This window comes from Poecile atricapillus, chromosome 29, assembly GCF_030490865.1.
Source record: "Poecile atricapillus isolate bPoeAtr1 chromosome 29, bPoeAtr1.hap1, whole genome shotgun sequence".
In the NCBI taxonomy this organism is placed as follows: Eukaryota; Metazoa; Chordata; class Aves; order Passeriformes; family Paridae; genus Poecile; species Poecile atricapillus.
The window spans coordinates 4,336,128-4,472,566 of record NC_081277.1 but is presented as its reverse complement, the minus strand read 5'-3'; the positions used below and the strand labels follow the sequence as shown (position 1 = coordinate 4,472,566).

The window sequence follows — 136,439 nt, the reverse complement described above, 5'->3', positions numbered from 1 at the left end:
TTCCTTAAAACAAACCAAAAGCATCATCAGGGTCATCTTTTGGAGGCTCTGGATCTCACAGCAGACCCTGCTCCCACCCCTCTCCTCTGAGGTGTTTTCCAAGATCCCTGAAAAGCAGCAAAGCCCCTCTGTGTTTTTCACTTGGCCACAAGCGCGAGCGGTGCCACTGGAGAGGAAGCTGTGACAGGAAATGGCCCCAAAAATAGAGGCAGGAACTGGCAGAGCAGATCCTGCAGGGTAGGAGAGCAGGGCAGGAGGTTCCAGGGCACCCACAGGGTGCTGGGCTCACAAACAGAGCCTTGGCAACCTCCCAGAGAGGATTCCCACCCGTGGCAAAATCTGCAAGTGAGTGCAGAACCAAGCCCTGGCAGGAATTCACTCCTAAAATCAACAAGGTGGCCTCAAAAAGGGTTCACTCTCTTCTTTCCACCTCCCCCGAGGCCCCAACCTTCTCCTGCAGAGCCGTGCCACCACATTATAAAATTAAAATTAAGTTATGAAACGAAATGAAGTGAAATGAAATGAAAAGCTGATTAGATGTGCCTCCTGAAAATCCACCACATCCCCGAGGATGACACCAGAGGAGCAAAACGTGTCAGCTGGACCCTGCCTGGGGTCCCTGCAGCTCTCCCTGCCCCAGCTGGGGCTGTCCCCTCACCTGGGCCCTGCAGACATCACGGGGCAGCTGCTCTCGGTGCAGAACTCCGTGATGGTCCCGTACAGCATGTTGATCTGGTTGAAGAAATCCACAGCTGCAAAGGAAACACCCGTGGGGTGAGCCAGGTGTGAGCCCAGCACCTCCCAGGATGCTCAAAAACCTGATGGATTTGGTAATATCCAAGGAGAGACCTTCCTCAGGCTGAGCACTCCTGACCTGAAGCTGAATCTCTACATTCCTTGCTTAAAATTGCTTTTTTTTCCCCACTCTCTAACCTACAAAGAAGCAAAGGTCAAGGCCAGGGGGAGCGGCTGCTGAAACCAAATTGGATCTGGAAATAGAAAACAACAAAAAAAGAAACTCCACAATCCTGGAGTCTGGGGGAAATAGAGCTCCACTTTCTCCCTGGATCATTTGTGCTGCAGCTTTTACAGCCAACGGTGCTGATTGCCCAAAAACAACCATTCATGAACCAAAATCCCCTCTGTGAGCCTGAACTGGTAAAAAACCACCCCAAAACCACAGGGGAGCAGCTTTGGTACAGCTTTATCTCTTCCTCCTTGCACAACAACCCCCCCTGACCTGCACCCTGCTTCCGCTGCTTTATCCCACCTCAGCTACCCCAGCCTGGGGGATTTGGGGTTTTTTTTTGAGGATAAACCCCGGGTTTTGGGGGTTTTCCCTCTCTCAGAGGACTCACTGTTCACAGCAATCCACTCGTTGAGGTCCTCCCCCTCGGGCAGCATCACGGCCTGCCGCAGGTTGCCGCTGCCCAGCGTGGCCTCGGCGTGTTTGAGGAGCTCGTACTGGTGGGATCCTTCCGGAATGTTCTTCTTTGGCTTGAACGTTTTCGAAGAGCGGCTTCCACTGAGGAAGGGGAGAAGCGTTTCCAGTTTGCCACGGAAGCGGGGAGCCGAGGAGGATGGAAAAGATCCCCATTATCCCTCAGGGTGAGAGGGACAGAGACCCCATCGCCCTCAGGGTGAGAGGGACAGGATGGAAAAGATCCCCGAGAGCAGCACCATCCTCAGGGTCAGCACTCCTCGTGAGCCACATCCACCAGGGATGGGGACTCCCATTTTCCCTAAAATCCCACCTAAACCTCCCCTGGTGCAACTTGAGGCCCCTTTCCTCTGGTTCTGTCAGTTTCCCACAGCGGAGGAAGCCCCTCCTTGTGCATTCCCAAGGATTCTTTTCAAGGGTTTCCTCTCCCCACACACACTCAGGAACCCCCCAAGCACAAACCACTCCACGATCCCCCTTAAACCTTCCCCCAGGAGCCCTCCTGTGCCTTCCTCAGCTCCTGGAGTTGCCAATCCTCCCCTCAAAGCTCAGGATTCCCCTCACGAATCCCTTCACCCCCGCCTCAGGGCACTCAGCAGCCCCCTCAGAGCCTCCCCAAAATCTTCCCCCTCCTCAAACCCCTCAGAGAGCAGCTCTCCATCCCTCCACAAACCTCTCTGCCACAAATAACTTTCCTAGGTCCTTTTCCCTCCCTGGGGCCGCCTCAGGACCCTCCCTGAGGGGAACCCGGACACTCACAAGAGGAAGCTCATGGCGAGACGGGCTGAGAGCAGCCGGAACGGGCTGAGGGAGCGAGAAGAGCTGGGGGAAGCGGGAATGGACTGAGGGGAGAGGAAATGGGATAAGGGAGAGGGAAGGGGAGAGGGATTGGGGACTGGGAAGGGCTGAGGGAGCGGGCGGAAGGAAGAGGGGCTGGGATGCGAGAGCGGAAAGGGCTGAGGGAACGGACTGAGGGGGCGGGGAAGGGCTGAGGGAACGGACTGAGGGGGCGGGGAAGGGCTGAGGGAAGCGGGGCCGGGTGGAGGGAGCGAACGGAGCCGAACCGGGCCGGACCGGACCGGGGTGCGCTGAGGGAGCGGCGGAGGCTCCGGGCGGGAACCGCCCGCGCCGCCAACTCTCGCGAGAGCTCCGTGAAGGGGCGGGACCCTCGCTGAGGGGGGCGTGGCCTCGCCGTGAGGCGCAGAGTGGAACACCCGAGCCCCCTCTTGTTCACACTTTAATAATTAATTACTCCAAGCCTGTTATGTGTTGCCAGATTTTGATCAACTTTATTTCATATGAAACCCGTGGGACGCTCGCGGGGTCTCCGTCCGTCTCCTAGGGGACGTTGGAGATGGACTCCCGGGGTTGTACCTGTGCCTTTAATGGCGCCCCAGGGAATGATGGGGATGGAGGTGATGTCGGGCTCCCCAGGGCTCCTCGTCCTGGGCGATGCCGTGAGGGGATCCCTGCAGGATTAGCGGGGCAACCTCCAGCCTTCTCATCCTGGAGGATTGCCGGGGGGTCTGTCTCCATCTTTTGGAGTCTCCATCTTTCAGTTGGGGGCAGCGGGAGCTCTTCATCCCCCTCACCTCACTGAGGGGGCTGTGTCGGTCTCCTCCGGGCCGGAGGGGCCGGGCTGCCTCCGCCCTCACCCTGTGAGGGGATGAGGAGTTATTTCCGTCTCTCCTCCACAGTGGAGGGGGACATGAGAGTCTCTGTGTGTGCTCACCTTGGTGAGGGCTGGAGGAACACTCTGTGGAGCGGAGAAATCTCTGTCGGGGCCTCCGCACCCTCCATTGTCGATTCTCGGTAAGGATCATTTCTTTCTTTCCTTGTTTTCTGTGGGGATTAGAGGAAGTGTCATATCTGTCACCCCTTATGGAGGGATTGGGGGCTGGATATCTCCACTCTTACTCCCCTTGATGAGGGCTGGAGGAGATCTGTGTGGAGCGGAGAACTCTGAGTTGAGGCCTCCACATCCTCCCTTCCAACTCCTCTGTGATGGAGGGGTTGGATTGTGTCCAGCCTCATCCTCTGTGGAGATGAAGGCTCAGGTTAACTGTGTCCATTTCCCATTAATGGGGACAACAGGGGCATTGTCTCTGTGTGTGCTCACCTTGGTGAAGGCTGGAGGAGATCTCCATGGAGCGGAGAAATCTCAGTTGGGGCCTCCGCACCCTCCGTTGTCGATGCTGGATAAGGATCATTACTGTCCTTGTTTTCTGTGGGGATTAGAGAAAGTGTCATATCTGTCCTCCCCTTATGGAGGGATTGGGGGCTGGATATCTCCACTCTTACTCCCCTTGGTGAGGGCTGGAGGAGATCTGTGTGGAGCGGAGAACTCTGAGTTGAGGCCTCCGCATCCTCCCTTCCAACTCCTCAGTGATGGAGGGGTTGGATTGTGTCCAGCCTCATCCTCTGTGGAGATGAAGGCTCAGGTTAACTGTGTCCATTTCCCATTAATGGGGACAACAGGGGGATTGGGTCTCTGTGCTCACCTTGATGAAGGCTGGAGGGGATTCCATGGAGCGGAGAACTCTGAGTTGAGGCCTCCGCACCCTCCCTTCCAACTCCTCTGTGATGGAGGGGTTGGATTGTGTCCAGCCTCAACCTGTGTGGAGATGAAGGCTCAGGTTAACTGTGTCCACGTTCTGTTACCAGGGACAACAGGGGGATTGTCTCTGTGTGTGCTCACCTTGGTGAAGGTTGAGGGAGGGCTCTGTGGAGCGGAGAAATCTCTGTTGGGGCCTCCGCACCCTCCGTTGTTGCTGCTTTGCAGCGAGGATAATCCTCATTTTCTGTGGAGAGAAAGAAAAGAAAACAGCGAGATCTGTCCTCCTCCCCTTATGTGGGGTGGGGGACAGGGGATAAATTTGGTGGGGTAGGGTAGGGTAGGAAAGGGTAGGGTAGGGTAGGAAAGGGTAGGAAAGGGTAGGGTAGGGTAGGTGGAGCGGAGGGTTTGAGGCCTCCGCATCCGTCGTTCCAACTCCTCCATGATGAAGGGGTTGGATTGTGTCCAGCCTCAACCTGTGTGAAGATGAAGGCTCAGGTTAACACTGTCCAATTCCAATTACTGGGGACAGTGAGGGTTGAGGATCATCTCTGTGTGTGCTCACCTTGGTGAAGGTTGAGGGAGGGTTCTGTGGAGCGGAGAAATCTCTGTTGGGGCCTCCGCACCCTCCGTTGTTGCTGCTTTGCAGCGAGGATAATTTATATCCTCATTTTCTGTGGAGAAAAAAAAAAAGAAGAAAGCGAGATCTGTCCTCCTCCCCTTATGTGGGGTGGGGAGGGGGACAGGGGATAAATTTGGTGGGGTCTGGGGTAGGGTAGGGTAGGAAAGGGTAGGGTAGGTGGAGCGGAGGATTTGAGGCCTCCGCATCCGTCGTTCCAACTCCTCTGTGATGAAGGGGTTGGATTGTCTCCAGCCTCAACCTGTGTGAAGATGAAGGCTCAGGTTAACACTGTGCACTTCCAATTACTGGAGGCAGTGAGGGGAGAGGATCACCTCATTTGTGCTCACCTTGGTGAAGGTTGAGGGAGGGCTCTGTGGAGCGGAGAAATCTCTGTTGGGGCCTCCGCACCCTCCGTTGTTGCTGCTTTGCAGCGAGGATAATTTATATCCTCATTTTCTGTGGAGAAAAAGAAAAGAAAAAAAGGGAGATCTGTCCTCCTCCCCTTATGTGGGGTGGGGGACAGGGGATAAATTTGGTGGGGTCTGGGGTAGGGTAGGGTAGGGTAGGGTAGGAAAGGATAGGGTAGGAAAGGGTAGGAAAGGGTAGGAAAGGGTAGGGTAGGGGGTGCAGAGGATTTGAGGCCTCCGCATCCGTCGTTCCAACTCCTCCGTGATGAAGGGGTTGGATTGTGTCCAGCCTCAACCTGTGTGAAGATGAAGGCTCAGGTTAACACTGTCCAATCCCAATTACCAGGGACAGTGAGGGTTGAGGATCATCTCTGTGTGTGCTCACCTTGGTGAAGGTTGAGGGAGGGCTCTGTGGAGCGGAGAAATCTCTGTTGGGGCCTCCGCACCCTCCGTTGTTGCTGCTTTGCAGCGAGGATAATTTATATCCTCATTTTCTGTGGAGAAAAAGAAAAGAAAACAGCGAGATCTGTCCTCCTCCCCTTATGTGGGGTGGGGGACAGGGGATAAATTTGGTGGGGTCTGGGGTAGGGTAGGAAAGGGTAGGAAAGGAAAGGGTAGGAAAGGATAGGGTAGGGTAGGGTAGGTGGTGCAGAGGATTTGAGGCCTCCGCATCCGTCGTTCCAACTCCTCTGTGATGGAGGGGTTGGATTGTGTCCAGCCTCAACCTGTGTGAAGATGAAGGCTCAGGTTAACTGTGTCCACGTTCTGTTACCAGGGACAACAGGGGGATTGTCTCTGTGTGTGCTCACCTTGGTGAAGGTTGAGGGAGGGTTCTGTGGAGCGGAGAAATCTCTGTTGGGGCCTCCGCACCCTCCGTTGTTGCTGCTTTGCAGCGAGGATAATCCTCATTTTCTGTGGAGAGAAAGAAAAGAAAACAGTGAGATCTGTCCTCCTCCCCTTATGGTGGTCGGAGAGGAGGTCACCTCGTTGTTGCTGCTGATTTGCAGCGAGGATAACTTCTATCCTCATGTACTGTGCAAAAAACAAAAGAAAAAGAAAATAAAAGTCAGGTGTGTCCTCCACCCCTTATGGTTGTTGGGGAAGAGGTCACCTCTTTGCTGCTGATTTGCAGCGAGGATAACTTCTATCCTCATTTACTGTGGAGAAAAAAAAAAAAAGAAAAAAATAAAAGTCAGGTGTGTCCTCCTCCCCTTACGGTTGTTGGAGAGGAGGTCACCTGTTTGCTGCTGTATTGCAGCGAGGATAACTTCTATCCTCATTTACTGTGCAAAAAACAAAATAAAAATAAAATAAAAGATAGGTGTGTCCTCCTCCCCTTATGGTTGTTGGGGAAGAGGTCACCTCTTTGCTGCTGTACTGCAGCGAGGATAACTTCTATCCTCATTTACTGTGGAGAAAAAAAAAAAGAATAAAAGAAAAGTCAGGTGTGTCCTCCTCCCCTTATGGTGGTTGGAGAGGAGGTCACCTCTTTGCTGCTGTATAGCAGCGAGGATAACTTCTATCCTCATTTACTGTGCAAAAAACAAAAGAAAAAGAAAAGAAAAGTCAGGTGTGTCCTCCTCCCCTTACGTGGGGCGGGGAGGGGGACAGAGGATAAATTTGGTGTGTTCTGAGGCAGAGTAAGGTGAGGAAGAGCAGGTGGAACAGAGGAGTTGGGGCCTCCGCATCCGTCCTTCCAACTCCCCCGTGATGGAGGGGTTGGATTGTCCCCAGCCTCAACCTGTGTGTGAAGATGAAGGCTCAGGTTAACTGTGTCCATTTCCCATGACTGGGGAGGGTGGGGGGATCGTTTCTGTTTGTGCTCACCTTGTTGAGAGCTGGAGGTTTGCTTGGAGCGGAGTTTGAGGCGGGGCCCCCGCACCCATCGTTGCTGCAGGTTTTTGGCTAGGATCATTTATGTTTTTGTGTTCTGTGGGGATCAGAGCAGCAGCTCAGATCTGTCCTGTTCCTTTATGGGAAGGGTGGGGGGACACAGGGGTTGCTGTTTGTACTCACGTTGGAGATGGCTGGAGGAAGTGTGGTCGATGTGGACGGTTTAGAAATTTGAGGATAATATCCTCATTTGTCATGTATGTATGAGAGGAAGGTCTGATCTGTCCTCCCCTTAACGTGGGGTGGGGAGGGGGACAGAGAATAAATTTGGTGTGTTCTGAGGTAGAGTAAGGTGAGGAAGAGCAGGTGGAACAGAGGAGTTGGGGCCTCCGCATCCGTCCTTCCAACTCCTCCGTGATGGAGGGGTTGGATTGTCCCCAGCCTCAACCTGTGTGTGAAGATGAAGGCTCAGGTTAACTGTGTCCATTTCCCATGACTGGGGAGGGTGGGAATATTGTCTCTGTTTGTGCTCACCTTGTTGAGAGCTGGAGGTTTGCTTGGAGCGGAGTTTGAGGCGGGGCCCCCGCACCCATCGTTGCTGCAGGTTTTTTGCTAGGATCATTTATGTTTTTGTGTTCTGTGGGGATCAGAGCAGCAGCTCAGATCTGTCCTGTTCCTTTATGGGAAGGGTGGGGGGACACAGGGGTTGCTGTTTGTACTCACGTTGGAGATGGCTGGAGGAAGTGTGGTCGATGTGGACGGTTTAGAAATTTGAGGATAATATCCTCATTTGTCATGTATGTATGAGAGGAGCGTCTGATCTGTCCTCCTCCCCTTAACGTGGGGTGGGGAGGGGGACAGAGGATAAATTTGGTGTGTTCTGCCGTAGAGTAGGATAACGTAGACTACGATTATGTAGACTACGATTATGTAGAGTAGGATTATGTAGAGTAGGATTATGTAGAGTAGGATTATGTAGACTAGGATATCTAGATATATTGATATCTCTGTGGATAATTTCCACATTTCGAGTATAATATCCTCATTAACTTAATTATATATAATTATTATCTATATAATTTTATATATATATATATAATTATATATCTAACTAATATAATAAAGTCTCATCTGTCCTCCTCCCCTTACATGGGGCGGGGAGGAGGACAGAGGATAAATTCGGCGCGGTTCTGGCATAGACTAGGATTATGTAGACTAGGATTATGTAGACTAGGATATCTAGATATATTGATATCTCTGTGGATAATTTCCACATTTCGAGTATAATATCCTCATTAACTTAATTATATATAATTATTATCTATATAATTTTATATATATATATATAACTAATATAAGAAAGTCATCTGTCCTCCTCCCCTTACATGGAGCGGGGAGGGGGACAGAGGATAAATTCGGCGCGGTTCTGGCATAGACTAGGATTATGTAGAGTAGGATTATGTAGAGTAGGATATCTAGATATATTGATATCTGTGTGGATAATTTCCACATTTTGAGGATAATATCCTCATTAATTTAATTATATATAATTATTATCTATATAATTATATATATATATATAATATAAGAAAGTCTGATCTGTCCTCCTCCCCTTACGTGGGGCGGGGAGGGGTACAGAGAATAAATTTGGTTTGTTCTGAGCCAGAGTAAGGTAAAGTAAGGAAGAGCAGGTGGAACAGAGGAGCTGAGGCCTCCACATTCATCCTTCCAACTCCTCCGTGATGGAGGGGTTGGATTGTCTCCAGCCTCATTCTGTGTGAAGATGAAGGCTCAGGTTAACTCTGTGCACTTCCAATTATCGGGGAGGGTGGGAATATTGTCTCTGTTTGTGCTCACCTTGTTGAGAGCTGGAGGTTTGCTTGGAGCGGAGTTTGTGGCGGGGTCTCCGCACCCATCGTTGCTGCAGGCTTTTTGCTAGGATCATTTATGTTTTTGTGTTCTGTGGGGATCAGAGCAGCAGCTCAGATCTGTCCTGTTCCTTTATGGGAAGGGTGGGGGGACAAAGTGATCTCTGTTTGTGCTCACATTGGAGATGCCTGCAGGAAGTTGTGTGTGTGGAGCGGAGAAATTTCTGTTGGGGCCTCCGCACCCTTTGTTGTTGCTGCTTTGCAGCGAGGATAATTTCTATCCTCATTTCCTGTGGATAAAAGACAAAAAAAGTCAGGTCTGTCCTCCTCCCCTTATGTGGGGAGGGGGTTACCTCTTTGTTGTTGCTGCTTTGCAGCAAGGGTAACTTCTGTCTTCATTTCCTGCGGAGAAAAGAGAACAAGAGAAGTAAAAGGAAGAAAAAAAAGATCTGTCCTCCACCCCTTATGTGGGGCGGAGAGGGGGGATAGGATATCCCTGATATTAATTGGATGGAACGGAGAAGTTCCAGTTCCATTCCTGTTGTGCGCCCGAGCCGCGAACTCCATTGAGTCCGGGCCGGGACTGAGCAACGCCCCCACAACGCCCGCCTTTTATAGTCCGCCTAAGCCCCGCCCCTTAGCAACGGCCAATAGGAGCCCAGAAACAGTTTGGGGGCGGAGCAACCAGCGTTCCATATTGAGAACCGACAGGGGGAGGCGGGGTTAGAACGTAACCGAGCGATCTGATTGGTCGGGAGGCGGAGGGTTCGGAAAGGGGCGTGGCCCGGGTTGGGGGCCCGGGTTGGGGGGGCGGGGCCGGGTTGGGGGGGCGGGGCCGGGTTGGGGAGGCGGGGCCCGGGTTGGAGGGGCCGGGTTGGGGGCGGGGCCGGGTTGGGGGGCCGGGGCCCGGGTTGGGGGGCGGGGCCAGGTTTTACCGGGAAAGGGCCGGGGGTCTCCCCGCGGTTTTGGGAGCAGCTCCCGGTGCTCCTCAGACCCTCCCCAGCTCTCCCGGAGCCCTGGAAGGGGCTCGGAGTTCTCCTCGGGGATCTCTAACTCCTCTCAATTTGCTCTTTCTGCCTGTTTTATTTTGGACGCGGTGCCCCCAGGGATGCTCGAGGGGTCTCCATCCCCCTGGGCCTGGGAAATGATTGTGGGGGGCCGGGATGTTTGGGGCGGGGGTCTCTGTCCCTCTGCTGCCAGGGGATGTTTGGGGCGGGGGTCTCTGTCCCTCTCCCTGCAGGGGATGTTTGGGGCGGGGGTCTCTGTCCCTCTCCCTGCAGGGGATTTTTGGGGTCGGGGGTTTCCATCCCCCTGGACCTAGGAAATGCTTGTGGGGGCCGGGGGTCTCTGTCCCTCTGCTGCCAGGGGATGTTTGGGGTGGGGGTCTCTGTCCCTCTGGACCTGGGAAATATTTGTGGGGGGCCGGGGGTCTGTGTCCCTCTCCCTGCAGGGGATATTTGGGGCCGGGGGTCTCTGTTCTTATCCCTGCAGGGGATATTTGGGGCCGGGGGTCTCTGTTCTTATCCCTGCAGGGGATATTTGGGGCCGGGGGTCTCTGTTCTTATCCCTGCAGGGGATATTTGGGGCTGGGGGTCTCTGTTCTTATCCCTGCAGGGGATGTTTGGGGCCGGGGGTCTCTGTCCCTCTGGACCTGGGAAATATTTGTGGGGGGCCGGGGGTCTGTGTCCCTCTCCCTGCAGGGGATATTTGGGGCCGGGGGTCTGTGTCCCTCTCCCTGCAGGGGATATTTGGGGCTGGGGGTCTGTGTCCCCCTCCCTGCAGGGGATATTTGGGGCCGGGGGTCTGTGTCCCTCTCCCTGCAGGGGATATTTGGGGCCGGGGGTCTGTCCCCCTCCCTGCAGGGGATAGTTGGGGCCGGGGGTCTGTGTCCCTCTCCCTGCAGGGGATATTTGGGGCCGGGGGTCTGTGTCCCTCTCCCTGCAGGGGATATTTGGGGCCGGGGGTCTCCGTGCTCCGGAGCCCCGGGGAGGGCGGGGGCTTTGGGATTTGTTTTTGGCGCTGGGGACTCGTGGGGAAACAAAGCTCGCTCACAGCATTTGATGGGATTTTTTTTTGCCAATTTTATTTTGTCCGTGCCTCCGGATAATTTATATCCTCATTTTGTAAGGAGAAAAAAAAAGAAAAAAAGCGAGATCTGTCCTCCTCCCCTTATGTGGGGTGGGGAGGGGGACGGGATAAATTTGGTGGGGTCTGGGGTAGGGTAGGGTAGGGTAGGGTAGGGTAGGAAAGGGTAGGAAAGGGTAGGGTAGGTGGAGTGGAGGATTTGAGGCCTCCGCATCCGTCGTTCCAACTCCTCCGTGATGAAGGGGTTGGATTGTCTCCAGCCTCAACCTGTGTGAAGATGAAGGCTCAGGTTAACACTGTGCACTTCCAATTACTGGAGACAGTGAGGGGAGAGGATCACCTCATTTGTGCTCACCTTGGTGAAGGTTGAGGGAGGGCTCTGTGGAGCGGAGAAATCTCTGTTGGGGCCTCCGCACCCTCCGTTGTGGCTGCTTTGCAGCGAGGATAATTTATATCCTCATTTTCTGTGGAGAAAAAAAAAAGAAAAAAAGGGAGATCTGTCCTCCTCCCCTTATGTGGGGTGGGGAGGGGGACAGGGGATAAATTTGGTGGGGTCTGGGGTAGGGTAGGAAAGGGCAGGGTAGGAAAGGGTAGGGTAGGTGGAGCGGAGGATTTGAGGCCTCCGCATCCGTCGTTCCAACTCCTCCGTGATGAAGGGGTTGGATTGTGTCCAGCCTCAACCTGTGTGAAGATGAAGGCTCAGGTTAACTCTGTGCACTTCCAATTATCAGGGACAGTGAGGGTTGAGGATCATCTCTGTGTGTGCTCACCTTGGTGAAGGTTGAGGGAGGGCTCTGTGGAGCGGAGAAATCTCTGTTGGGGCCTCCGCACCCTCCATTGTAGATTCTCTGCAAGGATCATTTCTGTCCTTGTTTTCTGTGGGGATTAGAGGAAGTGTCATATCCATCCTCCTCCCCTTATGGAGGGATTGGGGGCTGGATATCTCCACTCTTACTCCCCTTGATGAGGGCTGGAGGAGATCTGTGTGGAGCGGAGAACTCTGAGTTGAGGCCTCCGCATCCTCCCTTCCAACTCCTCTGTGATGGAGGGGTTGGATTGTCTCCAGCCTCATCCTCTGTGGAGATGAAGGCTCAGGTTAACTGTGTCCATTTCCCATTAATGGGGACAACAGGGGGATTGGGTCTCTGTGCTCACCTTGATGAAGGCTGGAGGTGGTTTCTGTGGAGCGGAGAACTCTGAGTTGAGGCCTCCGCACCCTCCCTTCCAACTCCTCTGTGATGGAGGGGTTGGATTGTCTCCAGCCTCATCCTGTGTGGAGATGAAGGCTCAGGTTAACTGTGTCCACGTTCTGTTACCAGGGACAACAGGGGGATTGTCTCTGTGTGTGCTCACCTTGGTGAAGGTTGAGGGAGGGCTCTGTGGAGCGGAGAAATCTCTGTTGGGGCCTCCGCACCCTCCGTTGTTGCTGCTTTGCAGCGAGGATAATTTATATCCTCATCTTCTGTGGAGAAAAAGAAAAGAAAAAAGCGAGATCTGTCCTCCTCCCCTTATGTGGGGTGGGGAGGGGGACAGGGGATAAATTTGGTGGGGTCTGGGGTAGGGTAGGGTAGGTGGAGCGGAGGATTTGAGGCCTCCGCATCCGTCGTTCCAACTCCTCCATGATGGAGGGGTTGGATTGTGTCCAGCCTCAACCTGTGTGAAGATGAAGGCTCAGGTTAACACTGTCCAATTCCAATTACTGGGGACAGTGAGGGTTGAGGATCACCTCATTTGTGCTCACCTTGGTGAAGGTTGAGGGAGGGCTCTGTGGAGCGGAGAAATCTCTGTTGGGGCCTCCGCACCCTCCGTTGTTGCTGCTTTGCAGCGAGGATAATCCTCATTTTCTGTGGAGAAAAAGAAAAGAAAACAGCGAGATCTGTCCTCCTCCCCTTATGTGGGGTGGGGAGGGGGACAGGGGATAAATTTGGTGGGGTAGGGTAGGGTAGGAAAGGGTAGGAAAGGGTAGGGTAGGTGGAGCGGAGGGTTTGAGGCCTCCGCATCCGTCGTTCCAACTCCTCCATGATGAAGGGGTTGGATTGTGTCCAGCCTCAACCTGTGTGAAGATGAAGGCTCAGGTTAACACTGTGCACTTCCAATTACCAGGGACAGTGAGGGTTGAGGATCATCTCTGTGTGTGCTCACCTTGGTGAAGGTTGAGGGAGGGCTCTGTGGAGCGGAGAAATCTCTGTTGGGGCCTCCGCACCCTTTGTTGTTGCTGCTTTGCAGCGAGGATAATTTATATCCTCATTATCTGTGGAGAAAAAAAAAAGAAAAGAAGGGAGATCTGTCCTCCTCCCCATATGTGGGGTGGGGGACAGGGGATAAATTTGGTGGGGTAGGGTAGGGTAGGGTAGGAAAGGGTAGGGTAGGGGGTGCAGAGGATTTGAGGCCTCCGCATCCGTCGTTCCAACTCCTCCGTGATGGAGGGGTTGGATTGTGTCCAGCCTCAACCTGTGTGAAGATGAAGGCTCAGGTTAACTGTGTCCACGTTCTGTTACCAGGGACAACAGGGGGATTGTCTCTGTGTGTGCTCACCTTGGTGAAGGTTGAGGGAGGGCTCTGTGGAGCGGAGAAATCTCTGTTGGGGCCTCCGCACCCTCCGTTGTTGCTGCTTTGCAGCGAGGATAATCCTCATTTTCTGTGGAGAGAAAGAAAAGAAAACAGTGAGATCTGTCCTCCTCCCCTTATGGTGGTCGGAGAGGAGGTCAGCTCGTTGTTGCTGCTGATTTGCAGCGAGGATAATTTATATCCTCATTTTCTGTGGAGAAAAAAAAAAATCAAAAAAAAAATCGGGTGTCCTCCTCCCCTTATGGTGGTTGGAGAGGAGGTCACCTCTTTGCTGCTGATTTGCAGCGAGGATAACTTCTATCCTCATTTACTGTGCAAAAAACAAAAGAAAAATAAAATAAAAGTCAGGTGTGTCCTCCACCCCTTATGGTTGTTGGGGAAGAGGTCACCTCTTTGCTGCTGTATTGCAGCGAGGATAACTTCTATCCTCATTTACTGTGGAGAAAAAAAAAAAAAAGAAAAAAATAAAAGTCAGGTGTGTCCTCCTCCCCTTATAGTTGTTGGAGAGGAGGTCACCTCTTTGCTGCTGTATTGCAGCGAGGATAACTTCTATCCTCATTTACTGTGGTGAAAAAAAAAAAAAAAAAGAAAAAAATAAAAGTCAGGTGTGTCCTCCTCCCCTTATGGTTGTTGGGGAAGAGGTCACCTCTTTGCTGCTGTATTGCAGCGAGGATAACTTCTATCCTCATTTACTGTGCAAAAAACAAAAGAAAAATAAAATAAAAGTCAGGTGTGTCCTCCTCCCCTTATGGTTGTTGGGGAAGAGGTCACCTCTTTGCTGCTGTATTGCAGCGAGGATAACTTCTATCCTCATTTACTGTGGAGAAAAAAAAAAAAAAAAGAAAAAAATAAAAGTCAGGTGTGTCCTCCTCCCCTTATGGTGGTTGGAGAGGAGGTCACCTCTTTGCTGCTGTATAGCAGCGAGGATAACTTCTATCCTCATTTACTGTGGAGAAAAAAAAAAAGAATAAAAGAAAAGTCAGGTGTGTCCTCCTCCCCTTACGTGGGGCGGGGAGGGGGACAGGGGATAAATTTGGTGTGTTCTGAGGCAGAGTAAGGTGAGGAAGAGCAGGTGGAACAGAGGAGTTGGGGCCTCCGCATCCGTCCTTCCAACTCCCCCGTGATGGAGGGGTTGGATTGTCCCCAGCCTCAACCTGTGTGTGAAGATGAAGGCTCAGGTTAACTGTGTCCATTTCCCATGACTGGGGAGGGTGGGGGGATTGTCTCTGTTTGTGCTCACCTTGTTGAGGGCTGGAGGTTTGCTTGGAGCGGAGTTTGTGGCGGGGCCCCCGCACCCATCGTTGCTGCAGGTTTTTTGCTAGGATCATTTATGTTTTTGTGTTCTGTGGGGATCAGAGCAGCAGCTCAGATCTGTCCTCCTCCCCTTATGGGAAGGGTGGGGGGACACAGGGGTTGCTGTTTGTACTCACGTTGGAGATGGCTGGAGGAAGTGTGGTCGATGTGGACGGTTTAGAAATTTGAGGATAATATCCTCATTTGTCATGTATGTATGAGAGGAAGGTCTGATCTGTCCTCCCCTTAACGTGGGGTGGGGAGGGGGACAGAGAATAAATTTGGTGTGTTCTGAGGTAGAGTAAGGTGAGGAAGAGCAGGTGGAACAGAGGAGTTGGGGCCTCCGCATCCGTCCTTCCAACTCCCCCGTGATGGAGGGGTTGGATTGTCCCCAGCCTCAACCTGTGTGTGAAGATGAAGGCTCAGGTTAACTGTGTCCGTTTCCCATGACTGGGGAGGGTGGGAATATTGTCTCTGTTTGTGCTCACCTTGTTGAGAGCTGCAGGTTTGCTTGGAGCGGAGTTTGTGGCGGGGCCCCCGCACCCATCGTTGCTGCAGGTTTTTTGCTAGGATCATTTATGTTTTTGTGTTCTGTGGGGATCAGAGCAGCAGCTCAGATCTGTCCTGTTCCTTTATGGGAAGGGTGGGGGGACACAGGGGTTGCTGTTTGTACTCACGTTGGAGATGGCTGGAGGAAGTGTGGTCGATGTGGACGGTTTAGAAATTTGAGGATAATATCCTCATTTGTCATGTATGTATGAGAGGAGCGTCTGATCTGTCCTCCTCCCCTTAACGTGGGGTGGGGAGGGGGACAGAGGATAAATTTGGTGTGTTCTGCCGTAGAGTAGGATAACGTAGACTACGATTATGTAGACTACGATTATGTAGAGTAGGATTATGTAGAGTAGGATTATGTAGAGTAGGATTATGTAGACTAGGATATCTAGATATATTGATATCTCTGTGGATAATTTCCACATTTCGAGTATAATATCCTCATTAACTTAATTATATATAATTATTATCTATATAATTTTATATATATATATATAATTATATATCTAACTAATATAAGAAAGTCTCATCTGTCCTCCTCCCCTTACATGGAGCGGGGAGGAGGACAGAGGATAAATTCGGCGCGGTTCTGGCATAGACTAGGATTATGTAGACTAGGATTATGTAGACTAGGATATCTAGATATATTGATATCTCTGTGGATAATTTCCACATTTCGAGTATAATATCCTCATTAACTTAATTATATATAATTATTATCTATATAATTTTATATATATATATATAACTAATATAAGAAAGTCATCTGTCCTCCTCCCCTTACATGGAGTGGGGAGGGGGACAGAGGATAAATTCGGCGCGGTTCTGGCATAGACTAGGATTATGTAGAGTAGGATTATGTAGAGTAGGATATCTAGATATATTGATATCTGTGTGGATAATTTCCACATTTTGAGGATAATATCCTCATTAATTTAATTATATATAATTATTATCTATATAATTATATATATATATATAATATAAGAAAGTCTGATCTGTCCTCCTCCCCTTACGTGGGGCGGGGAGGGGTACAGAGAATAAATTTGGTTTGTTCTGAGCCAGAGTAAGGTAAAGTAAGGAAGAGCAGGTGGAACAGAGGAGCTGAGGCCTCCACATTCATCCTTCCAACTCCTCCGTGATGGAGGGGTTGGATTGTCTCCAGCCTCATTCTGTGTGAAGATGAAGGCTCAGGTTAACTCTGTGCACTTCCAGTTATCGGGGAGGGTGGGAATATTGTCTCTGTTTGTGCTCACCTTGTTGAGAGCTGGAGGTTTGCTTGGAGCGGAGTTTGTGGCGGGGTCTCCGCACCCATCGTTGCTGCAGGCTTTTTGCTAGGATCATTTATGTTTTTGTGTTCTGTGGGGATCAGAGCAGCAGCTCAGATCTGTCCTGTTCCTTTATGGGAAGGGTGGGGGGACAAAGTGATCTCTGTTTGTGCTCACATTGGAGATGCCTGCAGGAAGTTGTGTGTGTGGAGCGGAGAAATTTCTGTTGGGGCCTCCGCACCCTTTGTTGTTGCTGCTTTGCAGCGAGGATAATTTCTATCCCCATTTCCTGTGGATAAAAGACAAAAAAAGTCAGGTCTGTCCTCCTCCCCTTATGTGGGGAGGGGGTTACCTCTTTGTTGTTGCTGCTTTGCAGCAAGGGTAACTTCTGTCTTCATTTCCTGCGGAGAAAAGAGAACAAGAGAAGTAAAAGGAAGAAAAAAAAGATCTATCCTCCTCCCCTTATGTGGGGCGGAGAGGGGGGATAGGATATCCCTGATATTAATTGGATGGAACGGAGAAGTTCCAGTTCCATTCCCGTTGTGCGCCCGAGCCGCGAACTCCATTGAGTCCGGGCCGGGACTGAGCAACGCCCCCACAACGCCCGCCTTTTATAGTCCGGCCAAGCCCCGCCCCTTAGCAACGGCCAATAGGAGCCCAGAAACAGTTTGGGGGCGGAGCAACCAGCGTTCCATATTGAGAACCGACAGGGGGAGGCGGGGTTAGAACGTAACCGAGCGATCTGATTGGTCGGGAGGCGGAGGGTTCGAAAAGGGGCGTGGCCCGGGTTGGTGGGGGCCGGGTTGGGGGCGGGGCCCGGGTTGGGGGGGCGGGGCCCGGGTTGGGGGGGCGGGGCCCGGGTTGGGGGCGGGGCCAGGTTTTACCGGGAAAGGGCCGGGGGTCTCCCCGCGGTTTTGGGAGCAGCTCCCGGTGCTCCTCAGACCCTCCCCAGCTTTCCCGGAGCCCTGGAAGGGGCTCGGAGTTCTCCTCGGGGATCTCTAACTCCTCTCAATTTGCTCTTTCTGCCTGTTTTATTTTGGACGCGGTGCCCCCAGGGATGCTCGAGGGGTCTCCATCCCCCTGGGCCTGGGAAATGATTGTGGGGGGCCGGGATGTTTGGGGCGGGGGTCTCTGTCCCTCTCCCTGCAGGGGATGTTTGGGGCGAGGGTCTCTGTCCCTCTCCCTGCAGGGGATATTTGGGGCGGGGGTCTCTGTCCCTCTCCCTGCAGGGGATTTTTGGGGTCGGGGGTTTCCATCCCCCTGGACCTAGGAAATGCTTGTGGGGGCCGGGGGTCTCTGTCCCTCTGCTGCCAGGGGATGTTTGGGGTGGGGGTCTCTGTCCCTCTGGACCTGGGAAATATTTGTGGGGGGCCGGGGGTCTGTGTCCCTCTCCCTGCAGGGGATATTTGGGGCCGGGGGTCTCTGTTCTTATCCCTGCAGGGGATATTTGGGGCTGGGGGTCTCTGTTCCTCTCCCTGCAGGGGATATTTGGGGCCGGGGGTCTCTGTTCTTATCCCTGCAGGGGATGTTTGGGGCCGGGGGTCTCTGTCCCTCTCTCTGCAGGGGATCTTTGGGGCCGGGGGTCTCTGTCCCTCTGGACCTGGGAAATATTTGTGGGGGGCCGGGGGTCTGTGTCCCTCTCCCTGCAGGGGATATTTGGGGCTGGGGGTCTGTGTCCCTCTCCCTGCAGGGGATATTTGGGGCCGGGGGTCTGTGTCCCTCTCCCTGCAGGGGATATTTGGGGCCGGGGGTCTCTGTCCCTCTCCCTGCAGGGGATATTTGGGGCTGGGGGTCTGTGTCCCTCTCCCTGCAGGGGATATTTGGGGCCGGGGGTCTGTGTCCCTCTCCCTGCAGGGGATATTTGGGGCCGGGGGTCTGTATCCCTCTCCCTGCAGGGGATATTTGGGGCCGGGGGTCTCTGTTCTTATCCCTGCAGGGGATATTTGGGGCCGGGGGTCTGTGTCCCTCTCCCTGCAGGGGATATTTGGGGCCGGGGGTCTCTGTCCCTCTCCCTGCAGGGGATATTTGGGGCTGGGGGTCTGTGTCCCTCTCCCTGCAGGGGATATTTGGGGCCGGGGGTCTGTATCCCTCTCCCTGCAGGGGATATTTGGGGCCGGGGGTCTCCGTGCTCCGGAGCCCCGGGGAGGGCGGGGGCTTTGGGATTTGTTTTTGGCGCTAGGGACTCGTGGGGAAAACAAAGCTCAGTCACAGCATTTGATGGGATTTTTTTTTGCCAATTTTATTATGTCCGTGCCTCCGGATAATTTATATCCTCATTTTGTAAGGAGAAAAAAAAAGAAAAAAAGCGAGATCTGTCCTCCTCCCCTTATGTGGGGTGGGGAGGGGGACAGGGGATAAATTTGGTGGGGTCTGGGGTAGGGTAGGGTAGGGTAGGAAAGGGTAGGAAAGGGTAGGTGGTGCAGAGGATTTGAGGCCTCCGCATCCGTCGTTCCAACTCCTCTGTGATGAAGGGGTTGGATTGTCCCCAGCCTCAACCTGTGTGAAGATGAAGGCTCAGGTTAACACTGTGCACTTCCAGTTACTGGAGACAGTGAGGGGAGAGGATCACCTCATTTGTGCTCACCTTGGTGAAGGTTGAGGGAGGGCTCTGTGGAGCGGAGAAATCTCTGTTGGGGCCTCCGCACCCTCCGTTGTTGCTGCTTTGCAGCGAGGATAATTTATATCCTCATTTTCTGTGGAGAAAAAAAAAGAAAAAAAGGGAGATCTGTCCTCCTCCCCTTATGTGGGGAGGGGGACAGGGGATAAATTTGGTGGGGTCTGGGGTAGGGTAGGGTAGGAAAGGGTAGGGTAGGTGGAGCGGAGGATTTGAGGCCTCCGCATCTGTCGTTCCAACTCCTCCGTGATGAAGGGGTTGGATTGTGTCCAGCCTCAACCTGTGTGGAGATGAAGGCTCAGGTTAACACTGTCCAATTCCAATTACTGGGGACAGTGAGGGTTGAGGATCATCTCTGTGTGTGCTCACCTTGGTGAAGGTTGAGGGAGGGCTCTGTGGAGCGGAGAAATCTCTGTTGGGGCCTCCGCACCCTCCGTTGTAGATTCTCTGCAAGGATCATTTCTGTCCTTGTTTTCTGTGGGGATTAGAGGAAGTGTCATATCCATCCTCCTCCCTTTATGGAGGGGTTGGGGGCTGGATATCTCCACTCTTACTCCCCTTGATGAGGGCTGGAGGAGATCTGTGTGGAGCGGAGAACTCTGAGTTGAGGCCTCCGCATCCTCCCTTCCAACTCCTCTGTGATGGAGGGGTTGGATTGTGTCCAGCCTCATCCTCTGTGGAGATGAAGGCTCAGGTTAACTGTGTCCATTTCCCATTAATGGGGACAACAGGGGGATTGGGTCTCTGTGCTCACCTTGATGAAGGCTGGAGGGGATTCCATGGAGCGGAGAACTCTGAGTTGAGGCCTCCGCATCCTCCCTTCCAACTCCTCTGTGATGGAGGGGTTGGATTGTCTCCAGCCTCAACCTGTGTGGAGATGAAGGCTCAGGTTAACTGTGTCCACGTTCTGTTACCAGGGACAACAGGGGGATTGTCTCTGTGTGTGCTCACCTTGGTGAAGGTTGAGGGAGGGCTCTGTGGAGCGGAGAAATCTCTGTTGGGGCCTCCGCACCCTCCGTTGTTGCTGCTTTGCAGCGAGGATAATTTATATCCTCATTTTCTGTGGAGAAAAAAAAAGAAAAAAAGGGAGATCTGTCCTCCTCCCCTAATGTGGGGTGGGGGACAGGGGATAAATTTGGTGGGGTAGGGTAGGGTAGGGTAGGAAAGGGTAGGAAAGGGTAGGGTAGGGGGTGCAGAGGATTTGAGGCCTCCGCATCCGTCGTTCCAACTCCTCCGTGATGAAGGGGTTGGATTGTGTCCAGCCTCAACCTGTGTGAAGATGAAGGCTCAGGTTAACACTGTCCAATTCCAATTACCAGGGACAGTGAGGGTTGAGGATCATCTCTGTGTGTGCTCACCTTGGTGAAGGTTGAGGGAGGGTTCTGTGGAGCGGAGAAATCTCTGTTGGGGCCTCCGCACCCTCCGTTGTTGCTGCTTTGCAGCGAGGATAATTTATATCCTCATTTTCTGTGGAGAGAAAGAAAAGAAAACAGCGAGATCTGTCCTCCTCCCCTTATGTGGGGTGGGGGACAGGGGATAAATTTGGTGGGGTCTGGGGTAGGGTAGGAAAGGGTAGGAAAGGAAAGGGTAGGAAAGGATAGGGTAGGGTAGGGTAGGTGGTGCAGAGGATTTGAGGCCTCCGCATCCGTCGTTCCAACTCCTCTGTGATGGAGGGGTTGGATTGTCTCCAGCCTCAACCTGTGTGAAGATGAAGGCTCAGGTTAACTGTGTCCACGTTCTGTTACCAGGGACAACAGGGGGATTGTCTCTGTGTGTGCTCACCTTGGTGAAGGTTGAGGGAGGGCTCTGTGGAGCGGAGAAATCTCTGTTGGGGCCTCCGCACCCTCCGTTGTTGCTGCTTTGCAGCGAGGATAATCCTCATTTTCTGTGGAGAGAAAGAAAAGAAAACAGTGAGATCTGTCCTCCTCCCCTTATGGTGGTCGGAGAGGAGGTCAGCTCGTTGTTGCTGCTGATTTGCAGCGAGGATAATTTATATCCTCATTTTCTGTGGAGAAAAAAAAAAATAAAAAAAAAAATCGGGTGTCCTCCTCCCCTTATGGTGGTTGGAGAGGAGGTCACCTCTTTGCTGCTGATTTGCAGCGAGGATAACTTCTATCCTCATTTACTGTGCAAAAAACAAAAGAAAAATAAAATAAAAGTCAGGTGTGTCCTCCACCCCTTATGGTTGTTGGGGAAGAGGTCACCTCTTTGCTGCTGTATTGCAGCGAGGATAACTTCTATCCTCATTTACTGTGGTGAAAAAAAAAAAAAAAAGAAAAAAATAAAAGTCAGGTGTGTCCTCCTCCCCTTATGGTTGTTGGGGAAGAGGTCACCTCTTTGCTGCTGTATTGCAGCGAGGATAACTTCTATCCTCATTTACTGTGCAAAAAACAAAATAAAAAAAAATAAAAGTCAGGTGTGTCCTCCTCCCCTTATGGTTGTTGGAGAGGAGGTCACCTCTTTGCTGCTGATTTGCAGCGAGGATAACTTCTATCCTCATTTACTGTGCAAAAAACAAAAGAAAAATAAAATAAAAGTCAGGTGTGTCCTCCTCCCCTTATAGTTGTTGGAGAGGAGGTCACCTCTTTGCTGCTGTATAGCAGCGAGGATAACTTCTATCCTCATTTACTGTGGTGAAAAAAAAAAAGAAAAGAAAATAAAAGTCAGGTGTGTCCTCCTCCCCTTACGTGGGGCGGGGAGGGGGACAGAGGATAAATTTGGTGTGTTCTGAGGCAGAGTAAGGTGAGGAAGAGCAGGTGGAACAGAGGAGTTGGGGCCTCCGCATCCGTCCTTCCAACTCCTCCGTGATGGAGGGGTTGGATTGTCCCCAGCCTCAACCTGTGTGTGAAGATGAAGGCTCAGGTTAACTGTGTCCATTTCCCATGACTGGGGAGGGTGGGAATATTGTCTCTGTTTGTGCTCACCTTGTTGAGAGCTGGAGGTTTGCTTGGAGCGGAGTTTGTGGCGGGGCCCCCGCACCCATCGTTGCTGCAGGTTTTTGGCTAGGATCATTTATGTTTTTGTGTTCTGTGGGGATCAGAGCAGCAGCTCAGATCTGTCCTCCTCCCCTTATGGGAAGGGTGGGGGGACACAGGGGTTGCTGTTTGTACTCACGTTGGAGATGGCTGGAGGAAGTGTGGTCGATGTGGACGGTTTAGAAATTTGAGGATAATATCCTCATTTGTCATGTATGTATGAGAGGAAAGTCTGATCTGTCCTCCCCTTAACGTGGGGCGGGGAGGGGGACAGAGGATAAATTTGGTGTGTTCTGAGGTAGAGTAAGGTGAGGAAGAGCAGGTGGAACAGAGGAGTTGGGGCCTCCGCATCCGTCCTTCCAACTCCTCCGTGATGGAGGGGTTGGATTGTCCCCAGCCTCAACCTGTGTGTGAAGATGAAGGCTCAGGTTAACTGTGTCCATTTCCCATGACTGGGGAGGGTGGGAATATTGTCTCTGTTTGTGCTCACCTTGTTGAGAGCTGCAGGTTTGCTTGGAGCGGAGTTTGTGGCGGGGCCCCCGCACCCATCGTTGCTGCAGGTTTTTGGCTAGGATCATTTATGTTTTTGTGTTCTGTGGGGATCAGAGCAGCAGCTCAGATCTGTCCTGTTCCTTTATGGGAAGGGTGGGGGACACAGGGGTTGCTGTTTGTACTCACGTTGGAGATGGCTGGAGGAAGTGTGGTCGATGTGGACGGTTTAGAAATTTGAGGATAATATCCTCATTTGTCATGTATGTATGAGAGGAGCGTCTGATCTGTCCTCCTCCCCTTAACGTGGGGTGGGGAGGGGGACAGAGGATAAATTTGGTGTGCTCTGGTGTAGAGTAGGATAACGTAGACTACGATTATGTAGAGTAGGATTATGTAGAGTAGGATTATGTAGACTAGGATATCTAGATATATTGATATCTCTGTGGATAATTTCCACATTTCGAGTATAATATCCCCATTAACTTAATTATATATAATTATTATCTATATAATTTTATATATATATATATATATAATTATATATATAACTAATATAAGAAAGTCTCATCTGTCCTCCTCCCCTTACATGGAGCGGGGAGGGGGACAGAGGATAAATTCGGCGTTTTTCTCGCATAGACTAGGATTATGTAGACTAGGATTATGTAGACTAGGATATCTAGATATATTGATATCTCTGTGGATAATTTCCACATTTCGAGTATAATATCCTCATTAACTTAATTATATATAATTATTATCTATATAATTTTATATATATATATAATTATATATATAACTAATATAAGAAAGTCTCATCTGTCCTCCTCCCCTTACGTGGGGCGGGGAGGGGTACAGAGAATAAATTTGGTTTGTTCTGAGCCAGAGTAAGGTAAGGTAAGGAAGAGCAGGTGGAACAGAGGAGCTGAGGCCTCCACATTCATCCTTCCAACTCCTCCGTGATGGAGGGGTTGGATTGTCTCCAGCCTCATTCTGTGTGAAGATGAAGGCTCAGGTTAACTCTGTGCACTTCCAGTTATCGGGGAGGGTGGGAATATTGTCTCTGTTTGTGCTCACCTTGTTGAGAGCTGGAGGTTTGCTTGGAGCGGAGTTTGTGGCGGGGTCTCCGCACCCATCGTTGCTGCAGGCTTTTTGCTAGGATCATTTATGTTTTTGTGTTCTGTGGGGATTAGAGGAGCAGCTCAGATCTGTCCTGTTCCTTTATGGGAAGGGTGGGGGGACAAAGTGATCTCTGTTTGTGCTCACATTGGAGATGCCTGCAGGAAGTTGTGTGTGTGGAGCGGAGAAATTTCTGTTGGGGCCTCCGCACCCTTTGTTGTTGCTGCTTTGCAGCGAGGATAATTTCTATCCTCATTTCCTGTGGATAAAAGACAAAAAAAGTCAGGTCTGTCCTCCTCCCCTTATGTGGGGAGGGGGTTACCTCTTTGTTGTTGCTGCTTTGCAGCAAGGGTAACTTCTGTCTTCATTTCCTGCGGAGAAAAGAGAACAAGAGAAGTAAAAGGAAGAAAAAAAAGATCTATCCTCCTCCCCTTATGTGGGGCGGAGAGGGGGGATAGGATATCCCTGATATTAATTGGATGGAACGGAGAAGTTCCAGTTCCATTCCTGTTGTGCGCCCGAGCCGCGAACTCCATTGAGTCCGGGCCGGGACTGAGCAACGCCCCCACAACGCCCGCCTTTTATAGTGCGGCCAAGCCCCGCCCCTTAGCAACGGCCAATAGGAGCCCAGAAACAGTTTGGGGGCGGAGCAACCAGCGTTCCATATTGAGAACCGACAGGGGGAGGCGGGGTTAGAACGTAACCGAGCGATCTGATTGGTCGGGAGGCGGAGGGTTCGAAAAGGGGCGTGGCCCGGGTTGGTGGGGGCCGGGTTGGGGGCGGGGCCCGGGTTGGGGGGCGGGGCCCGGGTTGGGGGGGCGGGGCCCGGGTTGGGGGGGCGGGGCCAGGTTTTACCGGGAAAGGGCCGGGGGTCTCCCCGCGGTTTTGGGAGCAGCTCCCGGTGCTCCTCAGACCCTCCCCAGCTCTCCCGGAGCCCTGGAAGGGGCTCGGAGTTCTCCTCGGGGATCTCTAACTCCTCTCAATTTGCTCTTTCTGCCTGTTTTATTTTGGACGCGGTGCCCCCAGGGATGCTCGAGGGGTCTCCATCCCCCTGGGCCTGGGAAATTATTGTGGGGGGCCGGGATGTTTGGGGCGGGGGTCTCTGTCCCTCTCCCTGCAGGGGATGTTTGGGGCGGGGGTCTCTGTCCCTCTGCTGCCAGGGGATGTTTGGGGCGGGGGTCTCTGTCCCTCAGATGCCAGGGGATGTTTGGGGCGAGGGTCTCTGTCCCTCTCCCTGCAGGGGATGTTTGGGGCGGGGGTCTCTGTCCCTCTCCCTGCAGGGGATGTTTGTGGCGGGGGTCTCTGTCCCTCTCCCTGCAGGGGATTTTTGGGGTCGGGGGTTTCCATCCCCCTGGACCTAGGAAATGCTTGTGGGGGCCGGGGGTCTCTGTCCCTCTGCTGCCAGGGGATGTTTGGGGTGGGGGTCTCTGTCCCTCTGGACCTGGGAAATATTTGTGGGAGGCCGGGGGTCTCTGTCCCTCTCCCTGCAGGGGATATTTGGGGCCGGGGGTCTGTGTCCCTCTCCCTGCAGGGGATATTTGGGGCCGGGGGTCTCTGTCCCCCTCCCTGCAGGGGATATTTGGGGCCGGGGGTCTGTGTCCCTCTCCCTGCAGGGGATATTTGGGGCGGGGGTCTCTGTCCCTCTCCCTGCAGAGGATATTTGGGGCCGGGGGTCTCTGTCCCTCTCCCTGCAGGGGATATTTGGGGCCGGGGGTCTCCGTGCTCCGGAGCCCCGGGGAGGGTGGGGGCTTTGGGATTTGTTTTTGGCGCTAGGGACTCGTGGGGAAAACAAAGCTCGCTCACAGCATTTGATGGGATTTTTTTTTGCCAATTTTATTTTGTCCGTGCCTCCGTCCGGCAGCCCGGGGCCATGGCCAAAGCCCTCGGATTTTGGGGAGCGGCGGAGGTGCCCGGGAAAAGCGGCGGAGAGAGGCGGAGCATCGGTGTCCGAGGTGCCCGAGGGGCAGCGCGGTGTCCCCGTTGTCCCCCGGAGAACGCTCCCCGGTGTCCGCCCTCCTGGGCTCGGGGGATGCTCTGTCCGTGTCCGTCCCTGTCTCCCCGGGGGATGCTCCGGCCGGAGTCCGCCGTCCTCTGCGCCCGATCCCGGCACCGTCGTCCTCATCCCAGGGGGATTTCCCGACCGTGTCCGTCCTCCCTAGCCCGCCGGGGGATGCTCTCCGGTGTCCATCCTCCTCACCCTGCCGGTATCCCAGCCTTCCTCGCTGGGGGGAATGCGCTCGCCCGGTGTCCGCCCTCTCGCCCCGAGGAGCTCCTTGCCCCGCTGTCCGTCCTCCTTGCCCCGGGGATGCTCCTGCGGTGCCCGTTGCTGCCCCAGCCCGGTCCAGGGAATCCGGCCGCCTCTCCCCCTCCACATTCCGCCGCGATCCGGGACCGGGCGCAGAGGAGCCGGCCCCCGCTCCCGCCTCCTTCCCAACCACCCTCCCCTGGGGAGTGCGGAAGCGGGGGCGGCCCCTCCTGGGCCCGGGGGATGCTCTGTCCGTGTCCGTCCTTCCCCCGGCCCGGCCCGGCGGCGGCGCTGACGGGGCTGGGGCGCTCCCGGGGCTCCGGGTTCCGTCCTCGTCGTCCCTGGGGATGCGGCGGCGGTGCTCCGGGCGGGCGGTGTCGGTCCTCGGGGGCGGTGTCGGAGCTCCGGGCGGGCGCTGTCGGTGATCTTCGGGGGCGGTGCCGGTCCTCGGGGGCGGTGTCGGTGATCTTCGGGGCCGGGGCCGGTGATCTTCGGGGCCGGGGCCGGTGATCTTCGGGGCCGGGGCCGGTGGTCCTCGGGGGCGGTGTCGGGGCTCCGAGGCGGTGCCGGTGATGCTCGGGGGCGGTGCCGAAGCTCCGGGCGGGCGGTGCCGGAGCTCCGGGCGGGCGGTTCCGATGCTCGTGTGCGGTGCCGGAGCTCCGGGCAGGCGGTTTCGATGCTCGGGTGCGGTGCCGGAGCTCCGGGCGGGCGGTGTCGGTGCTCGGGGGCGGTGTCGGTGATCTTCGGGGGCGGTGTCGGTGATCTTCGGGGCCGGTGTCGGTGATCTTCGGGGCCGGGGCCGGTGATCTTCGGGGCCGGGGCCGGTGGTCCTCGGGGGCGGTGTCGGGGCTCCGAGGCGGTGCCGGTGATGCTCGGGGGCGGTGCCGAAGCTCCGGGCGGGCGGTGCCGGAGCTCCGGGCAGGCGGTTCCGATGCTCGGGTGCGGTGCCGGAGCTCCAGGCGGGCGGGGCCGGAACTCCGGGCAGGCGGTTCCGATGCTCGGGTGCGGTGCCGGAGCTCCAGGAGGGCGGTGCCGGAGCTCCGGGAGGGCGGTGCCGGAGCTCCGGGAGGGCGGTGCCGGAGCTCCGGGAGGGCGGTGCCGGAGCTCCGGGAGGGCGGTGCCGGAGCTCCGGGAGGGCGGTGCCGGAGCTCCGGGAGGGCGGTGCCGGGGCTCGGGGGCTCTGCTGGGGCTCCCCCGCTCCCCCTGGGCTCCGCTCCGCTTCCTCCGCTGTCCCTGGGCCGGTCGGAGCCCCTGCTCCCGCCACCCCTTTTCATAGCCCGGCTGAGCCCCGCCCACTCGGCGCCAGCCAATGGGAGCCGCGGGAGAGCAATGACGGGCGGGACCACGCTCATTTCGCATTGTGATGAAACAATGGAGGGCGGGGCTACAGCGTGACCGAGCGATCTGATTGGTCGAGAGGCTGAGGGGTCAATGAAGGGCGGGGCTCGGGGGGGCGGGAGAGGGGTCGCGGTAAATCCAGGATTTGGGAGCAGCTCCAGGTGCTCCCGTTCCCCCTCCCCGGTTCTCCTGGAGCCCCTTCAGGCCCTGAAAGGGGCTCTGAGCTCTCCCTGGACCCTTCTCCAGGAGAACATTCCCAGCTCTCCTGGAGCCCCTTCAGGCCCTGAAAGGGGCTCTGAGCCCTCCCTGGATCCTTCCCCTTCTCCAGGGGAACATTCCCAGCTCTCCTGGAGCCCCTTCAGGCCCTGCAAGGGGCTCTGAGCTCTCCCTGGATCCTTCCCCTTCTCCAGGGGAACATTCCCAGCTCTCCCAGCCCGGCTCCAGAGGGTCTCCAGTTCCTCTGGGCTCTCCCCAGCAGCTCCACATCCTCCAGGTGCGGTCTCACCTGAGCGGGGCCGAGAGGGGCAGAATCCCCCCGGAGCTGGGGGTCAGCCCAAAGCACCTTTGTTGTCCTGTCCAGCCCCTCAGCCCCCCTCACGCTGCCGATTACCCAAAATATCCAACCTTACGGCGTTTACATTATTTTTTACCCCGTTTCGGGAAGGTAAAAACCTGAATAAAGCATATTTTGGCACTGAACCCCATTGGTTATCGCGGGGCGGGCGGGGCTTGCCGGGTTCCATAAAGGCGGGAGCCTCGCTCCCCTCAGCGCCGCTCCCGCCGCCCGTGAGGCCCAGCCCCGCCATGGCCGCCGCGCTCCGGCCCCTCCGCGCCCTCAGCCGAGCCGCGCTGGAGCCCCGCGCCCGCCGCCTGCAGCTCAGCGCCGCCCGGTACTGCCGGGGACAAGCGGGGGGGAGTGTGGGGATGCTCGGGAGGGCAGCGGGAGCAGCGCCCACCGCGCTCCGCCCGGTGCCGGAGCGCTGAGGGCTGTGTGGGGAGAGGCCCGGCCCGGTTCCGGCGCTCCCCGGGCCGGGGTCGCGGCCCGTTGGGTCCCGGAGGTGCCGGTGAGGGAGGGCGGGCGGGCCCCCAGAGGCCGCGCTGGGCGCTGCAGGCTGATGAAATCCCGCGGAGCCTTGCGTGGGAGTGTGGGGCTGCCCCGGGGGGACCGAGACACGCCATTGTCCCTCAGGGTGAGAGGGACAGGGACCCCATCACCCTCAGGGTGAGAGGGACAGCAAATCCATCACCCTCAGGGTGAGAGGGACAGAGATCCCCTCAATGCCCAGGGTGAGAGGGACAGAGACCCCCTCATTATCCCTCAGGGTGAGAGGGACAGCAAATCCATCACCCTCTGGGTGAGAGGGACAGCAAATCCATCACCCTCTGGGTGAGAGGGACAGCAAATCCATCACCCTCAGGGTGAGAGGGACAAACACCCCATCATCCCCTCAGGGTGAGAGGGACAGCAAATCCATCACCCTCAGGGTGAGAGGGACAGAGACTCCATCACCCTCTGGGTGAGAGGGACAGCAAATCCATCACCCTCTGGGTGAGAGGGACAGCAAATCCATCACCCTCTGGGTGAGAGGGACAGCAAATCCATCACCCTCTGGGTGAGAGGGACAGCAAATCCATCACCCTCAGGGTGAGAGGGACAAACACCCCATCATCCCCTCAGGGTGAGAGGGACAGCAAATCCATCACCCTCAGGGTGAGAGGGACAGAGACTCCATCACCCTCTGGGTGAGAGGGACAGCAAATCCATCACCCTCTGGGTGAGAGGGACAGCAAATCCATCACCCTCTGGGTGAGAGGGACAGAAAATCCATCACCCTCTGGGTGAGAGGGACAAACACCCCATCATTCCCAGGGTGAGAGGGACAGAGACACCCCATTATCCCTCAGGGTGAGAGGGACAGAGACCACATCACCCCTATGGTGAGAGGGACAAACACTCCATCATCCCCTCAGGGTGAGAGGGACAGAGACCCCACAGCCTCCAGGGTGAGAGGGACAGAGACCCCCTGAGTGAGAAGGAAGGAGAGCATCCCCTCCTCTTAATTATTCCTTGGTATGAGTGGGACAGGGACCCCAGAAGATTCCTTGGGGTGACAGGGACAGAGACCCCCCGAGCATCCCACCCTGCTCCAAACTCTTCTGAGCTCACTCTTTGCCCCTCTTTGGGAGCTTCTGGTGCTTCTCGCTCTCCCTGGGAGCCCAGGGCGGCTCTCAGGGGAAGGTCCTGGTGAGTTTTGGGGGGAAGGGGCACGGCCCCGAGGCTGCTGGAGCTCAGGGAATGTTTGTACAACACTCCCAGGGCAGGATTTTGGGAGTTGGATCAGTGATCCTGGTGGATCCCTTGCAGCTCTGGATATTCTGATTCTGCCTCATTTGCTCCCAGCTTTAATGCTGTAACCAAGCCTAAAACATTCTGCTGGATGTGACAGAGCACAAAAATGCCAAAAACCCCTAACAAAACACAAGGGATGGAGCCTTTTCCCCTGGCTTTCCTGCTCCAAACCGGCAGCCCCGAGGCTCTGGTGACCCTTTCCCTGCAGGGAGGACGCCGTGGTGATCTCGGGGAGGAAGCTGGCGCGGCAGATCCGGCAGGAAGCGCGGCACGAGGTGCAGCAGTGGGTGGCTGCAGGGAACAGGAGGCCTCACCTGAGCGTGGTGCTGGTGGGGGAAAACCCAGCCAGCCACTCCTACGTCCTCAACAAAACCAAAGCAGCTGCTGATGTGGGTAAGTGAGAGCTTTTCTTCCCCAAAAAGCGCCCTTTGGTTGGGGCTCCTCCATGCTGGAAGCTTTTTGGGATGCACCTGCCTGTTGGGTTTTTGCCTTCACACAGAATTTGGGCTCTCGTGGCTGCCTGGTTGTACCAGGGTGTGGTTAAATGTGATCCCTTGGATCCTTCAGGGCAGCTCAAGCTCTGGCATTGGGGGTTTTTCCAGCTTTCCCAGAGCCATAAAATGCACAGGAAGGGATTTTTGACTTCCTTTGCCCCTGTTCAGCCCTCTGACTCCTTCCCATCCTGCAGTCAAGGTGCTGCTCGGGGTCAGGAACAGCAGTGTCATTTAACCTGGGTCCTGAACAGCTGGAGCAGCTTTTGGAGCTGGGATTTTTAGGCAAACATCCCTTTTAGCTGTGTCCAGAGGCCTCTCAGGCCGTGAGGTTTTATTTTCATGGTAGCAGCCTTTGCTCTGGGAGGGTGCAAAAAACCCTTTCCCAGGCCACCAGCCCCTTATAATCATCCTCAACAACAAATCCCAAGACTTGGGAAGGTCTCTAAAGCCCTGATCCTGCACAGACACCCCAAATTCCCATTTTGGGACCCTGCACAGACACCCCAAATTCTCACCCTGGGGACCCTGCACAGACACCCCAAATTCCCATTTTGGGACCCTGCAGGGACACCCCAAATTCCCACCCTGGGGACCCTGCAGGGACACCCCAAATTCCCATTTTGGGACCCTGCAGGGACACCCCAAATTCCCACCCTGGGGACCCTGCAGGGACACCCCAAATTCCCATTTTGGGACCCTGCAGGGACACCCCAAATTCCCAGCCTGAGCATCCTTGTGTGCCCCTCCCAGATTTATCCAGGCAGCAAAACAGGGGCATTTTGAATCCACAAAACTTGGGGAAAATCTCCCTTTTGTGCCTCTCTGAGCCCTGGATTTGGTGACTGCAGGGATCAGCAGCGAGACCATCCTCAGGCCAGCCTCCATCAGCGAGGAGGAGCTGCTGGAGCTGATCAGCAAACTCAACAACGATGCAGCCGTGGATGGGCTGCTGGTGCAGCTTCCCCTGCCTGGTGAGCAGCTCAGCTCCCCCCTCCTGCATTCCCAGAAAGATTCCAAGGGTTGGGACAGCATGGGGAGGGAATCCTGCCCTGATCCTCCCCCTCAGCAGCAGCTGAACCCACAGGGGTTTGGTTTTCTCATGGAATCTGTTCCTGTGTGGGGCTCCCAAGCTGGGAGCTCGGGCTGTGTGTGGCCTTGGGGCTGCCTGAGAATCCCCTCAGTGCTCCCAGTGCTCCCAGTGCCTGTGCTGGGAGCTGGCAGCCTGGAACTGGGAGTGCTGGGGAGCTTCAGGGGCAGAATTGCAGCTCAAGGGCAGAGCTCCAGCTTGGGGTTGCAATTTCAGCTCAGGGTTCAAGGTCAGAGCTCCAGTTTGGGGTGACAGATCCAGCTCAGGGCTTGGGATCAGAGCTCAGGGCTTGGGATCAGAGCTCAGGGCTTGGGATCAGAGCTCAGGGCTTGGGATCGTAATTCCAGCTCAAGGTTGCAATTGTAGCTCAGGACCTGGGGTCACATTTCCAGTTTGGGGTCACATTTCCAGTTTGGGGTCACATTTCCAGTTTGGGGTCACATTTCCAGTTTGGGGTCACATTTCCAGTTTGGGGTCACAATTCCAGCTCAAGGCTCGGGGTCAGAGCTCCCGTTTGGGGTCAGAGCTGCAGTTTGGGGTCACAATTCCAGCTCCCGTTTGGGGTCAGAGCTCCCGTTTGGGGTCAGAGCTCCCGTTTGGGGTCACAGTTCCAGTTCAGGGTCACAGTTCTGGCTCAAGGCTCGGGCTCAGAGCTCCCGTTTGGGCTCAGAGCTCCCGTGTGGGGTCAGAGCTCCTGTTCAGGGTCACAATTCCAGTTTAGGGTGACAATTCCAGCTCAAGGCTCGGGCTCAGAGCTCCCGTTTGGGGTCAGAGCTCCCGTTTGGGCTCAGAGCTCCCATTTGGGGTCACAGTTCCAGTTCAGGGTCACAGTTCTGGCTCAAGGCTTGGGCTCAGAGCTCCTGTTTGGGCTCAGAGCTCCATCCCAGGCCCCTGTGTCCCCGCTGCAGCCATGGTTCAGGGCTGCAGATCCCAGCTGTCAGCACAACCTGGGGCTCAGGGCTGCAGATCCCAGCTGTCAGCACAGCCTGGGTTCAGGGCTGCAGATCCCAGCTGGCAGCACAGCTGTGGCTCAGGGCTGCAGATCCCAGCTGGCAGCACAGCCTGGGCTCAGGGCTGCAGATCCCAGCTGGCAGCCATGGTTCAGGGCTGCAGATCCCAGCTCTCAGCACAGCTGTGGCTCAGGGCTGCAGATCCCAGCTGTCAGCTGTGGTTCAGGGCTGCAGATCCCAGCTGGCAGCTGTGGCTCAGGGCTGCAGATCCCAGCTGTCAGCCGTGGTTCAGGGCTGCAGATCCCAGCTGGCAGCACAGCTGTGGTTCAGGGCTGCAGATCCCAGCTGTCAGCCGTGGTTCAGGGCTGCAGATCCCAGCTGGCAGCACAGCTGTGGCTCAGGGCTGCAGATCCCAGCTGGCAGCACACCCTGGGTTCAGGGCTGCAGTTCCCAGCTGTCAGCACAGCTGTGGTTCAGGGCTGCAGATCCCAGCTGGCAGCACACCCTGGGCTCAGGGCTGCAGATCCCAGCTGTCAGCCGGGGCTCAGGGCTGCAGATCCCAGCTGTCAGCCATGGTTCAGGGTTGCAGATCCCAGCTGGCAGCACACCCTGGGCTCTGGGCTGTCCCTGACATCCCCCTGCTCTCAGAGCACATCGACGAGCGCAGGCTCTGCAACGCCGTGAGCCCACACAAGGACGTGGATGGCTTCCACGTGCTCAACGTGGGCCGAATGTGCCTGGACCAGGACTCCATGCTGCCTGCCACGCCCTGGGGCGTCTGGGAGATCATCAGGAGGACAGGTGAGAGCTGCTGTGGCCATTCCTGGAATTCCAGCTCCCGTGGAAGGATTCCCAGGGAATGGGAGCTGCTCATTTTGCATGGGATCCGGGGAGATTCACTTGTTGCCAGGTAGCCACACTCACAGTGTGACAAAGCCCAGTAAAGCAAATGGGACTAAGATATTTTCTCACTATGCATGCTATATAAATCCAAGGAACTAGCTGCCACATAAAGCACTCAGCTGCCTGTTTTGGACAGCAGAGGGGATCGAAATGCTTTAATTCTCTTCCCTCTTTGCCCTGAGGCAGGTAAGAATCAGCTTTTGATGCCTCTGGTTCCCTGCTGCTCCCTGGAAAGAGCTTTTGGCATTTGTGGGGGTGACCCAGGGAACGCCGGTGCAGGGGGAAGGGAAGCTGAGCTTTCAGGGATTTTGGGGTGTCAGTGCAGGGCCCAGGGTTGGATCTGTGATCCCTGTGGGTCTCTCCTGGCTCAGGACAGGCTGTGAGGGTGTGCTTTGTCCCCTGCAGGAATCCCAACACTGGGCAGGAACGTGGTGGTGGCGGGCAGGTCCAAGAACGTGGGGATGCCGATCGCGATGCTGCTCCACACCGACGGCAGCCACGAGCGGCCCGGAGGTAAGAGCAGCATGGCCTCGGGGAAGGACCCTCACCACACTCCTCTTCAGCCTCCTAAAGCACTCCCAGCAGTTCCCTGGTCAGAGATCTGGCCCAGGGTGGGATAATCCTGGAGCTGATTGTAGAACCACGGGATTGGCAGGGTTGGACAAGGTCTGCAAGGTGATGGAATGCAGCCGTGGTCACCAGCCCACATCCACCTGTGAACATTTCCAGGAGTGGGGCCTCCCCCCTTGCCCTGGGTGGCTTCTTCCAATTCTTTACAACCTTCCCATGGTGAATTTTTCCCTGATATCCAACCTAAACCTCCCCTGGCACAGCTGGAGGGTGTTCTGTCTCATCCTCACCCTGCCCTGGCTGTCCCCTCCTGTCACCACAGAGTTGTGGAGAGCCAGAAGATCCCCTTGAGCCTCTTTTGGCAGCTCCCTGCCCTGTCCCACCCCAGATCCCTCCACGGGCTGCTCCTGGGGCTCAGCCTGAAGTTCCTGAGGAGCACAGAGGGTTTGGTTTGGGTGCTGTGTGTGAATTCCTGCCCCTCATCACTGCAGGGGACGCCACGGTGACGATCTCGCACCGCTACACGCCCAAGGAGCAGCTGAAGCAGCACACGATCCGCGCCGACATCGTGGTGGCAGCTGCAGGTGAGGGGGGTTCAGCAGGCCTGGGGGGGTTCCTGATGGGAATCCTGGCCCTGGAATGTTCTGGGGGGGCTCTCAGGGCTGAGGGTGGGGGGCTCTTGGAGCTGGGGTTGAGCCAAAAAGTTTTGGTGTTTCCAGTTTGGGGTTCTGCCTTTGGAATGGGGAACAAAACCTGGAAGGGAGCACCAGGGTCGTGGATCCAGCCCCTGGTCCTGCAGGGACACCCCAAATTATCACCCTGGGACCCTGCACAGACACCCCAAATTATCACCCTGGGACCCTGCACAGACACCCCAAATTATCACCCTGGGACCCTGCACAGACACCCCAAATTATCACCCTGGGACCCTGCAGGGACACCCCAAATTATCACCCTGGGGACCCTGCACAGACACCCCAAATTATCACCCTGGGACCCTGCAGGGACACCCCAAATTATCACCCTGGGACCCTGCACAGACACCCCAAATTCCCACCCTGGGACCCTGCACAGACACCCCAAATTATCACCCTGGGACCCTGCACAGACACCCCAAATTATCACCCTGGGACCCTGCAGGGACACCCCAAATTATCACCCTGGGACCCTGCAGGGACACCCCAAATTCCCATTTTGGGACCCTGCAGGGACACCCCAAATTCCCTCTGGTGGGGGTTGAACCTTTCCCAAACCCCAGCCCAAACCCCCCTGTCCCAGCTGGAAATGGGGAATGGAGGGGAAGTTCTGGAAAGTTCTGGAAAGCTGAGGAGAGGCTCAGTGACCCGGGGCAGAGCAGAGGGAGATCCAGTGACGAAGATAAAGCCGGGCTGGGGTGGATCCCCCCGATATCTGACAGAAGCAGACACTCACCCCACCCTGGCAGGCTGGGGTAGCCCCAGGAGGTTTTTGCTGGCCCTCCCTGGCACAGCCAGAGCCGTGCCCAGCTGGGCTGGGCTGGCTTTGGCCACTGGAGGGCTGGAAAATGTGAAATAAAAATCCACAGAGCTGAAATAGGGGAAAGATTTCCCTTTACAGAGGGGTTGTGCTCCTGGTTTTCTGCCAGAACTCCCTGAGAATTTATGGATGTGAATGAGAATTTATGGATATGAATGAGAATTTATGGATATGGATGAGAATTTATGGATATGAATGAGAATTTATGGATCTGTAGCAGGGTTCTGTTTTTAAAGGACAATCCTTTGTCAGTGAAGTGAATGCAGAGACACCCAGCCAGATCTGTATACTTTATTTTTTTTCTCCTAATTGGTTTTTTTTAATTAAACTTTTAAATTCTATAAAAATTACATGAACCTCGTTTTTCACACATTTTAACATTTGCGAATATATTACATTATTTTTATTTTATATTATATTTTTATATATAATATTTTATATTATATTATTATTATTTTATATTATAATTTATATATAATATTTTATATTATATTATTTTTATTTTATATTATATTTTATATATAATATATTATATTATTTTTATTTTATATTATAGTTTTATATATAATTTTTATATTATATTATTTTTATTTTATATTATAGTTTTATATATATAATATTTTATAGTATATTATTTTTATTTTATATTATATTTTTATATATAATATTTTATAGTATATTATTTTTATTTTATATTATAGTTTTTATATATAATATTTTATAGTATATTATTTTTATTTTATATTATATTTTATATATATAATATTTTATAGTATATTATTTTTATTTTATATTATATTTTTATATATATAATATTTTATATTATTTTATTTTATATTATACAATATAAAATATATAACACTGGAAATGTGGTGTGAGGGGGATCAGAGGATGCTGAACACCTCTGAGTGTTGCTTTTTTTTGTGTTTATTTTAATTTTTCAGGCATCCCCAACCTGATCACGGCCGACATGATCAAGGAAGGCGCCGCCGTGATCGACGTGGGCATCACCAGGGTGCAGGATCCCGTCACTGCCAAGCCCAGGCTGGTGGGGGACGTGGATTTTGAGGGTGAGGAAAGGCTCTGGAGCAGCTTTTTTGGGCTCTGAGGATGGGGACACAAACCCTGGCTGGTGTCCCCGAGCTCGGGGTGAATCCCTGTCCTGGGAAATTCCCTGGGGATGATCCAGAGGAGCCTCCTGGGCCTCTGCTCTGAGCCTGATCCTCTGCTGCTGGGCTGGGCTTTGGCATTCCTGTGCTACAAATCAGCTTTGAGCCCTTGGTGCTTTTAATCCCGGCTTTTTGGTGCTTTTAATCCCGGCTTTTGGGTGCTTTTAATCCTGGCTTTTTGGTGCTTTTAATCCCGGCTTTTTGGTGCTTTTAATCCCAGTTTTTTGGTGCTTTTGGGCCCAGCTTTTTGATGATTTTAGGCCCGAATTTTTGGTGCTTTTAGGCCCAGCTTTCTGGTGCTTTTAATCCTGTCTTTTTGGTGCTTTTAATCCCGGCTTTTTGGTGCTTTTAATCCTGGTTTTTTGGTGCTTTTAATCCTGGTTTTTTGGTGCTTTTAATCCTGGTTTTTTGGTGCTTTTAATCCTGGTTTTTTGGTGCTTTTAATCCCGGCTTTTTGGTGCTTTTAATCCTGGTTTTTTGGTGCTTTTAATCCTGGTTTTTTGGTGCTTTTAATCCTGGTTTTTTGGTGCTTTTAATCCTGGTTTTTTGGTGCTTTTAATCCTGGTTTTTTGGTGCTTTTAATCCCGGCTTTTTGGTGCTTTTAATCCTGTTTTTTTGGTGCTTTTAATCCCGGCTTTTTGGTGCTTTTAATCCCGGCTTTTTGGTGCTTTTAATCCCAGCTTTTTGGTGCTTTTAATCCCAGCTTTTTGGTGCTTTTAATCCCGGCTTTTTGGTGCTTTTAATCCTGGCTTTTTGGTGCTTTTAATCCTGGTTTTTTGGTGCTTTTGGGCCGGTTTTTTGGTGCTTTTAATCCCGGCTTTTTGGTGCTTTTAATCCCGGCTTTTGGGTGCTTTTAATCCTGGTTTTTTGGTGCTTTTAATCCTGGTTTTTTGGTGCTTTTGGGCCAATTTTTTGATGCTTTTAATCCTGTTTTTTGGTGCTTTTAATAACGGTTTTTTGGTGCTTTTAATGCTGTTTTTTTGGTGCTTTTGGGCCAATTTTTTGGTGCTTTTAATCCCAGTTTTTTGGTGCTTTTAATCCCAGTTTTTTGGTGCTTTTGGGCCCGGCTTTTTAGTGATTTTTGGTGCTTTTGGGCCCAGCTTTTTGATGATTTTAGGCCCGAATTTTTGGTGCTTTTAGACCCAGCTTTTTGGTGCTTTTGTGCCCGGCTTTTTGGTGCTTTTAATCCTGTCTTTTTTGGTGCTTTTAATTCTGTCTTTTTGGTGCTTTTAATCCTGGCTTTTTGGTGCTTTTAGGCCCGAATTTTTGGTGCTTTTGGGCCTGGCTTTTTGATGCTTTTATGCCCAGCTTTCTGGTGCTTTTAATCCTGTCTTTTTGGTGCTTTTAATCCTGGCTTTTTGGTGCTTTTAATCCTGGCTTTTTGGTGCTTTTAATCCTGGGTTTTTGGTGCTTTTAGGCCTGAATTTTTGGTGCTTTTGGGCCTGGCTTTTTCATGCTTTTAGGCCCAGCTTTCTGCATCTCCCGGGCCTGACTTTGAGCCTGTCTTTTTGACACTTTAAGGCTTTGATTTTTGTTCCTTTAAGCCTGTCTTTTGTGCTGTTTTGGACCCCTGTGCTTCCAGGCCTGGCTTGGCGCTTTTCCCCACCTTGCCTTCCCAGTTAATCTCCTTTAACTCAACACATTGGGCCGTAAAAAAACCACCTGGAGCCCATCCTAAAGTGTTAAACCTGCATGGCTTTAGGCTGGGAATCCTTTCCTGGCCTTTAAGCCGAGCTTTTCCCCTCAGGGGTGAGGAAGAAGGCAAGTTACATCACCCCGGTGCCCGGCGGCGTGGGGCCCATGACGGTGGCCATGCTGATGAAGAACACCATCATCGCCGCCAAGAAACTGCTGAAACCCAAAGAGCTCGGGGCTCTGCCTGCCTAGGCAGGCCTGGGAACTGAGCCTGGCTGGGCTCCCTTGGATTTGGGCTCCCCAAGAGCTGGGTCTAGCTGGGCTCCACTTGGATCTGGGCCCCAGAAGAGCTGGGCCCACCCTGAATCTGGGCCTAGCTGGGCCCCGCCTTGGATTTGGGTCCCTCAGGATCTGAGCCTGGCTGGGCTCCCCAAGAGCTGGGTCTAGCCGGGCTCCCCTTGGATTTGGGCCCCCAAAAGCCAGGCCTTGCTGGGCCCCTCTTGGATCTGGGCCCCTCAGGATCTGGTTCTAACTGGGCCCCCCAAGATCCAGGCTTAGCCAGGCCCTGCTTGGATCTGGGGTCCCCCCTTTGGATCTGGGGTCCCCTCTTGGATTTGGGGTCCCCCCCTTTGATCTGGGTCCCCTCTTTAATCCAGGCCTGGCCAGGGTCTCTCCGGCCCCGCCGTTCCAGCCTGACTCCGGATCAGGCCGATAGAAAATGCAATATTTAATATTTATTGTCTCACACGTGGGGCTGCTCCTGCTCGGAGCTCACAGCTATTTATTGGAGCTGGGATTATCCACACTCCTGCTTTGTGTTAGAGCTGGGATTATCCACACTCCTGTTTTGTTTGAGCTGGGATTATCCACACTCCTCCTTTCTGAGCTGGGATTATCCACATTTCTGTTTTGTGTTTGAGCTGGGATTGTCCACACTCCTGCTTTGTGTTTGAGCTGGGATTATCCACATTTCTCCTCCTTTCTGAGCTGGGATTATCCATACTCCTGCTTTCTGAGCTGGGATTATCCACACTCCTGCTTTGTTAGAGCTGGGATTATCCACATTTCTGTTTTCTGTTTGAGCTGGGATTATCCACACTCCTGCTTTGTTTGAGCTGGGATTATCCACACTTCTCCTGCTTTGTTAGAGCTGGGATTATCCTCACTCCTGTTTTGTTTGAGCTGGGATTATCCACATTTCTCCTGCTTTGTGTTTGAGCTGGGATTATCCACATTTCTCCTCCTTTCTGAGCTGGGATTATCCATACTCCTGCTTTGTGTTTGAGCTGGGATTATCCACACTCCTGTTTTGTTAGAGCTGGGATTGTCCACATTTCTCCTGCTTTGTTTGAGCTGGGATTATCCACATTTCTCCTCCTTTCTGCCCTGGGATTATCCATATTTCTGTTTCCTGTTTGAGCTGGGATTATCCCCAGTTCTCCTGTGTTTGATCTCAATTATCCCCATTTCTCCTCTCTGTCCTGGGTTTATCCCCATTTCTCCTCCTCTCTGCCCTGGGATTATCCATATTTCTGTTTCCTCTCTGCCCTGTGTTTATCCCCATTTCTCCTGTGTTTGATCTCAATTATTCCCATTTCTCCTGTGTTTGATCTCAATTATTCCCATTTTTCCTCCTCTCTGCCCTGGGATTTTCCCCATTTCTCCTGTGTTTGATCTCAATTATCCCCATTTTTCCTGTGTTTGATCTCAATTATCCCCATTTCTCCTGTGTTTGAGCTGGGATTATTCCCATTTCTCCTCCTCTCTGCCCTGGGATTATCCCCATTTCTCCTGTGTTTGATCTCAATTATCCCCATTTCTCCTGTGTTTGATCTCAATTATTCCCATTTCTCCTCCTCTCTGCCCTGGGATTATCCATATTTCTGTTTCCTCTCTGCCCTGTGTTTATCCCCATTTCTCCTGAGCCAGCCCCTCTCCTGCAGGATCATTTTGTGATCCCAGCAATTCCATCCTCCATGGTTTTATTCTCCAAACCCCAGCATTCCCAATTCCCTCCTGAATATTTCATTTAAACTCTTCTTTACACGAATTACTTGAAAAAAACCCTGAAAATCGAAGCCATATTTGTGCCCTGGGCTGGTGTGAAATATTTCAGAGTGCAGCTGGGCTGGGCTTTTATTTTGTTTTTCACTCTTTGGATGGTGAATTTTTTAAAATCCTTTTTTTTTCTAACCAAAGAACCACCCTGGGGGGTAGGGGGAGGTTTCCTGCACCGTGTTGTAAAGTGTGAGTAGTGCAGGTTAAATAAAGTGTGAGAAGAGAAAAATAAAATAAAAAATCTTTTTTGTGCCCTGTAATTTTTTAATTTGTAATTTTTAATTTGTAATTTTTTAATTGGTAATTTGTAATTTTTAATTTGTAATTTTTAAATTGTAATTTTTAAATTGTAATTTGTAATTTTTAATTTGTAATTTGTAAATTTTTATTTGTAATTTGTAATTTTTTATTTTTAATTTGTAATTTGCAATTTTTAATTTTTAATTTTTAATTTGTGATTTTTTATTTTTATTTTTTAATTTTTAATTTTTAATTCGTAATTTTAAATTTTTAATTTTTAATTTGTAATTTTTAATATGCAATTTTTAATTTGTAATTTGTAATTTGTAATTTTTAAATTTTAATTTTTAATTCGTAATTTTAAATTTTTAATTTTTAATTTGTAATTTTTAATAGGCAATTTTTAATTTGTAATTTTTAATTTTTAAATTTTAATTTTTAATTTTTTATTTTTAATTTTTAATTTTTTATTTTTAATTTTTAATTTTTTATTTTTTATTTGTAATTTTTGAATTTGTAATTTTTTATTTGTAATTTTTATTTCTTTTAATTTATTTTTTATTTTTAATTTTTTATTTTTAATTTTTAAATTTTTATTCTTAAATTTTTTAATTTTTAAATTTTACTGAGCAATTCTTTCACTTCTGGGAATTTCTTGTGATTTTTCTCAGAGCTTTTATTCCCATTTTTTAGGGTTCCAAGATGGTTTTATTCCCATTTTTTAGGGTTCCAAGATGATTTTATTCCCATTTTTTAGGGTTCCAAGATGATCTCGGGGGATTTATTCCCATTTTTTAGGGTTCCAAGATGCTTTTATTCCCATTTTTTAGGGTTCCAAGATGGTTTTATTCCCATTTTTTAGGGTTCCAAGATGATTTTATTCCCATTTTTTAGGGTTCCAAGATGATCTCGGGGGATTTATTCCCATTTTTTTAGGGTTCCAAGATGGTTTTATTCCCATTTTTTAGGCTTCCAAAAGGCTGGAGCCGCAAGGGAGGGAAATTTGGGATTCCCATAAAAACACCGAGAGCAGAAACTCGTGGAAATGAACTTTTATTAGGTTGTAAATACAAAACAACTGCAGCGGTGCCGAGCTGGAAAAACCCAAAAACCTCGCGGGGAACATCCCAAAAAAAACCCAGGAGCAGCTCCCAGGGGTTGGGAAAGTGAGGAAGAGGATGGATCCTGCTGGATTCACCCCTCAAATCCTGCCTGGAGCACCACGGGGAGGCCACAAAAATCTACAGAGGGGTTTGGGGAGATCCTGGTGGGGTTTGGGGAGATCCTGGTGGGGTTTGGGGAGATCCTGGAAGTGTTTGGGAGCTCCTGGTGGGGTTTGGGAGCTCCTGGAAGAGTTTGGGAGCTCCTGGTGGGGTTTGGGAGCTCCTGGAAGGGTTTGGGAGCTCCTGGAAGGGTTTGGGAGCTCCTGGTGGGGTTTGGGAGCTCCTGGAAGGGTTTGGGAGATCCTGGTGGGGTTTGGGGAGATCCTGGTGGGGTTTGGGGAGATCCTGGAAGGGTTTGGGGAGCTCCTGGAAGGGTTTGGGAGCTCCTGGAAGGGTTTGGGAGATCCTGGTGGGGTTTGGGGAGATCCTGGTGGGGTTTGGGAGCTCCTGGAAGGGTTTGGGAGCTCCTGGAAGGGTTTGGGAGCTCCTGGTGGGGTTTGGGGAGATCCTGGTGGGGTTTGGGAGCTCCTGGAAGAGTTTTGGGAGCTCCTGGAAGAGTTTGGGAGCTCCTGTTGGGGTTTGGGAGCTCCTGTTGGGGTTTGGGAGCTCCTGGAAGGGTTTGGGAGCTCCTGGAAGGGTTTTGGGAGCTCCTGGAAGGGTTTGGGGAGATCCTGGAAGGGTTTGGGGAGATCCTGGTGGGGTTTGGGAGCTCCTGGAAGGGTTTGGGAGCTCCTGGTGGGGTTTGGGAGCTCCTGGAAGAGTTTTGGGAGCTCCTGGAAGAGTTTTGGGAGCTCCTGGAAGGGTTTGGGAGCTCCTGGAAGGGTTTGGGAGCTCCTGGAAGGGTTTGGGAGCTCCTGGTGGGGTTTGGGAGCTCCTGGTGGGGTTTGGGAGCTCCTGGAAGGGTTTGGGAGCTCCTGGAAGGGTTTAGGAGCTCCTGGTGGGGTTTGGGAGCTCCTGGTGGGGTTTGGGAGCTCCTGGAAGGGTTTGGGAGCTCCTGGAAGAGTTTTGGGAGCTCCTGGAAGGGTTTGGGAGCTCCTGGAAGGGTTTGGGAGCTCCTGGAAGAGTTTGGGAGCTCCTGGAAGGGTTTTGGGAGCTCCTGGTGGGGTTTGGGAGCTCCTGGAAGAGTTTTGGGAGCTCCTGGAAGAGTTTTGGGAGCTCCTGGAAGGGTTTGGGAGCTCCTGGAAGGGTTTGGGAGCTCCTGGAAGGGTTTGGGAGCTCCTGGCAGGGTTTGGGAGCTCCTGGAAGGGTTTTGGGAGCTCCTGGAAGAGTTTTGGGAGCTCCTGGAAGGGTTTGGGAGCTCCTGGTGGGGTTTTGGGAGCTCCTGGAAGGGTTTGGGAGCTCCTGGAAGGGTTTGGGAGCTCCTGGAAGGGTTTGGGAGCTCCTGGAAGAGTTTGGGAGCTCCTGGAAGAGTTTTGGGAGCTGCTGGAAGAGTTTGGGGAGCTCCTGGAAGGGTTTGGGAGCTCCTGGAAGAGTTTTGGGAGCTCCTGGAAGGGCTTGGGAGCTCCTGGAAGAGTTTGGGAGCTCCTGGAAGGGTTTGGGAGCTCCTGGAAGAGTTTTGGGAGCTCCTGGAAGAGTTTTGGGAGCTCCTGGCAGGGTTTGGGAGCTCCTGGAAGGGTTTGGGAGCTCCTGGAAGGGTTTGGGAGCTCCTGGAAGGGTTTGGGAGCTCCTGGAAGGGTTTGGGAGCTCCTGGAAGGGTTTGGGAGCTCCTGGAAGGGTTTGGGAGCTCCTGGAAGGGTTTGGGAGCTCCTGGAAATGGGAAACTTCAAGTTTTTGTTGGATTTGGATATTTACAGGGATCTGTCACATGCCGGGGTTCGGAGCGGTCTGCGGTGTCTAACTGGTCCCAGTATGTAACTGGTGTCCCAGTATGTAACTGGTGTCCCACTGTGTACAGTAACTGGTGTCCCAGTCAGTGTAACTGGTGTCCCAGTGAGGGTAACTGGTGTCCCAGTGGTCACTGGTGTCCCAGTTTGCAGTGGTCACTGGTGTCCCAGTATGTAACTGGTGTCCCAGTCAGTGTCTAACTGGTGTCCCAGTGAGTAACTGGTGTCCCAGTGAGGGTCTAACTGGTGTCCCAGTATGTAACTGGTGTCTCAATCAGTGTGTAACTGGTGTCCCAGTGTGTAACTGGTGTCCCAGTAAGGGTCACTGGTGTCCCAGTGAGGATGACTGATGTCCCAGTCAGTGTCTAACTGGTGTCCCAGTTTGCAGTGTAACTGGTGTCCCAGTGAGTGACTGGTGTCCCAGTTTGCAGTAACTGGTGTCCCAGTTTGCAGTGGTCACTGGTGTCCCAATGAGGGTCTAACTGGTGTCCCAGTGAGGGTCACTGGTGTCCCAGTTTGTCCCAGTCAGTGGAACTGGTGTCCCAGTTTGTCCCAGTCAGGGTCACTGGTGTCCCACAGTGCGAGTGTCGGGGCTCTGCTCACAGGAAGGGCCTGGGCGCTCGGGGAGGGAAAAGGTTCAAGGATTCATCCAGGAAAAAATGAGGAATAAAAATGGATTTGAGGGGAGCTTTGGAGCAGAGTTCCCAAACCACGAGAATTCCTTTAAATCCTTGGAATTGCTGGGGAGAAAAGCCTGGATCCTTCCCCCCCTGGGACCCCAAAACGCTGCTGGACACTGGGAGGAGCTGCTGCTGGAACTGGGAGCACTGGGAGCACTGGGAGCACTGGGAACTGCTCTCCCCTCCTGATCCCAGTGCTGGGAATGGGCGGGAGTGAGGGGATGGAGTGGGAGCAGAGCAGAGCCAGGGAGAATCCTTGGATTCCTGCAGGGAGAATCCCTGGATTCCCCAGGGAGATTCCCTGGATTCCCCCAGAGAGAATCCCTGGATTCCCCCAGAGAGAATCCCTGGATTCCCCAGGGAGATTCCCTGGATTCCCCCAGAGAGAATCCCTGGATTCCTCCAGCCAGGAGATTCCCTGGATTCCCCCAGCCAGGAGATTCCTTCAGGGAGAATCCCTGAATTCCCCCAGAGAGAATCCCTGGATTCCTTCAGAGAGAATCCCTGGATTCCTCCAGCCAGGAGATTCCTTCAGCCAGGAGATTCCTCCAGGAAGAATCCCTGGATTCCCCCAGCCAGGAGATTCCCCCAGGGAGAGAAGGTCTGGAGTGGGGATGGGGCTGTTCTGGGGCTGGCAGAGGTGATGGGTGAGGATGTGGGATCGCGACCAAACGGCTTCACTGCAGCCACTGTTCCCATTCCCTGTGGAAACCAGCCTGGATTCCATCGGAAACCATTCCCAGTTCCCTGTGGAAACCAGCCTGGATTCCATCAGAAACCATTCCCAGTTCCCTGTGGAAACCATCCTGGATTCCATCAGAAACCATTCCCAGTTCCCTCAGGAGCCTGGATTCCATCAGAAACCATTCCCAGTTCCCTGTGGAAACCAGCCTGGATTCCATCAGAAACCATTCCCAGTTCCCTCAGGAGCCTGGATTCCATCGGAAACCATTCCCAGTTCCCTCAGGAGCCGTTCCTGACTCCCTGCAGGATCCAGGGCCCCATTCCCTGCCCGGCTCTTGCCCTTGAGTGGGAAAACCCTTCACCCTGAGCTGCTGCTCCTTCCCTTCCTGCCCTGGCTCTTCATCCTCATCCTGCTGTGCCTCCTCTTCATCCTCATCCTGCTGTGCCTCCTCTTCATCCTCATCCTCCTCCTCATCCCCATCCTCCTGTGCCTCCTCTTCATCCCCATCCTCCTCATCCCCATCCTGCTGTGCCTCCTCTTCATCCCCATCCTCCTGTGCCTCCTCTTCATCCCCATCCTCCTCATCCCCATCCTGCTGTGTCTCCTCTTCATCCCCATCCTCCTCCTCCTCCTCATCCCCATCCTCCTGTGCCTCCTCTTCATCATCCCCATCCTCCTGTGCCTCCTCTTCATCCCCATCCTGCTGTGCCTCCTCTTCATCCCCATCCTCCTCCTCCTCCTCATTCCCATCCTGCTGTGCCTCCTCTTCATCCCCATCCTCCTCCTCCTCTTCATCCCCATCCTCCTGTGCCTCCTCTTCCTCATCCCCATCCTGCTGTGCCTCCTCTTCATCCCCATCCTGCTGTGCCTCCTCCTCCTCATCCTGGGAGCTTCCTCCTCTTCATCCCTATCCCAGGTGCTTCCTCCTCCTCCTCCTCCTCCTCCTCCTCCTCCTCCTCCTCCTCCTCATCCCAGTGGAGCCGGGTTCCTCCAGCTCTGCTGCCGCTCCCTGCCAGAGCAGGGCCAAAATCACTGATCCCACTTTTCCAGGACCAAAATCACCAATTCCACCTTTCCTGGGGCCAAAATCGCCAATTTTGCCTTTCTGGAACCAAAATCACCAATCCCACATTTCTGGAACCAAAATCACTGGAACCAAAATCACCAATCCCACATTTCCAGGACCAAAATCACCAATAATCCCACATTTCTGGAACCAAAATCACTGGAACCAAAATCATCAATTTTGCCTTTCCAGGGCCAAAGTCACCAATTTTGCCTTTCTGGAACCAAAATCACCAATCCCACATTTCCAAGACAAAAATCACCAATCCCACATTTCTGGAACCAAAATCACTGGAACCAAAATCATCAATTTCACCTTTCCAGAACCAAAATCACCAATAATCCCACATTTCTGGAACCAAAATCATCAATTTCACCTTTCCAGGACCAAAATCACCAATAATCCCACATTTCTGGAACCAAAATCATCAATTTCACCTTTCCAGGACCAAAATCACCGATTCCTCCTCCCCATCCCCGTTCCGCCGCCAGCGGCGATTCCTTTGCCCGGTGGGAACAGCGGGAATTCCACAGCGCCTCACCCTAAAAATCTCCCGCGAGCGCCGGGGACCGCCGGGGCCTCCCGCGTCCGGCAGAGAGAAATAAACCCAATTTCCTTTCTCGATATATATATATATGAATTCATAGGTATGAATTGATATATATATATATTTTTATATATATAAATTAAAGCGAGGAGCGAGCGGGCAGCGCCGCGGGGGCTATAGCGTGGTCTCACTGCCCATGTCCCGGGGAGCTTTCTCCGTGTCGGTGTCGTCGTAGTCGGATTCCATCTCGATCTTCACCTGGGGCACGGCACAGATGGGATTTCGGGAGTAGTTAAAGGCGGGAGACGACGGGCACGAGATCTTCAGGTGGAGGGTGATACTGGGGGGGTGAGCAGGGGAGAGCGGGGTGAGCAGCCGGGGTGGTGGCCCCCACCCCAAACCCGCCCCCGGGGGATGTTGGTGCCGTGAAGATTTTGAGGTTTTTGTGCTTTTTTTCATCTTTTTCTGGATTTTTTTTCCATTTTTTTCATATTTTTTATGTGTATTTTCTATGTATTTTTATCTGTTTTTCATAGATTTTTTTAATGTATTTTTATATGGATTTTTCATGTATTTTCTGGATATTTTTCATATTTTCTATCTATATTTTAATGTATTTTTATATGTATTTTTCATGTATATTCTATATATTTTCATCTATTTTCCTTCTATTTTTTCATATTTTTTTTTTATATATTTTCATCTGTTTTTAATAGATTTTTAATGTATTTTTATATGTATTTTTCATGTATTTTCTGGATATTTTACATATTTTCTATCTATTTATTAATGTATTTTTATATGGATTTTTCATGTATTTTCTATATATTTTCATCTATTTTCCATCTATTTTTTAATGTATTTTTATATGTATTTTTCATGTATTTTCTATGTATTTTCATTTATTTTTCATAGATTTTAAAATGTATTTTTGTATGTATTTTTAATGTATTTTCTGGATATTTTACATATTTTCTATCTGTTTTTTAATGTATTTTTATATGTATTTTTCATGTATTTTCTATGTATTTTCATTTATTTTTCATAGATTTTAAAATGTATTTTTATATGTATTTTTCGTATATTTTCTATATATTTTCATCTGTTTTCCATCTATTTTTTCATATATTTTTATATTTTTTTTTTTATATTTTCTATATATTTTCATCTGGTTTTCATATATTTTTAATGTATTTTTATATGTATTTTTCATGTATTTTCTGTATATCTTACATATTTTCTATCTATTTTTTAATGTATTTTTATATGGATTTTTCATGTATTTTCTGGATATTTTTCATATTTTCTATTTTTTAATGTATTTTTATATGTATTTTTCATGTATATTCTATATATTTTCATCTATTTTCCTTCTATTTTTTCATATATTTTTTTTTTTATATATTTTCATCTGTTTTTAATAGATTTTTTAATGTATTTTTATATGGATTTTTCATGTATTTTCTGGATATTTTACATATTTTCTATCTATTTATTAATGTATTTTTATATGTATTTTTCATGTATTTTCTGGATATTTTACATATTTTCCATCTATTTTTTAATGTATTTTTTATATGTATTTTTCGTATATTTTCTATATATTTTCATCTGTTTTTCATAGATTTTTTAATGTATTTTTAAATGGATTTTTCATGTATTTTCTGGATATTTTACATGTTTTCTATCTATTTTTTAATGTATTTTATATGTATTTTTCGTATATTTTCTATGTATTTTCATCTGTTTTTCATAGATTTTTTAATGTATTTTTATATGTATTTTTCATGTATTTTCTATATATTTTCATCTATTTTCCATCAATTTTTTAATATATTTTTTTGTATATTTTCTATATATTTTCATCTGTTTTTTATCTATTTTTTATGTATTTTTATATGTATTTTTCATGAATTTTCTGTATATTTTAATCTAATTTCCATCTATTTTTTCATATATTTTTATATGTATTTTTCATATATTTTCTATATATTTTCATCTGTTTTCCATCTATTTTTTCATATATTTTTAATACGTATTTTTCATATATTTTCTGTATATTTTTAATACATTTTCTATATATTTTCCATCTATTTTTTAATATATTTTATATGTATTTTTTGTATATTTTCTGTGTATTTTACATATATTTTCTATATGTTTTTCATTTATTTTCCATCTATTTTTTCATATAATTTTATATGTATTTTTCCTATATTTTCTATATATTTTTCATATATTTTCATATGTTTTTCATATATTTTCTATATATTTTTAATCTATTTTCCATATATTTTCTATATATTTTCTATCTACTTTTCATATATTTTCATATGTTTTTCATATCTCTTTTATATATTTTCTGTATATTTTTCATCTATTTTCCATATATTTTTATTTTCTATATTTTTCCATATATTTTCTATATATTTTCATATATTTTCTATATATTTTTATCTCCCATTTATTTTCTATATATTTTCTATATATTTTCTATATATTTTCATATATTTTCCATATATTTTCTGTATATTTTCCATCTATTTTCCTGGAGGATATTCCCAAAATCCCAGGATTCAAGTTCCTCAAAAGTGTCTATCACTGAAAACAAATTCCACTATTTCCCTGAATATTTTTTAAATATAATTTATAAAAATTATAAATTAATTTATTTAATATAATTTAATTTATAAAAATTATAAATTAAAAATTATTTATATAAAAAAACAATTTTTATAGCTCCAACCCCACAGCAGGGACAACAAAACCGCCCCAAATCCAGAGGGATGCCGGGAAAATCCGCCCGGATATTTGGGAATTGTTGGTGGATCCCAAAGTTTTTCCCGTCCCGGTTACCTGCGATCCATGTCGGAGCCGTTCGGGGAGGAGTCAGAACGCAAAGCTCCAGGTGGAGGCCCTCGTTCCTGGGGGGACACGGAGCTGAGAAACTCCCCAGGTGACCCCAAAAAACCCCCCTGGATCCCCAATCCCCGCTGTGTCCTGGGAGAAAAATCAGAAATCCCAAATTTCCTGGAGCTAAAATCAGCAATTCCAAATTTCCTGGGGCTAAAATCACCAATCCCAAATTTCCTGGGTCAAAATCATCATTCCCACATTTCCTGGGGTGAAAATCACTGATTCCAAATTTCCTGGGGTGAAAATCACTGATCCCAAATTTCCTGGATCTAAAATCAGCAATCCCAAATTTCCTGGGGTGAAAATCACCAATTCCACATTTCCTGGGGTGAAAATCAGAAATCCCAAATTTCCTGGGGTGAAAATCACCGATCCCAAATTTCCTGGGGTCAAAATCACTGATCCCAAATTTCCTGGGGTGAAAATCACCAATTCCAAATTTCCTGGGTCAAAATCACTGATCCCAAATTTCCTGGGGTGAAAATCACTGATCCCAAATTTCCTGGGTCAAAATCACTGATCCCAAATTTCCTGGGGTCAAAATCATCAATTCCACCTTTCCTGGGACCGGAATCTCCGATCCCACATTTCCGGGTGGCAGGAGCAGCCTGGAACGATCCTCCCCTCTCCCCCCAAATTTATTCCCAGGATTTTTGGTGAGGGTGGAGCCGAATCTGCTCTTCCCCAGCCAGAAAACTCCACCACGAGAAGATTTTGGGGTCTCCAAACCATCCCAAACCCAGACATTTTTCACAACCCCCATCACCACCAGCTCAGGAGGAGCGAGAAAACCCCGGAGAGTCTCGGATTTGGGTTTTTTTTGACGGAAATCTTGGCGATCCCCAGGCCTTGGGATCTGGCAGCTCCCGCGTCTGTGCCCTCCTGGATTTTCCTGGGGGATCCAGGAGGGATCTGGGGGGATCCAGGAGGGATCCGGGAGGATCCAGGAGGGATCCAGGGGGATCCAGGAGGGATCCGGGGGGATCCAGGAGGGATCTGGGGGGATCCAGGAGGGATCCAGGAGGGATCCAGGAGGGATCCAGGGGGATCCGGGGGGATACAGGAGGGATCTGGGGGGATCCAGGGGGGATCCAGGGGGGATCCAGGGGGGATCCAGGAGGGATCTGGGGTGATCCAGGGGGGATCCAGGAGGGATCTGGGGGGATCCAGGGGGGATCCAGGAGGGATCCGGGGGGATCCAGGAGGGATTCAGGAGGATCCTGGAGGGATCCGGGGGGATCCAGGGGGGATCCAGGAGGGATCCAGGGGGATCCAGGAGGGATCCAGGAGGGATCCAGGAGGGATCCAGGAGGTATCTGGGGGGATCCAGGGGGATCCAGGGGGATCCAGGGGGGATCCAGGAGGGATCCAGGGGGGATCCAGGGGGATCCAGGAGGATCCAGGGGGATCCAGGGGGGATCCAGGGGGGACCCAGGAGGGATCCAGGAGGGATCCAGGGGGATCCAGCGGGGTTAGTGCCGAGCGGAGCCCACGGATGGGGTTAGGAGGAGGCTCCTGGGCTCGTTACTTACGGCTGAGGCAATGGGGGCCCCCGTTTCGGGGCTGCGCGGGCAGGGGCTCCATGGGGATCTTAATGACTGAGGGAGGTGGGAACTGGGGAAGAAACGGGGAAATTCCTGGTGAAGGCAGCGCCTGGGGGGGCTCTGAGACCGCCTGGAGCTCCCAAAGCCACCCAAAACCTCGGGAGGAGGAGGAGGAGGAGGAGGAGGCTTTGCCTTCCTCTTCCCAAATCCCCGGGCAGGAGTTGCACAGAGGATTTGAGGGATGGGTGCCTTGCCCCAAACCGGGGAACTCGGCCTCTTCTCCCCAAGGATTTCCTTCCTTTTGCCCTGATTTTCCGGCTTTTGGGACATTCCCTGGTTCTAACATCTCCAGGAATCCAAGAGCTTCATCCCAAACCCGGAGGTTGCGGTGGGAGTTTTCCCTCCCCGGCTCTGGGGTGTCCCCACCGTCCTCGGGAGCCCCCCGGTGACCCCCTGCCCACCTCCTCATCGCTGCTGCTGTCGCCTTTGTTGCCTTTCTTCTTCTTCTTCTTGTCCTCCTCCTTCTTCTTCTCCTTCTCGGGGATGATGTTGTCGATCCAGGCCAGGTCGTGCTGGGAGAAGACGAAATCCAGGAGCCGCCTCACCAGGATCAGGGCCAGGATCTGACAGGGGGAGAGGTCCAAGAGCCAAGATCTGGTGACCACCAAGCCAAAAATCCCTTAAATCCCAAAAAAACCCCCTTTGGAGCAATGATGGGATGACCCATGATGGAGAAGATGATGGAACCATGCCAAAAATTCCATTAAATCCCAAAAAACCCTTTGGATCGAGGATGGGATTATCATGATGGAGAAGATGATGGAAGCCATGGTAGGACCATGCCAAAAATTCCATTAAATCCCAAAAAATCCTTTGGATCGAGGATGGGATCACCATGATGGAGAAGATCATGGAAGCCATGGTAGAACCATGCCAAAATTTCCTTAAATCCCAAAAAAACTCCTTTGGGGCAAGGTTGGAATTTCCATGATGGAGAAGATGATGGTGGCCATGGTGGAACCATGACAAAAACTTCATTAAATCCCAAAAAACCCTCTGGATCAAGGATGGGATCACCATGACAGGGAAGATGATGGTGGGACCACACCAAAAACTCCCTTAAATCCCAAAAACTCTTTGGATCAAGGATGGGGTCACCATGACCATGAAGATGATGGTGGGACCGCACCAAAAACTCCATTAAATCCCAAAAAACCCCTCTGGACCGAGGATGGGATCACCATGACGGGGAAGATGATGGTGGGACCACACCAGAAACTCCATTAAATCCCAAAAACCCCTCTGGATCAAGGATGGGATTACCATGACGGGGAAGATGATGGCGGCCACGGTGGATTTGAGGATCCAGAGCACAGCCAGGCAGACGATCTGCACCAGGGTGAAGAGGTGGATGCGGCGCAGCGGGACGTGCCGCAGGAACACGTAGTCGGGCTGGTGCTTGGCCGGCATCAGGAAGAGCTTGCAGCGATCCCAAAACTGCCAGGGGAGGAATCCCTGGGGTTAATCCTCAACCCAACCCCACTGAAAAACCCTTTTTTAGTCCCCAAAATGGAGGAAGAGTTTGAACTGATCCCAAAACTGCCAGGGGAGGAATCCCTGGGGTTAATCCTCAACCCAACCCCACTGAAAAACCCTCTTGATCCCCAAAATGGAGGAAGAGATTGATCCCAAAACTTCCAGGGAAGGAAGGTCTGAGTTAATCCTCAACCCCACAGAAAAACCCTTTTTTAGTCCCAAAATGGAGGAAGAGCTTGAACTGATCCCAAAACTGCCAGGGGAGGAATCCCTGGGGTTAATCCCCAGCCCAACCCCAGGAAAATCCTCTTTTATCCCCCCCAAATGGGGAATTTTCAGATTTTTGGTGTTTCTTGGAGGGTTTTGGGTATCTGCCGTCCCATGCGTGGAAATTTTGGAATAAAAATCCTTTTTGGGCCAGCGTGGGACAATCTGTGGCCAGCGAGGAGGAGGATGAGGAGGAAGGGCACTCACCTGGATGCCGTTGAGCGACGCCACGCCCATGTAGAGGAAGACTCCGTAGAGCACCGGCATGGGAATGTACTGGAAACGGAAAAACCACGGTCCTGAGCCCGGGGAAAGCAGCAGCTCCTCCCCAGGGCCAGGAGCCAGCGCTGGAGGTCACAAGGACACAGCTGGATCCAGATGTTTTGTCCCCGTGTCCCCAGCCCTCTGTGAGGACGAGGAACGGGAATGTTTTACCTTCAGAATAGGAGCCAGGAAAACCGAGATCCCCGTCAGCACGAAGACGATGATGCCGGTCACCCTCTGCTCCCTGGAGCGGGACGGGAGCAGGATCAGCCCCATTCCAAGTGGGGATGGGATTGATCCACTGGGATCATGGATCCGACCCCAGACACCCCAAAACCGCAGCCTCGGGGCCGGGGCCGTTCCCTGGGCAGTGCTGGAACCTTCTGGGGGAAGAACCTTTCCCAAAATCCCTCCTGAGCCTGCCCTGGCCTGGCTCCAGCCGCTCCCTGGCTCCTGTCCCTGTCACGGAGCTCGGGGTCCGTCCTTCCTCTGCCCCTCCCAAGGAAGCTGGAACTGGGATCAGCCTCCCTCAGCTTCTCCAGCTGAGCACCCCAAGTGCCCTCAGCCACTCCTCAGACCCTTCCCCACCCTCCTGTCCCTCCTTTGGACACTCCAATAATTTATTATCATTTTTTACACTGCCTCACCCAAAACTGGGCGAGTTTTGATCTGAGGCCGCCCCAGCCCAGAGCAGAGTGGGACAATCCCTCTCTGTCCCTGGTGTCCCCAGCACGGGGATGTCCCCCCAGCTCCAGGAGCCCCACCTGAGCCCCCCCAAGGACTCACCTGACCCCCAGGAACTGGGGCTGCTCCCCGGGGGCGCTGGTCTCCGTCTCCATCTTGAGGCTGTCGATGTGGGCGATGGAGATGACGGTGGCGGCCACGTACCAGGGCAGCCCCATGAAGGAGCACACGGCCATCAGGATGCCCACCCAGAAGAGGTCCAGGTGGTACCCGGCTGCCTTCTGCAACACAGCACGGGCGGTTCAGGGGGGTCCTGCGTTGTGGGGAGCCCCCCCAGGCACCCCCGAGGCCTCTGGCGGGGCCTCGGTGCACCCCGAACGCCCTTGGGGCAGCCGGTGTCACTGCGGTGTCCCCACGTGGACAGGGGGCACCTGGTGTCACCCCGCGTCTCCTCGTGTCACCCCTCTGCACAGAATGTCACCCCAAACCCCAAACTCCGGCCAAGGCCCCCAATCCCACCCCAAACCTGGGTGCCCTGGGGGGATCCTGGGTGCTGTGGGGGGATCCTGGGGTGCCCTGGGGGGATCCTGGGGTGCCCTGGGGGGATCCTGGGGTTCTCTGGGTGCTGTGGGGGGATCCTGGGGTGCCCTGGGGTGTCCTGGGTGCTGTGGAGGGATCCTGGGGTGCCCTGGGGGCTGTGGGGGGATCCTGGGGTGCCCTGGGTGCTGTGGAGGGATCCTGGGGTGCCCTGGGGGGATCCTGGGGTGCCCTGGGTGCTGTGGGGGGATCCTGGGGTGCCCTGGGTGCCCTGGGGTGCCCTGGGTGCTGTGGGGAGATCCTGGGTGCTGTGGGGGGATCCTGGGGTGCTGTGGGGGATCCCCAGGGCTCTCACCCTCAGCTTGTGCTCCTTCCTGTTGACGATGACGGCCGTGATCTGCTGGTCCATGAAGATGAGGATGGTGACGAGCAGGGCGGGCAGGGCGCTGGCCAGGTACACCCACCACGGGTTCTTCCCAAAGGGAAACACGAACCAGCCCCGGTCCACGCGGGTGGGCTGGGGAGGACAACGGGGTCAGAACCTCGGGGACGGGGTCGGAACCTCGGGGACGCGGCACAGATTGGGAACACCCAAGGGTTGGTGTTTGGGGACAACCCCAACGCCCCATTCCGGATCCATCCTAAATCCTGCACCCCAAACCATCCCCAAATCCTCACTGGGATCCTCATTGGGATCCCTGTTGGGATCTTCATTGGGTTCCCCACTGGGATCTTCATTGGGATCTTCATTGGGGTCCTCATTGGGATCCCTGTTGGGATCTTCATTGGGTTCCCCACTGGGATCCTCATTGGGATCTTCATTGGGGTCCTCATTGGGTTCCCCACTGGGATCTTCACTGGGATCTTCATTGGGATCCTCATTGGGTTCCCCATTGGGATCCCCATTGGGTTCCCTATTGGCTTCTTCATTGGGATCCTCATTGGGGTCCTCATTGGGTTCCTCACTGGGTTCCCCATTGGGATCCTCTTTGGGTTCCCCATTGGGATCTTCATTGGGATCCTCATTGTGTTCCTCATTGGGTTCCCCTTTGAGATCCTCATTGGGGTCCCCATTGGGTTCCACACTGGGATCCTCATTGGGATCCCCTTTGGGATCTTCATTGGGATCCCCATTGGGTTCCTCATTGGGGTCCCCATTGGGTTCCACACTGGGATCTTCATTGGGATCCTCATTGGGATCTCCATTGGGTTCCTCATTGGGTTCCCCACTGGGATCCCCACTGGGATCCTCATTGGGGTTCCCATTGGGATCTTCATTGGGTTCCCCACTGAGTTCCTCATTGGGTTCCCCATTGGGATCCCCATTGGGATCCTCATTGGGGTTCCCATTGGGATCCCCATTGGGTTCCCCTTTGAGATCCTCATTGGGGTTCCCATTGGGTTCCTCACTGGGTTCCCCATCGGGATCCTCATTGGGATCTTCACTGGGTTCCGTTTGGGTTCCCCATTGGGTTCCACACTGGGTTCCTCACTGGGTTCCCCATGTCACCCCCTGGATGGGGGAGGAGAAATCCTTCCAGAATGAGATTTTATGGATTTTTTGTTTTTTTACCTTGAAATCAGTAGGCACTTGGAGCTTTGGGGTGTTGAGTCCGAAAAGCACATCCAGCCCCACAAACATTAGTATGGACATAAAGATAGAGAAATCGCTAATGAGCTTACGGAGCTGCCGGGAGAGAGGGGAGAGAGAGAAAAATGGGAAGGGAAATGGAAAAATGGGGAGGAAAAGTGGCAAAAAAGGGAGGAAAATGATAAAAAAAGGAGGGGAAACAAAAATAAGGAGGAAAAACAACAAAATAGAGAGGAAAACAAAAATAAATGGGAAAAAAAATAGGGAAAAAAGGAGGAAAAACAATAAAAAGGGGAGGGAAAACAAAATAAAAGGGAGGGGAAACCAGGAAAAGAAGGTGAAACAAAAAAAAGGGAGGAAAATTACAAAAAAGGGAGAAAAAACAACAAAAAAGGGAGGAAAAACAAAAAAAGAGAAGAAAAACAACAAAAAAAGAAAGGAAAGAAAGTCAGAAAATTAGAATATTGTTAGAAAAGACAATGAAGCTTTTCAGAAGGTGCCTGGAGCTGTGATATTCCCAAAAAAGACCGGATGAGGAGCTGGAAAAAAGAGCTTGGGAGAGGAGAGGAGAGGAGGCCGAACCTTGATGATACTGGGGATGTGGAGTTTGGGGGTGTCCAGGCCGAAACAGGCGTCCACGCCACAGAAGAGCAGGATGGAGAAGACATTGGAAAAATCAGCAATGAAAGCCCTGACCTGGAGGCAAGACAGGGAAACGGGCTTGGAAAGGGCAATTAACGGGGTGGGAAGGGGATTAATGGGGTTGGAAAGGGAATTAATGGGGTTGGAAAGGGAATTAATGGGGTTGGAAAGGGAATTAATGGGGTGGGAAGGGCAATTAACGGGGTGGGAAGGGAATTAATGGTGTGGGAAGGGCAATTAACGGGGTGGGAAGGGCAATTAACGGGGTGGGAAGGGAATTAATGGGGGTGGGAAGGGCAATTAATGGGGTTGGAAAGGGAATTAATGGGGTGGGAAGGGAATTAATGGGGTTGGAAGGGAATTAACGGGGTGGGAAGGACAATTAATGGGGTTGGAAAGGGAATTAATGGGGTGGGAAGGGAATTAATGGGGTTGGAAGGGAATTAATGGGGTTGGAAGGGAATTAATGGGGTGGGAAGGGCAATTAACGGGGTGGGAAGGGAATTAATGGGGTTGGAAAGGGGAATTAGACCCTGGAATGTGCTGGAAGCTCTCCCTGGATCCTTCCCTTCTCCAGGGGAACATTCCCAGCTCTCCTGGAGCCCCTCCAGGCCCTGCAATGGGCTCTGAGCTCTCCCTGGATCCTTCCCCTTCTCCAGGGGAACATTCCCAGCTCTGTGGTTCCTCTGGATAAAGGATGCCCACCCTTCCCATGGTCCCTTCTCCAGGGGAACATTCCCAGCTCTCTTGGACCCCCTCCAGGCCCTGAAAGGGGCTCTCAGCTCTCCCTGGATCCTTCCCCTTCTCCAGGGGAACATTCCCAGCTCTCCTGGAGCCCCTCCGGCTCTGAGCTCTCCCTGGATCTTTCCCCTTCTCCAGGGGAACATTCCCAGCTCTCCTGGAGCCCCTCCAGGCCCTGAAAGGGGCTCTGAGCTCTCCCTGGATCCTTCCCCTTCTCCAGGGGAACATTCCCAGCTCTCCCAGCCCGGCTCCAGAGGGTCTCCAGTTCCTCTGGGCTCTCCCCAGCAGCTCCACATCCTCCAGGTGCGGTCTCACCTGAGCGGGGCCGAGAGGGGCAGAATCCCCCCGGAGCTGGGGGTCAGCCCAGGACACTTTTGGGGTCACGTCCAGCCCCTCAGCCCCCCCAAAATCCCTCTCCCAACGCTCCTCTCCATCCCTTCATCCCCAGCCTGGATCCATCCCAGGCATGGCCAAACCCCACGAGATCCCCTGGAGCTTGTCCAGCTCCCTCTGGATGTCCCCATCCTTCGGGATTGTCCCTTGGTGTCACCTGCAAACCTCCCGAGGGTGCCCTTGACCCCTTCGTTTCCATCGTTAATGAGCTCATTAATTAACCCTGACCCCGACAGGACACCCCTGGTCACTGATGTCCATCGGGCTCTGGGCTGGTGACCTGTGGATGGGATCATCCCACCCATTCCTCATCCATCATCCCACCAGTTCTTCTCCATTAATTATCCCCCATTAATTATCCCCCATTAATTTTCCCCCATTAATTATCCACCATTAATTATCCACCATTAATTTTCCACCATTAATTATCCCCCATTAATTATCCCCCATTAATTATCCATCATTAATTATCCCCCATTAATTATCCACCATTAATTATCCCCCATTAATTTTCCACCATTAATTTTCCACCATTAATTTTCCACCATTAATTATCCACCCTTCAATCATCCTCCCATTAACCCAACTCCAGTTCAGAGAGGAGGCTGCCATCCAAAACCTCACAAAATCCCAAAAATCGGGAACAAAAACCTCGGGGAATATCCCAATTTTGACCAAAACCTCCTAAAATCAGGGATTTATTTTCCTTCCTCCACCTTTTCTTTGTCTCCACCCAAAATCTCCCGGCAGCTCCCGTTTTCCCTCATTTTTGAGAAAGGTCTTGGCAGAACCTGGTTCTTTCCTTACCTTGGTGGGGAAATAGCGGCTGAATTTGAATTTTTTCAGGGTCAGGGTCATGGAGTAGGTGCCAAAGAAGAGGATGAAGGACATGAGGGCCAGGTCGGGCACGAATTTGCAGGATTTTCCCACTAAGCTGCCGCCGTATTTCAGACATTCCTTCTTGCTCAGCTGGGTCCAGTCCAGAGCTGTGAGGTTGATAGCATTGGACTGGCGAGAAACCCCCCAAAAAAAGCAAAATTAGCCAAATCTGAAATCACTGTGGTGTGCAGGGAAAGGGGGAGTTGCAGCCCAAATCGAGCAAAATTGGTGTTTTTAAGTTGCAGCACGGAAAGAAAGGGAAATTTCCTTTCCAAACCCCCAGATTTTCTACTTTAAGGATTGCATTGTGCAAGAAAAGGGGGATTTTACAACTGAATGGAGCAAAATCAGCGTTTTGAGCTGAAATTTCCTGGCCAAACCCCCAAAAAGAGCAATTTGAGCCATTTCAGCATGCAAAAAAAAGTGAATTTCCAGAGCTGCTGCCACTGGGATACCCAAAACCACAGCGCTGATATAAATTTTGGGGGGGAAAAGCGTGGATTTGGCGCTGCTGAGCCCCGCTGGGAACCCCAACCAGCCCAAATTTGAGTTCCCCTCACTCCCAGCTGCCCCCATCCCACTGGAATCCCTCGGATTCGCCCTCCCCGATCCCGAATTTCCCGCTGGGATGAGCAGATCCCGTTTCTTACCAGAGAAACGTTAGTGGTGTTCGGTGCCACTGGAGCTGAAGCATCGAACAAGGTCGCGTTGGCTGCGGGAAAGGATTCGGTTATTGAGGTTCTGGGGCTAAACCCGACATTTTTGGGCATTCACAGCGGCTCAGCCCGGCAGGGATCGGCATTCCCAGATTTTTGGGGGGAAATCCCCCTTTTTTTAACCCCACGGCGACTTCTCCCTGATTAATCCCGCCTTGCCGGGGAGGATGCGGCGGCTCCCGCGGCGATTTCTCCCTCCGGGGCTGGCCAGTGCCAGAGGGGATTTTTTAGGAGCTTCCCAGTTCCTAAAAATTCCAGGAGCTTCCCAGTTCCTAAAAATTCCAGGAGCTTCCCAGTTCCTAAAAATTCCAGGAGCTTCCCAGTTCCTAAATATTCCAGGAGCTTCCCAGTTCCTAAAAGTTCCAGGAGCTTCCCAGTTCCTAAAAATTCCAGGAGCTTCCCAGTTCCTAAAAATTCCAGGAGCTTCCCAGGGAAGCAGCCTGGGTTTAGTTTTTTTTTTTTTAATTAGTTTATATCACGCCCAATTTGCCTTTTTAAAATCACCATGAATTTAAAAAAAAATTGGTTTTGGGGTTGTTTTGGTGCAAAATTCCGTCTTTTTGAGCCCCCGGCGCCTTCTCCTCCTGGGCTCTTCGGGTGACGCGGCTCCGCAGCTCCGGGAGCGCCCCCGGGGTTCCCTCGGGGTGCCCCTAAAAGAGGGAATTCAGGAATTCCTGAAGTTTTGCCGCCCCGCTCTTCCATCCTCTTCGCCAGGCGGGAATTCCGGCCGCCGCCTCCGTCCCCGGCGGATTAAGGAAGGAGAAGCCGGGTCAGGGCCGAGCCCCCGGGGCTGCCAGGAACAAACCCAGCCCTAAAAACATCAATTTTATTCTCATTTTTCTCCTCCACAACCTTTCCTTTTTCCACAAACCCTATTTTGGGGGTTTTTTTTACGCCTTTAAAGGGCGGCACAGCAGCGGTGGGATTAAAGAGAGGAGCCCTAAGGGCTCTACACAAACCTTTTTAGAGAGAGAGAGAAAAGTCAAATACATGGGGGGAAAAAAAAAATAACAACGGAACCCCCCCGCTGGGGGGAGAGTATCAAATATTAAAATAGTTTTAATATTTAGAAGGCGATACTCACTTGAGATTGAAATCAGCCCCAATTGATGTGTGCAGCAGAGACAAATATGGGACAAATCAGTTATAATAATCAAAAATCAGCAGGGATGGAAAAAAAAAGGGAATTAAAAATAAAAGAAAAAAATAAGGATGGAGGGGGGAATAAATATAATTTCTAGAGGGATTTTAAATCCAGCGTGGACAGCGCTGCCCTGGGCAGCCGGGGCGAGGAGCGGGATGGGGAATTGGGGTGCGGATGCCGCTGGGCTGCTCGGGGTTTGCTGGGGATGGGGCTTGGAGAAGGGGGAGACCTCCCTGGAGGCTCCTGCCGGAGCTGCCGGGTGGATCCCGGAGGGTGCTCGCGGTTCCTTTTGGGAATTCCGGCTCTGGGGAATCCGTCTGGGCTCTGGGTGGGGTTTGGGGGCTCAGCTCGGGTTCGGGTGGTGCTCTGGGTGCCGGTGGGATCGCGCTGCTCACGGCAGGAATTGAGGAAAAACGCGAAATTGAAACCAAATCGCTGCGATTGCCGTGGGGTGAGAGCCCTCCTTGGAATGGCTGATGGGTTGGGAATGCGATGGGGGGAGAGTCTTGGATGCTTCTCTTGAAGGAAGGAGATGGGCAGAACTTCACCATGACCTTCTTCCACCTTCACCTTCATCCACCATCATCTTCATCCACTGTGAGCTTCATCCACCTTCACCTTCATCCATCATCTTCATCCACCATCTTCATCCATCATCTTCATCCACCTTCACCTTCATCCCCCATCATCTTCATCCATCATCTTCATCCACCTTCACCTTCATCCCCCATCATTTTCATCCATCTTCACCTTTATCCATCATCTTCATCCATCATCTTCATCCACCTTCACCTTCATCCCCCATCATTTTCATCCATCTTCACCTTTATCCATCATCTTCATCCATCATCACCTTCATCCACCTTCACCTTCGTCCATCATCATCTTCATCCATCTTCACCTTCATCCATCATCTTCATCCACTGTGACCTTCATCCCCCATCATCTTCATCCACCGTGACGTTCATCCACTTTCACCTTCATCCACCTTCACCTTCATCCTCCATCATCTTCATCCCCCATCATCTTTATCCACCGTGAACTTCATCCACCTTCACCTTCATCCACCTTCACCTTCATCCATCATCATCTTCATCCATTTTCACCTTCATCCCCCATCATCTTCATCCACCGTGAACTTTGTCCACCTTCACCTTCATCCATCATCATCATCCACTGTGACCTTCATCCACCTTCACCTTCATCCTCCATCATCTTCATCCACCGTGACCTTCATCCACCTTCCCCTTCATCCATCATCACCTTCATCCACCTTCACCTTCACCCATCATCATCCACCTTCATCTTCCATCATCTTCATCCTCCATCATCTTCATCCACCTTCCCCTTCATCCACTGTCAGTCTCCTCTGGCTGCAGCTGGTGCTCCCCAAAATTGAGGTTTTTTGGCACGAATTCATCTCCTGGGAGAGCAGGTGGTCACTGCTGTGAGCCCAGAGCCATCTCCTCTCCCTCCCAGGAGCGTCTGAGCTCCACAATTCGGATCTGGGATCATCCAGGACGTCTCTCCAAGGGCAAAACCATGGAAGGACCATCTGCCCAGAGCCTGACGGCCTCTCCTTTTGGAAAAGGAGTGGAAAAAGAGGAGAAGAAACAGTCCATGGAGGTTTCCACCCCCGGCTGGGACATCCCAGGGTGTCCCAGGCACTGGAGAGCACAGAACCACTCCAGGCGTTTCCTGGAGGTTCAGTTTCCATCAGCAGCAGGTTGGAACCACCTGAAATGTCCCTTTTTTTGGTTTTCTTCCATATTTCTTTCTTATCCATCCAAGTGTGGCTGCTCCAGGCTGAGATCCCGACTCTCCATCCGCCGTGTCCCGGGAAACTCCGAGTCCTTCACCCAAGGAGGGGGACAAGGCTCTTCCTCCATCTCCCAAACCCACTCCGAGGAGGAGGAGGATGACGATGAGGACGAGGTCTCTCCACCCCAGGCACTGCCTCCTCCCACATCCTGGGCCAGCGATCCCGTGGGATTCATCCTCGCCAGGACCCTCCCACCCCCGGCTCCTGGACGAGCCCACCTGGCCCCGGGATGAACTCACCTGGGTCGGGGGCGACGCACTCGCACTTGTACATGGTCACGTAGTCGGGCTTGAAGTCGGAGTTGATGGGGTAGTACTTGAAGGCCCCGATCATCTTCTTGATGGCGTCGTAGATGAAGATGAAGCTGATGAGGGTGGAGAAGCCCTCCTCGGTGAAGCGCGTGATGTACTTTATAATGAAGCTGGCGTCGGTGGCCACCAGGATAAGGCACTGCAGGGCCGAGTGCAGCCCGATCCACAGGCGGAATTCCATGTAGTCGATCCCGTTGCCTCTGGAGGAGGGGACACGCGGCCCTGTGACAGCGGCCGGGGGCTGGGGGACACGTCCCAGCCCCTCAGGGATGGCCCCGCTGTCACCAGGCGTGGCCCAGCACTCACTTGCTGAAGTCGAAGAGGAGCTTCTCGAAGATGAGGATGGGGCCGGTGCTGCTGAGGATGATGAGGGGCTGGCCAGCGAAGAGGCAGAACATGGAGCCGGCCATGGCCGTGCCCAGGAAGCTCTCCATGACCCCCTGGGGATGGAGCAGAGTTAGGGGTGCCCCACGGATCCCCTGATGGAGATGGGGCTGAGGGACCTCGGGTTGGGACCGTGTCCCATTGCTCCATGGAGGGATCCCAGGGCTGCCAGTCCCACCTGGCCATGAGTGTCCACCTCCAGAAGCTTGGCATGGGACAAGTAAAATCCATCCTTTCCACCCCAGGTCCCATCTCATCCATCCCAGGTCCCACCCAGGTCCCATCCTGGGTCTCATCCCAGGTCCCATCTCAGGTCCCATCCTGGGTCCCATCTCAGGTGCCATCTCAGGTCCCATCCCATCCCATCCTGGGTCTCATTCCGGGTCCCATCCCAGATCCCATCCCAGGTCCCATCCCAGGTCCCATCCCATCCCATCCTGGGTCTCATCCCAGGTCCCATCCCAGATCCCACCAGGTCCCATCCCAGGTCCCATCTCAGATCCCATCCCAGCTCCCATCCCAGATCCCATCCCAGATCCCATCTCAGGTCCCATCCCAGCTCCCATCCCATCCCTGCTCGTCCCCAAGCCGGTGACACGCCAGGCCACACCTGGTAGTTGTCGGTGGCGTCCCCCAGCAGCCCCCCGAAGGTGATGGCGTTGGTGATGCAGCCCAGGTAGATGAAGAGGATGGCGGAGATGGACTGGATATGGAAACCTTCGTAGAAGTCGCTCGGGAACCAGGGCAGCTTCCTCTTGATATCCAGGTAGAGGCCACCACAAAACCTGCGGAGACACCGCCGAGGAGCTGGAGACTTCCACCAGAACAGAACCCTGGAATCCTGGAGTGGTTTGGATTGGGAAGGACCTTAAATCCCATCCCATTCCACCAAGGAGCTGGTGACTTCCACCAGAACAGAATCATGGAATCCTGGAGTGGTTTGGATTGGGAAGGACCTTAAATCCCATCCCATTCCATTGAGGACCTGGTGACTTCCACCAGAACAGAACCCTGGAATCCTGGAGTGGTTTGGATTGGGAAGGACCTTAAATCCCATCCCATTCCACCAAGGAGCTGGTGACTTCCACCAGAACAGAATCATGGAATCCTGGAGTGGTTTGGATTGGGAAGGACCTTAAATCCCATCCCATTCCATTGAGGACCTGGTGACTTCCACCAGAACAGAGCCCTGGAATCCTGGAGTGGTTTGGACTGGGGAGGACCTTAAATCCCATCCCATTCCATCCCACACCTCCCGCTGTCCCAGGCCCTGGACACTCCAGGGATCTCCAGGGATCCAGGGATCCAGGGATCCAGGGATCCAGCTCCTCTGGCCAGCTGGGAGATGTACAAATATTGATACATAAATATAATTTGATATATGGACACATAAATAGATCCTGGTGCTGACCAAAACCCGTTCCCACCAGGATTCCACCCCTTCCTCCCCTGTGGGAGACGCCGATGGATCCCAGCACCCTCTGGAGGTTTTTTGGGGGTGGCTCCTCGCTCACCTGCCGGTCCAGGCCAGCTCCTCCCCGATCTCGTGGACTTCGGGCATCTCCCCATCGTCGCTGCCGCCGCCGCCGCCCCCGGCGCCCGCCCCGCCGGCCGCGCCGTTCATCTGCCCCACCTCGTTCAGCGAGAACACCGACTTCCTGCGGGACACCGGCACCGCCTCAGATCCGCTCCGGCACCGCCGGATCGGCACCGCGGGATCGGCACCGCGGGATCGGGATTGGCACCGCCGGATCAGAACCGCGGGATCGGCACCACCGGATCGGGATCGGCACCACCGGATCAGAACCGCCGGATCGGGATCGGCACCGCCGGATCAGCACCGCGGGATCAGGATCGGCACCACCGGATCAGAACCGCCGGATTGGCACCGCTGGATCGGCACCACCGGATCGGCACCACTGGATTCGCACCACCGGATCGGCACCGTGGGATCAGGATCGGCACCGCGGGATCGGCACCACCGGATCGGCACCACTGGATCGGCACCACCGGATTGGCACCACCGGATTGGCACCGCTGGATCAGCACCGTGGGATCGGAACCGCTGGATCGGCACCGCCCAGCCCCGGCCCCGTGCAGCTCTGAGCCTGCGCCGAGTTTGGGTTTTGGGGTGAATTTGGACAGATCCAGTTGGGATCTGGCTTGACCCAACCCGAGGAGTCGTGGGATGAGTTGGGAGGGACCTCAAGGATCATCCAGCTCAGCTCCTGCCCTGGGCAGGGTCACCTCCCACTAAAAGTTGTTCCAGGGGAGTGAAAGCGGCTCTGGGAACAAAACCTGCTGCAAATCCGGCGTTTCTGGGACATCTGGAGGGGTTTTTTCCAGGCATGAAGCCCCCCAGGAGATGGGTCCAGCCCCGTGGCCCTCACCCACCTCTTCTCAGCCGAGGGCACTTTCTTGGGGGGCTCAATCCGAATGTTGGGGTCCCACTCGCCGGGCGGGAGGACGATGACCTCGTCCAGGAACTCATCGATGCCGGCGATCAGATCCTCCCTGTCCCGAGCTTTGTAGGCAACGTCGCTGAAGAGCTGGGGGTGGACACAGGGCAGGGTCAGCCTGGCCGTGGCCTCCACTCCCAGGGGTTTAAATCTCAATTTTTAGGGTGAGAAGGTGGAAATTGATTTATTTCTGCTGGGTTCTGAGCCGGGATGTCCCGAAGGAGGGCTGGGGGTGGCCTCTACTCACATCATCCACCATCAGAGTGGCGATGGCCCTGCCGATCTCGTTGTAGGATTTGGCTTTTCCCGCCGGGCCCAGGAGGATGAAGAGGAACCTGGGGAGGGGAAGGTGCCGCGTTTGGCCACCTCGGAGCTCCGGGGCCACCGGACCGCTCGGCCCCCGGGGCACGGCGCCCACCTGGTGGGGACGGGGACCTCCGTCACCCCGCCCAGCATCGTGGCCTGCAGCAGCCTCACGAAGGCCACGAAGGGTTTCTCCAGGAACTCCACCTCTCCCACCAGCACGTTGGAGGCCTCGGCGTCCTTGGGGATCTTCTTGATGAATTTGTTCTTCAGCTGTTGGGGAGGACAGGATGGAGGGAGGGAGCGCTCGCTGAAATTTGGCTTTTCCCCCTTTTTTCCCCACCAAAGTTGAAGCCTCTGGGTGGGAAAATCTCAAAGATTTCACCTCTGGCTGCCCCAGGATTCACAGAGGTGGGGACTGAGGAGCCACCTCTGGGAATCAGCCAGGAAAAAATCCACAAAGCCAAATTTCCTCAGAAATGAGGCTAAAACCGAGACTGGCTCTAAACTGCACCCCCAGGGCTGCGCATCCCAACCAGCAACGTTTGGTTTTGCTCAATCCTGGGTTCTCCACCAGCAAAACTCCCCGTGGAAAACCCGATTCAAAGCCCAGGGATGCCGGATCCAGCATCCAGCAACATTTCTGGAGTTTATTTTCAGCCCCTGCGTGGCACAGAACCCCCTCCAAGCAGATTTTCACCCCTCGTTCCTCCCCAGCTGGAACAAAAAAACAAAAAAAAAACGGGAGCAGCAAAACCTCATCCATGGATTTATCCCCCAGGTCTCTTCTCCCCCGCAGCTCTTTTCATTCCCAGCCTAAAAGGGTTCAATACCCAGGCGGGCAGGGAGTTATGATAATCTATATGGCAGCGTGAGGGGAGGCATGTGAGCCGGGCAGCCGCCTCTCCCCGTCCTAATCTTTTAAACCCAAATGGAAAAACTCAAAAAAAAAAAAAAAAAAAAAATTAAATAAATCATAATAATAAAACAACTCCTCTGGAATAAGAGCAGGAGTTACCAGTGGCCACTAAGCTTCGTGTAACACTTAAAAAGTCTCTTTGTAGTGGGTCTAATAGGGCGATTAAACCTAAATGCTTTGCATATTTTGGGATTAACCCTCCGAACCCCATTGCTGGAGGGGATATTTGGGGTTCCTGAGCGGGCACCGGGGTGGATTCGCTTCGGGAGGTGGCCTGGAAAGCTCTGTGGTGTCCCTGTCCCCTGGTAAACCCAGCAGGAGGTGGATTTCCAGCCATGAAATCCAAGGAAATAAAATATTATTTATTGTGTGTTGTCCTAAAGTGCTTCACCCCGGGTAAACCCAGTGAGGACATCCTGGGGGAAAAGCAGGTTATCCCATCCCATTCCCTAAAATCCCAAAGGTTATCCCGTCCCATTCCCTAAAATCCCAAAGCCAGTTGTTATCCCATCCCATTCCCTAAAATCCCAAAGGTTATCCCATCCCATTCCCTAAAATCCCAAAGGTTATCCCATCCCATTCCCTAAAATCCCAAAGGAATTGGTTATCCCATCCCATTCCCTCAAATCCCAAAGGTTATCCCATTCCCCAAAATCCCAAAGGAATTGGTTATCCCATCCCATTCCCTAAAATCCCAAAGGAAGTTGTTACCCCATTCCCTAAAATCCCAAAGCCAGTTGTTATCCCATCCCATTCCCTAAAATCCCAAAGCCAGTTGTTATCCCATCCCATTCCCTAAAATCCCAAAGGAAGTCGTTATCCCATTCCCTAAAATCCCAAAGCCAGTTGTTATCCCATCCTATTCCCTAAAATTCCAAAGGAAGTCGTTATCCCATTCCCTAAAATCCCACGGGGTCGGTGATTCTGCCTTTTGTCCACGGTGAAATCACGAAGAGAAACAAAGCAAAGCTCAAACAATGAACCAACAATTCCCAGAAAAAGGGTCTGGGATGGGAAAGGGACAAAATCCCGCTGGATCCGTCCCATCCCCAAGGCAGGACACGCTGGATCTGCTTCCCGGCTCCCTCCTGAGAACATTCCCAGGAGGAAAAGCCCCCCATGGCCTCTCAGCTGGGCTTTGCATCGAGAAACCCCCGGGAGAAACAGATCCCACCCCAAATTCCAGCCCCTCGTCTCCCAGGAGCTCCCGGGATCCACCGCCCTCTCCCAGCCGCTCCTTCGGGATTCCTGCTCTTCCAAACGCCTTTCCCGTCCTCCCTGAGGATCCCGAGGGAGTTCCTGCCCCACCCCGATGGATTTGAGCCTCCTGGCTCGTCCCTAAATCCGTGTCACCTCTGGGGCAGCGTCCCCGCGGCTCCACGGGGATCCACACAGACATTAATTCCCCTAATTAGGAATTTGTGCGGATATCGACGGCGCCGAGGAGCCCAACAACCCCGGAGCCCAGCAGGAATCGCTTCGGGATGCTCCTCCCTGCAGGATCTCGGGATTTTGGGATTTTGGGATTTTGGGATTTGGGGATTTTGGGTACCTGGTCAGTGCTCGGCGTGTCCGAGATGTCGTTCATGCTCCGGCTCTGGGCGTGACCTGGAGGAGGGAAGGGAGGGAAGGTGAGGAGAAGCCACCCCTGGAGCCGGGAGAATAAAACATCGTTTGTGGCATTTTGGGAATGCTGAAACGCCGGGAATTAGGGAAAACTCCTTCTCTGAAAGGGTGGAGGGGCTGGCATGGAGCCCCCATCCCTGGAAGGGTCCGGAAACCGTCCGGATGTGGCACTTGGGGCACTTGGAAAAAAACAGTTTGGTTTCCCAGGGAATTTGGTTTCCAGGGAGTTTGGTTCCCAGGGAGTTTGGTTTTCCAGGGAATTTGGTTTTCCAGGGAATTTGGTTTTCCAGAGAATTTGGTTTCCAGGGAGTTTGGTTCCCAGGGAGTTTGGTTTCCCAGGGAATTTGGTTTTCCAGAGAATTTGGTTCCCAGGGAATTTGGTTTCCAGGGAATTTGGTTTCCCAGGGAATTTGGTTTCCAGAGAGTTTGGTTTCCAGGGAGTTTGGTTTCCAGGGAATTTGGTTGTCTGGGGGATTTGGTTTTCCAGGGAATTTGGTTCCCAGGGAATGTTTTTCCAGGGAGTTTGGTTTCCCAGGGAGTTTGGTTCCCAGGGAATGTGTTTTCCCAGGGAATGTGTTTTTCCAGGGAATGTGTTTTCCCAGGGAATGTGTTTTTCCAGGGAATGTGTTTTTCCAGGGAATGTGTTTTTCCAGGGAATTTGGTTCCCCGGGAATGTGTTTTTCCAGGGAATGTGTTTTCCCAGGGAATGTGTTTTCCAGGGATGTTCCGGGGCGGTTGGTGTCCCCCACTCACGCAGGCGGCCGTAGCTGGCGCTCTGCCGCATCCGCAGGTCCTCGGTGGAGCGGTGGAAGGCGGCGCCGGCGGCCGGGCCCCGCACGGGGCTGCGGGCTGGGGGAGAGAGAGAGAGAGAGAGAGAGGGAATGTGAGACCTGGAGAGGGATCCCAGTGGGAATGTCGGGGGAAGATCCCAGTGGGAATGTCGGGGAAAGATCCCAGTGGGAATATCGGGGCAGGATCCATTGGGAATATCGGGGCAGGATCCATTGGGAATGTCGGGGCAGGATCCATTGGGAATGTCAGAGCAGGATCCTGTGGAGAACATCAGGGGCTGGATCCCATTGGGAATGTCAGAGTAGGATCCATTGGGAATGTTGGGGCAGGATCCATAGGGAATATCGGATCAGGATCCACTGGGAATGTTGGTGCAGGATCCACTGGGAATGTCAAGGCAGGATCCATTGGGAATATTGGATCAGGATCCACTGGGAATATCGGATCAGGATCCATTGGGAATGTCAGATCAGGATCCATTGGGAATATCGGATCAGGATCCACTGGGAATATCGGATCAGGATCCATTGGGAATATCGGATCAGGATCCATTGGGAATGTCAGATCAGGATCCACTGGGAATGTCAGAGCAGGATCCATTGGGAATGTCAGGGCAGGATCCTGTGGAGAACACCAGGGCCAGGCAGGAGAATTCCGGAGCCGCTGTGGCCGGGAGCAGCCGGAGCGCGGCAAATCCGGGGCTCCACCGAGTGACCTCGCGCTCAACCCGGGCGAACAATCGGGAACAGAACCAAATCCCCTTTTGTAAGGGCTGGGAAAAGGCGGGATCAGCCGGGAGCAGACGGATTTGTCTGTGCTGGCCGCGCCAGGAAACCCCCGCGCCGAGCCGCGGCCATGCGCCGTGCTGGCGTGATGTCATCGCGCCGTGACATCATCGCACGGCGACGCTGTCATCGCACACAGTCATTGTCCCCACTGTGATGTCATCACATGGTGCCATTGTCCCCACTGTGATGTCATCACACGGTGTCATTGTCCCCACTGTGATGTCATCACACAGAGCCATTGTCCACACTGTGATGTCATCACACAGAGCCATTGTCCCCACTGTGATGTCATCACACAGTGCCATTGTCCCCACTGTGATGTCATCATACAGAGCCATTGTCCCCATTGTGATGTCATCACACGGTGCCATTGTCCCCACTATGATGTCATCACACAGTGCCATTGTCCCCACTATGATGTCATCACACAGTGACATCTTCACACAATGTCATTGTCCCCACTGTGACGTCATCACACGGCGCCATTGTCCCCACTGTGATGTCATCACACACTGACATCCTCATACAATGACATTGTCCCCACAGTGACATCATCACACAGTGACACTGTCGTCACATGGTGCCATTGTCCCCACTGTGATGTCATCACATGGTGTCATTGTCCCCACAGTGACATCATCACACAGCTCCAATGTCATTGCACAGCGCCACTGTCCCAACAGTGATGTCACCACAGCGATGTCATCACATGGCGTCGTTGTCCCTACTGTGACATCATCACAATGATGTCATCACACAGTGACGTCATCACAGTGACGTCATCACAGAAAGACATTCTCCCTCACCCATCACACGATGATCTTGTCCCTCACAGTGACATCATCACCCAGTGATGTCACCACACATGGACAGTGCCATCACACTGCCACCTGATCCCTCACAGTGACGTCACCACCCTATGATGTCACCACACATGGACAGTGCCATCACACTGCCACCTGATCCCTCACAGTGACATCATCACCCAATGATGTCACCACACGTGGACAGTGCCACCACACCACGATGTGATCCCTCACAGTGACGTCATCACACAGTGATGTCACCACACGTGGACAGTGCCATCACACTGCGATGTGATCCCTCACACAACAATGTCACCACCCAACGATGTCATCACACAATGATGTCACCACACGTGGACAGTGCCATCACACCACGATGTGATCCCTCACACAACGATGTCATCACCCAACGCTGTCACCACACAATGATGTCACCACCCAACGATGTCACCACCAACGATGTCACCACCCAACGATGTCACCACACAATGATGTCACCACCAACGATGTCACCACCCAACATTGTCATCACACAACAATGTCACCACCCAATGATGTCACCACACAACGATGTCACCACCAACGATGTCATCACCCAACGCTGTCACCACCAACGCTGTCACCACCAACGATGTTACCACCAACACTGTCACCACCCAACGATGTCACCACCCAACGCTGTCACCCAACGGTGACGTTGTCCCTCCCTTCACTCCTCCCCTCACACGGCGCTCTCCATGTCCCAAACACCTCCTTGTCCCCCCCTCACCCCTAAACCCCCCAGGGCGCAATTTTGGGGTCCTTCCCCACAACAAACTCGGGGGTGTCCCAAACCCCCCGTTCCTCCTTCCCCTCTCCTGAGCTTTCCCTCCCCTCTCCCGAGGTTTCCCTCCCCTCTCCCGAGGTTTCCCTCCCCTCTCCCGAGGTTCCTCTCCCCTCTCCCGAGGTTCCCCTCCCCTCTCCCGAGGTTTCCCTCCCCTCTCCCGAGGTTCCTCCTTCCCCTCTCCCGAGGTTCCTCCTTCCCCTCTCCCGAGGTTCCTCTCCCCTCTCCCGAGGTTCCTCCTTCCCCTCTCCCGAGCTTTCCCTCCCCTCTCCCGAGGTTTCCCTCCCCTCTCCCGAGGTTTCCCCGCCGGATCCCGGCACTGACCGGTGTTGGAGGACACGGATTTGCCGATGTCGGCCAGGGAGCGGTGGATGGGTTTCTTGGTCTGGTGGCGGTGCTTGCGCAGGAGGACGTAGCTGAGCTTCTCCCGCAGCTCCGGCTTCAGCAGCCCGTCCTCGATCTGCTTCTCGATGACATCGTCTGCAACACGCGGCCGTGGGGACACTGGGGTGACCTCCCAAAAACCCCAAAAACCCCTCAAAAACCCAAAACCCCCCAAAAACCCCCAAAAAACCCCCAAAAAACTCCCAAAAACAACCCCCAAAATCTGCTCCTTGAGCAGCCCGTCCTCGATCTGCTCCTTGATGACATCGTCTGCAACACGTGGCCGTGGGGACACTGAGGTGACCTCCCAAAAACCCCAAAAACCAAAAAAAAACCCCAAAACCCCAAAAAAACCCCCAAAAACCCCAAAAACAACCCCCAAACCCCCCAAAATCTGCTCCTTGAGCAGCCCGTCCTCGATCTGCTTCTCGATGACATCGTCTGCAACACGCGGCCGTGGGGACACTGAGGTGACCTCCCAAAAACCCCAAAAACCCCAAAAACCCCCCAAAAACCCCCAAAAAACTCCCAAAAACAACCCCCAAAATCTGCTCCTTGAGCAGCCCGTCCTCGATCTGCTTCTCGATGACATCGTCTGCAACACGCGGCCGTGGGGACACTGGGGTGACCTCCCAAAAACCCCCAAAAAACCCCAAAACCCCAAAAACCCCCCAAAAACCCAAAATCCCCAAAAAAACCCCAAAAAACCCCAAAAAAACCCCAAAAACAACCCCCAAAATCTGCTCCTTGAGCAGCCCGTCCTCGATCTGCTCCTCAATGACATCACTTTCAAGCCCCCAGCCACGGCGACCCAGGGGTGACCCCCAACACCTCCCCAAAACCCCAAAAACCCCAAAAACCCCCAAAATCCTCTCCTTCATCAGTGACCCCCCCCAAAACCTCAACCCAACCATTTCTGGCAGCAGCTGATGGCTCCCAACTCCCCCCTTTGCTCATTCCCAGAGAAATCCGGGCTAGGGAGCGAAACAAAACGAGTTTCAATCCAATTCCCAGCGTTTTGGGACACGGAGGGGGAAATCCTCCGGGGGTTTTACCGATGATTTGGGGCAGGGAGTATCCGTCCAGGTCCAGGAGCACCGTTCCCGTCTGGAGACACGTCCGCAGCTCGAAGAGGCTGTGCAGGGACAAGGTGGACACGTGGGGTTTGCTCCACCTCTCGCCGCCTTCCTCCACCTTCTCCTCGAACTTGATCCACCTGGAAGGAGAGCGGGATGGACACGAAATGTGGGGGGGAATGGATTTTCCTGGGATTGATCCAAAATCTTGGATGATCTCATGAAGTTCTTGCTTGTCCAGGGTGGGGAGGAGGAATCTGGGGGAGTTGTTTCTCCTCCAGGATTGTGGAGTGGAGGAAATCCATGGATTTCCTCGTCCTCAAATTGGTCCTGTGGGATTTGGGAATTGTGGAGTGGAGGAGGAAATCCATGGATTTCCCCATCCTCAGATTGGTCCTGTGGGATTTGGGAATTGTGGAGTGGAGGAAATCCGTGGATTTCCTCTTCCTCAAATTGGTCCTGTGGGATTTGGGAATTGTGGAGGAAATCTGTGGATTTCCCCATCCTCAGATTGGTCCTGTGGGATTTGGGAATTGTGGAGGGGAGGAGGAAATCCATGGATTTCAAATTGGTCCTGTGGGATTTGGGAATTGTGGAGGAAATCCATGGATTTCCCCATCCTCAGATTGCTCCTGTGGGATTTGGGAATTGTGGAGTGGAGGAGATCCATGGATTTCCTCTTCCTCAAATTGGTCCTGTGGGATTTGGGAATTGTGGAGGAAATCTGTGGATTTCCCCATCCTCAGATTGGTCTTGTGGGATTTGGGAATTGTGGAGTGGAGGAAATCCATGGATTTCCTCATCCTTGAATTGGTCCTGTGGGATTTGGGAATTGTGGAGGAAATCCATGGATTTCCCCATCCTCAAATTGGTCCTGTGGGATTTGGGAATTGTGGAGGGGAGGAGGAAATCCATGGATTTCCCCATCCTTGAATTGGTCCTGTGGGATTTGGGAATTGTGGAGTGGAGGAAATCCATGGATTTCCTCATCCTCAAATTGGTCCTGTGGGATTTGGGAATTGTGGAGGAAATCCGTGGATTTCCCCATCCTCAAATTGGTCCTGTGGGATTTGGGAATTGTGGAGGGGAGGAGGAAATCCATGGATTTCCCTGTCCTTGAATTGGTCCTGTGGGATTTGGGAATTGTGGAGGGGAGGAGATCCGTGGATTTCCTCGTCCTCAGATTGGTCCTGTGGGATTTGGGAATTGTGGAGGAAATCCGTGGATTTCCTCGTCCTCAGATTGGTCCTGTGGGATTTGGGAATTGTGGAGTGGAGGAAAACCTCCCAGTCCCAGCAGGAAACCCGACCCCGAGGGTTTCTCCCTCCTCGAATCGTTCCTGAGAGGTTTGGGGGGTTTGAGCATTCCCAGTGTCCCAATTCCTCAGGAATTCTCAGGCTCCACCTCGGAATTCAGCCCTTCCTTGATTTTACAGCTTCCAGAGAAACTTCCGGAATGGGGTGGGCGATTCCTCCCAAATCCCTGGGACTCCTGGAAGGGCAGCTCTTGGTTTTTTTTGGGGGGGGGATAAAAAAATCTGCTTTTCTTCCATGGATTTTCTTTCCTGGAGTTTAACCTGAGCCATCTGAGCGGGATCCGGGCTCCTGCTGCCCCAGCTGGGAGCACAGAGGAGGAGAAGGGATTTTGGGAACAGCTGAAGGCCCCGGAATTCCGAGTGGGAAACATGGGGGAAAGACCAGGATGGGATCAGCCGCTGCAAACACAAAACCTCAGCTGTCCCCACTAAAAAAAACTCCCAAAAAATCATCCAGGAATGCTCCAACAAAACCCCAAAGCACAAAGCTTGGCCCTGGACCCATCCCACATTCCCGGATTCCTCCGGAGAATTCTTCCCTCCAACCCTTCACCTTTCCCGGGGATGGAATTCAAGCTTCCCGCGGCGGCTCCCAAATCCGATTTTGCTGCTTTTCCTCTCCTCTCTGCCCCGTTTTCCCCGGGAATTTGGGTTATTTGGGAGCAAGGCTCCATTCCAGGGCATCCCAGGGTTCTGTCGCCGAGGTTACGGCGAATTTCCACCTCCCTGCTGCTCCCAGCATCCCGAATTCCCATTTTTTATCCCCCCTGAGGATGAGGAGTCCCAGCCTGGCTGGAGAACAAAAATTGGGACTCGGGAAACCTCCGTGATCCTGTAAAAATTCCCGTTTTTCCCCATTTAATGGATCCAGCCTGAGGATGAGGAGGCTCAACCCGGCCGGAGAGCGGGAACTGGGACTTGAAAAATCAGGAGGAATTTGGGAATCTCCACCTCCAGCTCCACCTCCTGATCCCATTTCCACATGGGGATATTTTGGGATGGGATTTCTTCTCCCAACTGGCGCATTCCCAGATCCCAATGCTCATTCCCTGATCCCATTTCCACATGGGGATATTTTGGGATGGGGATTTCTTTTCCCCAGGCTCATTCCCTGATCCCATTTCTGTTTGGGATATTTTGGGATGGGATTTTTTTCCTCCTGGCGCATTCCCTGATCCCAGTGCTCATTCCCTGATCCCATTTCCGTTGGGGATATTTTGGGATGGGATTTTTTTCCCCCCAGGCTCATTCCCAGCTCCCAATGCTCATTCCCTGATCCCGTTTCCACATGGGGATATTTTAGGATGGGATTTTTGGGATGGGATTTCTGTTTCCCCCTGGCACATTCCCAGCTCCCAATGCTCATTCCCTGATCCCGTTTCCATCCCAATGGTCATTCCCTGATCCCGTTTCCACACGGGGATATTTTGGGATGGGATTTTTGGGATGGGATTTCTGTTTCCCCCTGGCACATTCCCAGATCCCAATGCTCATTCCCAGATCCCATTCCCAGCTCCCAATGCTCATTCCCAGATCCCATTCCCAGATCCCAATGCTCACCTGGCAGACTCCTTCCACTCCATCTCGTCGCCGTCGTGCTGCAGCGTGTCCATCTCCGTGAAAAGCGTGGGATTGGGGGGCTCATCATCCTCCCCCAGGATGTACCGGAGCCGTTCGGCGGCCGGGGACACTGCCAGGGGGAAAAGGAGCTCGAATTCCATGGAAAACTCGGTGATCCCGCTCCATTCCCACAGGGAAAGGCCCTGGGGGCGGCTCAGGATCACAAAAAAAAGGGATAAAAAAGGAGGAAAACGTTTAATGGGTTAACTCCAAACGATCCCATCCGGAATTCCCTGTGGGAAGAGATGAGGGATGCTGGGGAAAGGAGGGGGATGAAATCCCAGGAACTGATTCCCAGCAAATTTTGGGGTTGGATCCTTCCTTCCTCACCCTCATTTTGGGTTCCTGGGGCTGTGTCACCCCCGAAACCCCAAAATCCGAAGGAAATCTTGCGCAGGGAAAGCTTCTTTTGTCTTCTTTTCCTTATCCTCCCAGATTTTAGGGAATAAATCCCACTTCCAGCTCCCAACTTGTGCTTCCCTCCCTCCTCGGGGCGTTCAACCAACCCCTTTGGTGAGGCTCGGCCAAAATTCCTGGGATTTGTTCACCTGGAGAACCCTTTCAGCACCCAGCTCTCCCTGCTCCGGGGTTTTTTTAATTCCTGGGAATTCGATCCAGCACGGAAAATCCCGGGAAGCAGCAGGTGTTTGTTGGGGAAGGGGAAAAGCGACGGGGAAGAGGCGAAACGCCCCAAAATCACCCCAAAATCACCCCAAAATCAGCCCCTGCTCCTTGTGGGGGGGGGGATCCAGAACTCCCTGAGCCGGAATTCAGGATGGGAAAACTCTGGGATTTCAACCTCTGTGGATTCCCAGGGAATATCGAGGGAATTCCATGGGAAACAGGACAGGGATGATCAGGAATTATTTTGGAAATGAAATTTCCTCTACCCGAGGTGCCCCTTCCCATCCCAAACCCGACCCAGCAACAAAATCCGGGATCCTTTTCCCAACCCCAAATTCCCGCTCTGGCTTTGGGGAGAGGGAAAAAAAATGGGATAAAATTTGGGAATGGGGGAATGGGGCGGATGAGCCTGGTTTAAGGTCCAGCATCATCCAAGAGCTCCTGTGGATTTTCCAGTTTTTCCCTGGATTTTCCTGCCTCAGACGAGTCCCCACCTCCCCAAAAACCGGGAGAGCGGGATGCAGATCCCGTGGGATTCAACGCTCCTTCCCCTGCTCAAAAAAACCCCAGGTTTGGGACGGAAACCCCCGGATTTGGGATAGAAATTCCCAGATTTGGGAGAGAAACTCCCAGATTTGGGATAGAAACCCCCAGATTTGGGATAGAAACCTCCAGGTTTGGGATAGAAACCCCCAGGTTTGGGTTGGGATAGAAACTCCCAGATTTGGGACAGAAACTCCCAGATTTGGGATAGAAACTCCCAGATTTGGGATAAAAACTCCCAGGTTTGGGACAGAAACTCCCAGATTTGGGACAGAAACTCCCAGATTTGGGACAGAAACTCCCAGATTTGGGATAGAAACTCCCAGATTTGGGACAGAAACTCCCAGATTTGGGGCAGAAACTCCCAGATTTGGGACAGAAACTCCCAGATTTGGGGCAGAAACTCCCAGATTTGGGGCAGAAACTCCCAGATTTGGGACAGAAACTCCCAGATTTGGGACAGAAACCCCCAGATTTGGGATAGAAACCCCCAGATTTGGGATAGAAACTCCCAGATTTGGGACAGAAACCCCCAGATTTGGGATAGAAACTCCCAGATTTGGGACAGAAACCCCCAGATTTGGGATAGAAACTCCCAGATTTGGGACAGAAACTCCCAGATTTGGGACAGAAACCTCCAGGTTTGGGACAGAAACTCCCAGATTTGGGACAGAAACTCCCAGATTTGGGACAGAAACTCCCAGGTTTGGGATATTTCTGAGCCTTCCAAAAATCGACTTTTTCTGCCCAGGAGCAGCGGGAGCCGGGAGCTCCCCCGTTTATTTTTGGGATCAGCTTTGGATCTCGGAGAATTCATCTGGAATTCCCCAAATTGCTTTTCCCAGGGAAAAATAGGAATAAAAAAACCCCATGGAGCTTTTTTTCCCCCCTCCCACCACGGGGGGAAAATAAAACCAACCCCAACCCCAACCCCAACCCTACCTGGAGTTGTTTCCATTTCTTCCCCCATTTCTCCCCGGTTTAACCCCAAACCTTCTCCGAGCGATCCCAAAAAAAACTCCAAAGCCCCGGAGTTCCTTTATCCTTTATCCTTTATCCACTGCGGCTCGCTAAACTCCGGCGGCTTAGGGAAGCAGATTACCGGGAATAAAAAAAAAAAAACCTTTCCCTCTCCTCGGGCTCCCATGACGGGAAGTTACCAAATCGCTTGGAAAAAGCAGCGGGAAAAGCGGGAGAGGAAAAAATTCCCAAGATTTGGGGTGGTTTCCCCTTGCGGGAATTTTCTTTCCTGTACGTGGAGAAGCCGCTCCGAAATTAAAGTTTTGGTTTTTAAAGGGGGGGGGGGGGAAAAAAAAGGGCTGGAATGAGGGAGATTTCCTGGGATTTTGGGGGGTTGGAGGGGGTTTGGGGTTTTTTTGGGGTTTTTTTTTTTCCTTTGTAAAGTGAATTTTTCTGTCCGAGCCCCCAGAGCAGCTCGGGGTTATCTTAGGGTGGAGTTTGGGAAGGAGGGAAAAGGAAGGAAAAGGAAGGAAAAGAGGGGAAAAGGAGGGGAAAGGAGGGAAAAGGAGGGAAAAGGAGGGAAAATCTGGGAAAATTTGGGAAAATTTGGGAAAAGGAGGGGAAATTTGGGAAAGGAGGGGAAAGGAGGGGAAATAGGGGGAAAAAAAGGAAAATAGGGGAAAAGGAGGGAAAAGAGGGGAAAAGGAGGGAAAAGAAGGGAAAAGGAGAAAAAATAGGGGAAAAGGAAGGAAAATTTGGAAAAAAAATAGGGAAAAAAAGGGAAAATAGGGGAAAAGGAGGGGAAAGAGGGGAAAAGGAGGGAAAATAAGGGAAAAGGAGGGGAAATTGGGGGAAAGGAGGGAAAAAGGAGGGGAAAAGAGGAAAAAGGAGGGAAAATTTGGGAAAAGGAGGGGAAAAGGAAGGGAAAGGAGGGAAAATTTGGGAAAAGGAGGGGAAAAGGAGGGGAAAGGAGGGGAAATTTGGGAAAAGGAGGGGGAAGGAGGGGAAAGGAGGAGCCACCAGCGAATAAAAATCCTCTTCCCATGAAAAAAAAAACCTGGAAAACTTCAGGGCCCCGCTTCAGGGCCTGAAGCCGAATGCAAATTTCCAGCGGGAGGGGGCTGGAAAAAATCCCAGCCCATGGAAGGGCTCGGCAGCCGCTTTTTTTCCCGTGCGAAATGTTAATCTTCCCTAAGGAGATTTCCCTGGAGCGGCAAAACCCGTCGGGAACAAGGTGTGATTCCCGAAAGTTGTCTGGAACCCCAGTCCTGGCAGGAAAACCCCGTCCCAATCCCATTCCAATGGGATAAATCTGTTGGGAACACGGTGTGATGTCCAAAAGTTTTCGGGAATCGCAATTCCGGTCAGGAAAACTCCTCCAAACCCGCCCCAATCCCATTCCAATGGGATAAACCCACTGGAATCGCAATTCCAGCCAGGAAAACTCCTCCAAACCCGCCCCAATCCCATTCCAATGGGATAAACTTGCTGGGAACACAGGAATCCCAATTCCAGCCAGGAAAACTCCTCCAAACCCTCCCCAATCCCATTCCAATGGGATAAACCTGCTGGAATCCCAATTCCAGCCAGGAGAACTCCTCCAAACCCGCCCCAATCCCATTCCAAAGGGATAAACCTGTTTGGAGCAAGGTGTGATGTCCAGAAGTTTTCGGGAATCGCAATTCCAGCCAGAAAAACTCCTCCAAACTCACCCCAATCCCATTCCAATGGGATAAACTTGCTGGGAACACGGTGTGATGTTTGTTTGGAATCGCAATTCCAGCCAGGAAAACTCCTCCAAACCCGCCCCAATCCCATTCCAATGGGATAAACCCGCTGGAATCCCAATTCCAGCCAGGAAAACTCCTCCAAACCCACCCCAATCCCATTCCAAAGGGATAAACCCGCTGGAATCCCAATTCTGACCAGGAAAACTCCTCCAAACCCGCCCCAATCCCATTCCAGAGGGATAAACTTGCTGGGAACACGGTGTGATGTTTGTTTGGAATCCCAATTCCAGCCAGGAAAACTCCTCCAAACCCGCCCCAATCCCATTCCAGAGGGATAAACCCACTGGAATCCCAATTCCAGCCAGGAAAACTCCTCCAAATCCACCCCAATCCCATTCCAATGGGATAAACTTGCTGGGAACACAGGAATCCCAATTCCAGCCAGGAAAACTCCTCCAAACCCACCTCAATCCCATTCCAATGGGATAAACCCCTGGAATCTCAATTCCAGCCAGGAAAAATGATTTTCCCAACCATTTCAATGGTTCCAAGCCTCCAAACCGGGAAAAATAAACCCGGGAATGAGCGGCAGAAGCGGCTCCCAACCGAGCTGCTCCAATCCCTCATCCCAGGATGCTCGGAAGCCCTTCCCGGTTTTTTTGGGAACTCACTGGTCCTGCTGGCGTTGTCGTTGCCGCTCTCGGGCCAGCCCTGGCCGCCGTCGTCGGTGTCCGAGGGCTCGCGGTGGCCGAAGTGCCGCTCGCTCTCGCTCCGCTCCCGGCTGGAGCCCGGCGACCTCCGGCGGCGCCGCTTCCGGCGGTACCCGCGCGGCACCGGCACGCCGATGTAGATGGAGTGGAAATCTGGGGGAGATCCATAAAAAAATTCCCTTTCCAGGGAGAAAACGATGCCCATGGGGCGGTGATTGGGATAAAAAGTTCGTTTTCCTGGGGGGGAAAAAATTCCTGGTGGGAACGATGTGGGCGGGGTGAGAATTGCAGGGGAAAATTTGTTTTCCTGGTGGGAATGATCCGGATGGAGCCACAACTGGAATAAAAAAATTCAATTTTCCAGGTGGGAAACTTCCAGGTAAATAAGGCAGGGAGGAGTTTTCCACCCGGATTTCACCCGGGAATTTTCACCTTCCTCATCCTCAGATCTCCTCCAGGATATTCCTGGAATTTCACTCAGCCTCCTCATCCTCAAATCTCCTCCGGGATATTCCTGGAATTTCACTCACCCTCCTCATCCTCAAATCTCCAGGACATTCCTGGCATTTCACCCGGGAATTTTCACCTTCCTCATCCTCAAATCTCCTCTGGGACATTCCCGGGATTTCACTCACCTTCCTCATCCTTGAATCTTCTCCAGGATTTCACTCACCCTCCTCATCCTCAGATCTCCTCCAGACATTCCCGGGATTTCACTCACCTTCCTCATCCTCAAATCTCCTCTGGGATTTCACTCACCTTCCTCATCCTCCAATCTCCAGGACATTCCTGGGATTTCACCCGGGAATTTTCACCTTCCTCATCCTCAGATCTCCTCCAGGACATTCCCAGGATTTCACTCACCTTCATCATCCTCAGATCTCCTCCAGACATTCCCGGGATTTCACTCACCTTCCTCATCCTCGAATCTCCTCCGGGATCCACCGAGGCCGCGCTCGCTCATCCCATCCTCATCCTCCAGCATGGTCCCGCTGATCGGGGGGAGCTGGGGAAGGATCGGGAACGGGGCTTGAGTGGGATTTGGGATTTGATGGGATTTGGGATTTGATGGAGTTTGGAATTTGGGATTTTATGGGATTTGGGATTTGGGATTTTATGGAGTTTGGGATTTGGGATTTGATGGGGTTTGGGATTTGGGATTTTATGGAGTTTGGGATTTGGGATTTGATGGGGTTTGGGATTTGGGATTTTATAGAGTTTGGGATTTGGGATTTTATGGGGTTTGGGATTTGATGGGATTTGGGATTTGGGATTTGATGGGATTTGGGATTTGATGGGATTTGGGATTTTTATGGGATTCGGAAGGGGAAGAACCTCTCTGCCGGGAGCTGCCTGAGATGGAATCCTTCTCCCGGGAATATCCCAGCGGGATTCCTGGTGGGAGCTTCCCTGGGATCATCCTGGCTCAGCCCTTTGCCACCCCTGCTCTCCCATCCCCACATTCCCAAAAATTCCAGCCGGATTTTCCCAGGATTCCATCCCCGGCCTCCAATTCCCGATGCTCAGAGGATCCCTGAGGCGTAGAACATTCCAGAGATTTCCCAGCACAATTCCCAACACGAATTTCCCGGAATTCCAGAGCCCCCCATTACTCTGGGATAACCCCACTCATCCCAAAATTTTCCAAATTTTCCTCTCCCCGTCTCCAATCCCACATTTCCCTGGAACTTCCCGGAATTCCAGAGCCCTCTGGGATAACCCCACTCATCCCAAAATTTTCCAGATTTTCCTTTCCCCATCTCCGATCCCACATTTCCTTTCCACTTCCAGCCGTTTCCCTCTTTGATTCCGGTGGGATTTCTCCGGCCATTTGCCAGGGGCGTTGATTATTAATTAATTAACGCCTCCCTAATTAGCCGACCTCCAGTGATTGCCTTTCACACTCGGCTGCCCTCGGCTGTTTCTATTCCCGGCCGCCGCTCGATGCCTCCCAAAGTCACTTGGAGGGCAAAATCCCGAGCGGCATTCCCGCATTTTCCATCTGTTTCTTTGGGAAAAATCCCCAAATCCGCCCAAAATCCTCGGGAATCCTCGGGCCTGGCAGGGTGGGATCTGCTGGATGGGAATTCCCGACCCGTTTTCCTCGGGAAAATCCAGTTTATCCCAGCCCAGCTCCAGCCCCATCCTGGTTGAGATTTAAATTCCATTTCCAGGATTTGGGAATTTTTTTTTTCCCCTCTCAATCCCAAGATTTTGGCAGGAATTGATTCCATTCAGGGAAAATTTAGGGATTAATTTAGGGATTTCATTTCTGCAGGGAGTTTTAGGGATAACGTCATCCTCAAGCCTCGCCTTCCCAAAAAACATTCCGGGGTGAATCCCGAGAATTTAAAGAAGCTGGAAAAGCAGGGAAAAAAAAGCAGGAAAACATTCCCAGCCTCAGGCAGGAATATTTTGCCTCTAAAAATGACCTTTTAAAAGACGAGGGATCAGAACCCCCAGGAAATTCCAGCAGGTGACGGATTGGGATAGAAACCCTTCCAGCTGGGATAAAATCCGGGAAAAACGGGATTTTTGGGAATCTGGATGAGCTGGGAAGCACAAAGAACCCCGGGGGGTAAAGCCAGGCTTGGTTGGACTCGGATAAACGAAAGGTCCCGATCAATTCCGGGCTCGGAGAATCCCAGATGTTTTTTTTCCCCTTGGTTATTTCCCAAATCCCTGAAAACCAACCCGGAGCAGAACCGCTGGAAAACCCAACCCCAATTCCATGGAAAGCCGCTTCCACAAAAATCCCTGAATGGTTTTTCTCCCCCTTCCCCAAACTCACCTCAAACTCCCCCAAAAAATACCCGGGAAGGGGCGGCGGAGCCGGGATCAGGGAAAGCCGGGATTGCCGGGAGTCAGAGCTGCTCTTCCCAACATTCCGGCGGCTCCAGTGCCGGCGGCTCCGGCTCCCGATGGATTTTGGCGGCGCCGATCGACGCCCGGGAGCGCGGAGGATGACGGGGAGCTCCGGGAGGGAGGGAGGGATGGTTTTTCCATCTGGGATCAGCGGGATGTGGGGAATCTTGTGGGATTTGGGGTTTTCCTGTGGGATTTGGGGTTTTCCTGCGGGATTTGGGGTTTTCCTGGGGTTTGGGGGAGGTTTTTTTTTCCATGGGTTTTGGGTTTTTGAGGGGTTTGGGAGAGGAATTGCTCTGATTTCCAAGCTCTGTGTCTGGATCTTTGGGAATGACAGGAATTTCCAGCACTGGGATGATCCCAAATCTGCCTCAGTGGGAAGATCCCAAATCCTCAATCCATGGGATGATCCCAAATCCCCAATCCATGGGATGATCCCAAATCTTCCTCAATGGGATGATCCCAAATCCCCAGCACTGGGATGATCCCAAATTCCTGATCCATGGGATGATCCCAAATCCCCGATCCATGGGAAGATCCCAAATCCCCAGCACTGGGATGATCCCAAATCCCCAGCCCTGGGATGATCCTAAATCCCCGATCCATGGGATGATCCCAAATCCCCGATCCATGGGATGATCCCAAATCCCCAATCCATGGGATGATCCCAAATCTTCCTCAATGGGATGATCCCAAATCCCCAGCCCTGGGATGATCCCAAATCCCCAGCCCTGGGATGATCCCAAATCCCCAGCCCTGGGATGATCCCAAATTCCCAGCCCTGGGATGATCCCAAATCCCCAGCACTGGGATGATCCCAAATTCCTGATCCATGGGATGATCCCAAATCCCCGATCCATGGGATGATCCCAAATCCCCAGCCCTGGGATGATCCCACAATCCATGGGATGATCCCAAACCCTCTGGAGAGCCGGGATCAGCCCCCAGGAGATCCCCCCCAGCCTGGCCGGGTTTGGAGTCAGGATTGGAATCCTGAATTCCCTGGAATTATTCCCAATTCCACATTTTCCTTCCCACATCCATCAATTCGGGGTCGGGAATCTCAGCCCTGGCTCCGCTCCCGTTTCCGCCCGGATTCCTCCGCTCCCTCCAGCCTTTTATCGGGAATATCAATAAATCCCAATCCAGCAGTGCCTGACCCTTCATTCCAGAAAAAAATCCGGGATTGGGAAATGGGATTTGGAGCTTTGGACTCCTCCCAGGCCGGGGCCTTTCCCTCGGGAATGATCCCGATCCCAGTCCAGGTGGGATCCAAGATTTTTCCCGGCTCCCGTTTTCCTCCCGGCTCCTGCTGGATGGGATTTTCCCTTCCCTGTGGAGCTCGGTTTAGCGGGAATTTGGGAATATCCTCGGAGTATCCCTGTCCATGTTGGATTTTGGGGAAAGATTTTGGGGGTTTCCCGCTCCTCCTTCAATTTTCCCATTTTCCAGGCGTTTCATTCTCCGTGGGAATCCTTGGGATGGGAGGAAGGAAAATCCATTTTTCCCAACAATCCCGGGATGAGAAGCCGCTCCCATCCCAGGAAATCCCAATCCAGGTTTTATCCTGGAAACCAAGAGGGAAAAAAAATTGGAATTTCGCTTTTTCCCTCCCAATCCAGGGGAATTTATTGGGATTTATCACCTTGCACCCCTCGAGGTTTTACCAAATTCCCGTTTTTTTGTTGGATTTCCCGGAGAGAGGAGGAATCCTGGGAATTGTTTTGGTTAAAGGGAAAGCTGGGAATGGTCGGGAGAGGGAGACAGAGCCCGGGAGTTGATTCCGGAGTCTGGGAATCCGCCAGATCCAGGCCGAGCTCCCAAATATCCCAATCGATGAGGAATTCCAGAAAAAAACAGGATTTCCGGCATTCCCGGGAAAAGCAAACTCCAGGTCCTTTTCCCTTCACTTTTCCACCTTTTCCTTTCAGTTTTTAATTTTTCCTTCTACTTTTTTCCCTTTTTTTCCACATTTTTTCTTTTTTTTTCCCTTTTTCCCCACATTTTTTCCTTTTTCCTTCTACTTTTTTCCCTTTTTTTCCCACATTTTCCCCTTTTTTTCCACATTTTTTCCTTCTACTTTTCCCCCTTTTTTTCCCACATTTTTTCCTTCTTCCTTCTACTTTTTCCCCCCCTTTTTTCCACATTTTTTCCTTTTTCCTTCTACTTTTTTTCCCCTTTTTTTCCACATTTTTTCCTTTTTTCCCCCTTTTTTCCCCCATTTTTCCCATTTTCCTTCTACTTTCCCCCCCTTTTTTCCCCACATTTTTTCCTTTCCCTTTTTTCCTTTTCCTTTCCCATTTTTCCCTTTTCTATTTCCCATTTTTTTCCCTTTTCCTTTCACTTTTTTTCCTTTTAATTTCATTTTTTTTTTCCTTTCCCTTTTTTCCCCCCCCTTTTCATTCCCATTTTTTCATTTCCATCTCCCAGGAAAACGCTGCCATTCCCAGATCATGGATGAATCCCTGAGGTCCGGCACCACCGGGATTTTCTGGGATAAAACCCCACATTTTTGGGATAAATCCCAATAAATCCGGGATGGAATTCCCACCTGGATCGAGAAATTTGGGCTAAAAAAATAAAACTTTGGGAAAGGCAATTCCTTACCTGCTCCTTCCAGGCCGGGATCCATCCGAGGGAATTTCCTCCATCCCGGGATTATCCCAAACAAACCCATCCCAATATTAAAAATTCCTGGGATCTCCTCCACAATTTCCCAGGAAATCAGCAGGAAAACAAGGCCCCAACCTTGGAAATTCCATTTATTGGGAAAAAAAAAACCCAAATTCCCCCTGGGAGGCTTCAGGAGATTCCCGGAGATTTTTAGTTTTCCCAAAGAAACTTTGGGAGCTGAGAGGGAAAATCCCATTTTTTAGTTTTCCCAAGAAAGGAAAAACCCCATTTTTTCACAGTTTTCCAAAAAAAAAAAAATCCCTGCAGGACCTGAGAGGAAAAATCCCATTTTTTTCACATTTTTTCCCAAAGAATCTTTGGGAGCTAAGAGGGAAAAATCCCATTTTTTCCCAAAGAAACTTTGGGAGCCAAGATGGAAAAATCCCAATTTTTTCCCAAAGAAACTTCGGGAGCCGAGAGGGGAAAAATCCCATTTTTCCCCCATTTTTTTCCCAAAGAAGCTTCGGGAACCAAGAGGCAAAAAATCCCATTTTTTTCCCAGTTTTCCCAAAGAAACTTTGGGAGCTGAGAGGAAAAAATTCCAATTTTTTCCCAAAGAATCTTTGGGAGCCAAGATGGAAAAAATCCCATTTTTTCCCAAAGAAACTTTGGGAGACAAGAGGGAAAAAAACCCCATTTTTTCCCATTTTTTCCCAAAGAATCTTTGGGAGCCAAGAGGAAAAATTCCATTTTTTCCCAAAGAAATGTTGGAGCCAAGAGGGAAAAAATCCCAATTTTTCCCAAAGAAACTTTGGAAGCCAAGAGGAAAAAATCCCAATTTTTCCCAAAGAAACTTTTGGAGCCAAGAGGGAAAAATCCCATTTTTTTCACAGTTTTCCAAAAGAAACTTTGGAAGCCAAGAGAAAAAATCCCATTTTTTCACATTTTTTCCCATTGAAAGTTTGGGAGCCGACAGGGAAAAATCCCATTTTTTCACATTTTTTCCCAAAGAAACTTTTGTAGCCAAGAGGGAAAAAATCCCAATTTTTTTTCCACGTTCCGCTCCGATCTCCGAGTCCGTGTCCTCCTCACACTTTGCTGGCCCAGGCGGCTCCTTCCTCCTCCTCCTCCTCCTCCTCCCGGGCATTCCCGGGATTTACCGGGATGTATCCGCCCTCCCTGGGCAGGCACCAGCAGCAGCCGGCGCCGCGGAGATCCAGGGGGGCCGAGCGGAGATCCCGCGGGGATCCCGGGAAATCCACGGAATCCAGGCGGGAGCGGATCTCGTTGAGCTGCTGCCAGTGGAGCCAGGACATGGCCAGGCCCAGCACCTGCGGGAGCCGGGGGGAAAAAAAATGGGAGTGGGAAAATGTGGGATTGGGAAAATGTGGGATTGGGAAAATGTGGGATTGGGAAAATATGGGATTGGGAAAGTGGGAAAATGGGATTGGGAAAATGGGAACAGGGAAAATGGGATTGGGAAAGTGGGAAAGTGGGATTGGGAAAATGTGGGATTGGGAAAATATGGGAAAATGGGATTGGGAAAAGGGGATCAGGGAAAATGGGATCAGGGGAAATGGGATTGGGAAAATGTGGGATTGGGAAAATATGGGAAAATGGGATTGGGAAAATGTGGGATTGGGAAAATGGGATTGGGAAAATGGGATCAGGGAAAATGGGGAAATGGGATTGGGAAAATGGGATTGGGAAAATGGGAACAGGGAAAATGGGATCAGGGGAAATGGGAACAGGGAAAATGGGATCAGGGGAAATGGGATTGAGAAAATATGGGATTGGGAAAATGGGATTGGGAAAATGGGATTGGGAAAATGGGATCAGGGAAAATGGGAACAAAGGCCTCGGTCAGGATCCCGAATCCCAGAAAAACCAGGGAATTCTGGAAGGGAATGAAATCATCCAAAGATCCCAGTCAGGATCCCGAATCCCAAATTCCAGAGAAAATGGGGAATTCTGGAAGGGAATGAAATCATCCAAAGATCCCAGTCAGGATCCCGAATCCCAGAAAAACCAGGGAATTCTGGAAGGGAATGAAATCATTGAAAAGTCTCAATCCAGATCCCGAATCCCAGAAAAACCAGGGAATTCTGGAAGGGAATGAAATAATCCAAAGATCCCAGTCAGGATCCTGAATCCCAGAAAAACCAGGGAATTCTGGAAGGGAATGAAATCATCCAAAGGCCCTGATCAGGATCCTGAATCCCAGAAAAAATGGGGAATTCTGGAAGGGAATGAAATCATTGAAAAGTCTCAATCCAGATCCCGAATCCCAGAAAAACCAGGGAATTCTGGAAGGGAATGAAATCATCCAAAGGCCCCGATCCAGATCCCGAATCCCAGAGCCGTCGCTGCCGCTGATTTATGATCCCATTCCCATCCCAGCCCGGCCCTAAATTCCCTCTTCCCGCTTAATGAGAGCGGCGGAAGCTGTCAGGAATTATGGATGCATCCAATATCCAAGGACGGCGTTTTCCCGGAGCGCTGGCGGATCCGCGGAATTTACGGCGCCGCGGGGGGAAAACGGGAACGGAACGGAGCAAAGCTGAGGCTGGGAAAATGAAAAAAGCGGAATTTTTTCCTGGATCCAGGAGAACCAATCCTGGAATTGTTGGAAGTTAAGGAGCGGCCGGTTCTTCCCGGATGGAATTTGACCCTTCCCAGGCTTTTTTTTTTGGGAGTGCCCAGGAAGAGAAAAATCCATGGAAAAGCTGCTCCTCCAGGGGGTGAATAAATCCCGGGAGCTTGGCACGAGGGAATCCATAAAAATTCCATTGGGAATCATGGGAATGATGGAACCCATGGAATGAGACGGTCCCGAAGGTCCCTCCCGACCCAAATCATTCCATGATTCCCTTTGGATCAGTTTTCCACTGGGAATTTGGGCTGGAATCACCGCAATTCCTCCCTGGAAGCGATGGAGGGATCCTCTCCTCCTCCTCTGGAAAAAAAAAGGGATCAGGAATTTCGGGAAAAGGCTCAAATTTCCATTCCCACCTCATTTTCCAAAGGAAAAAGGGCCTGGAAGTCCATGGATTTTTTCCCTTAGCCGTGCCTGACTCCAGCAAGGAAAATTCCCTGCAGAAACCCTTTTCCATGGAAATCTGGGAATGTTCCCCAGTTCTGGCCAGATCCTGAATGCTGAACCATTCCAGGTTTTCCCAGCTTTAACAAAGCCCCAAAATCGGGATTTTCCCACCCTTTTTTTTTGGACTTTTCATTCCCTAAATTGGGATTTATGGAGAGATCAGATGGAAAAATCCCGTTTATTCCCTTTCCCCGCTCCGGAAAGCCGGGGAGATGGGGGAGCAAACAAATCCCAAATTAATCTTCCAAGGAAATATTCCCGCTGCAGGGGGAACGTTTTCCATCCCTGTCAGCGGGAGATGGAGAGGCCGGCCTGGAAAAGGAGGAAAATTCCGTGGTTTTTTTTCACGGAATGGAGTCGTCGATCTCCGGGATTGACGCTCCGGGGAGGGAACGGCCGCCCCCACAGCCGAGGATCTGAGGATGGATGGGACACAGGGAAAAATAAATCACTGGGATGGATGGGAACGCTCGCCTTCGGATTCTTCGGGATGGAAAAATTCCATGTTTTTAGGGGAAAAAAAAAAAAATGGGATTGCAGAGGTTTTCCTGCTCCTGTTCCATTGATGAGAGGGGCAGGGAATGATCCAGGGGACTGGGAGAACTGGGAATGCTCCCCTGGAGAAGGGAAGGATCCAGGGAGAGCTTCCGGAACATTCCAGGGCCTGGAGGGGCTCCTTGGAAATTCCAAAGGTTTCCAGTTGTGGGATGGAAAAGGTTTGGAAATGGATTATTTGGGGAAAAAAAAACGGCAGCAGCTTGGAAAGACTCGGAGAAGGGAAATTCCAGGGAAATTTTGGAGCCGTTTCCAGGGTCTGGAGGGTGGAGAGGGGTTGGGATGGAGGGACAGGAGTCAGGGAATGGCTCCCAGCGGGAAAAGGGAGATTGGGATGGGATTTTGGGAAGGAATTCCTGGCTGGGGATGGAATTCCCAGAGGATCCGTGGCTGCCCTGGATCCCTGGGAGTGCCCGAGGATCCACCTGGGATAATGGGAATTGTCCCACATCCCACAGGGGGGTGGGATGAGAGCGTGAAGATCCTTCCCAACCCAAAGAATTCCCAAATTCTCTGGAATAACAACAGGGGGGGGAAAAAAATAAATAAAAAAAATAAAATTAAAAAAAATAAAATAAAATAAAAAAATAAAAAATAAAAGAATCCCTGGAAAGGGGCGGGAAGGAAGGAGCTGCATTCCCAAAAAACCTCTGGAAGAGTTTCTGTGCCTCATTTCCAGCCCAAGCACGTCCCCAGCCCCGCGGAGAATCCGTCTGGGGGCGGGGAAGGAGACGGAGGCGGGAGAAGGACGGATGAGCTCGGCTGCTCCGGGGCCGCTCCGTGATTAATGCCGGAATCTGGGAATGGAAAAGTCCTTGGGAATGTGTGGGATGAGGAGCCAGGGTTGGAGCACGGGAATTTGGGAATGGGAAAAGAGAGAGAATTCCAGGGATGGATGGATGGATGGATGGAGGTGAAGTTTGTGGAGGAAAAACCAACACAACCTCTCTGGGGGGGATTGGATGGTCCTGGATTTGGGGGGATCCCGGATTCCCAGGCTTCCTGAACCTCTGGAGCAGGATCTTTAACCCCTTCCCGCCCGGACCCGCAATTCCAGCCCCATCCAATCCGCCTCTGGAAAGGGCAGCCGCGCTTCCCGCTGAATTCCCTGCAAATCCTGCCAGGATCCAGCCCCATCCATCTTCCCAGCGCTGAAATTCGGGAGCAGATGGGGAGGACGAGCTGCTCCAGCTCCTGCTGGGATCCATCAGCATTCCCGCTGAATTCCCAATTAACGGAGCCACTCCGGATCCATCAGGGCTCGGCATTCCCGGGGATTTCTCCCCAGCATTCCCAATTAACGGCGCCACTCCAGACCCATCAGCATTCCAGGGATTTCTCCCCAGCATTCCCAATTAACGGCGCCACTCCAGACCCATCAGGGCTCGGCATTCCCGCCGATTTCTCCCCGGCGTTCCCAATTAGCGACCGGCCGTTAATGGATGAGGCCGCGGGAGGCGGCGCCGATGGATCGGGATGAGATAAATCGGGATTGGCTCTCCAAGCCCCATTCCAGACCTTTTTCCTGCCTTTCCCGCTGCTCATTTGGAAGGAAACGCTCCCAAAAATTTCGGGAAGGGCTCCCCCGCCTCGGGATCGCGTCTAAACCCAAAGTCCAGCCCTGAGAAATGATCCCAAATTTCCCCCCCAGCTGCTGCTTTATCCAAGCCCTTCCAGGCTTTTGGTGCCAGCAGAAAACCGGGAAGAGTTTCAGGAATAAAAGCAGGAATGTTTGGGAATAAAAGGTTCCATTCCCGTTGGGATCAAACCCCAGCCCCGGGAAGCGTCGCCCCAGGAATCCCAACAAAATCCCAACATTTCTGCTCAAAATGAATCCAAAAAAGTCAAATCCACAGCAAATCCTCACTTTTGATCAGGAATAACTCGGGAGATCCAAGGCCTGGCAAATCCAGTGGATTTGGGGATTGGGATTTAATTGGGAGAGGAATTTGGGATGGGGATTTATCCTGGGTCCCATTCCCGCGGCGTTTGCTGGATTTGCTGGGCCAGGATTTGCTCCCAGGGGCTTTTCCTGGATCCCAAATTGGATTCCAGGAGGAAAAATCCTGGAGCTCCTTCGGCCAGGACGACTCTTCCTGCCCCAACCACCAATCCCAGAGGGAATTTGGATCCCGAGGGATTTCCTTCCCACCCTCCAGCCCAGCAAAGAGATCCCTCAGATCTGGGGACGGAGCTGAAAACCCCAAAACTCCAGCCCTGATCCTTGCGGGTCTCCCCAGCTGGGAATTCCGGGAATTCCGGGAATCGGTATGCAAATGAGATGCAGATTTGAGCTCCTCTCTAATCAGGGCCTTGATTAATCCCGAGGTTGCTGGGGGTGGAAGGAGGAATTCCTGCCGGGAGGATGCGGAGCCCAGGGCGTTTCTTGGGAATTTTTTACATTCCCGTGGTTTTTTTGGGACAATTTGGCAAAAAAAACTCAGCAAGGAGAGGGAAAAAGGGAAAAATCCCCTTAATCCAGAGGGGGAGAATTCGGGAATCTTTTTTTTTGGGAATGCTCAAAGCCTGGGATTTTGGGAAGTGTCCCCGGTGTGGGATGGGATTCGAGGCCCCTTCCCACCCAAACCATTCCAGGATTCCCCGAGCTGGGCCTGGAAAATCCATTGAATCCATGGAATTTCCGTGGTTTTTCCAAGAGGGAAAACCCCCAGCTGGGTCTGGAGGAGGAAAATCCATTGAATCCATGGAATTTCCGCGTTTTTTCCAAGAGGGAAAACCCCCAGCTGACGCCAGAGTTTTTTTTTTTGGGGAAGTGAGACCTCCCCTCCGGAATCTCCGGAATTCCGGGATTCAGGCCGGGTCTCCCCAGCTGGGAATTCCGGGAATTCCGGGAATTCCGGGATCCAGGCCCTACCTGAGGCAGCAGCAGGGAGCAGACGATGGCCAGGGTGGCCTGGAAGTTGTCCTTGAGCCAGAGCCCCACGGCGTGGATGCAGCCCCGGACGTGGATGGTGCCGAGCAGCTCCAGGCGCTGGAGAGCCGAGACAGGATCCCAAATTCCCCACGGATTCCCAGGAAACGCGGCCCCCTCCCGGGAGTTTTGGCGGAAAAACCTCGGATTTGGGAGTTTTTGGCCCAAATCACCGCCCCGGGGGAGAGGTTTTTGTTCTCACGCTTCCAGGGGGAGTTTTGGAGCTGAGGTCGGAACGTTGTTGGGATTAAATCCCGAATTTTGGGGCTCTGAGTGGGATCCTGGACCATCAAATTCCCTCAGGCCTCTCCGAGCTGGGAATTCCCGCGTTTCTGCTGGGAATTCTGCCAGGAATTCCCACATTTCTGCACTTGGAGGATCCTGGGCTGATCCCTCCGCCCTCCAGCTCCGCCCTTTTTCCACAGGGAAGGTTTAAGGGAATTCCCAGGTGGGGAATCCCTGGGCACCAAAATTCCAGGGAAAAGCCCCAAAACTGAGTTTGGAGCAGCTGCATCCCAGCCTTGCTCGGGAATGGGGAATTCCTGCAGGGAGCGTTGGATTTTTGGGATTTGGGGGAAGAAGGAGTAGGAAATTCCCCAAAATTCCCCAAAATTCCCAAAAATTCCCAAAATTCCCAAAAATTCCCAGAAATCCCCAAAAATTCCCGAAAATTCCCCAAAAATCCCCAAAATTCTCCAAAATACCCCCAAATTCCCCCAAATTCCCCAAAATTCCCCAAAAATTCCCAAAAATTCCCCAAAATTCTCCAAAATACCCCCAAATTCCCCCAAATTCCCCAAAATTCCCCAACAATTCCCAAAAATTCCCCAAAAATTCCCCAAAATTCCCAAAAATTCCCAAAAATTTCCCCAAAAATTCCCAAAAATTCCCCAAAAATTCCCCAAAATTCCCCAAAATTCCCAGGTCACCTCCTTGTCCAGGGCGCGGTACCCGCACAGGGTGTTCACCACTCCTCCGGGAGCCTGCAGAGAAAGGGAACGGATTTATCCCGGGAAAGGCGACGGAAAACACCAGAAATCCAAACAAAACCGGGAATTCCAGCGGTGCCCGGGACAATCCGGGCCCCCCCTGACTTTGGGGACTTGAGGGAAAATCCCAACCCAAAACCATTCCAGGATTCCGGAGCCGGGCTGGGAGAGCTGGGAATGTTCTCCTGGAGAAGGGGAAGGATCCAGGGAGAGCTTCTGGAACATTCCAGGGCCTGGAGGGGCTCCAGAGGGGTTGGGATAAGGGATGGAGGGACAGGACCCTGGGAATGGGGAGATTGGATGGGATTTGGGATGGAAGGAGGGTGGGAAGGAATTCCCAGAGGATCCCTGGAACACCCTGGAATTGTCCCTGTGGGTGGCCCTGGATGGGATTCAAGGTCAGGGAATTCCCAGGATTTGGCTTTCCCAATTATTTTCCCAGAATTCCGGGGCTGTGCAGGGATGATTCCTTCACCAACGAGGCCAAATCCATCTCAAGGAAATTCCGGAGGGGAGGTCTCACTTCCCAAAGAAACCTCTGGCGTCAGCTGGGGGTTTTCCCTCTTGGAAAAAACACGGAAATTCCATGGATTCAATGGATTTTCCTCCTCCAGAGCCAGCTCGGGGCTCTGGCTCAAGGACAACTTCCAGGCCACCCTGGCCATCGTCTGCTCCCTGCTGCTGCCTCAGGTAGGGCCTGAATCCCGGAATTCCCGGAGTTCCCAGCTGGGGAGACCCGGCCTGAATCCCAGAATTCTGGAATTCCGGAGGGGAGGTCTCACTTCCCAAAAAAACCTCTGGCGTCAGCTGGGGGCTTTCCCTCTTGGAAAAACCACAGAAATTCCATGGATTCAATGGATTTTCCTCCTCCAGACCCAGCTCGGGGAATCCTGGAATGGTTTGGGTGGGAAGGGGCCTCGAATCCCATCCCACACCGGGGACACTTCCCAAAATCCCAGGTTTTGAGCATTCCCAAAAAAAAAATATTCCCGAATTCTCCCCCTCTGGATTAAGGGGATTTTTCCCTTTTTCCCTCTCCTTGCTGAGTTTTTTTTGCCAAATTGTCCCAAAAAAACCACGGGAATGTAAAAAATTCCCAAGAAACGCCCTGGGCTCCGCATCCTCCCGGCAGGAATTCCTCCTTCCACCCCCAGCAACCTCGGGATTAATCAAGGCCCTGATTAGAGAGGAGCTGAAATCTGCATCTCATTTGCATACCAGGCTAATTAAACCCCTTCACATTTCCCTCTTTTTTCCCATTAAAATCCCCCGGAACAATGAGGGATTGATGAGGAATTTTCCTTGCAAGGGCCAGGGCTGGGATCCGGCACCGATATTCCGGGAGATCCGGGAGCTTGAGCCGGTTCTGGAATTTTCCAGACTTTTTGGGATATTTGGAGTTTTCCACGGATCCTGAGGTTTTATTCTCAGATGGAGGAATTCCGTGAAGGAATTCTGTGGGATTAAACGATCCAAAAAAATCCCGGCTTGGTTTGGATTCCCAAATGTGGGAGAAGCTCCTGGCTCTGGAATTCTGATCTCCTCCTGGGATCAGGAATTCCAGCTTTTCCTGGAAAAAAATCACCTTTTCCCAGGGATCCAGAGCGATCCAGAATCCTCCTGGCAGAAAATTCCTCAAAAATCGCCTCATTCCCCAAAAATCTCCTCGCTGGGAGCCGGGAGCAGGAACGGGATCCCAAAAACTCCCAAATCCCTCCGGGAATGGGACTGGGGAGGATCCAGATCCCAAAATCCTGGAATGGGATTTTTTTTTTTTTTTGTCCCAAATAATCCAATCCCAAACATTTTCTATCCCACAATTGGAAACCTTTGGAATTTTTAACAATTCCTTCATTATCCCAGGATTCGGCGTCTGTGATCCCAGAAAATTCCAGACTAATCCATAAATATTCATATTCCATCGCCTTCATCCTCTCCCGCCAAAATTCCATCAAATCTTTTTCCAGCTGGGAATGATTCAGTGGAAAAAGATTTGGAGTAGAAAAAAATGGCGGGAAAAGGGAAATTCCCGGGAATTTTGGTGTTTTCCATAAATAAATATTCCTATTTCAGCTGGCTTGGAAAAAACCATTGGGAAGGGGGAAATTCCCGGGAATTTTGGTGTTTTCCATAAATAAATATTTCTATTTCAGCTCTCCCACTGGAATTCCATCAAATCTGAATCCCTCTGGCATGGAAAAATGGGTGGGAAGAGGGAAATTCCTGGGAATTTTGGTGTTTTCCATAAATAAATATTCCTATTTCAGCTCTCCCGCCAAAATTCCCTCAAACCCGAATTCCTTTGGCATGGAAAAAACAGCGGGAAGGGGGAAATTCCTGGGAATTTCGGTGTTTTAAATAAATAAATATTTCTATTTCAGCTCTCCCGCCAAAATTCCCTGGAACCCGAATTCCTCTGGCATGGGAAAACCTTTGGGAAAGGTGTGAATTCCCGGGAATTTTGGTGTTTTCCATAAATAAACATTCCTATTTCAGCTGGCATGGATAAACCAGTTGGGAAGGGGGAAATTCCCGGGAATTTTGGTGTTTTCCATAAATAAATATTCCTATTTCAACTCTCCTGCTGAAATTCCCTCAAATCTTTTTCCAGGTGGGAATGTTACAAACCCAAATCCCTCTGGCATGGAAAAATGGGTGGGAAGGGGGAAATTCCCAGGAATTTCGGTGTTTTAAATAAATAAATATTCCTATTTCAGCTCTCCCACCGGAATTCCCTCAAACCCGAATTCCTCTGGCATGGGAAAACCTTTGGGAAAGGGGAGAATTCCCGGGAATTTTGGTCTCACCGCGCGGACGCAGCAGGAATGCGGCACCCCGCAGGCCAGGGCGCCGCTGCCGTTGCACCAGTGGTACCGGTTCACTTCCCAATCCCGGAATTCCTCCCCTCCGCAGCAGGAAAACTGCGGGAAAAACAGCGGGAGAGGATGAGGAGGGAGCTGGATCATCCCCATGGAATCGCAGGGGAAAAACGGGAAGGGATTCCCGCTGCAAAGGGGTTTGGGTGGAAATTCCTGCCTGGGAATTTCCAGGGAATTCTCCAGCCCTGAAGCACCTGGAAAAAGCCTTAAAAATCCTGGAAAAAGGGTTTGGAATCGCTCCACTGGCATTGGGACAGCAGGGAATGGATTCCCAGGGATACAGGGATAACACGGGAGGGAATTAATTGGGATAAGGGGAAGGAATTCCTGCCTGGGAGGGTGGGGAAGGGCAGGGATGGAATTCCCAGGGAATTCTCCAGCCCTGGAGCACCTGGAAAAAGCCTTAAAAATCCTGGAAAAGGGGTTTGGAATTTCCCTGCTGGCCATGGATTCCCATGGATACAAGGATAACAGGAGGGAATTCACCGGGATAAGGGGAAGGAATTCCTGCCTGGAAGGGCTGGGATGGGATTTTCAGGGAATTTTCCAGCCCTGGAGCACCTGGAAATGCCTTAAAAATCCTGGAAAAGGGGTTTGGAATTTCCCTGCTGGCCTTGGGACAGCAGGGAATGGATTCCCAGGGATAACAGGAGGGAATTCACCGGGATAAGGGGAAGGAATTCCTCCCTGGGAGGGTGGGGAAGGGCTGGGATGGAATTCCCAGAAAAACCGGAGCCTTTGGAATTGTCCAAGGCCAGGCTGGAACAAGCTGGGATAAGGGAAGGAGTCCCTGCCCAGGAATTTTTCCTGGAATTTTTCCAGGAAAACCAGGAATTTTCCCACCCCAAACCACTCCAAAATTCCAACCCAATCCCCATTCCCACTTCCCGATTTTTCCCCGCGCCCAGGGAAGCTGAAGGGTTAAAAAAAAAGTGGGAATTTTTTCCCATTTATCCCCATTTTGGGAGGGATTCGGATCCATCCACGGTTTAATTCCAGGTGACAAATCCAGCTTTTCCCCAGGGATGGATTTGGGATTTCTCTTCCCGTCAGGAGAAATTGGGATCAAATCCTGCAGCTACAAAGGGAAAAATAAATTCAAACCAAAAAATCTCCTTTTTTTCTCTTTTTTTTCCTTCTTTTCCCGCGGCGAGGATCAAAAAAATTCCAATCAAAGTCACTCCGTGTCCTCCACGGAATAAAAACGAGCCTCGGAAAAGTCGGAATTCGGAAAATCCTGGAGTGGAAATGTTGGAGTGCTTGGAAAAGCAGGGGAAAAACGGATTTTTCCCATTTTTTAAGCGTTTTTTTGGGATTTCGGGAAGGGTTTTTTTTCCCTCTGCTCCTCTTTTCCAAGGAAAAGCAGGAAAAATTCTTGGGATCTTCCTGTTCTGCTCCATCCCAGATTTACAATCCCTGGAATTCCGGGATTTCTTTTGGTGCCAGCTGGGCTGGAGGAGGGAGAGAAGATCCCAAAAAAACTCAAGGAAAAAGGGGAGGAAAATCCCAAAGGGAAGCAGGAGGTGGGGAAAATGGCGGGAAAAAAACATGGAATGATGGGAAAAAAAATGGAATGATGGGAAAAACAACATGGAATGATGGGAAAAAGCCATGGAATGGAGGGAAAAAGCCATGGAATGGCAGGAAAATGCAGTGGAATGATGGGAAAAAATAATGGAATTATGGAAAAACAACATGGAACGATGGGAAAATGCCATGGAATGGCGGGAAAAAGCCATGGAATGGAAATATCCCGCCACAATCCAATTCTGGGAACAGCCAAGACTCCTCCCAAATTCCAGGATAATTCCCAAAAAAATCCCCCTGGGTTGAGCTCGGCCAGGCAAAACCCGGCAAAAAAAAATTCCCAGGGAAAACCCCAGCGGGTGAAAATATCCAAGGAAAACACCCCAGGGATGGGAATGACTGAAAATCCAGGGAAAAGGGGGCGTGGGATTGACAATTCCCGGGAAAAATTCCCCCTTTTCCGCATCCAAACCTTTTCCTGCACAAAATCCAGGATATTTTTGAAGTCCAGGTCGTCGTAGTAGTGGCGGATTCCCTCCTGGATGTTGGAGTGGAAAACCTCGTTCATCTGGGATGGAGAAACCAAAAAAAATTGGGAAAACTCCGGGAAAACGGCACAAAATTCCAAGTTTTTCACGGCTGGCGCCGAAGGAGGAATTTTTCCCCCATCCCAAGGTGATTTCCCGGGATAAAATCCATCATTTTGGAGCTGCTTGGATTCGTTCCCGGCACATCTGAGCACACCGAGGAATTTTTATCATCCTGGTTTTTCCTGCTCCGTTTAATTTGATCCCAAACTCCTCAATCCCACGGAAAATCGGGATTTTTGAGCCCTGGCTGAAGGTTCTGCAGCCTCAGGAGGGGGAAATGAGCTCGGAGAGGGGAATTATCCATGGAAAAATATTCCAGAGGCGGAAGCAGAGCCCTCCCAGGACCCCGGATCCTTCCTGATCCCGAGAAATCCCTCGGAATTCCAGCAGGGAATGGCCTGGATGGGCTGGGGATGGCACTCCAAGGAATTCATGGAATTAGGGATGGAATTTAGGGATGCCTGGGAATGTTCCTGGGCAGGCTCCGAGTGTCCAGGGTGGATTCTCCGCTCGATTCCCAAAAACCGGGAATGTTAATGGAGGGAAAAGAGGAATTTTCCCGGAGTTTGGAGCAGCTGGAAAAAGAGAGGGAAGAGGAAAATCCAATTTTCCAAGACATCGTTGGGAAGAGCGGGAGCAGGGAGGGAATTTGGGATTCCCGGGAATCCGGGATATTTTCATTCCTGGTTTTCACCGTTTCCCGCTGGTTTCTCCCCGGAATAAACATTCCCAATTTTTTGGGGGAATTTGAGGGTTTTTTTGGGTCTGAAAGGGTTTTTGGGAATCCCTCTGGAATTCAATCCCAGTTTTCCAGCTGGGAGTTGAAAGGCTCATCCCAATTCCATTCCCAGGAATGACGACTCCGGTTTTGGGAATAAACGTTCCCAAATTTTTTTGGGGGAATTTGAGGGTTTTTTTGGGTCTGAAAGGTTTTTTGGGAATCCCTCTGGAATTCAATCCCGGTTTTCCAGCTGGGAGTTGAACCTCCCCAGGATCCCAACTCCATTAATCCCCCCGGCCTCATTTGCATATCAACGAAGCTGATTTGCATATCGAGCCACAGAATTAATTCCCGGTCACGGCCGATTCCATCTGAAATCCGATTTATTCCGGGATTTGGGAGCTGATGAACATCCCTGGCTCCAGAGGCGGATTTCAGCTTCCGACAATTCCAGGTCGGATTTTCCCCCTCCCTCCTTTCTCCCTCTCTCATTGTTTGGGGTTTTTAATGAACTTTTGATATCGCTCCCAATTAAACTCTAATTAATCCTCAATTAATTGAGGTTTGGAGCTGCCGGCGTATCCCGGAATTCCAACCCCGGGAATTGCAAGTCCAGGTTTGGGAATGACAATTTGATTTTTGGGAATGACAATTCCATGTTTGGGAATTACAATTCGATTTTTGGGAATGAGAATTCAATTTTTTGGGAATAACCATTCAATCTTTGGGAATGACAATTCAATTTTTGGGAATGACAATTCCATGTTTGGGAATAACAATTCCAGGTTTGGGAATAACAATTCGATTTTTGGGAATAACAATTCAATTTTGGGGAATAACCTGACCATGTTATTTTTTTGATGTTGTTTTTTTGTGTTTTTAATTTTTTGGGAATAACCATTCCATTTTTTGGGAATAACCATCAATTTTTGGGAATAACCATCCCGTTTTTTTGGGAATGCCAACTGAATTCCCGGGATTTCCGGGTCCCCGGAGCTGCCCCCGCTCCCACCTTGTTCTCGAAGATGATTTCCATGAGGATCAGCAGCAGCTCCGTCAGGAAGATCAGCAGGAGCACCCAGAAGAACTGGAATGAGGAAAGGATGGATTATCCCAGATCCAACGGGGACACCAGGGAAACAAGGAATTCTTCATTGGAATTCCGGTTTTCCCGGGAATTTTGGCCGTTTTTCTTCCCTGGCACAAAGCTCCGAACAAATTCCGGATTTCCCGGAGAAACTTCCCGAGGAAACAAGGAATTCTTCATTGGAATTCCGGTTTTTCCGGGAATTTTGGCCGTGTCTCCAAACAAATTCCGGATTTCCCAGAGAAACTTCCCAAGGAAACAAGGAATTCCTCATTGGAATTCCAGTTTTCCCAGGAATTTTTGGCCGTTTTTCTTCCCTGGCACAAAGCTCCAAACAAATTCCGGATTTCCCGGAGAAACTTCCTGAGGAAACAAGGAATTCTTCACTGGAATTCCAGTTTTTCCGGGAATTTTGGCCATGTCTCCAAACAAATTCCGGATTTCCCGGAGAAACTTCCCGAGGAAACAAGGAATTCTTCATTGGAATTCCAGTTTTTCCGGGAATTTTTGGCCGTTTTTCTTCCCTGGCACAAAGCTCCAAACAAATTCCGGATTTCCCGGAGAAACTTCCCGAGGAAACAAGGAATTCCTCATTGGAATTCTGGTTTTCCCGGGAATTTTTGGCCGTTTTTCTTCCCTGGCACAAAGCTCCAACAAATTCCGGATTTCCCGGAGAAACTTCCCGAGGAAATCTCCCTCCGGCTCTGGATGCTGAGTCAGGAAGAGCTGCTCGATTCCAATTCAATTAACGCGGCCACTAACGAGCCCATCCATCCTAATTCCCGAGAAACGACAACAAATTCCCAGAGAAACCTCGGGAATGAGAAACCCCTCCCTTAACGAGCTCCCTGGTTTTGTTCCTCGTTAATTATTCCCAAATCTGGGTATCCCAGCCCCAAATTGGGGCGGTTTCGGAGCGCGAATCCCACGGGATGGGAATTTCCAGGAGATGGATCCTGGGGATTTTGGGATGTTGGGAAGAGCCTGTTCCCGGTGGATAAATGGGATAAACGGGAGCGGGGGCGGGAGATGGATGGAGCTTTCAGCCGCTCCCAGCGGGCACAAATCATCCACAATTCCAGAAGGAATTCCAGGGCTCCGGGGGGGAAACGAGCCCGGAGCCTTTGAAACGCGAATTCCTGATCATTTGAAACAGAAATCTGGGATTAAACAGGATCCTGGATCCTTTAAAACACAAATCCAAATTAAAACATGATCTCAGATCCTTTTAAACACCATTCCCAAATCCTTTAAAACACAAATCCAAATTAAAAGACAATCCTGGATCCTTCTAAACACAAATCCAAATTAAAACACGATCCTGGATCCTTTTAAAGAAGATTCCCAAATCCTTTTAGACACAAATCCAGATTAAAACACGATCCTGGATCCTTTAAAACACAAATCCAAATTAAATCATGATCCTGGATCCTTCTAAACACCATTCCCAAATCCTTTAAAATACAAATCCAGATTAAAACACGATCCTGGATCCTTTAAAACACAAATCCAAGTTAAAACACGATCTGGGATCCCTTAAAACACAATTCCCAAATCCTTTAAAATACAAATCCAAATTAAACCAGGATCCTGGATCCTTTTAAAGAAGATTCCCAAATCCTTTTAGACACAAATCCAAGTTAAAAAATAATCCTGGATCCTTTTGGACAGAAATCCTGGATCCTTTAAAACACAAATCCAGATCCAAACACAATCCCAAACCTTTGTAGGAAAAAATTCCCAACCTTTAAACACAAACCTGGATCCTTTTAAATCCCAAATCCTTTAAAACTCAAACCCCAAATCCTTTAAAACACAATCCCAGATCCAAACACAATTCCAGATCCAAACACAATTCCAGATCCAAACACAATCCCAAACTTTTGTAGGCAAAAATTTCCATCCTTTAAACACAGACCTGGATCCTTTTAAATCCCAAATCCTTTAAAATCCCAAATCCTTTAAAACTCCATCCCAAATCCTTTAAAACTCAAATCCCAAATCCTTTAAAACACAATTCCAGATCCAAACACAATCCCAAACTTTTGTAGACACAAATTCCAATCCTTTAAACACGGACCTGGATCCTTTTAAATCCCAAATCCTTTAAAACTCCATCCCAAATCCTTTTAAACACAAATCCCAAATCCTTTAAAACTCAAATCCTTTAAAACTCAATCCCAGATCCAAACACAAATCCAGATCCAAACACAATCCCAAACTTTTGTAGGCAAAAATTCCCAACCTTTAAACACGGACCTGGATCCTTTTAAATCCCAAATCCCTTAAAATTCAAATCCCAAATCCTTCAAAACTCAAACCCCGGATCCTTTTAATCACAATTTCCTCGTTTTTTCCATAAAAAGCCCCAAAAGCCGCAGCTGCCGGGCCCAGCTCGGCTCCAAGAGCTCCTCCAGCTCCTCTTTCCCTGATTGCTTTTGTTCCCGGGATTTCTCCTGGAAAAGCCAATTCCCGATCCGCACAAAGGCTCTGATTGCACCTCCCCATTCCCAAAAAACCCCGGAATTGGCTTCTCCTTGGGAATTGGCTTCTTCTTGGGAATTCTCTTTTCCTTGGGAATTCACTTTTCCTTGGGAATTGGCTTCTCCTTGGGAATTGGCTTTTCCTTGGGAATTGGCTTTTCCTTGGGAATTCACTTTTACTTGGGAATTGGCTTTTCCTTGGGAATTCTCTTTTCCTTGGGAATTCGTTTTCCTTGGGAATTCACTTCTCCTTGGGAATTGGCTTTTCCTTGGGAATTGGCTTCTCCTTGGGAATTGGCTTTTCCTTGGGAATTCGCTTTTCCTTGGGAATTTGCGTCCCGGGATGGACCCCGGGAGGGAAAAAAAATGGTGGGAATTCCGGATCCTCCTGGAATTCCTTCCTGGAAACCCCCCAGACACGGAGGTGACTCTGGATCCATGGAATTCCCTCCTGGAAATTCCCAGCCCATGGAGATGACTCCAAATCCATGGAATTCCCTCCCTAGGCTCCCCAAACCATGGAGATGATTCAGAATCCATGGAATTCCCTCCTGGAAATTCCCAAACCATGGAGATGAATCCAGATCCATGGAATTCCCTCCCAGCCCATGGAGATGACTCCAAATCCATGGAATTCCCTCCCAGCCCATGGTTTTCACTCCGAATCCATGGAATTCCCTCCCCAGTCTCCCCAGCCCATGGTTTTCACTCTGAATCCATGGAATTCCCTCCTGGAAATTCCCAAACCATGGAGATGAATCCAGATCCATGGAATTCCCTCCCAGCCCATGGTTTTCACTCTGGATCCATGGAATTCCCTCCCCAAACCAAGGTTCTGACTCCGAATCCATGGAATTCCCTCTCAGCCCATGGAGATGACTCTGGATCCACGGAATTCCCTCCCAGCCCACGGTTTTCACTCCGGATCCATGGAATTCCCTCCTGGAAATTCCCAAACCATGGAGATGATTCCAGATCCATGGAATTCCCTCCCAAACCATGGTTTTGACTCGGAATCCATGGAATTCCCTCCCAGCCCATGGAGATGACTCTGGATACATGGAATTCCCTCCCAGCCCATGGAGATTATTCCAGATCCATGGAATTCCCTCCCAGCCCATGGAGATGACTCTGGATCCATGGAATTCCCTCCCCAAACCATGGTTTTGACTCGGAATCCATGGAATTCCCTCCCAGCCCATGGTTCTGACTCGGGATCCATGGAATTCCCGGTCTCCCAGCGCAGGCCCATCCTCACCATCCTCAGCAGGGTGCGGTTGTCGCGGAGGCTCCCGAGCATTCCCAGGAAGGACACCAGGAACACGGTGATTCCCAGCAGGAGCAGCAGCACGGCCGGAGCCAGGAAAATCCCTTCCAGGCTCTTGTGCCGCTGCCGCTCCACCTCGGCGTAGATCCCCACGCTCAGGATCAGCAGCCCCAGGATCTGCAGGGATTCCAGGGATTTTGGGGATTTCAGGGATTTCTGGGATTTCAGGGATTTTCTGGGATTTTTTTGGAATTTTCTGGGATTTTTTTGGGATTTTCTGGGATTTTTAGGGATTTTTTTTTTATTTTCTGGGATTTTTTTTTGGATTTTCAGGGATTTTTTGGGGGGATTTTCAGGGATTTGTTTTGGATTTTCAGGAATTTTCTGGGATTTTTTGGGGGATTTTCTGGGATTTTTTTGGGGGGATTTTCTGGGATTTTCAGGGATTTTCTGGGATTTTTTGGGGATTTTCTGCGATTTTTTTGGGGTTTTTCTGGGATTTTTTTTTGGATTTTAAGGGATTTTTGGGGGATTTTCTGGGATTTTTTTTCGGATTTTCAGGGACTTTTTGGGGGGATTTTCTGGGATTTTTGGGGGATTTTCTGGGATTTTTTGGGATTTTCAGAGATTTTCTGGGATTTTCTGGGATTTTTTTGGGATTTTCTGGGATTTTCTGGGATTTTCTGGGATTTTCTGGGATTTTTTTTATTTTCTGGGATTTTTTTTGGATTTTCAGGGATTTTTGGGTTTTCTGGGATTTTTTGGGATTTTCTGGGATTTTTTGGGATTTTCAGTGATTTTTGGGATTTTCAGGGTTTGTTTTGTATTTTCAGGGATTTTCTGGGATTTTTTTTGGGATTTTCTGGGATTTTCAGGGATTTTTTTTTTTATTTTCAGGGATTTTTTGGGATATTTGGGATTTTCAGGGATTTTTTTGTTTGGTTTTCAGGGATTTTTGGGATTTTCAGGGATTTTTGGGATTTTCAGGAATTTTTGGGGGGAACCCTAACCCCTCCCCTCTCAATTTTGTGGGAATTTTCCATATTTTTAAATATTTTGGGATTTTCCAAGGAAAGAGGGGAGGGTTTTTTTTGGAAAAAAAACCCAAAATCTTCGGGAAACCCCAAATTCCCAAATTTTAAACCTCGACCCCCCAAAAACCCCTCGGGATTTGATCCCAAGGAGCCAAAAATTCCCAAGGGAATTCCTCCAAAATCCTGCTTTGATTGGGAAAACAACCTCATGGGGTTAATGAGGCCGGGAGGAATTAATTATGCAAATGAGGCCGCAATTAGGTCAGGCTGAAAGGCCTCGGGAGCCTCAGGATTCCAGAGAATTCCTTGGAGCGGAATTCCCGCCTGGGAAGATCCAAAATGGGGAATTTTTCCCGTTTTTTGGGCAAATCCGAGCGGGATAATTCCCAAAATTCCCCCCCAAAAATTGGGAATTATCCCGGGGTTCATCCAGGATTCCTAAAGTGGAACTGGGAGGAAAATCCCGATTTTTTCAGTTCCTTCAACACCCCAAAATCCTCTTGGGAACCCCAAATTTTGGGATTTTTCCCGGATTTGTTGGGAATGTTGCAGGAATCGCAGCCAAAATTAAAATGGAATTAAAATGGAATTAAAATTAAATTAAAATGGAATTAAAATGGAATGAAAATGGAATGAAAATGGAATGAAAATGGGAAAAAATGGAGAAAAATGGGGGGAAATGGGGAAAATTGGGGAAAAAATGGGGAAAAAATGGGGAAAAATGGGGAAAAATGGGGAAAAATGGGGAAAAATGGGGAAAAATGGGGAAAAATGGGGAAAAATCGAGAGAAATGGGGGAAAATGGGGGAAAATGGGGGAAAATGGGGGAAAATCGGGAAAAAATGGGGAAAAATGGGAAAAAATGGGGAAAATGGGGAAAAATCGGGAGAAATGGGGAAAAATCGGGAGAAATGGGGGAAGATGGGGAAAAAATGGGGAAAAATGGGGAAAAATCGGGAGAAAATGGGAGAAAAACGGGAAAATGGGGGGAAATCGGGGAAAAATGGGGAAAAATGGGGAAAAAATGGGGGGAAAACGGGAAAAAATCGGGAAAAATCGGGAGAAATGGGGAAAAATGGGGGAAAATGGGGGGAAATAGGGAAAAATCGGGGGGAAATGGGGGAAAATCGGGAAAAATCGGGAAAAATGGGGAAAATCCGGGAAAAGAACGTACCGAGAAGAGCGTGGAGTAGGCGGAGAGCGCGAATTTGATGCCGAAATAATAAAAATGGGAATCGCGGCAGGTCCGGCCCATCCCGGCCGCTCTTCCCGGCTCATTCCCGCTTGGAATTCACGGCTGGAATTTGAACTTGGCCGATTTCCGCCCGGAGGGAGCGGCGGATTTAACCCTTCCAAGGATCCGGGGATGGAAATTCCTGCCGGGATGGAGGAAAAAAGGGAATTTTTATCCCGGGATTTCACTGAGGGATCGCCCCGCGCTTCCTCTGCCTCTGGAATTCTTTTGGATTCCCCCGGATTTTGGGATATTTTGATTTTTCCTGGGATTGTTTTTGGGGTTTTTTTCCTGGTTTTTTGTGTTTCCATCCAGGCGGATCCGGTTGGGAAAGGCTGGAGAGGTTTGTGCTGGGCTGGGGTGAGACAGAGCAGGGGTGACTTGGGTTTGGGGGGATTTGGGGGGATTTTGGGGATTTTTGGGGATTTTGGGGGGTTTTTTGGGTCAGGCCACTTTCCCTTTTTAACCTCCCTTCCCACCCAGCTGTAAAATTCCCTTTACTGAGAGCTCCTTAAATTCCCTTTTATTTCTATTTTTATTTTTATTTTTATTTCTATTTCTATTTCTATTTTTATTTATATTTTTATTTTTATTTTTATTTCTATTTTTATTTTCATTTCTATTTCTATTTTTATTTCTATTTTTATTTTTATTTTTATTTTTATTTCTATTTCTATTTCTATTTCTATTTCTATTTCTATTTTTATTTTATTTCTATTTTTATTTCTATTTCTATTTTTATTTCTATTTTATTTCTATTTTTATTTCTATTTTATTTCTATTTTTATTTTTATTTTTATTTTTATTTTATTTTCCCCTCTTCTCCCCCAAGGAATTAAAATCCAATTCCCTTTCCCTGCCGGAGACGGAGAAATTCCGGCAGCGGAAATTCTCCCGTTCCACCCTCGGGGATGAACGAGCAGAAACCGACCTGGAATGATCCATTTATCCCATTTATAATCCCATTTATAATCCCATTTATTATCCCATTTATTATCCCATTTATTTATCCCATTTATTTATCCCATTGATCCCAAAAAATCCCGACTGGAAAAGGATTTGAGGCTTTGGCACCGCAGGAGGGAGGTGGGAGCAGCCCAGGGTTCCTTCCTGGGTTGTTTTGGGATTTCTGGGATTTAATCATTAACGAGGAATCGATCCCGGGAATGAATCAGGGGGGAAAGGGAAATGGGAAAAGGGGAGGGGGAGAAAGGAGGGAAGGGGAAAAGGAAAAGGGAAAAAGGGAAAGAGAAAAAGGGGGAAAAAGGGGGAAAAGGAGGGAAAAAGGGGAGGAAAGGAAAAGGGAAGGGAAAAGAGAAGGGAAAAGGAAAAATAAAAAGCTGCAAAACCTCCATGTGCGGCTGGGGGCGGTTCCCAATCCCAAATCCCAGTTTGGGGGTGATTCCCAATCCCAAATCCCAGTTTGGGGGCGATTCCTAATCCCAAATCCGGGTCTGGGGGCAGCTCTCAATCCCAAATCCCAGTTTGGGGGCTGTTCCCAATCCCAAATCCCAGTTTGGGGGCTGTTCCCAATCCCAAATCCCAGTTTGGGGGGCGATTCCCAATCCCAAATCCCAGTTTGGGGGGCAATTCCCAATCCCAAATCCCAGTTTGGGGGCGATTCCCAATCCCAAATCCCGATTTGGGGGCGATTCCCAATCCCAAATCCCGGTTTGGGGGAGGTTCCATTCCCACATTCCCATTCCCATTCCCGAATTCTCACATTCCCAGCTCCCATTCCTGGCTCCCATTCCCACATTCCCAGCTCCCATTCCCGCATTTCCCATTCCCACATTCCCATTCCCACATTCCCAGCCCGCATTCCTACATTCCCAGCTCCCATTCCCGCATTCCCAGCTCCTATTCCCACATTCCCATTCCCGCATTTCCCATTCCCACATTCCCAGCTCCTATTCCCAGTTCCCATTCCCACATTCCCGGCTCCCATTCCCACATTCCCACATTCCCAGCTCCCATTCCCGGCTCCCATTCCCGCATTCCCAGCTCCTATTCCCAGCTCCCATTCCCTCATTCCCGGCTCCCATTCCCACATTCCCAGTTTTTTTGGGAATGCTGCCATCAGGAGCCTCAGGACCCATCCCGGACCCCTCTGGATCCCCCTGGAAACGCCGCGATCCCGCCTGGAATAAACCCCGGGATCGTCCTCCCTCCACAACCCAAGAATTCCAGAAGTTTCCATCCCCAATTCCTCCGGGATTTACCTGGAGCGGCTCCTCTTCCCGGCAAAAACCGGGATTTGGGATCATCCCCGGGCCATCCCTGCGGGAAAAGCGGCGCTGCCGGCGGAATTCCCGGCGGAATTCCCAGCAGAATTCCCGGCGGAATTCCCGGCAGAATTCCCGGCAGAATTCCCCGCGGAATTCCCGGCAGAATTCCCGGCAGAATTCCCCGCGGAATTCCCGGCAGAATTCCCAGCGGAATTCCCGGCAGAATTCCCGGCTCCCACTTTAATTAAATTCCAGCCACCGGGAGAGGAGGGATTTTCATGGAGAGGGAATTTTGTGGAGAGGGAATTTTATGGAAGGAATTTCGTGGAGAGGGAATTTTGTGGAAGGAATTTCATGGAGAGGGAATTTTTATGGAGAGGGAATTTCATGGAGAGGGAATTTTTATGGAGAGGGAATTTCATGGAGAGGGAATTTCATGGAGAAGGAATTTCGTGGAGAGGGAATTTTGTGGAGAGGGAATTTTATGGAAGGAATTTCATGGAGAGGGAATTTTTATGGAGAGGGAATTTTTATGGAAGGAATTTCATGGAAGGAATTTCATGGAGAAGGAATTTCATGGAGAGGGAATTTTGTGGAGAGGGAATGGGAAGCGCTGGGAGCGATCCCAGGGCTGGTTCGGGAGAAATAAAGATAAAAATCAGGGATAAATTAATCAGGGATAAATTAATCGGGGATAAAATCAATCATGGATGAATTAACCATGGATAAAATCATCATGGATAAAATCATGGATAAAATCATGGATAAATTAATCTTGGATAAATTAATCTTGGATAAATTAATCATGGATAAAATTATGGATAAAGTAATCATGGATAAAATGATGGATAAATTCATGGATAAATTAATCATGGATAAAATGATGGATAAATTCATGGATGAATTAACCATGGATAAAATCATCATGGATAAAATGATGGATAAAATGATGGATAAATTAATCCTGGATAAAATCATGGATAAAATCATGGATAAAATGATGGATAAAATAATGATGGATAAAATGATGGATAAAATGCTGGATAAAATCATGGATAAAACCATGGATAAAATCATGGATAAAATGATAAATAAATTAATCATGGATAAATAATCTTGGATAAAGTGATGGATAAAATGATGGATAAATTAATGATGGATAAAATGATGGATAAATTAATGATGGATTAATTAATCATGGATAAAATGATGGATAAAATGATGGATAAATTAATGACGGATAAATGAATGATGGATAAATGAATCACGGATACAATCCCGGAGCTTTGCCGTTCCCGGGATCTCTCAATTCCTGCCGCTTTTCGGTCCCCAGGAGCGCGCGGGGAGATTTTGGGAGCGGGGGGAGGGAAAATGGGGATCGGGAAGGGCTGGAAAGGCGCAGGAGCCGCTTCCAGCGGGAGCTCGGGACCGGCAGCGGCGGCGGCGGCGGGGCCTGCGGAGCCCCCGGGAGAGGGAGGGGACCGGGAGGGACCGGAGGGACCGGGGGGACCGGAGGGACCGGGAGGGACCGGGAGGGGACCGGGGAGGGGACAGGGGGTCGGGGAAAGGAGCGGGGAGGGGACCGGGGGAGCGGGGAGGGGACGGGGGGGACCGGGAGGGGACCGGGGAGGGGACAGGGGCTCGGGGAAGGGACCGGGAGGACCGGGGAGGGGACCCGGGGGACCGGGAGGGGACCGAGGGTCGGGGGAAGGGACCGGGGAGGCGACAGGGGCACGGGGAGGGGACAGGGGAGGGGACCGGGGGTCGGGAGAAGAGACCGGGGGGACCGGGAGGGGACAGGGGGGACCGGGAGGGAACCGGAGAGGGGACCGGGGGACCGGGAGGGGACAGGGGAGGGGACAAGGGAGGGGACAGGGGGACCGGGGAGGGGACAGAGGGTCGGGGGAAGGGACCGGGGGGACCGGGGAGGGGACCGGGGAGACCGGGGAGGGGACCGGGGAGGGGACCGGGGAGACCGGGAGGGGACCGGGGAGGGGACCGGGGGTCGGGGAGGGGACCGGGGGGACCGGGGAGGAGATCGGGGGTCGAGGGAAAGGACCGGGGAGGGGACAAGGGAGGGGACAGGGGCTCGGGGAGGGGACCGGGGGACCGGGGGACCGGGGGAGGGCTGTCCCCGGGCCGGCTCTGCCCACCCGGTTCTGGCACCGCCCGCGCCGCCCATAAAAGCTCCGCTCCTGCCTCGCCCGCTGCAGTCGGGTCCGCGGCACCGGCTGTGCCCGGGCCCGAACCCAACGGGATCCGCAGCCCGAACCGGGAATCCGCATCCTGAACCGGGGAATTCGCACCCCGAACCGAGCGGGATCCGCATCCCGAACCGGGGAATCCGCATCCTGAACCGAGCGGGATCCGCATCCCGAACCGAGCGGGATCCGCACCCCGAACCGGGAATCCGCACCCCGAACCGAGCGGGATCCGCATCCTGAACCGGGAATCCGCATCCCGAACCGGGAATTCGCATCCTGAACCGGCTGCATCAGGTACCGAGAGGAGCCGCATCCTGAGCCTGCTGCTCCCCGAAGCGCCTGAATCCCGAACCGGGAGGGACCCGAACCCCGAACCGGGAGGAATCCAAACCCCGAACCGGGAGGAATCCAAACCCCGAACCGGGAGGAATCCAAACCCCGAACCGGGAGGAATCCGCACCTGCTGCGCTGCACCGGCACCAGGAGGGACCCGAACCCCGAACCGGGAGGAAACCGAACCCCGAACCGGGAGGAAACCGAACCCCGAACCGGGAGGGATCCGAACCCCGAACCGGGAGGGATCCGCACCTGCTGCGCTGCACCGGCACCGGGAGGAACCCGAACCCCAAACCGGGAGGGATCCAAATCCCGAACCGGGAGGGATCCAAACCCCGAACCGGGAGGGATCCGCACCTGCTGCGCTGCACCGGCACCGGGAGGGACCCGCACCGCGAACCAGGAGGGACCTGAACCCCGAACTGGGAGGGACCCGAACCCCGAACCGGGAGGAATCCAAACCCCGAACAGGGAGGGATCCGCACCTGCTGCGCTGCACCGGCACCGGGAGGAACCTGAACCCCAAACCGGGAGGGATCCAAACCCCGAACCAGGAGGGATCTGAACCCCGAACCGGGAGGAAACCGAACACCGAATCAGGAGGAACCTGAACCCCAAACCCGCTGCCCCCCGAGCCAGGTCCTGCACCCCAAACCCGCTGCCCCCTGAGCCGGGTCCTGCACCCCAAACCCGCTGCCCCCTGAGCCGGGTCCTGCACCCCAAACCCGCTGCCCCCTGAGCCGGGTCCTGCCAGGTCCTGCACCCCAAACCCGCTGTCCTTGGGCCGGGTCCTGCACCCCAAATCCGCTGCCCCCCTCAGTCGGGTCCTGCACCCCAAACCTGCTACCCCTGCACCCCAAACCTGCTGCCCCTCGAGCCAGGTCCTGCCAGGTCCTGCACCCCAAATCCGCTGCCCCCCTGAGCCAGGTCCTGCACCCCAAAACTGGCTCTGCACTGACCCTGCTGCACCCTAAACCAGGCAGGTCCTGCACCCCAAACCCGCTGCACCCTGGGGCAGGTCCTGCACCCCAAAATTGCTGCCCCCCCGAGCCAGGTCCTGCACCCCAAAACTGGCTCTGCACTGACCCTGCTGCACCCAAAACCAGGAGGGCTCTGCACCCCAAAACAGCTGGGCCAGGGGGACTCCACACCCCAAAACAGCTGGGCTGGGAGAACCCCACACCCCAAAACAGCTGGGCCAGGGGGATCCCACACCCCAAAACAGCTGGGCCAGGGGGACCCCACACCCCAAAACAGCTGGGCCAGGGGGACCCCACACCCCAAAACAGCTGGGCCAGGGGGACCCCACACCCCAAAACAGCTGGGCCAGGGGGACCCCAAAACAGCTGGGCCAGGAGAACCCCAGACCTCAAAGCCGCTGGACCGGGAGGACCGGGAGGACCCTGAAGCCACTGGACTGGGAGGACCCCAGACCCCAAAACAGCTGGGCCAGGGGGACCCCAGACCCCAAAACAGCTGGGCCAGGAGAACCCCACACCCCAAAGCCGCTGGACCAGTGGCCAGGAGGACCCCAGACCCCAAAACAGCTGGGCCAGGGGGACTCCACACCCCAAAACAGCTGGGCCGGGAGAACCCCAGACCCCAAAGCAGCTGGGCCAGGGAAGAGGAAGACCCCAGACCCCAATCCCCGGGGCCATGGACGAATCCCCGGCGCTCTCGGCGGAGCTGGAGCACCTCAACTCCTCCCAGAACGAGTCGTGGTCCAACCCCTTCGTGCAGGCGCCGTGGCAGGTGGCCCTGTGGGCCGCGGCTTACGCCCTCATCGTGGTGGTGGCCGTGGTGGGCAACGCCGTGGTGATGTGGATCGTGCTGGCCCACAAGAGGATGCGCACGGTCACCAATTACCTGCTGGTCAACCTGGCCTTCGCCGAGGCCTCCATGGCGGCGCTCAACACGGTGGTGAACTTCAGCTATGCCGTGCACAACGAGTGGTACTTCGGCCACGCCTACTGCCGCTTCCACAACTTCTTCCCCATCGCCGCCGTCTTCGCCAGCATCTACTCCATGACGGCCATCGCGCTCGACAGGTCAGCGGGCAGCGGGCAGGGGGCAGCGGGCAGGGGTGGTCAGTGGTCAGAGGTCAGGGGTCAGTGGTCAGGGGTTAGTGGTCAGCAGTGGTTGGAGCCCAGGGACAGGTCAGGGGTCAGTGGTCAGTGGGCAGCGGGCAGCGGGCAGCAGTGGTTGGAGCCCAAGGACGGGTCAGTGGTCAGTGGTCAGTGGTCAGTGGTCAGGGGCCAGTGATGGTCAGGGGTCAGTGGTCAGTGGTCAGGGGTCAGTGGTCAGGGGTCAGTGGTGGTCAGGGGTCAGTGGTCAGGGGTCAGGGGTCAGTGGTCAGTGGTCTGGGGTCAGGGGTCAGGGGTCAGTGGTGGTCAGTGGTCAGTGGTCAGGGGTCAGTGGTCAGTGGTCAGGGGTCAGGGGTCAGTGGTCGGGGTCAGGGGTCAGGGGTCAGTGGTCAGTGGTCAGGGGTCAGGGGTCAGTGGTCAGGGGTCAGGGGTCAGTGGTCAGGGGTCAGGGGTCAGTGGTCAGTGGTCAGGGGTGGTCAGGGGTCAGGGGTCAGTGGTCAGGGGTCAGGGGTCAGGGGTCAGTGGTCAGGGGTCAGGGGTGGTCAGTGGCCAGTGGTCAGGGGTCAGGGGTCAGTGGTCAGTGGTCAGGGACAGGGATCAGGGAGAGCCGGGATCAGGATTGGGCAGAGCCGGGATCGGGACTGGAGAGAGCCGGGATTGGGATCGGGGAGAGCTGGGATTGGGACTGGGGAGAGCCGGGATCAGGGAGAGCCGGGATCAGGATTGGAGAGAGCCGGGATTGGGATTGGGAATGAGCAGAGCCGGGATCGGGAATGGGATCAGGGAGAGCCAGGATTGGGATTGGGGAGAGCCGGGATTGGGATCAGGATCGGGATTGGGATGCGGCAGCACCGGGATTGGGATTGGGGAGAGCCAGGATCGGGATTGGGATCGGGAAGGGGCAGCACCGGGATCAGGAGCAGCAGGGCCAGGCTGGAATTCCCAATTTCCAAAACCAAAGCCAGGGAATGGCCTGGAAGGAGCCTCACATTCCCAAACTCCCGATGGGATCCGGGGGAGCTTTGGGATCCTCCCCAGCTCCTCTCCCGCAATTCCCAGGATACGGAAAAACTTGGAAAAAACCCAGCAGAGATCCCCAAGCTGGGACTGATCCATGGGATCTGGGAATCCCGGGATGGCTGGAGTTGGGAAGGACCTCAAATCCCATCCGGTTCCTTCCCAACCTCGGGACATTCCCGGGAATCCTCCGGGAATCCCCCGGTGGAATTTTTTTCGCGGGATCCTCCGTGGATTCGTGCGGGATTTTTTTGCTGGAATTTCCCCCCATCCCCTCCTTTCCCTGGAGCTGCTCCAGCTCCGGGCACGAAGGAAAAACAGCCGGAAGCTGTTCCGAACGCTCCGGACAATGGCAGGAAATTTGGGATCGGGGCTGGCACGGAGGAGCCGCAGGAAAATCCCAAAGGATTCAGGGCCCGGCAGCTCCCGGGGCTCCCAAATCCCGGCCCCGTCCTTTGTTTGGGATGTGCCGGATCCAGGGCGCTTCCAACGGCTCTTCCCGGCTTTTCTTGGGAATGGGTTCACATGGGAAAAAGGCGGGAAATCCATTTCCCCCCAGTTTTCCAGGAAAAGCGGCGGTGCCCGGGCTGATTTCCAAAATCAAATCCCAGCTCTGGCCTTCCCTAAACTGGGATTTCACGGAGCAGCCCCTGGAAAAATCTGGGATTTCCTCCGGAGCATCCCCTGGAAAAATCTGGGATTTCCTCTGGAGCATCCCCTGGAAAAATCTGGGATTTCCTCCAGATCATCCCCTGGAAAAATCTGGGATTTCCTCCGGATCATCCCCTGGAAAAATCCGGAATTTCCTCCGGAGCATCCCCTGGAAAAATCCGGGATTTCCTCTGGAGCATCCCCTGGAAATGGATGGAGCAGGAATTCCCGTGAGGATAAATATCCAGGGGAGCAGAATCAGGGAAAAATTCCCCTCCTTGATCCCAAAACTCGGAATTAACGGAGCCAAAATCCAAATCCGTGGGGCCCGGGCGGAGTTTGGGATGCGGGAGACAAAAAAATTCCCGATTTTCCGTGGAGCTTCTGCTGAAAGCAGCTGGAAAATTCTTTGGAGTGGGAATAACCTCCTGCAATTCCCAGAAAAGCTGCTCATCAAAAATTCCAGCGGGAATCCCACTGGGATCTCCTCTGTTTATTATGGAAATTTCTTTAATAGAAATATTCCCTTTTTAAATGTTCCAATTGGATTATCCAATTATCCCGGGCGCTCCGAGATCCGTCAATTTCCCAGGGAATTTCCAGAGGGAAAATCGGGATCTCCAAACTCCCGAGGGGAAAAATCCCAATCCTGCACTCGTCCCTGTGGAAATTCCCCCAAATCCCAGGATTTTAGCAGGAAAATCGGGAATATTTTCCAGCTCATTCCCAGTGTTTTCCCTGGAGAGGGAATTAGAGGATGCTGTTCTCACGTTCTGGAATTTTCCAGCCCCGTTCCCGCTGTTCCCAGAGCTGAAATCCCGGGATTTTCCAGCCCCATTCCTACTATTCCCACATTTCCATTCCTGCTGTTCCCAAATGAAACCCTGGGATTTTCCAGCCTCGATTCCCGCTGTTCCCAGAGCTGGAACGCCGGGATTTTCCAGCCTGATTCACACCGTTCCCAAAGGAAATCCCGGGATTTTCCGGCCCCGTTCCCACCATTCCCAACATGCTGGGAATTCCAGCCCATTCCCGCTGTTCCCAGAGCCAGAATCCCGGGAATTCCAGCCCATTCCCGCTGTTCCCAGAGCCAGAATCCTGGGAATTCCAGCCCCATCCCCACATCCTGGGAATCCTGGCCCATTCCCGCTATTCCCAGACCCAGAATCCCAGGAATTCTGCCCCATTCCCGCTGTTCCCAGACCCAGAATCCTGGGAATTCCGCCCCATTCCCGCTGTTCCCAGAGCCAGAATCCCGGGATTTTCTGGCCCCATTCCCACATCCCAGGAATCCCGGCCCATTCCTGCTATTCCCAGACCCAGAATCCCGGGAATTCCAGTCCATTCCTGCTGTTCCCACATCCCAGGAATCCTGGCCCATTCCCGCTATTCCCAGACCCAGAATCCCGGGAATTCTGCCCCATTCCTGCTGTTCCCAGACCCAGAATCCCGGGAATCCTGGCCCATTCCCGCTGTTCCCAGAACCAGAATCTCAGGATTTTCTGGCCCCATTCCCACCATTCCCAAATCCCAAGAATCCTGGCCCATTCCCGCTGTTCCCAGAGCCAGAATCCTGGGAATTCCAGCCCCATTCCCACATCCTGGGAATTCCAGCCCATTCCTGCTGTTCCCAGACCCCGAATCCCGGGAATTCCAGCCCCATTCCCGCTATTCCCAGACCCAGAATCCTGGGAATCCCGGCCCCATCCCCACATCCCGGGAATCCCAGCCCCATTCCCACCATTCCCACATCCTGGGAATCCTGCCCCATTCCCACTATTCCCAGACCCCGAATCCCGGGAATTCGGCCCCATTCCCGCTGTTCCCAGACCCAGAATCCTGGGAATCCCGGCCCATTCCCGCTGTTCCCAGACCCAGAATCCCGGGAATTCCGCCCCATTCCCGCTGTTCCCAGACCCCGAATCCCGGGAATCCCGGCCCATTCCCGCTGTTCCCGCACAGGTACGTTGCCATCATCCACCCGCTCCGGCCTCGCCTCTCGGCCGCGGCCACCAAGGCTCTGGTGGGGCTGATCTGGCTCCTGGCGCTCCTGCTCGCCGCTCCACAGGGATATTTCTCCGTCACCGCCGAGCTCCCGGGAAGATCCGTCTGCCTCGTGGAGTGGCCGGAGCCCGGAGGAGCCGTGTCCGGAAAAACGTGAGTGGGAATGTGGAAATCCGGGGGAAATCCGGGGGAAAGCTGGGGGAAATCTGGGGGGAAATCTGGAGGAAAATCCAGGGAAAATCCAGGGAAAATCTGAGGGAATCTGAGGGAAATCTGAAGGAAATCCAAGGGAAATCCGGGGGAAATCTGAGGGAAAACCGAGGGAAATCCAAGGGAAATCCAGGGGAAAATCTGGAGGGAAATCGGGGGGAAGTCCGAGGGAAATCTGGGGGAAAATCCATGAGAAATCCAAGGGAAATCTGAGGGGAAAATCTGAGGGAAAATCTGGGGGAAAATCCAGGGAAAATCTGGGCAAAATCTGGGGGAAATCCGGGGGAAAATCTGAGGGAAATCCGGGGGAAATCTGAAGGAAATCTGCGGGAAAATCCAAAGGAAAATCCAAGGGGAATCCGAGGGAAAATCTGCGGGAAAATCCGGGGGAAATCCGGGGGAAATCTGAGGAGAAATCTGGGAGAAATCCAAGGGAAATCCAGGAAAAATCTGGGGGAAATCTGGGGGGAAATCCAAGGGAAATCCAGGAAATGGGAGGGAAATGGTGAGAAATGGTGGGAAATGGTGGGAAACGGAAGGAAAACGGTGGGAAAAGGAAGGAAAACGGTGGGAAATGGTGGGAAACGGAAGGAAAATTGAAGGAAAACGGGAAATGATTCCCAGCCCAAATCGAGGCAGCCCTGATTGGGACGGAATTTTTCCAAAGGCCGATCCCAAAGGGAAACGCCGCCGTTAAATCCATCAGGATCCGCATCCCGCGTTTTTCTGGGAAAACCGGGAAAGGAGATCCATGGATGGGCGAATCCCAAAGAATTTGGGGATTGGGAGGAACTCGGAATCCGGGATGGGATTTTCCTGCCCTAAATAACTCGGGACAGGTGTTTGGGTCATTCCAGAGGCGTCATTCCGGCTTTTTCCCGGCTCCGTGGCCTCGGAGCGGTTATTCTGGGAACGCTCCGGCGGCAGCTGCTGTTTGTGGCGCTGGGTGGAAAAAATTCCGTCATTTTTCCAGTTCCCGGGGAAAACAGGTGGAAAACACAGGGAAAACAGGAGAATTCCAACATTTCTGGGAGGGAATTCCTTTGGAATTTGGGAATCCTTTGGAAAACCTCTGGGGAGAACAATCCCGGTGTGCCGAGGGTACCAGGGCTGGGTTTTCCCTGGAAAATATCCCTGATTTCAGTTGGAGCCGAGAATTCCGCAGGATTCAATCCGGATTCAATCAGGATTCCCAAAGGGATCAGGAATTCCATCAGTTTGGGATTTTGAGGGAAGGGAGGATCCACCCCCGGATCCTCTGGGAATTCAGAGCCCCTTCCATGCCAGAATTCCCGGGATTTTCCAGGGAAACGGAGGCGGCGGCTCCGTCCTCCCGCGATTCCCACGGGATCCTCCATCCCACACCGGATCATAAAAACCTTCCAGCTGCAATTCCCGAATTTCCCCGATCCTGGGAATCCTGCAGGCGGAAAAATCCCGCTGCTCTTCCAGCCCCGGAATCCCAAAAGAATTCCCGGATCCGTCTGGAACGGCTCCGGGAGCCCAGACCCCTCTGGGATTGAGGCTCTGCGCTGCTGACGTTATCCCGCGGCTCCTCCAGAGGCTCCGAGGATCTGGAATTCCATGGGAACCACAACAAAATCCTCCTCTGGAGCCGCCGAGACGCCTCTGGAATGAGCCAAACGCAATCCAGCCCCGCAAATTCCATCCCAAATGGAATTAGGGCCGGGAAAATCAGATTCCGGCAGCGAGCAGCAGCGGGGCCTGAGCCGGCCCCGTTCCCTACGGGAGAATTCCCAGAGAATTCCTCACCCTCTGGAGCTGGGATTCAATCCAAGGTGCCTGGATTCGACTCCAAATCCTTGGGAAGATGCAGGAGATGGGATTGGAGCCCCAAAAAATCCACCCAAGAGGCCCCAAAGCCTTGGGAATAAAATTCCAGGATTTGGGAAGTTTTCCAAGCTGGCAGCAGTTTGTGGGATCAGTTTTTAGGGAAGAGAGGATTTTTCCAGGATTTCCTGCAAGGTCGGAGCCTCCGTCCGCTGCTCCTGTGGTTAAACCTGGAATTCTTGGATTTCCTTTTAAAGCGACTCCTCTTTAACAGAAGTTCTCACTGATCCACGGCGTTCCCGGAATTCCCAGAGCATTCCCAATGCTTCCACAGCATTCCCCGAATTCCCAGAGCATTCCCAATGCTTCCACGGCATTCCCGGAATTCCCAGAGCATTCCCAATGCTTCCACGGCATTCCCGGAATTCCCAGAGCATTCCCAATGCTTCCACAGCATTCCTGGAATTCCCAGAGCATTCCCAATGCTTCCACGGCATTCATGGAATTCCCAGAGCATTCCCAATGCTTCCACGGCATTCATGGAATTCCCAGAGCATTCCCAATGCTTCCACAGCATTCCTGGAATTCCCAGAGCATTCCCAATGCTTCCACGGCATTCCCAGAATTCCCAGAGCATTCCCAATGCTTCCACGGCATTCTCGGAGCATTCCCAGTGCATTCCCAGTGCTCCCAGAGCATTCCTGGTGATCCCAGAGCATTCCCAATGCTTCCACGGCATTCCCAGAATTCCCAGTGCATTCCCAATGCTTCCACAGCATTCCCAACACTCCCGCAGCATTCCCAGCATTCCCACGGCATTCCCAACGCTCCCACGACATTCCCGGTGCTCCCATGGCATTCCCAGTGCTCCCAGAGCATTCCCAGAGCATTCCCAGTGCTCCCAGAGCATTCTCAGCATTCCCAGAGCATTCCCAATGCTCCCACAGCATTCCCAGTGTTCCCAGAGCATTCCCAGTGCTCCCAGAGCATTCCTGGTGATCCCACAGCATTCCCAGCATTCCCAGAGCATTCCCAACACTCCCACACCATTCCCAACACCGGATCCTGAGGGATTATCCCGTTTTTTTCCTTCTCCAGGTACCACTTTTCCATGACGGTGCTGCTGTACCTGCTGCCGCTGCTGGTGATCGGCTGCGCCTACGGCGCCGTCGGCCGCACGCTCTGGGCCAGCGCCATCCCCGGAGACTCCTCCGACCGCTACCACGAGCAGGTGTCGGCCAAGAGGAAGGTGAGGAATCCCGGGAATTCCGGGAATTCTGGGATCCGAGGATTCCCGGCCAATCTCCACAAGGTGAGGAATTCCGGGAATTCTGGGATCCAACGATTCCCGGCCCATCCCAACCATGCAAAGGTCATGGCCAAGCACAAGGTGAGGAATTCTGGGATCCAAGGATTCCTGGCCAATCTCCACAAGGTGAGGGATTCTGGGAATTCCAGGAATTCTGGGATCCAAGGGTTCCTGGCTCATCCCAACCATGCAAAGGTCATGGCCAAGCACAAGGTGAGGAATCCCGGGAATTCCGGGAATTCTGGGATCCGAGGATTCCTGACCAATCTCCACAAGGTGAGGGATTCTGGGAATTCCGGGATCCGAGGATTCCCGGCCAATCTCCACAGAACAGTTCAGTTGAGATGTTCCTGGTTGGGTTGGGAAGATCACCAAGGTCAAGAAGTTTGGAATATCCAGAGGGGTTGAAGATGGAGCAGAGTCCTGTGGACATCTCCTCCATGTCTGTGGCCAAACTGAGACACCGACCACGCGTTCCCGGTGGGAATGGTCATTCCAGAGGCCGTAACGGCCGCCGGACGCTGTCGCCCGTGACAGGTGGTGAAGATGATGATCGTGGTGGTGTGCACCTTCGCGCTCTGCTGGTTGCCCTACCACGTGTACTTCACGCTGCAGTACCTGAGGCCCGAGTGGTACCTGAGAAGGTCCATCCAGCAGCTCTACCTGGCCGTCATGTGGTTGGCCATGAGCTCCACCATGTACAACCCCATCATCTACTGCTGCCTCAACGACAGGTGAGCTTCCGTGGGCTCCTGGAGAAGATGAAGATGGTTTTTTGGGATGGTTCTGTGGTTTGGGAGTGTTCTCTGCCACTTCCAGTTGTCACCTGGAGTGGTTCTTAATTCCCGTGGGTTTGGAGGGAGAACATCAACCAAAACAAGGTCAACTCACAATTGGGGTTCACAGGGGGTTTTCCAGTTCTTGGTGGGATTTCTCATTTCTCCAGGGGTTTCTCATTTCTTCAGGGTTTCCCATTTCTCCAGAGTTTCCCATTTCTCCAGGGGTTTCCTGTTCCTCCAGGGTTTTCCCGTATCTCCAGGGTTTCCCATTTCTCCAGGGGTTTCCCATTTCTCCAGGGGTTTCCCATTTCTCCAGGGGTTTCCTGTATCTCCAGGGTTTCCCATTTCTCCAGGGTTTCCCGTTCCTCCAGGGGTTTCCTGTATCTCTGGGGGTTTTCTGCTTCCCTCTGGGGTTTTTCCTCCCCTCGGTGAAAGATCACAATTTTGTCATGTTTAGAAAAGCTCAGCTTTATCTCCTTCTTCCTTTGGCCATGTCCATCCCATCCTGTGGTCATCTCCATCCCATCCTGTGGTCATCTCCATCCCGCTCCTGTGGCCATCTCCATCCCATTGCTGTGTCCATCTGAATTCCATCCCTGTGGCCATCTCCATCCCGTTCCTGTGGTCATCTCCATCCCATCCTGTGGTCATCTCCATCCCATCCCTGTGGCCATCTCCATCCCATCCCTGTGGCCATCTCCATCCCATTCCTGTGGTCACATCCATCCCATCCCATTGTTCTCCATCCCAATCCCATTGTTCTTCTCCATCCCATCCCTTTGTTCACCTCCTTGTCTTTCCCCACCCACCTTTTTCTCTGCAATTCTGGGTTTTTCTCTGCAATTCTGGGTTTTTCTCTGCAATTCTGGGTTTTTCTCTGGAATTCCGGGTTTTTCTCTGCAATTCTGGGTTTTTCTCTGCAATTCCGGGTTTTTCTCTGCAATTCTGGGTTTTTCTCTGCAATTCTGGGTTTTTCTCTGCAATTCCGCATCCTCCCCCACTCCCTCATCCCGTTCCGCGTCTCTCCGTTGCCGCGGCAGATTCCGGCTGGGATTCAAGCACGCCTTCCGCTGGTGTCCGTGCGTCAGTGCCGGCGACTACGAGGGTCTGGAGCTGCGCTCGGCGCGGTTCCTGCACACGCACGGCTCCGTGTCCAAGCTCAGCCGCACCGACACCGCCACCGTGGCCTCGGCGCTGGGCGCGACCGACGAGGAACCGGACGAGCCGGGCCGTGCCGAGCGCCTTTCCCTGGATGTCACCTCCAACGGTTCCTCCCGCAGCGATTCCAAGACGGTCTCCGAGAGCTTCAGCTTCTACTCCAACACCCCCACCTAGGGGTGTCCCCTCGGCGTCACCGCGCCGGCGTTTCCCGCGCTGTTTTCCCGTCTCTCTTCCCTGGGATCGGTTCCGTGTGTTCCGTTGCGGGGCCGGGCACCGGGAATGTTTTGCTGCCTGGTTGGAGATGGAGGAGATGCAGGAATGGGACAAAGCCGGGTTTTTCTCCGGGATTCCGATGCTGGCCGGTGTTTCCGTGCTCTCTGCGAGGCAGGAGAACCTCCAGAGGATCTCCTGGTGTATCCCACCCCATGGAAGACAATTCCCTCCTCCCATCCTTCATTTCCTTCTCCCTGTTGGATATCCGGGGGATCTTGAATCCCAAAATGGCTTTTTCCAGCTCCATGGGGAATCATCGGCCACGGCGCAGATCCAGGAGTTCCTGCACGGCCTTGGATCATCTCTGGTGTCCACATCTGCTGCTCCTGGTCTCCTGCTGTCGCTCCAAACCCGCTCATCGGAGCGGAGATTCCCAAGGGATCACCTGAAGGGTCTCCCAAATGACCTCCTGAAGTGTCTTCAGGGATCTCCAAAGGATCTCCCCAAGGATCTCCTGAAGAGTCTCCTGAAGGGTCTTCAAGGATCTCCTGAAGGGTCTCCAGAGGATCTCCTGAAGGGTCTCCAGAGGAACTCCTGAAGGGTCTCCTGAAGGGTCTCCAGAGGATCTCCTGAAGGGTCTCCTGAAGGGTCTTCAAGGATCTCCAAAGGATCTCCTGAAGGATTTCCAGAGGATCTCCTGAAGGATCTCCAAAAGATCTCCCCAAGGATCTCCTGAAGGGTGTCCAAAGTATCTCCTGAAGGATCTCCTGAGGAACTCCTGAAGGGTCTCCAGAGGATCTCCCCAAGGATCTCCTGAAGGGTCTCCAAAGGAACTCCTGAAGGATCTCCAGAGGAACTCCTGAAGGGTCTCCAAAGGAACTCCTGAAGGGTCTCCAGAGGATCTCCTGAAGGGTCTCCAAAGGAACTCCTGAAGGATCTCCAAAGGATCTCCTGAAGGGTCTCCTGCGGAACTCCTGAAGGGTCTCCACAGGATCTCCTGAAGGGTCTCCACAGGATCTCCTGAAGGGTCTCCTGAAGTGTCTTCAAGGATCTCCAGAGGATCTCCTGAAGGATCTCCAGAGGATCTCCTGAAGGCTCTCCAGAGGATCTCCTGAAGGCTCTCCAGAGGATCTCCAAGCTGAGCTGGGCTTTAGCTGCTGTTCCTCAACCACCACAAGGAATTCCTGTGATTCCCTGGAAATCCAAGGTGACGAAAATCTTGGATGGACTCCAGAATGCCATGGAGCTCTGGAGAAGGGGAGACCACCCTGAAGTGATTCCCACCCCCTGGGAATAAATTCCATCCCAAAAACGAGGATTGGAGGGAGATCTGGAATTCTCCAGAGCCGGTTTCACCCCCAGGGTTTGGAGGATTCTCTTCCACCTCCTGCGTTTTGTTTTAATCAGGGAATTTTTATTTTCCGTTGCAAAATCCACGAGGTTCCCGACGTGTGCACGGATTCATGGAATGTTCCAGTTCTCATGGATCATTTTCCCTGGATTCCTCCAGAGGATGAAGACACACCCAGAGTGAGGAGAACACGAAATCCCGAGCGGATAAACTCGGGAAAAATCCACAAATTTGGGGACAATCCGGGGTGGAATCGGCTCCCAAGTTCTCATTTGGGGTGTGGAAATTTGGCTCCTGAATGGATTCACTGGAACTCTGGAGAAATGTCCCGGTCCCTGCTCCGTTCCCATCTCCTGGCCGGCTGAATCCAGAAGTTTTTCCAGGTTTTTTAGGAAGATCTCAAATCAGAGATTCAGTTCCCAAACCAGGAAATTCCTTTGGCTCTTCCCTGGCACCCGCGAGGAAAATCAGCGGAATCTGATGGGAATTCCCTGGAATTCTGCTCCCACCACCCGGAAAACTCCCTCATCCCAAACTCCAAATCCCAAATCCCAGCCTGGAGCCGCCTCCCGACCCCAAAACTTTGATTTTAACCTCAGCTTTGTGTCCTGAAATGCAGAAATTCCCGTCCCCACCGACCGGGAGCAGCAAATTCCAAACCCACCCTCGGGATCTGCTCCAAAATCCGCCCCTAAATCCCCCAGCACCAACCCCTGGATTCGGGAATCTTGTTGGATTTTGGGAATTTTCCTGGATTTCAGGGATTTTACTGGATTTTTGGGATTCAAACAGGCCTGGCCCTGCTTGGCAGCAAAACGCCGGCGCCTTCGGAAGTCGCAGCTGAGGATCCGGCGGTGCCTTTGGAAGCAGAAGCCAAGGATCCATCTGGGAGCAATTCCCATTGTTTGGAGCGGTTTTTTCTGGGATTGCCGTGGATATCGGGCCTGTCCCGCCCATCCTTGGTTTTATTGTTGTTTTTATTTCCTGTCCCTTGAGCAGGATCCGTTGTTTACGGAGCGTTTCCCACTTGGAATGACGAGATTTGGTTTTTTTGGGATTTCCGTGTCCTTGCCAAATCCCTGGTGTGAGGTCACGGAGCTTGGCCCGGGAGTTCCCGGTGTTTATTTTCCATTAAAATCATCGGTATCCATAAAAATTCCAATTTTCAGCCTTCAGGAGGCACCATGGGCGCTTCCAGATTTCCCCATTCCGGGATTTTGGGATTTATTCGTCTCACCCTGCCCCAAAATTCTGTGTCCAGCTGAAAAATGGACACAGTTGTTCTATTAGCATGGGAATCCCCCTTTTCCTTGGAATATCCATTCCCAAATCCCATCCCTGTGGAATATCCACCCCAAATTCCCTTGCTGCTGGAATATCCACCCCCAAATCCCATTCCTGCTGGAATATCCATTCCCAAATCCCATTCCTGCTGGAATATCCATTCCCAAATCCCATTTCTGTGGAATATCCACCTGAAATCTCATCCCTGTGGAATATCCACCCCCAAATCCCATCCCTGTGGAATATCCATTCCCAAATCCCATTCCTGCTGGAATATCCACCCCCAAATCCCATCCCTGTGGAATATCCACTCCCAAATCTCATCCCTGTAGAATATCCACTCCCAAATCCCATTTCTGTGGAATATCCACTCCCAAATCCCATCCCTGTGGAATATCCACTCCCAAATCCCATCCCTGTGGAATATCCACTCCCAAATCCCATTCCTGCTGGAATATCCATTCCCAAATCTCATCCCTGTGGAATATCCACCCCCAAATCCCATCCCTATGGAATATCCACCTGAAATCTCATCCCTGTGGAATATCCATTCCCAAATCCCATCCCTGTGGAAAATCCACTCCCAAATCCCATTTCTGTGGAATATCCACCCCCAAATCCCATTCCTGTGGAATATCCACTCCCAAATCCCATTCCTGTGGAATATCCATTCCCAAATCTCATCCCTGTGGAATATCCACCCCCAAATCCCATCCCTGTGGAATATCCATTCCCAAATCTCATCCCTGTGGAATATCCACCCCCAAATCCCATTTCTGTGGAATATCCACTCCCAAATCCCATTTCTGTCGAATATCCACTCCCAAATCTCATCCCTGTGGAATATCCATTCCCAAATCCCATCCCTGTGGAATATCCACCCCCAAATCCCATCCCTGTGGAATATCCACCCCAAATCCCATTCCTGTGACTCCGACATCCCTGGGGAATTCGGGATTTTGGGATGGCGGCAGCTGGAAGGAGCTTTCTGGAAAGTTCTTCCCATGGGAGCATCCCAAGCGAGAGGGAACCCAGCCGACCTTCCCAAAGCGTCTCGGGATTGTCCCACTGGATTTTCATGGATAAATATTCCTTTGATGTGGAGAATGGTTCGTTATCCCTTAACGAGGGGAGGGAGCGGGAAGAGGTGGAAAAGGTAAAATTCCATAAAAAAGATGGATGGGTTCAGGGTACCCTCAGTGGGGGGAGGCTCGTCCTGAAACGTCACCAAAACAGGAAAAGGGACAATTCCCAAAATTCCTCCTCAAATCCCGGGCTGGGAGCACGGCCCTGATTCCCAAATGATGGGAAAGGCTCCGATCCCTCCGGAGTGAGGGCAGGGCCCGGGGCCGCTCCGTTCTCCGGGAAATTCCTGGCGTTTCCAGTGTCCCCCGTGGATCCCGGCTCCCCAAATCCCGCTGCTCCACCAGGAATTCGCAATTCCCGCTTTTTCCATGCACTGACGGCGGAACATTCCAGATGGGAATTACAGGAGCATCCAACCCCTGCCGGCGGTTCCGGCTGGCTGGAATTCCAGATTTTAATTAAAGCAGCGTTCCCAGGCTCGGCTCCGTCCCACGGGCCCGGTAAATTCCGGCTGTTGGTTTTCCATGAGTGATTTTCTCCGGGAAAAAAGGAGGGAAGGGATAAACATCCACATTCTCCCGGCTGAGCTTCCTGGGAATGCTGGGCTGGATTCCAATTCCTGGTGGGATTCAGATCCCAACAGATCCATTGGGATCATCCAATTCCCAGCGGGATTCAGATCCCCACAGAGCCATTTTATCCATTGGGATCATCCAATTCCCAGCGGGATTCAGATCCCAACGGATCCATTGGGATCATCCAATTCCCAGAGGGATTCAGATCCAAACAGATCCATTGGGATCATCCCATCCCAGAGGGATTCAGATCCCCACAGATCCATCAGGATCATCCAATTCCCAGCAGGATTCAGATCCCAACAAATCCATTGGGATCACCCCATCCCAGAGGGATTCAGATCCCCACGGGTCCATCGGGATCATCCCACCCCCTTTTCCAGGGCTGTCCCTAATGGGGAATTTCTCCCCCATCCCATAAAATGAGGTTGAGCCTTTATTGGGTACAAAAATCCTCCTCAGCCTCACAAGGAAAGGGAATTCCACATTCCCAAGGCTTTGGCTTATCCCTCCGTCTCCAATTCCATGGGAAATCCCCAAAATTCAGGAGCTGACCCCAAAAAAACCCCAGAACTTTGTCATTTTTGGTGCTTTCCGAGCAGGATCCGCAGCTTTGAGCGAGCCCATTCCCGCTGAATTCCCGCTCTGCTTCAGCCTCATTTCCATGGATTCATCCCAGCGTTTTGCATAAATGTTTGCTTAATGCCGAGTCCAAAATATCCCAGAAAATAAAAGAAAAATGGGAATTCAAAGAAGCTCAAGGGGCGGATCCCGTGGTTTCCATGGCACCCGGGGGGGCTCTTCCCAAAAAAATCAGAGCTCGGGAAGGAACGGCTCGGATTCCGAACACCCGCATGGAAGCGGATTCGTGTTTTTCAGCAATCTCCGGTTTCGTTTTGGGGCAAATTCCCACAGCTTTGGGGTTCCTGGAGGGTGGAGAATTCCGGCTCGTTCCCAGCAGTAATTAGCGTTAATTACCTCGGTAATTACTGAGCTGCGAGCAGGAGCTGCTGGGAGATTTCAGCAGCGAAACCAACTCAGGCTGGGTGGGAATTTTGGGATGGGAATTTTGGGGTGGGAAAGGAGGAATTCCAAAGGATTTGGTGTTTCCAGGGCCGAGAAACCTCCAGGGCATCGGGAATTCCAGAGGGAAGGAAGGAAAAAGGGGAGAGAGGGAATTGCTTCCATGGGATGCTCCCATGGGCTTAATTAGAAATTAATTATTAATTAGAGCAACCAGATGGGCAGGGAGGGGTTGCAGGAATTAAGGAATCCTGGGGGGATCCACGCTCCAGCCAGGAGTTTTTTTAGGAAGAAATTCCTCCCTGAGGGGCTGGGATGGAATTCCCAGAGGAGCTGGAAGTGTCCAAAGCCAGGTTGGAAAGGGCACCAAAAATCTGGGAAATTTCAGGGTTTGTGGCACAAGAATTTGGGATAAAACACCGGGAATGGGAGGGTCAGATCCGGGATAAAACATTGGGAATGAGGGGCAGGAGAAGGGATTGGGGCCATTCCCTGGGAATGAGGAGCAGGAAAAGGGATTGGGGCCATTCCCAGGAGCAGGAAAAGGGATTGGGGCCATTCCCAGGAGCAGGAGAAGGAATTGGGGCCATTCCCAGGAGTGTGACTTGAGCTCAGCTCCAGAGGGATGGATGGATCCAAGATAAAACTGGGATTTTGGGGTTAACCACCTCTAAATCCACACATTCCTTAGGAAAAACGGGATTGTCCTCAGCTGGTTGATGGATGGTTGTGTTTGGAAGGGGTTCCATGGAAACCTTTCACTCCCATCCTGGGATCGGCCCTTCCCGGGAATCTGGAATATCCTGGATAAGGACACCATTCCCTAAATCCGGATTTTCCCCCTGTGGATCCATCCCGAGCTGGAGCTCGGGTTTGATGATCCTAAAGGCGTTTTCCATCCTCAACAATTCCATGATTCTGCTCCATACAGGGAGGGGAAATGCTGGGAATCATTCCCGAGCTCCTGCGGAGATCAATCCACAGCTTTTCCTCCTGCTCCATCCAGCGGCTCAGCCGGGAAAAAACACCGGGAAAAAAAAAATCTAATTCCTTGGATTTAGGCATCCAGCATCCCTAAATCCAAGGAATTCACCTGGGAATGCTGGAAAAGCTCCTGCTGCGGGTGGGATTCAAGTCCCTCTTCCCAAACTTTGGAGTGCAGTGGAATTCCCAAGATTTGGGGGCGGATTTGGCACTTCCAGACCATCCCAAGTTTTTTTTTCCTAAAGCTCCCAGAGCCCAAGGGATGCTCCAGAAGGAAAACCAAGGAATTTGTTTCCCTCTTGGTGGAGTTTTCCCTCAGGCACAGAGCTCGGGGCTCTCCCAGGAGTGGCCCCTCAGGCCGGGATCTGGAGCCGTGAGGATCACAGGGAATGTGGGAATTACACCTGGAGACACACGGGAAATGTGGGAATTACACCTGGAGACACACGGCAAATGTGGGAATTACACCTGGAGGATCACAGGGAATGTGGGAATTACACCTGGAGACACACGGGAAATGTGGGAATTACACCTGGAGACACACAGGGAATGTGGGAATTACACCTGGAGACACACAGGGAATGTGGGAATTACACCCTGAGGATCACAGGGAATGTGGGAATTACACCTGGAGACACACAGGGAATGTGGGAATTACACCCTGAGGATCACACGGAATGTGGGAATTACACCCTGAGGATCACAGGGAATGTGGGAATCACACCCTGAGGATCACAGGGAATGTGGGAATTACATCCTGAGGATCACAGGGAATGTGGGAATTACACCTGGAGGATCACAGGGAATGTGGGAATTACACCCTGAGGATGACAGGGAATGTGGGAATTAGACCCTGAGGATGACAGGGAATGTGGGAATTACACCTGGAGACACACGGGAAATGTGGGAATTACACCTGGAGACACACGGGAAATGTGGGAATTACACCTGGAGACACACGGCAAATGTGGGAATTACACCTGGAGACACACGGGAATGTGGGAATCACACCCTGAGGATCACAGGGAATGTGGGAATCACACCCTGAGGATCACAGGGAATGTGGGAATTACACCTGGAGACACACGGGAAGTGTGGGAATTACACCCTGAGGATCACAGGGAATGCGGGAATTACACCCTGAGGATCACAGGGAATGTGGGAATTACACCCGGAGGGTCCCAGGAATACGGGAATTACACCTTGAGGATCACAGGGAATGTGGGAATTACACCTGGAGACATACGGGAAATGTGGGAATTACACCCTGAGGATCACAGGGAATGTGGGAATCACACCCGGAGGGTCCCGGGGAAGGCCCGGAGGTTGCGCTCAGTGTCAAGGTGGGGATCGGGCCCAGCTTGGACTCGGTGATCCCAAAGATTCCAACCTCAGTGATCCGGGATTCTGGGATTCCGGGATTCTGGGATCCGCGGCGCTGCCCCGGCGGCTCCTCCTCCTCCTTCAGGGGGGCTCCGGGGCAGCACCAGAGGCCGCGGCCGCCGCTCCGGGCCCGGGGGGAACGGGAAGAACGAGGGAATGGGAAGAACAGAGAGAACAGAAGGAACAGGAGGAAAGGAGGGAACGGGAAGAACGGAAGGAAGGGAAGGAATAGAAGAAATAACGGGACCGGAGTAATGGCGGCGCCGCTCCCTCACAGCTCCCCTCAGCGCTTCCCCTCAGCCGTTAATGAGCGCGCGCCGCCGTTCAAACCCGCCTCGGGGGGGCGGATCCCTGCGCGCTGATTGGCCGCCGGGCCGGCACCCCGAGCGCTGATTGGCCGCTGGGCCGGCACCTCGAACGCTGATTGGTCAGAAGGCGCGGAGGGGGCGTGGCCTCGCTGAAGGCGGGCTCCTCCCCAGAGCGGCGCGGAGCCGCAGCCATGGCCGCCCGCACCCCCCGCGCCGCCACCGCCGCCGCCGCCGCCGCTTTCCTGTCCCCCAGCCCGCGGCCCCTCGGCGGTACCGGCACCCCCGTGCTCGCCGAGTGTCCCGGTAACGATGATGAGCGCGAGAGGCGCCAGCGCCGCCGCTCCAGGGCAGTGGATTCGTCGCTGCAGGGTCTCGGTTCCCCCTCGCTTAGGTAGGGCCGGTGCGCGGGACAAGGGTGAAGGGGGAGCCCCGGTACCGGCCCCGCCGGGACTGGGCTGAGGGGGACACCGGGAATAGAACCCCGGTACCGGGCTGAGGGGGGAGCCCCGGTACTGACCCAACCCGGACTGGGCTGAGGAGAGAGCCCCGGTACCGACCCAACCGGGACTGGGCTGAGGGGAGAGCCCCGGTACCGGGCTGAGGGGGGAGCCCCGGTACTGACCCAGCCGGGACTGGGCTGAGGGGGACAGCGGGAATGGAGACCCGATACCGGGCTGAGGGGGACACCGGGAATAGAACCCCGGTACCGGCCTGAGGGGGACACCGGGAATGGAGCCCCGGTACCGGGCTGAGGGGGACACCGGGAATGGAGCCCCGGTACCGGGCTGAGGGGGGATCCCTGGTACCGGCTGAGGGGGACACCGGGAACGGAGCCCCGGTACCGGGCTGAGGGGAACACCAGGCATAGAACCCCGGTACCGACCCAGCCAGTACCGGTCTGAGGGGGCCCCGGAGAATGGAGCCCCGGTACCGGGCTGAGGGGGGAACTCCAGGCTGAGGGGAACACCGGGAATAGAATCCCGGTACCGGGCTGAGGGGAACACCGGGAATGGATCCCCGGTACCGGGCTGAGTGGGGGACACCGGGAACGGAGCCCCGGTACCGGGCTGAGGGGGGAACTCCAGGCTGAGGGGAACACCGGGAATGAAGCCCCGGTACCGACCCAGCCGGTACCGGGCTGAGTGGAACCCCGGTACCGGAGCCCCGGTACCGACCCCTCCTGTCCCACAGGCCCGAGGGCTGGCAGCCGCCGCTGCCTCAGTGGAGCAATGCACAGATCTCAGAGCACTACAGCACCTGCATCAAACTCTCTGCCGAGAACGTGAGTCCTGAACGGGTTAAAATCCCCCTGAATTTGGGTTAAAATCCCCCTGAATTTGGGTTAAAATCCCCCTGAGCTGGGGTTAAAATCCCCCTGAGCTGGGGGATAAAATCCCCCTGAATTTGGGTTAAAATCCCCCTGAATTTGGGTTAAAATCCCCCTGAGCTGGGGTTAAAATCCCCCTGAGCTGGGGGTAAAATCCCCCTGAATTTGGGGGATAAAATCCCCCTGAATTTGGGGGATAAAATCCCCCTGAATTTGGGTTAAAATCTCCCTGAGCTGGGGGTTAAAATCCCCCTGAGCTGGGGTTAAAATCCCCCTGAATTTGGGTTAAAATCCCACTGAATTTGGGTTAAAATCCCACTGAGCTGGGGGTTAAAATCCCCCTGAATTTGGGTTAAAATCCCCCTGAGCTGGGGGATAAAATCCCCCTGAGCTGGGGTTAAAATCTGTTAGATTCCAGACAATTCCCTGCTGGATTCCAGACAATTCCCTGCTGGATTCCAGACAATTCCCTGTAGGATTCCAGACAATTCCCTGTAGGATTCCAGACATTTCTCTGTAGGATTCCAGAGAATTCCCTGTAGGATTCCAGACAATTCCTTGCTGGATTCCAGACATTTCTCTGTAGGATTCCAGACAATTCCCTGTAGGATTCCAGACAATTCCCTGTAGGATTCCAGACAATTCCCTGCTGGATTCCAGACAATTCCCTGTAGGATTCCAGACATTTCTCTGTAGGATTCCAGACAATTCTTTATAGGATTCCAGAAAATTCCCTGCAGGATTCTTCCCCTCCTGGGCTGTCCCCTGTGTCCCCCAGGGTGTTCCTGGCCAGGGAAGGGCTCCCAGCTTTGTTTTGTTACAGAAAATCACCACCAAAAACGCCTTTGGGCTTCACCTCATCGATTACATGACCGACATCCTCAAGCAGAAGAACTCAGAGCTCACCAACTTCCAGGTCAGAGGGGTCCCTGCTTTGTTCCCACCTCTAATTAACCCTGGAATTAATTAATGTGAGACCTCCCATGGTGCTGAGTCCTTCGAGGGCTGAATCCTCTGGAAAATCCAAGCAGGATTTGGGAGATAACAGCGAGGATGGGAAAGGAAGGAAAGAGGTTCTGGGCTGGTTCTGATCCAGGAATTTTCCTTTCCTTTTTCCTTTCCTTTTTCCTTTCCTTTTTCCTTTCCTTTTTCCTTTCCTTTTTCCTTTCCTTTTTCCTTTCCTTTTTCCTTTCCTTTTTCCTTTCCTTTTTCCTTTCCTTTTTCTTTTCCTTTTTCCTTTCCTTTTTACTTTCCTTTCCCTTTCCCTTCCCTTTTCCTTTTTCCTTTTCCCTTTTCTTTTTCCTTCCCTTTCCTTCCCTTTCCTTCCCTTTCCCCTTCCCTTTCCCCTTCCCTTTCCCCTTCCCTTTCCCCTTCCCTTTCCCCTTCCCTTTCCCCTTCCCTTTCCCCTTCCCTTTCCCCTTTCCTTTCTCCTTTCCTTTCCTTTCCTTTCCTTTCCTTTCCTTTCCTTTCCTTTCCTTTCCTTTCCTTTCCTTTCCTTTCCTTTCCTTTCCTTTCCTTTCCTTTCCTTCCCTTCCCTTCCCTTTCCTTTCCTTCCCTTTTTCCTTCCCTTCCCTTCCCTTCCCTTCCCCCCTTTTTCCCCCCTTTTTCCCCTTTTCTCTTTCCTTTTCCCGTTCCTTTCCTCTTCTCCCCCTTTCCAAACCCAACAATTCCTATAGAATTTTCAGCTACAATCCCAAAAAAAAAAACCCCAAAAAACCCAAACTACAGGAAAAACCCCCCTTTGTGAGGAATCCCCACCTTTCCCAGTGCTCCCCAGGATTTTCCTCAGGAACCAGAACACTCAGGAAATAACTCTGGGATCTTCCCAGTGGGATTTCCCTTTTCCAGCTGCCAATTCCCTGTTCCTGCCTCAGGTGGCCGCCGGGACTTTGGATGCCAGCGCCAAAATCTACGCCGTGCGCGTGGATTCCGTCCACGCCGACGCCTTCAGGGTCCTGGGCCACCTGGGCAAGGAGCCCAGCCACGCCAGGGAGCCACACAGCCCCGGGGAAGGTGACAATTCCCTCTTTTCCTCTCCAAAATCCCGGGAATTTCCCACCTTTCCCACCTGCAACTGGGAGGAGCTCGGGGCTCTTTTGGGTTTTGGGGTTTTGGGGGGAATTCTCCGAGGGTTGGGAGATTTTCCAGGTTGGTTCTCATGGAATGCTGGAGGAGTTTGGGATGGGACGGGAGAGTTTGGGATGGAACAGGAGCAGTTTGGGATCAAACAGGGGAAATTTGGGATCAAACAGGAGAGTTTGGGATGGGACAGGAGAGTTTGGGATGGGACAGGGGAAATTTGGGATCAAACAGGGGAAATTTGGGATCAAACAGGAGAATTTGGGATGGGACAGGAGAGTTTGGGATGGAACAGGAGAGTTTTGGATCAAACAGGAGCAGTTTGGGATGGAACAGGAGAGTTTGGGATGGAACAGGGGAAGTTTGGGATGGGACAGGAGAGTTTGGGAACAGGAGAGTTTGGGATGGAACAGGAGAGTTTGGGATCAAACAGGATCAGTTTGGGATCAAACAGGATCAGTTTGGGATCCAACAAGGGCATTTTGGGATCAAACAAGGGCATTTTGGGATCCAACAAGGGCATTTTGGGATGGAACATGATCATTTTTTGCCAGACAGGATCAGTAAATCCCACTGAGCATTCCTCATCCCGGCCAATCCCAATCCCAGAATTCCCATTCCCACTTCAATCCATCCTCCCCATTCCCATTCTCCTCCCTCCCCTGGACTCCTCCAGCCGGATTCCCATGGAATTTCTCCCTTTCCAGGATCCAGCCCATCCCCTCAGGCTCCCACCAAATCCCAACCCAAGAAGAAACAAAACTTCAAAACCATCGAGAGGAACCTGAGCAACATCAACGCTCCCGATTCCGGCCGCCGCTCCGAGGTGCTCCTTCCTCATCCTCCCATTCCTGAATTCCCACCGCCATTCCCACATTCCCACTGCCATTCCCACATTCCCACTGCCATTCCCTGATTCCCAACCCCATTCCCACATTCCCAACCCCATTCCCTGATTCCCACCTCCATTCCCTGATTCCCAACCCCATTCCCGAATTCCCAACCCCATTCCCGAATTCCCAACCCCATTCCCGAATTCCCAACCCCATTCCCAAATTCCCAACCCCATTCCCAAATTCCCAACCCCATTCCCTGATTCCCAACCCCATTCCCGAATTCCCAACCCCATTCCCTGATTCCCAACCCCATTCCCAGATTCCCAACCCCATTCCCTGATTCCCAACCCCATTCCCTGATTCCCACCCCCATTCCCAGATTCCCAACCCCATTCCCGAATTCCAGGTGGATCCCATGTTCCAGAGATCCGCTGCTTCCTTTGACGAGTGCAGCACAGCCGGGATTTTCCTGCCAGGGCTGCGCTCCCGGAATTTCCGGAGCCGCCTCCTTTTCCCGTCGGAGCTGATCCCGCTGCCCTCCTCGGATATTCCGGAGCTTCCCAGCTCCCGGCCCCTCGCTGTGCCCGCGCTCAGAGGTCAATCCCAGATTTTCCCAGCCTTTTCCCAGATTTTCCCTGCCTTTTCCCAGATTTTCCTGCCTTTTCCTGCTTTTTTCCTGCCTTTTCCAGATTTTCCCAGCCTTTTCCCAGCCTTTTCCCAGCCTTTTCCTGCCTTTTCCTGCCTTTTCCTGCCTTTTCCAGCCTTTTCCAGCCTTTTCCTGCTTTTTCCCAGCCTTTTCCCAGCCTTTTCCCAGCCTTTTCCCAGCCTTTTCCTGCCTTTTCCCAGCCTTTTCCCAGCCTTTTCCCAGCTTTTCTCGGCCTTTTCCCAACTTTTCCCAACTTTTCCCAGCTTTTCTCGGCCTTTTCCTGGCCTTTTCCCAGCTGATCCCAGCCTTTCCCCAGCTTTTCCCAGCCTTTTCCCAACTTTTCCCAACTTTTCCCAGATTTTCCCAGCCTTTTCCCAGCTTTTTCCTGCCCTTCTCCAGCTCCTTTTCCCGTGTGTTTGTTGGCTGCTTGGAGCCCTGCTGGAAAACTGGGAATTTTGGAGGTTGGGAATTCCAGAGTCAGGTTGAGATTCCTGATCCCGGTGGGAATTCCAGAGCCTGACTGGGAATTCTTGAGCCAAGTGGGAGTTCCTGATCCTGGTGGGAATTCCAGACCCAGATTGGGAATTCCAGAGCCAAACTGGGAATTCCAGAGCCTGACTGGGAATTCCAGAGCCAGGTTGGAATTCCTGATCCCGGTGGGAATTCCTGATCCAGGTTGGGAATTCCTGCTCCTGGTGGGAATTCCTGATCCAGGTGGGAATTCCCGCTCCAGGTTGGGAATTCCTGATCCGGGTGGGAATTCCTGATCCAGGTGGGAATTCCCGCTCCAGGTGGAGATTCCCGCTCCAGGCTGGAATTCCCACTCCAATCCCAGGAATTCCCACTCCAATCCCAGGAATTCCCATCTCCCTCTTCCCGCAGCCCTGCTGGCCCCGTGCCTGGAAAAACTCCGGATCTGCTCCTCCCTGGCCGGATTCCAGTTCAGCAACTGGGACCAGGAGTCCCACAACGAGGTGGGTGGGAATTCCTGATCCCAGTGGGAATTCCTGATCCCAGTGGGAATTCCTGATCATCCCAGTGGGAATTCCTGATCCCGGTGGGAATTCCTGATCCCGATGGGAATTCCTGATGATCCCAGTGGGAATTCCTGATGATCCCAGTGGGAATTCATGATGATCCTGGTGGGAATTCCTGATCCCAATGGGAATTCCTGATCCCAGTGGGAATTCCTGATCCCAGTGGGAATCCCTGATGATCCCTGTGGGAATTCCTGATCCCAACGGGAATTCCTGATCCCAGTGGGAATTCCTGATCCCAACTGGAATTCCTGATCCCAACGGGAATTCCTGATCCCAATGGGAATTCCTGATGATCCCGGTGGGAATTCCTGATCCCGGTGGGAATTCCTGATCCCAGTGGGATTTCCCGACGATCCCGGTGGGAATTCCTGATCCCAGTGGAAATTCCTGATCCCAGTGGGAATTCCCAACCCCCATAGGAATTCATGATCCCAGTGGGAATTCCTGATCCAGGTTGGGAATTCCCGATGATCCCGATGGGAATTCCCAACAATCCCGGTGGGAATTCTCGACAATCCCAGTGACAATTCCCAACAATCCCAGTGACAATTCCCAACAATCCCAGTGACAATTCCCAACGATCCCGGTGTGAA

At 52.1% G+C, this 136,439-nt stretch overlaps 7 protein-coding genes and 2 long non-coding RNA genes across 16 annotated transcripts in view; 3 read left to right on the top strand and 6 right to left on the bottom strand.

The window, feature by feature from the left end:
* MOB1A (MOB kinase activator 1A) overlaps positions 1-2,352 on the bottom strand; it is a 4,165-nt gene extending 1,813 nt beyond the window's left edge. The window contains exons 1-3 of the mRNA XM_058859214.1: positions 2,201-2,352; positions 1,359-1,525; positions 659-752 (exon numbers count right to left, since the gene is read on the bottom strand). Of these exons, the coding sequence (XP_058715197.1) occupies positions 659-752; positions 1,359-1,525; positions 2,201-2,214 (275 nt within the window). The 5' untranslated portion in view covers positions 2,215-2,352. The remainder of the gene's footprint in view (positions 1-658; positions 753-1,358; positions 1,526-2,200) is intronic.
* A 4,869-nt stretch (positions 2,353-7,221) lies between these two features.
* LOC131589579 (uncharacterized) lies at positions 7,222-9,171 on the bottom strand. Of its 3 annotated transcripts, none has more exons than XR_009279781.1 (3): positions 8,715-9,171; positions 7,392-8,630; positions 7,222-7,305 (listed from the first exon to the last, which is right to left on the bottom strand). It is a non-coding gene; the product is annotated as an uncharacterized LOC131589579 (long non-coding RNA). The 3 variants fall into 3 exon arrangements; XR_009279780.1 differs by having other exon boundaries at positions 7,230-7,494; positions 7,581-8,630; XR_009279782.1 differs by having other exon boundaries at positions 7,230-8,630; positions 8,715-8,817; positions 8,904-9,171.
* Positions 9,172-10,820: 1,649 nt separating this feature from the next.
* Positions 10,821-11,657, bottom strand: LOC131589580 (uncharacterized). The gene is made up of 3 exons (XR_009279783.1): positions 11,581-11,657; positions 11,166-11,491; positions 10,821-11,077 (listed from the first exon to the last, which is right to left on the bottom strand). It is a non-coding gene; the product is annotated as an uncharacterized LOC131589580 (long non-coding RNA).
* Positions 11,658-19,320: 7,663 nt separating this feature from the next.
* Positions 19,321-22,632, bottom strand: LOC131589530 (uncharacterized). The gene is made up of 8 exons (XM_058859104.1): positions 22,574-22,632; positions 22,033-22,096; positions 20,891-20,993; positions 20,467-20,575; positions 20,060-20,377; positions 19,863-19,975; positions 19,478-19,782; positions 19,321-19,388 (listed from the first exon to the last, which is right to left on the bottom strand). The coding sequence occupies exons 1-7, from the start codon at positions 22,630-22,632 to the stop codon at positions 19,625-19,627; spliced, it is 924 nt and encodes a 307-aa protein (XP_058715087.1). The 3' UTR covers positions 19,321-19,388; positions 19,478-19,624.
* A 5,373-nt stretch (positions 22,633-28,005) lies between these two features.
* Positions 28,006-38,304, top strand: MTHFD2 (methylenetetrahydrofolate dehydrogenase (NADP+ dependent) 2, methenyltetrahydrofolate cyclohydrolase). 2 transcript variants are annotated; one of them, XM_058859413.1, is made up of 9 exons: positions 28,006-28,164; positions 29,833-30,017; positions 30,967-31,089; positions 32,804-32,956; positions 33,464-33,571; positions 34,120-34,212; positions 36,088-36,213; positions 38,060-38,232; positions 38,275-38,286. In XM_058859413.1, exons 1-8 carry the CDS (start codon positions 28,079-28,081, stop codon positions 38,197-38,199), a joined length of 1,014 nt encoding a protein of 337 aa, XP_058715396.1. In that variant the 5' UTR covers positions 28,006-28,078; the 3' UTR covers positions 38,200-38,232; positions 38,275-38,286. The 2 variants fall into 2 exon arrangements, with proteins under 2 accessions (XP_058715396.1, XP_058715395.1); XM_058859412.1 differs by having other exon boundaries at positions 38,060-38,304.
* Positions 38,305-46,487: 8,183 nt separating this feature from the next.
* SLC4A5 (solute carrier family 4 member 5) lies at positions 46,488-81,060 on the bottom strand. Its single transcript, XM_058859246.1, has 26 exons — positions 80,971-81,060; positions 80,020-80,211; positions 75,432-75,561; positions 72,536-72,696; positions 71,421-71,576; positions 68,641-68,736; positions 67,814-67,869; positions 65,458-65,615; positions 65,287-65,374; positions 64,975-65,129; positions 64,095-64,238; positions 63,191-63,365; positions 62,503-62,636; positions 62,125-62,396; positions 58,854-58,915; positions 58,132-58,332; positions 56,131-56,244; positions 54,313-54,474; positions 53,523-53,701; positions 52,908-52,980; positions 52,680-52,748; positions 51,993-52,166; positions 51,131-51,292; positions 50,658-50,739; positions 49,066-49,133; positions 46,488-46,549 (listed from the first exon to the last, which is right to left on the bottom strand). Exons 1-25 carry the CDS (start codon positions 81,041-81,043, stop codon positions 49,099-49,101), a joined length of 3,303 nt encoding a protein of 1,100 aa, XP_058715229.1. The 5' UTR covers positions 81,044-81,060; the 3' UTR covers positions 46,488-46,549; positions 49,066-49,098.
* Positions 81,061-86,566: 5,506 nt separating this feature from the next.
* Positions 86,567-106,029, bottom strand: LOC131589649 (tetraspanin-15-like). The gene is made up of 8 exons (XM_058859322.1): positions 105,878-106,029; positions 103,661-103,846; positions 99,845-99,919; positions 97,994-98,089; positions 95,923-96,036; positions 93,056-93,109; positions 92,070-92,186; positions 86,567-86,867 (listed from the first exon to the last, which is right to left on the bottom strand). Exons 1-8 carry the CDS (start codon positions 105,956-105,958, stop codon positions 86,625-86,627), a joined length of 966 nt encoding a protein of 321 aa, XP_058715305.1. The 5' UTR covers positions 105,959-106,029; the 3' UTR covers positions 86,567-86,624.
* Positions 106,030-112,294: 6,265 nt separating this feature from the next.
* Positions 112,295-122,422, top strand: TACR1 (tachykinin receptor 1). 5 transcript variants are annotated; one of them, XM_058859459.1, is made up of 5 exons: positions 112,295-112,753; positions 116,420-116,614; positions 119,561-119,774; positions 120,101-120,505; positions 121,591-122,422. In XM_058859459.1, the coding sequence occupies exons 1-5, from the start codon at positions 112,362-112,364 to the stop codon at positions 122,371-122,373; spliced, it is 1,989 nt and encodes a 662-aa protein (XP_058715442.1). In that variant the 5' UTR covers positions 112,295-112,361; the 3' UTR covers positions 122,374-122,422. The 5 variants fall into 5 exon arrangements, with proteins under 5 accessions (XP_058715442.1, XP_058715443.1, XP_058715447.1 ...); XM_058859460.1 differs by having other exon boundaries at positions 119,561-119,711; positions 120,309-120,505; positions 121,591-122,030; XM_058859464.1 differs by lacking the exon at positions 121,591-122,422 and adding an exon at positions 119,853-119,897 and having other exon boundaries at positions 119,985-120,303.
* A 7,706-nt stretch (positions 122,423-130,128) lies between these two features.
* NCAPH (non-SMC condensin I complex subunit H) overlaps positions 130,129-136,439 on the top strand; it is a 15,063-nt gene continuing 8,752 nt past the window's right edge. The window contains exons 1-7 of the mRNA XM_058859317.1: positions 130,129-130,309; positions 131,110-131,200; positions 132,069-132,161; positions 133,120-133,258; positions 134,032-134,150; positions 134,567-134,756; positions 135,689-135,780. Of these exons, the coding sequence (XP_058715300.1) occupies positions 132,114-132,161; positions 133,120-133,258; positions 134,032-134,150; positions 134,567-134,756; positions 135,689-135,780 (588 nt within the window). The 5' untranslated portion in view covers positions 130,129-130,309; positions 131,110-131,200; positions 132,069-132,113. The remainder of the gene's footprint in view (positions 130,310-131,109; positions 131,201-132,068; positions 132,162-133,119; positions 133,259-134,031; positions 134,151-134,566; positions 134,757-135,688; positions 135,781-136,439) is intronic.

Bases quoted from the DNA above. Each gene is read 5' to 3' on its own strand.
- LOC131589530 (XM_058859104.1), bottom strand. From the start codon at position 22,632: ATGGGTGCGGGGGCCCCGCCACAAACTCCGCTCCAAGCAAACCTGCAG. The intron at 20,994-22,032 runs GTGAGCACAAAC...TTCTCTCCACAG, and splicing joins AACCTCCAGCTCTCAACAAG to AAAATGAGGATTATCCTCGC. The intron at 19,783-19,862 runs GTGAGCACAGAG...TCATCTCCACAG, and splicing joins CCCCTCCAGCCTTCATCAAG to AGGATGAGGCTGGACACAAT.
- MTHFD2 (XM_058859412.1), top strand. From the start codon at position 28,079: ATGGCCGCCGCGCTCCGGCCCCTCCGCGCCCTCAGCCGAGCCGCGCTG. The intron at 28,165-29,832 runs GTACTGCCGGGG...CTTTCCCTGCAG, and splicing joins CTGCAGCTCAGCGCCGCCCG to GGAGGACGCCGTGGTGATCT. The intron at 34,213-36,087 runs GTGAGGGGGGTT...TTAATTTTTCAG, and splicing joins CATCGTGGTGGCAGCTGCAG to GCATCCCCAACCTGATCACG.
- SLC4A5 (XM_058859246.1), bottom strand. From the start codon at position 81,043: ATGCTGGAGGATGAGGATGGGATGAGCGAGCGCGGCCTCGGTGGATCC. The intron at 65,130-65,286 runs GTGAGTAGAGGC...GTCCACCCCCAG, and splicing joins CCACTCTGATGGTGGATGAT to CTCTTCAGCGACGTTGCCTA. The intron at 52,749-52,907 runs GTAAAACATTCC...TTCCGTTTCCAG, and splicing joins TCCTGGCTCCTATTCTGAAG to TACATTCCCATGCCGGTGCT.
- LOC131589649 (XM_058859322.1), bottom strand. From the start codon at position 105,958: ATGGGCCGGACCTGCCGCGATTCCCATTTTTATTATTTCGGCATCAAA. The intron at 103,847-105,877 runs GTACGTTCTTTT...GAATCCCTGCAG, and splicing joins CCTACTCCACGCTCTTCTCG to ATCCTGGGGCTGCTGATCCT. The intron at 96,037-97,993 runs GTTTGGATGCGG...TTTTTCCCGCAG, and splicing joins TGGATTTTGTGCAGGAAAAG to TTTTCCTGCTGCGGAGGGGA.
- TACR1 (XM_058859459.1), top strand. From the start codon at position 112,362: ATGGACGAATCCCCGGCGCTCTCGGCGGAGCTGGAGCACCTCAACTCC. The intron at 112,754-116,419 runs GTCAGCGGGCAG...GTTCCCGCACAG, and splicing joins ACGGCCATCGCGCTCGACAG to GTACGTTGCCATCATCCACC. The intron at 119,775-120,100 runs GTGAGGAATTCC...CAATCTCCACAG, and splicing joins TCCCGGCCAATCTCCACAAG to AACAGTTCAGTTGAGATGTT.